We start from the raw sequence: 144179 nt of genomic DNA on the forward strand, positions 1-144179 counted from the left end.
TTACCTTGCACTTTTATGTTATGGAGATGGCGTCTTTCCTTAAACCTCATGACCACCCTCTGCTGGATGAGACTTTTCTTCTGCAGCATATTCATCTCTCTCAGCCTTTATAGGATTGAAGAGAGTTAGGGCCTTGCCCTGGATTAGGCTTTGGCTTAAGAGAATGACGTGGCTGGTTTTATCTTCTATCCAGACCACTCAAGCTTTCTCAGTATCAGCAATAAGGAAGGCTGTTTCACTTTCTTATCATTCGTGTATTTACTGACTGGAGTAGCACTTTTAAATTCCTTTAAGAACTTTTCTTTTTGCATTTACAACTTGGACTAACTGTTTGGCACAAGAGGTCTAGCTTTCAGCCTATGTCAGTTTTTGACATGCCTTCCTCACTAAACTTAATCATTTCTAGCCTTCGATTTAAAGGGAGTGTGACTCTTCCTTACACTTGAACATTTAGAGGCCATTGTGGGGTTCTTAATTGGCCTAACTTCAATATTGTTGTGTCTCAGGGAATAGGGAGGCCTGAGGAGAGGGAGAGAGATGAGGGAATGTTCTTAGCACTATTATTCATAATAATCAAAGACTGGGAATAACCCAAATATCCATCACCAGCAGAATGGATAAATAACTTCATATTACGTGGTATATTAATACTATAATAAAAGTACATAATAAAAATATAAAGTAATTAAAAATTAATGAACTTCAGCTACATTTAAAAAAGGATAAATCTCACAAAGTTAATGTTTAGTAATAGAACACACATCGTATGATTCCATTTGTAATGAGTTAAAGAACAGGACAGTAGTCCTCGAAGTGTTGTCTCTGACCAGCAGCATCAGCATCACCTGGTAACTTGTTAGAAGTGAAAATTCTTGGGTTCTATCCTAGACCTACTGAACCAGAAACTCTAAGGGTGAGTCCCAGAAATGTGTGTTTTAACAAATTTTCCAGGTGATTCTGATATACACTGAAGTTTGAAAATTACTGGAAACAACAAAATTAATTTATGATATTAGAAGCTGGGATAGTACTTGTTTTGGGGGGGGCAGTTTGAGAGCGTGAGAGGGTTGTAGGGTCCCAGTAACGCCCTACTCCTTGGCCTGGGTGGGAGTTATGTGTTTTCAGTTTGTGATAACTCACTGAACTGTATGTACACTTGTGATTTCTGCACTTTGTTGTTTGGGTGTTATGTTTCATTTTAAAAACCTAAAAAGCTTACCAGAAAGTGCTGAATAATAAAATGGAGGAAATTTTCCAAAAACAAAAATAAAGAGATGGAAGAATGAATGAGTGATAAGATTAGGTCCAGAACATACAATATCTCAATAATAGATGTTCCAGAAAGAGAAAAAAGAAAAAGAAGGGGAGGAAAACATCTAAGAAATAATTTAAGAAAATTTCCCAGAACCAAAGCACATGCATTTCCAAATTGAAAAGGCCCATCAAGTGCCCGTAATGGATGAAAATCCACACACACCTAGACAAATCCGATCAACACAAACAAAAAGATCCTACAGGGCTTGCAGAAGGAAAAGACAGGTCTCACACAAAGGGTCAGACGTTGAAATGGCTTTGGATTTCTCAGTAGTGACACTAGAAGCCAGAAGGCTTAGGGCAATGCATTTTACATTGGGGAAAATTATTCCCAACCTAGAAGTCTATACTTTTCCAAACTAGGACTTTGTAAGGATGAAATAACAACATTTTCATATATGTAAGATCTCAAAAACATCTACATCCCATTACTTCTAGGGATGTTACTAGAAAATATGCTTCACTAAAACAGGGAATAAACTAAGAAAGAGGAAAGCATGGGATCCAGGAAGAACTTATCCAGTACAGAAGAGTACATGTCCCGATGCCCAAGATGACAGTGAAAGGACAGCCCAGGATGACACTGAGCACCAGGAAGCCACCAGTCCAGACCATCCAAAGGGCCAGAAGAAACTTCCTTCAGAAAGGAATGCATGGAATGTCTGATGCAAAGTAACATATTGAGAGGAGATTTTGACAACCAGCCAAGAGTTTGGGGTTAAATTAGTGATTAACCCAAGGAAACTAAACAAACTCTGAAGAGTCACTCTAGCTCCAGAGTTGTGCTTGGGCCTGCATTGCAGCTTGACTTCTCCCTCTCCCAATCCCATCTTCTTCCCCCCCATCCACAGGTGTAGATCCAAGGGTGCTGCCTAACAAACACCAGCACACGAAACTCCATCTCAGAGTTTGCTTTCCAGAAACTCTAACCGCAACACAAGACAACTTCAGGGAAAAGAAAATTTGTGGAGGAAAGAACAATGAATCATATTTTACTACACCATGCAGCTATCCACAGCGTTTCATTATCATAATACTGTAAACTCTACATATTGATCAAACTACCATATCATATACCAGGAGGCCAGGAGAATAGGGAAATGTGTATGTGTCTGGGGGTGTAGAAGGAAAGCGATAAAAATCCTCAATTTCCATAAATTGAGCAAGAAAACAAGAAATATCTCTTATTTGGATATGATTTGGCTTTTATTTGGATTTGAAAGGTCAAGATTTTCCTGCTGGAAAAAGCAAGTCCCACGAGGGAGGGCTCATACTCTGCGTAAGAAAATTAAGGACCAGAAGGATTTTGTAGTTTGGTGGCAGGTGGAGGATCCCAAGGACCCCGAATGGGGCATGGAGGCAGAAGTGAGGACATCCATCTCGCCCAGTGAAAGGCAGGGACGAAAGATGCAAAATCAACAAGTAGCAATTCTAGCCAGTTTTTTTTACATAGAGTTAAATACCAAAATATTTAGCTAAACAGGAGGTGAAAGTGGGTTCCTTTGGGAAGGCAGAAAGAGGGAGAATTGTAAGGGATTGCTATTTTTCATAGCAAATTTTATAGAATTGACTCTTAAAACTATGAGCATGTCCAACTTTCATAAAAACACAGCTAAAACTAAAACATTAAGCTTTCGCTGTGTGATCAGGTGGGTCAGTTATGGTGTCTCCACACAGAATGCTACACAGCCCCCAGAAACGATGCCAAAGATGAACATTGATCGAAATGGAAGGATGCTCATAATACCATGTTAAATGGAAAAAGCAGACTACAAGCAGATTGATGTGAAGATCAATCCCATTAAAAAAAATTAGATGTAGACATATGTGTGCATAGAAAAAAAGTCTGAAGGATATACACCAAAATGTTTGGAGTTACTCTCTCTTCTTCGTGGGTATGGAGGGATTTTTATTTTCTTCCATTTGTTTATATTTGTAGCCCATATTTTTGCCATCTCTGTACCCCCAAACCTTCCAGCCTCACAGGATCACCCTTTCTTTAAAGTAAAAATGGCTGAAGTCTCCATCCTATATACTGTGCAAAGTCCAAGGCCCTTCCCAACATTGCTGCAAATCTGCAGGTGCTTGGCTGTCATGTTCACTCTGATTTCCTCTTCCTGCTGCTCTCAATTTCCCTGGCATCCTGCTTTCTGCAGCTGTTTCCTTCTCTCTGTCCCTAGTTAACCCAAATATGGAACACCGCCCCTTTTCCTTGGTTTCCCCCAAAGAATATCTTACATGAAGCACTGTCAAGGGGGCTACATGGTACTATAGACAACTTAAAATCGACAGGAGCATCCCTGTTCCCACCTGATCTGGCTGACACTGCTTTGGGGAGACTTTCACTGGCCACTCTTCTTCTCAGACCCTGCCTGTCACCGCGGGAGACGGATGTCCTCACTTCTGTCCCCATGCCCCACTCGGGGTCCTTGGGGTCCTTGCCTGCTACTAAATTACCAAATCCTCATGGCCTTTGTTTTTTTATGCAGAGTATGACGCTTTCCCTCGTGAAATCCTGCTTTTTCCAGCAGGAAAATCTTGACTTTTCATATCCAAAAGATCATCAAGAAACCTTTTAAGAGTCATATCCTGCAACTTGAACAAGCAGCTGGAATCAGTTCTGTTTGTCTTCCCATTACATGTGTAATGCCTGTGCATTTTCTATCATACTTATGCATTGCTTTTATAATTCAACTATTTTCATTAAGAGAAATGCCATGGAAATCGTGAGTTGGTTGTTTAAGAAGCATCAGCCCGTGAGCAAGTGTAAATGTCAAGTCCCATAGCCAGAGCAACTACCCACAAGCTCCTGCTTTGTGCCAGCTAAGGGAATATTCATAAGGGCAGTATGGAAGGTGAAGGCCAGGGTAGGCTCAGAGTCCCCCAGGGCTGCTGAGCCAGTGTGGGCAGCTCAGCACAGGACACCAAGGAGACATGTGGCCAGTGCAAACAAGGTGAGGACCATGCCCCAGCTGACCACAATGCCTCCCCCTGCCCCCCGCCCGTCTTCCTATTGATAGCCTGGCCCGGGCCTGGCACAGGTGCAGCTCCTTCCCTGGGAGCCTTCCCTGAGCACCCCCTCCCTCACCAGCTCTACTATTTATCAGCTAGCTCTGTGGCTAGTTAGTGCACCTGTCCATGTCTCCCTTTCCCCACCTGCAAAATAGGGATGATAATATTTGTAAGAATCAAATGAGTAATCCTTGTACTTAGAGCAGTGCTTGGTTCACAGTTAGTAGTCCATCATGTCAGTAACTATCACCACCACCATCATTATTGTCACTGTGTCCATGGACTCTGCCCTTGACCAAGACATCACACAGTCTTATGTGGGAGGCTGCCTGGGAAGGGAGGGCCTGGTATTATTTATTTCTGTTTGCATCCCAGCCAGCACACGTGCCAGCACGGAACTGGGCACAATACCTACTTGACTGATTAAACTTTGGAGAGAAGAAACAGGTCAGCTAAGAAACCACATGTGAACATACCTGTCCTGAAACCCTAGTCAGCTCTGTGATGTCTCTTCTTGGAAATTCTCAGTTTTCTTTCCCTAGACTTGGAGTTCACTATTTCTAACTAGATTCTTTTATGACCCACTCATCAGAGAAATATAAACAATACAAGTAAAAAAGAAGTTTCTAGGCTAAAAGCACTTCATGTAACAAAGAGCATTTTTATTTAAAAAGGGAAAAAAGGCCAGAATTTATACTTCTGTGCGAGAGCTGTTCCCTTCCAAATGGTCCTCTGGGGGTTGGACCCCCTTCCCAGAGGGTGGCTCCTGCTCAGAGCTGTACTTTGGGAACTGTCGTCACTGCCAGGCGAACGAGCCACACCTGACGCTGGGTCATTGTGAACGCAAGGGAAGGAATCACCCACCAGACTTGTCTTTTGTGATCAACTGAATACTTGTGTTCTCCCCAAATTCGTATGTTGAAACGCTAGCCCCTAATGTGATGGATGGTAGTAGATGGTGGGGCATCTGGGAGGTAATCAGGATTAGATAAGGTCATGAGGGTGGAGCCCTCATGAATGGAATTAGTGTCCTTATAGGAGTCCAGAGAGAGCTCGCTTCCTCTTTCCACCACATGAGGACAGAGCGAGAAGACAGCCATGTATGAACCAGGAAGTAGGCCCTCACCAGACATTGAATCTGTCGGTGCCTTGATTTTAGACTTGCCAGCCTCCAGAACTGTGAGAATAGATGTAGTTTAGAGCATCCAGTTCATGGTGTTTTGTTACAGCAGCCCAAACTGACTAAGACACATTTGAAGGACGTCTGATTATTTCCAAGCATTTAAATCCACTTTCATAGGACAAAGATTTGCCAGCACTAGGAGTGTACTAGGTGATTGATTAATCTGGAGCTGGAGACCCAACAAGAGATACAAAAGGGCTTTGAGCAACCATAGAATTATTAGAATAAGTGTATGTTCCCAAGTAGTCTACCTTGAAAGGGACATTGCTTTGTGCTGGAAGGTAGCATTTGCTACAAAACCAGCCTCGCTATGCTACAGTCAGGCCTCTGCAACAGAGCTATGCAGCATGAAGAATGAGTAGAAACAGTTGTGCACTGGGTGCTTTAACTCTGTCGAAAAAGTGAACACACAAGAATCATGAACTGCCTAAAGCAGTAGCTCTGAAGATCAGTGTGTTTGTGAGAACTCTGAGGAGGTTTGTTAGGATCTTTCAAACTCTTGTGCTTAGTGTCATTACTTCCTGGGGTCTTTGAGAGGCTCCGGTGAAAATGTATGTGAAGGTATGTGAAATGCATGAAGTGCTGTTTTTGCGATACTGTGCATTGCTCTCCCTTCTTGTGGCCACTGGTAGGGCTGTCTGGTGCCCTGAGAGTGTGTGTAGCATCTCCACAGACATGTGAATGAGCACACACGTGTGCTGGGGCTAGGGTGGGGATCAGGAACACTGGAGTGAAGAGGTCCTGACGGGGCAGGGTAGGACATCGGATCAAAGAGCCTTATCTGCCCAGAAAGGCTACAGGAGTGTGAGGAAATGGAAGTAACCCAGGGCTCACCCTGATTAGCCCAGAAGGAAACCCACCAGTTGAGGAGGGCCCTCAGGGTCTTCTGCCCATCCCACCCCTGCTGCTACCAGCAGGGAGCAGGTGGAGGGACAATTGAGAGATCTCGGGGGTGCTGCCCCACTGTTTCCCATGATCACAACTGATAGTAGAAGCATTAGTACTGTTATTCTGAGACTGCTGTGTTTATAATGTGAGATAGGGCAAATGGCTAATTACAGGAGATTCTAATTCTACCCATCCCTCTGCCCTTGAAAACCAAGGTTCTCATTATGGAAAAAAGGGATACAGATGTAATACATAAGAAATTAAGTAAAAAAAACCCTGTAATACTGAATTTGAATCACAAATAGCAATATAAAATCATGGGGTACCATATATATGTATACCTATATCTTCACTATATTTGTAAATATATATACAGTTATATATCTTTATTTCTAGATATTTATGTTAAATATATACAATTGTTATATTTAAATATAATCCAAGCTCTGTCTACTGAATAGACCTGGAAACAATGACCTGCCAGTAGCAATGAGCACCTCTAGTGTCTGATTATGGCCTGGCAATACCATTTTCCATTTAAGGAAACCAGGGTTTTTGGAGAAATGGCTGATTCCAAGTCTAGGACAGAAAGTATATAAGATGATCTGGGAACATCTTCAAACACTAGAAAGCCAAGAAAATATTCAAGACCACCAAAGTCATGCAAAACAACTCAGGAGCCAATTTGAACAGGCTCCCAAATGGCCAAAGATAGGACAATAAAGGTAATAACTGCAATGCAGTGAAGCCCATCAAAGACATTTAAACACATGAGTTCATAATATTTTCTAAAAATAATCACCTTCTCTGGATAACAGAGAACCAGTTCATTATCTTAAAAGTTGGGTAAATGAAAGAATTAAGCACTTATCTGCCTTTCCTACACAAACTCTACTGGGAAATCAAATAGATGAGAAGAACTGTATCCTTATAAATTATTCCATCTAGTAAATGAAAACAAAATGATATATTAGGATATCCCCGTGTTGCAACCCCAGGGAATCAGTTGCTGGATGTAGGCATTGAGCATCAGTGGCTGCTAACATCAAAAAAAGTGAAAACCAGACATTACGTGCCTCCTGATAAGTGAGCACACCACCACCTAGAGTCTCATCAAAGGGATCAAACCTGAGGCCAATTAAGTCTTTAGATCTAGCTGCTGATTTACAGGAAACACAGAGGATAAAGGAGCACACTGAATTGCGTCACCAGCATGAAATTAACCAAATCCAGGCTGTGGGAAACTACAGATCAAATAGCCTCGGTAGGTTCTTCAACAAATGTAAGGACAAGAAAGGGGTGAAGGGGAGACTTTAGATTAAAAGAGACTTAAAAGATGTATCGAGTGTTTTTAAAAGGACAGTAAGACTGTAGTGTGCAGGGATGCATGTTTGGGTGATAAAATATAGAATACTCAAGGAACTGATCGCTGTAAAAGTCAAGAAGCTGGAAGGAGGGAGGCAGCTGGGGCTGGGACGAGAAAGAAGGGACAGAGAGACCTGGGTGGGGGAGGGTGGTGCTGGTAAAGTTCTATTCTCGACATGAGTGGTGATTATAGGGGTGCTCACTTTATAGTAATTCACTCAATTCATTTGTTTGCTTGTTTATTTACCAGCCCCTGAAATCTGAGAGTCTGGACAATACTGAATTAGATCAGGTGCGGAAGCCCAGGCAGGCAAGGCTGCTTGCTGAGCAAACCAAATGCACTTGATTATCCAGGGCTGCTAGAGGAGCTGGGCCCGGCCCCACACAGAAGAACGCAGTTGACGTAAGTGTCCTTGAAATACTGAGCAACAGACATGTCTGTTTTCTTATAGCATACATCATTTCAAAAATGATTTTCAGCAGATTATGAAACAAAACACAATATAAAGAGACCTTCACAGCAGAATCAGATGTTAGGAACACAGAAATAGGTGGTGGTACCAGGTGAGCCTTCATTTATAAACACATTCACACCCACCTTCTCGGCAATGTCTGCTGGAAAGGGTGTTGCTTCCCTGCTGCTTTGGCTGACCAAGGCCACCAACGCCTTCTCCTGATGCAATAAGTGGTGGGTGTACACCCACCACACAGAACCACAACCCACTGGACAATTGTACAAGTTGGACAAGTTAGAGCCACCACCACACACAGGAAGGGTCATTTAACTCTAACTGGCTTGTGCACTGGCTCAGGTAACCAGCACCTAAAAGCTTAAAGAAGGTAAAGGAGAGGGAGGTACTCCCAGGTTACCTAAACAATACTCTCCCCACTCCCCCGTTATCCTGAGACACATGACTGTCATGAGTGACTCTGTGAGTGTGGTCTACCAGTCACTTTGGTTACAAGCACATGTCGTCAGTGACTTATTGAGGCCATACTCTCTGAGCCACACTGCACTTAAGACACACAGCTCCAGGCTGGGCGCGGTGGCTCATGCCTGTAATCCTAGCACTCTGGGAGGCCGAGGTGGGTGGATCCCTCAAGGTCAGGGGTTCGAGACCAGCCTGAGCAAGAGCAAGACCCCATCTCTACTAAAAATAGAAAGAAATTATCTGGACAACTAAAAATACATATAGAAAAAATTAGCCGGGTGTGTGGCGTGCACCTGTAGTCCCAGCTACTCTGGAGGCTGAGGCAGTAGGATTGCTTGAGCCCAGGAGTTTGAGGTTGCTGTGAGCTAGGCTGATGCCAGGCACTCTAGCCCAGGCAACAGAGTAAGACTCTGTCTCAAAAAAAAAAAAAAAAAAAAAAATTAAAAAAATTAAAAAAAAAAAAAAGACACACAGCTCCATGTTGTATACAGCCTGGCAGTTGTGCTCTGGCCATGGGTTTCCATTTCTCACATCAGTTAGACAAGGAGGGCCCAGAGCAGCAGTAAGATTCACAGGGTTTAAACATGCACTAGGAATGTCACATACTGGTGACATGGCTCTGGTCTTTGTGCCTGCAGCAGGTGAGGTTATTCATTCAGTGAGTACACACATCTCCTAAGCACCAATAATGTTGACGGCTCTGCGATACCTGTCAGCCCTTTCCTTGTCCCTCACCTTTCGAATGTGATGCCCACAAACTTTCACCCAGCCCCAGCTCAGACTTTGGCACGGGACTTCCCCAAGCTTTGCAACCTGCAGGCACTTTCATACCTCCGTGCCCTGGCTCATGCTGTTCTCTCAACATGCAATGCCCACTCCTCTGACAATCCTCTACCCTGAGCAGAACTCAGCACGGTCAATACCTCCCCTGGTGTCATTCTCCCCTACAGCACTTGCTGCTGATCTCCTTGAGGACAGGGCATCTGGGTCTTAGTCATCTTCATATACCAGGAACCAGGATAGGGCTTAACACAACAGGATAATAACAACAACTGACATTTACTGAGACTTACTATACACCTGACATTGTTCTAGGCATATACATACTCATTTAATTCTCACAACCACCCTATCATGCAGGCACTATTATCATTCCCATTGTATAGATGAGTAACCTCAAGTTTGGGAAAGTTACATAGCTTGCCCTAGGCCACAATAGCAGAGCAAGGAGCCAGCCTAAGGACTTTGGCTCCATTGCCTGTGATCTTAATCACTGCCAATGAATTAATTTAGTGCACAGATACTTACTTGGCACCTACCACGTGCCACATACTACTTAGTGAACAAGGTGGTCAAGTCCCTCCCTCACAGAACTTACATTTAGAATTAACAAATACAGGGGTGATGCCATGTGCCTGTTGTCCCATCTACTCGGGAGGCTGAGGTGGGAGGATTCTTTGAGCCCAGGAGTTCAGGTCCAGCCTGGGCAACATAGTGAGACCTTGTCACTAAAAAAAAAAGAATTAACAAATAATTAGTATAATGCTTATAGGTGTTAGGAAAGAAAATAAACCAGAATAAGGCAGTAAAAAGTGACTGATGGGACCTGTTAGTCTTTTACAGTGATCAGGGGAGGTCTCTCTGAGGACATCTGAGCAGAGACCTGACTCAGATAAGGGAGTAGTTATCAATGAGAAAGCCACAGCTTGGAGTGAGACTGTCCCGGTAACTACAAACTACTTATGGGCTGTGTGGCCTTGAGCAAGTGACTAAACTTCTCTGAGCCTTAATTTCCTCACCTATAAACCTAGGATAATCAATACTTGCCTTGCAGAATTGTGAGGAAAAGGGAGAGGTGTGCTTGTAAAGCACTTGGCTTAAGGTAAACTCAGGCCTAGGCCCACAATATACACACTACAACTGAGTTCCATGCTGCCCTTCTTGCCAGGCCAGGAACCCTGCTTCCAGGTCCAGAGGCTCTGCCCACCTACCCTCACCTACCTTCCCCCATCTCCAGAACTGAAGACGCCACGGCCTTCAGGCAGATGGCTGCAGTGCTGCCCACTGGTGCCCCCTGCTGGCAAAATGCTGCACTCCAGTTCCTTTCTTCATCTCTTCCCAAAGCGCTCCCACCTGCCAGGTCACGGGATGGAGACGGACAAGAGATCTTCGCTGCCTTTCAGGAGTTCATGGTCTAAGGGCTGGGCCTGACATGAAAGCAGGCAATGATAACCCAGAGAGGAGGTGTCAGCATCAAAGAAACTACAAGGAGCGCAAGGATGGAATGATTAACTGCCTAGGGGGATTTGAAGACTTCACAGCAGGTGACTCCTAAAGCACACCTTGAACAATGAAGTAGGCAAGGGGAGGGCATTCCAGGCAGAGGAAACAGTGCCTACAAAACCAGGGAAGCATAAAAGAAGACCCTGATTGGTTTAAGGTGCTCTACTTGATCATGCTACACATCTGGAGCTTCCCGCCAAAGCAGCCTTAAGAATAAAAATGAAGGAAGCTGGTTCCCAGGCCTCTCATAAAGCTCTACCACCTGCCATCTCTGGAAAAGCAAATCCTTCTTTCAAGAAAGAGTTCCCCTCCACACCCCACTCCTGTAGACAGAGTCATCTGTGTCCTGTGTTCCCATACCTGCTCTCTCTTTCCCTCTCAAAAAATGGCCCACCCCATCTCAGTCAGGTGATAGTCTTTGCAACCTTGGCCAGGTCTTCCTCCTTATGCCTCACTCTCTTCCTCTATAGTGGGGGGAAAGAACTTTGTCTGCATCCCTCTCAATTATCCACTTGAGTTAACAGCTATGAAAGCTCCCAGCACTGCAGGGGAAGGAGGCAGGAGATGCCAGGCTCCCCAGGGGCACCCTGGGCTGTCCACAACCCCGAGCCTGCTGGGGGAGAGAGGAAATGCCACCGCCCAGTCCTCTTAGTTGAACCTAAGTGCACCGCCACTGCTCCCAAACCCCCATCAAAGTCAGTGATCCATGCAGTTTTGTTTCAGGTGTTTTATTAAATGGGCCATACTGTAGCTGGTTTCTAAGTTGCAAAACAACATAAATTTAACAATAACATAGCCAGTTAGATCGTGACAAGCTTTCCCTTTCCTTAAAAGAAGAAAAAAGAAAAAGAAATACTTAAAATGTACAATGGAGGGTTAAATAAATAAAACATTTTAAAAAAAGAAAAAAGAAAACAAAAACCTGTTAAAACATGCTTATGTTTACTTCTGTGCAACTGTGTGCCAACAGGAAATGTGACTTTGAGCACGATGACACGTCCCGGCACGTCTCCTTCCCAAATAATACTGACAAAAAAGAAAAGATGTGGGACTGACTCGTCAGTGCTTGCGCAGAGGCACTACTAAAAATCCCTTTGATTGGAGCACGGGGCTTCCCGCTCAGCACACCTGTGTGGCCCGTGAAAGCCAGATATCCATAATAATGTTAATATAGAAAACGTTAGTTTAAAAACGATGTGGAATGGCCTCATTAACGCAACAGGGGCGAGGAAGTGGAGCTGCCCCGCACAGGGCGCCGCAGGCTCAGTCCAGGGAGGCTGCAGCTTCCAGCACATGGCCATGGCGAGGGAGAGCACCAGCTTCAAAATAAGCGGCACCAACCTCGCTCCCTCTCCCTATCACTCTTTCACATGAAAGTGTGTAAAAAGCAAATCAGCAAATAAACTCTAAAATAGATTATTTATTCCAAAAATCCTCTAGTTTTCTTTTTACAGTGAGTATACATATCCTCTCCATCTCCTGCACAATTCGCTTAAGTCCCTTTGGGAAGAGCCGCAGGGTGAGTCTTTCTCAGTCCTGCTGCTGGCTGGTGCTGGGAGGTCAGATGTCGATGCCCTTGACAAGGGACGTCTCCAGTGTGATGTTGAACTCCTGCAATGTCTGCAGCACGCGGATCAAGGAATTGACAAGTGTGTGGTCTTTGATCAGTGCCACATCCTCATACATGTGTGCAGTGATGGGGCAGTCAGCTAGCAGGGCAATCCAGTGGTGTAGAAGGTGATCTCTGATAGGGCAGGAGCGGTCCAGGCAGGTCAAGGGAAAAGGAAGAGAGACAGTTACTGCAAGGCCAAGCGGGAAACTATGAACTAAGTCTGAAGCTGAAGAAGCTGACAGCCCCCCATCGCCCCCTTTCCCTCCCTAACAGGGTTTGGCAATGAGGCCTTACAGCCCCAGGGACATCAACCCAACCTGACCCAAATCAGCCCTGTCACCTGTCTGCAGGGCTGCTCTTCCTCCCCTGCCTTCCTCACCCTCCCTAGACAACCCCACCACCACCAGACACCACGCTGCGCTTGGCACTACTCCCTCCACCTCAGCAGCCAGTCTCTTCCAAAGCACCTCGCTTCCCGACAGCTACCACCACCAGCAATAATAAGCACTGACACTCACATAGCACTTAGCCCGTGCTGGCATTGTTACATGAGATTTAATCTTCATGACAACCCTATGATGTGAGGTAGGTACTATTATTATCCCTGCTTTGAGAATGAAGAAATTGAGGTACATAGAGGTTAAACAGCTTGTCCAAGATCACAGGCTAGTAAATGGCTGATCTGAGATGTGAACCTAGTGAATCTGGTTCTAGAGTCTGTTTTTAACCACTATGCCAATTCCCTCCCTTATGTGGCCTGAGTAAACCACTGCCTTAGGTTTATTTGGGCTTCATGCTCTCTCACCTGACCTCCTAGAATAGCCCCTAACAATCTTATCCACTCTGATGCTACCACCCATGATATCAGATTATTTTATTTCAGTCCCCTGATTAAACAATTTTGTTCTAATATGAAAGGGGTTTTTCTCTGTCCCAGCTCTTCCCATATTCTACCTGTCATTTCCTTCCATTAAAGCTCACCTCAAATACCATCTCCTCCCTAAAGTCTTCTCTTTCTCTACATTTTCAGCATATCTTATGAATGTGTACTTCTTTTTTCCACTCTTCTCCTTCTACCTTGTACTTTATTTAATTAGGACAAGTGAACTTCTAAATGGTAGGGACCATGTTTTATTCACCTCTCTTTGACCACCTTCCATAGGGCCATTCAAATGTTTATTGAAGGAATGGCCAGATATACTCTGCTTCACATTTCTCTAGTGGGGTGATTTTGATCCTTCCCATCAAAATGCAGACCCTCCTTCCCCAATTACATACACACTTTCATCCCCATTCGCACAGATCCCCACACATCTCCACCCATATAGTTATGTATAACTTCACAACAGGGTTATGTTTTGAGAACGTGTCATTAGGCAGTTTGGTCATGTGAACATCATAGACTGAACTTACAGCCTGTTGCTCCTAGGCTACAAACCTGTACAGCATGTTACTATGCTGAATACTGTAGGCAACTGTAACACAATGGGAAGTATTTAGGTATCTAAATATTTCTAAACATAGAAATGGTACATTAAAAATAGAGTATAATTAATATAATCTTACAAGACCACTATCCCGTAAGTGGTCCGACGCTGACTGAAAGATCGTTACGTAGCACGTGACAACACCTGATACACGAAGGAAATTAAGGGCCTTTTGGAAGCCCTCCGAGGCCTTGTCTGCGCAGGGGCATCTGGTCATTAGCCACTCCCCACCCCTGCACCACACCAGGCCTCCAGCACCCCTCCAAGGCTGGCTGCTGTGTACTCCGGGCCCTGAGGCTGCAGTACCTGGCTCCCAAGCACACCAGCATCTGAAACTTGCCGTCCTTGCCGATGTTCCGGGGAGTATTGTTGATTGCAGTGACAAATCTGCAGAAGTTCCGGGCCCTTGTGTGCCAGTTTTCCTCAGGGACTACTTCATTCTGCTCTAATGTCTCATAATAGGTTTGTGCTTTTTCTGTGAAGAGTAGAAAAGCTTGTCAGTGACAAAGGCTCTCAACACGAACCTGTCTCTGATTGTCCTGCAAGCCACTTGCCATGGGCCTCTCCTAGTCCACACCGGTAACTTAATGAGAATAACACGAATGTTCTGGTGTCACTGGTCACATTTCAAAATGATCCTCATGTTCCCTATCCTTATTTTAAAAATTTATTTATATGGCCCTTGATATATAGATGGTCTTTTTCCCTAGTCTGAAGATACAAGAAAACTCTAAGGATGGTTTCTTGCATGAAAACGCTCCAAGTGGGCATAACACAGGGCTTGGACTCCAATACTCTTAACTGGCCTTTGCATCTACAAGAAGAAAGTGTGAGGACTCACGACTAAGCCCATACTAGATAATGATGTCTAGAAAGAATCTTTTCTGTTCAATTCTCAGGAGGTAAGAATTCTAAAGAAGAGGGAAGGAGAGATCCTGTCATTTCCTTCAAGAAAAACCATGGAAAACAAACAAGAGATCTAAGAGTCACCTGATTTGGGTTCTACACCTCAGACCCCAGTTGTCAGCACCCATGCTACGCTGGTGAGTCCCCCTATGTCTCTGCGTGTTTCTCCCCCCCCACCCCCCCATTACCTAGCCCAACTCACCCAGGAAATCCCAAATGAAGACATTTTTGAAGAGCCGGGGTGATTTAAATCCATGCTGAAAAGCCTGTTCCAGGGCCGAAACAAGACCACACTCTCCACAAAGCAACAGCGTCAGACTGCCCCGCTAGGTAAGGAAACAGGGGAGAGTGCCAGGCTTGTTACAGCGGAGCTGCCCTCCCACCACTGCATCCCCAAAGCCACAGCCCAGAGCTGGAAGGACAGCAAAAGTAGGCAAGGACCTTGTCTATTCCCTCCAGCACCTGGCACAGTGCCTGGCTCAGAGCCGCTCTCAGTGAAGAGCTATTGAATGGATGGATGAATGAATAGATGATGGATCTGGGTCACATACAAGGAGATTCCCCACCAGGAGGACAAAGCAGTGGCCACTATGCTGAGATCCCCAGGCAAATCCAAAAGAAGACAGGAATAGGGACTATTCCCTGGAGGCTCAGGGACTCCACTGGGTCATCGGTATGGCAAGAAAACAGGGCACCTGAGGCAAAGGCCTCCAGAGGAAGGAGTCTGTTCCATCTCAAACTAGCTGAGGTGCACATTCTACAAGACTCTGGGCTATCCATAGCACATGGACCTGGAAGAGTACAACCAGAAACTTGGAAAAATAAGATTACTCCCTCTTACTCAATATAAGACCCTGGGTTGGAGGGCAGGAAGGCTCACCTCTTTCTCAGGCTTATGGAAGTGCTTCACAATGCCATTCACTGCCTCCCCGATGGATTCCTGGATCTGTCCGGTGTTCAGCTCTGATAAAAAATCAAGCAGACATCCCTAACCAATCTCAGAGGCTAACAGTGTTCACCGAACTGAGTCGGAGACTGAGGACACAGGGAGGGCCCTTGGGAGAGGCGGGGAAGCTAGACCCTGGGAAACAGAGGCTCTTGCCCACCCACTGAGCCCACCACTGAGCTAGTTCTTCCTACAATCTTAGGTAAAAAGCAAAAGATAATACCTTAGAGTTCTATCTCTAAGAGATGCTAATAAAGTTTATTTTCCATTTCACCCTGGAATTTTTGGCAACCAAAAGACGGCCATGCCTTAGTTGTGACACCCAGGAATCAGGAAAGAGAAGGCCAGAAAAGCAGACCCCGCTCCTTTATAGGATCCCATACAAATAGTACAGAGCGCTCAGGCTTGGCTGCATAAGCCCACCCCGCTCCTTCCAGGCCTCTAAGGAGAGTGCCAAATACTCCCATGGATTCATGAGAGGAGATGCCGAATGCCTGAGGCAGCTCTGTCAGCAGAGGTGGTTCCTGCAGTAGCTGCACAGGCTGGGATTCGGGCTCCCACAGCAGGGCTCAGAGACATCTGCCTACTGCCCGGGTGGCACGAGGGCCCAGCCCCTCTTCTGACTTACTGGGCTTGTTGTTGGGTGAGATGGTAACAAGCCTCCGGATGACGCTGGGGGACTGCTGCAGCGGCGGGGTCCGGCACGGCCTCTCATCCACCTCGGGCTGGGATGTGAGCAGCTCCCCAACTAGGATCCGCTCCAGGCTTCCATCGTCCATGCCCTTCCCCAACCACCGGCCACACGGGAACCTAAAGGTCAGGCAATGGCCTGTGAGAGCTGCCAGCTCCTCCACGGTGCCCTTCTCCTTGCTGCTCGGCAAGAGCCATTGACAAGGCCGATCCCTGGGGAAAGGCTCTGAAGCCAGGCTAGGGACCCCCTCAAGGCCCTGTCTGCCCCACTGTGTGTTATCAGAGAAGCCACCTGAGTGGCATGGGACCTGTGCACAGCAGTTCCACACATCTTCACTTAGAAAACCCTCCTTCCATTTCTTTTCAAGTGCACGAGGCAGAGCCAAACAGGAAGTTGCCTCCGCCTGTCACAACCTAAAGGGTCTCCCTGAGAACTCCACATACCGAAGCATCACTGACAGCCCCTGCTGGTACACCTTGCCACCCTACCTTGGGGCATATCTGAGGGAACACTTACTTGTAGGTGTGTCCTGTGATCTCATTCCTGACCATCACATACTCCACCAGCCATTTGGCATACAGCCCAGAGTTATCATGGCCAATCTGGACAGTAGTGAGCTTCCCCAAGTTCTGGCACTGTTAGCAAACAAAGGAGTTGAGGTAGGTCAGGAAAATAGGAGAAAAGAAGGACAGTCTTCAGAGGCACAGATCTGACCGGCTGCCTGCAACCTGGCCCCCCAGCATCTGCAGGGGTAGAGCTCATGGCTCTACCTACCATGAGGGCGGGGGGGTACAGCACTTTCTTGTGAGGGGCCCGAGGCTGAGAAAGAAGATGCTGCTACCTAGAGGAAGAATAGGACCTGGGAGCAGGAGGCTCCAGAATTGGGTTCCAAAGTCTCTGGAACACTTGGGCTCAGCAGCTGAAAGAACTCTTGGGGATTCCTCAACATCCATGCACAGAGAGATGTGTAAGTCCAGACAAGTAAGTGCCTCCCAGCCAGACACTGTTTAGGCAAGGTGGGCTCCCCACCCCGGGTCAGTTCTTGGCTCTGGCCTCCAGTCATCTCAGGACAGGTCAGCTATGCTGATGCATTACCCTGTACGGAACAGGCCTCCAGAAAACCCTGCAGGAAACTTCCCAAAGCAGCTATTAGCAAACTTCGATCCCCACAGAGTCTGGGGATGTGGGCCCCATATAACACATACCTCAAAGGTCATCTCTAGCACGTTCCTGGGAATCTGCAGGATCTGTGTCTCACCCAGTTCTCCCGATATGCAGATCCATGGGTTGGCAGTGAACATGGAGCCCCCCAGCTTCTTGCTTGGTACAATCAGAATGTGGTACGGGATCACTGTTTAGGGGAAGCCACGAAGGCATTGAGGGGACTCAGGAATCCTTCCCATACCTGATGGGGCCCTGACCTGCCCCAGGCATGCTGGTGGGATTGTGGCCCTAGCAGAGCCTGGAACAGCAGGATCCCAGGCACTAGTTGGCTTAGAATATTAGTCAACTCCTCCAAGCACCTCAATCTTACTCCTCTCAGGGTTACTACCCCAATGTCAAAGATCCAAGCCTATCTCCAGGCTCAGATCTAAGTGAACTTGTTCTTTAAACAGTATCACCAACTCCTGACATTGTATTAAATTGCTTTTCAGAGTGCTTTCCAACCTGTTATCTCACAAACCCTAATAATTATCACAACAATATTAAGAGAGGTCACACAGTATTGTCATCTCTTTTCCAAGACACAGAGAGGGAAATAGTTTGCCCCAGGTCTTCTAAATTCCAGTCCAGTGCTATTTCTATTAAGCCCACAGCCCTAGTTTCTGTAAGGGAAGATGGAGTGTCAAACAGAAACGAGAGTCCACGCTGCCAAGGCTGCTGAGTAACTGGCCAAAGAACTAACCATGGGCCAAACTCAGAGACCTCCCTTCACCCAGTAGAGAATCCTGGTATCAAAGAAAGAGGAGGCTCAGCTGGATTGAGTGCCATGGCTCATGCCTATAATCCCAGTATCTCGGGAGGCTGAGGTAAGAGGATCACTTGAGGCCAGGAGTTCGAGACCAGCCTGGGAAACATAGCAAGACCCTGTCTCTTTTTTTAAAAGAAAAAAGAAGATGAGGCTCAAGGGGTGTTAGACTATATTGAACCTTCTTTCACATCCTGAAAATAGCGAGTCTGAGGCCCACAGCAGGATGGACTCTGTTCACAGACACATAATGAGTTAGGGCAGATCTGGGCCTAGGCTCAAACCTCCCACTGCCATCTGCTACCTCAGAAAGAGCCGACGGACTCTCCAGGCCAAAACAAAAGTAGATTCTTTACAGCCATGCAGGGAGGGGGGTAAACTGCATCACCCTACTCTATTCCACTCCACCTTCGATCGTCTTAGACTCCCAGGGCAGTGCCTAGGGGAGGACGACACTGACACGACGGCAAAACGCACTGCGCTTCCCAGTTCAGAACAAGAATGAGAAGCTCCAGAGAAAACACACCTCCAAGGAGGGCAAGTGGACCTCTGTCCCCACAGAAGCAAAAGACATCTAGAAAGTACAAGGGACAATTTTCTTTCTTTAAAAAGGGGATGGTGAGTGAGCCTCAGGCAGGTTCACAGAGACTGCCTGAGCAGGCCGGTGGGGAGGCACAGGAATACTCACGGATAGTGGTGAAGACATTGGTGAAGCAAAAGTAATCGACCGCATTGAAAGACAGGAGGTGGTAGAGGAACTGCTCCTTCTCGTCATCACAGCGCAGGAAGGCATAGCGCTTGTACAGCTTTCTGTTGGAGAGGAAGCAACACATCAGTCCCCCAGCCAAAGGAGGGGACAGAAGCTAGAATTATTCAGTTCTGGAAGGGGACAGATAAGGTAAGCATAAAATATCACTCAAGTTCCTCAGGTTCACCCTATAAAGGAACACAGCTAGCTACTCTGCAACTGTGGGCTGGGGGAGAAATGGCTTACGCTACAGCAGGAACAACAAAAATCAAACACTATGTGTGTCCAAGGGTTGATATTACTATAAAGTCAAGTGTTACAGGTCATGGAATCTCCTCTCCTAAACTGAGGGCTGGAATGAAATTCCATCAGGGATGACACAGATCCTCTCAGCCTTCTAGTTAGGCTGTTACCCAGTGTACGGTGTGTGAACAGCAGTGGAAAGAGGTTTTGGTCACCATTCATCACCAGGCCTGGTTTCATACCCTCAGTAGACCCGAGAGCCACAAGTCAGAACACTGCTCTGAATGTGGGTGTGACCCAGGGCAGTTTCAGAGGCACTGAAGGGCAGGCTTCTGCCCCTGCATCTGATCTAGGTCTCAGGCAAGGAAGAGCTGTGCAGATCATGTCCTTTCCCTCTCCTCAGACTTTCTCCCTTCATCCCCACTGTCTATTCGTCAAAGGCCAACTCTTTTGCCTGACATTCCAGGCTCTCTGCAGCTGCAAAGCAATGGCATCTTCCCCAAATAGAGGAGGCACCAAGAACAAATTTGCAGGCCCTCATCACAGAGAAATATGCAGAGTACAAAAGAAGGCAACTGTCCTGGTTGCCCAAACTGCAATCACCCCAGCCAGAGGTATAGGATGCAGATCTGTGAGGTTCTACCTAGACAGGTTTATAAGGTACTTTCAACAGGTAATTTACCAACCAAGGCCTATTACCTACAGGTGCTGGAGAGAAAAGCACCTGCCCTGAAGTATAATCTAAGTGAATAAATCAGGAAAAGGCCAGGGTATAAGACTCTCCATAATGAGTTGCTAATAAGAGGCCCTTTTTGGGAATTTAAAGAGCCATAGCTTCAGTGGTCCTGGAAGGCTTTCTAGAACAAGAGGGGCCTGAAGGGCAGCACAAATTTAGACAGGTGTTGCGTATATGTGGAAAACAGTTTGGCTAGAGTTGAGGGCTCAGGGAAATGATCACTTAGTAATAAGACTGAAAAGGTAGGCTAGAGTCAAATGAAGGAAGGCCCTACATTTTCAGGATAAAGAGTTTGCAATTTGCCAGTAAGTAATGAGTTTCTGCAATTTACTCTAGAAGTAAAGAAAGAGCCATGACCACCTTCAGAAATTTAAATTTAGTATACAGGTGAGAAGTCAAAGAGGAATGAGGATTAAACTAAGGCAGTACAGTAAAAATGGTAAGGAGACGGGGGGCAGAGTCTAAGGACTTGAAATCTGTATGTGGGAGGTAAAGCAAAGCAAAGAGTCAAGACTAACTCCAAGTTTTGAATGTAGGTAGGGAGGGGTGGGGGAAGATGTTCAGAGAGCACAGTGGTGCTCAGTGGTCCGCTATGTGCAGACACCGGCAGAGGAGGTGGACACACAGTTGCCACAGGATGTAGCAAGGAAGGAAGCTTTGCAGCAGAAACAGTGATGGCTCCTCCTCTTCCCCCTCCCTCTCCCATTGGTGACCCATAACCTCAAGTCCCAGCCCAGGACCCCTCTTCCCCAATACTTGAAGCGTTCTTGTTGTTGCTGTTGTTGTTTTTTAATAGTGATGGTTGGGTTTTTTGTGTTTTTTTATTTTTTTAAGGGATAAAAGGAATAATAGTGGGGAGCAGCTATCCTCTGTTGAGAAAGGGAGGATAAGTAGGCTGGGGAACTGCAAAGCCTTCCCAGTCCCCAGCATCTGCCAGTCTCACTCCTTCCCTAGAGATGCTGGTAGAGGTGCCTAGTTCTTTCCAGGGCAGCATGTTACTCATTTGGGGGATAGAAGGAATGTGTCCTGCATTGGGAATAAAATTTATGATGCAAGAAAACAAAACAAAACAAAAATCTGAGAGTAAAGTAGTTATGGTGAAGACTCTGTGAAGCTTGCTTTTGTTCTCGCTAGCTAAAGGTAAGGTATCTGAATAGAAGTAAACACAGGGCTGTAGCTCAGAGAACACACCAGAACTAGAGCTTCAGATGTGGGAGTTACTTGCTTAGAGGTGACAGAAGTCATAAGAATGGATGAAGTCACCAAGTGAGAGAACAACACAGAAAGTGTGTGCATGCACACAGAATTGAAGATGGTAGAAATCAATATCATAGAAAAAGTAAGGGGAGAAAGAGAGTAGGATGGTATAGGGTCATGGCAACCATACAAAGTGAGTTTCAAGGTAAAGGGGGCACTACACAGTATTAGTCACTGCAGAGAGGTCAAGGAGATAGAGTCTTGGCTCCCTATTTAAAGCTAACTAATTTCTCCTTTTGGAATTTAAACTTCAATGAGTCCCATGAATACCTGGCCCCCTCCCCCTGCCTCCACCTTACCCCATCTCCAGGCCACAGAGAGTCTTGGAGGCTAGCTGGAAATCCCAGAGATTAAGGAACATTCTATCAAAATATACTCTCCTAAGGCTGTCCACCTGCTCCTGTCTGTGCAGCTATGCACACATTTTATGTGTGCTGGTTGAATACCAGGAATCTACTAGGTGCTAGGCAACATGCTCAGCACTGGGTAAGGTACATGGTTCATGCCCTCAATGAAAGCAAATTTTAATAAGCAGCAAGCAAATAGATAATGATAATGTACCATATCAGTGGTTAAAAAAAGGGGGGGGGGAGGATGAACAAATACTGTAACAAATGTTATGCATGCAAGAAGGAATGGGCCATGTCTCTGGGGAGTCCAGGAAAACTTTGGCGAAGAAAATTTCTGACTGGGCCCTGAAGGAGTTACCCAGGTGAAGAGAGGTCAGAGACTAGGGTCACAGACAAGAAAGGGCTGCAGACATCCTGAGAAGGGTAAGGGGTATGATGAGCTTTAAGCAAATTGGAGAGAAACAAGCAAAAAGACAGAGTGGAGGGATAGGTAGGTTTCAGTGAAACGTCCCTTCCTCTCTCCCTACACCCACCCAAGTGCAATCTGTGGCAGCAAAGCTCTCCTCATTTTCCACTCACTGGAGTAGCACAGGGGTCAGAGTATCAGGTGAGAAGTTACTGTGTACTGAGTAAATTCTGAGCTTACCTCCTCTAACAGGGCTACAGTTGAAAGAAACCAGGATCAGCTTTCTCACCAAGGCCTGTGCGCTGTTTGCTGTTGCTAAGGCCCTTAAGCTCACCTGCCCTAGGCCTGTGCATGTCCCTGCCTTCATAAGGTTTCTGTGCTTGCCTCTTCTCAGCCGCCTCTCTGCCCTGTCCTCCTGCTGACCTGCAGCCTCTCCCAACAGAGGAGCTCATGCTGACCCACATGAAGGACTCCTGCCCTGCCAGACCCCAGCATCTACACAGCTACGATGACAGATTTTTCTAGGATACACAATCGTCCTCTAGAATCTGGTGTGCAAATGTTTTCCTTCCAAAGCCCAGGCTTATATGTTCACTTGTTCTTTTAGTTGTCTTCCCAATCTTTGAAATTTATTCCTAAACCTTTTTGTCCCTTTAGGAAATCAAATTGAAGTACTTTAAGAGTTGTTATTTCCTAACTTCTCAAGTGAGCTCTCTAACCTATCAAGGTTTTAAACCTGGTTTCTTGCTGTGGTTCATACACACAATAAACAGTCTAAAAATTATATTTCACTTTGAATAAAACCAGATCTGTGGCTGGGCGTGGTGGCTCACGCCTGTAATCCTAGCTCTCTGGGAGGCCGAGGCGGGTGAATCGCTCGAGGTCAGGAGTTTGAGGCCAGCCTGAGCAAGAGCAAGACCTCATCTCTACTAAAAAGAGAAAGAAATGATTTGGACAGCTAAAAATATATATAGAAAAAAAATTAGCCGGGCATGGTGGCGTATGCCTGTAGTCCCAGCTACTCAGGAGGCTGAGACAGAAGGATTGCTTAAGCCCAGGAGTTTGAAGTTGCTGTGAGCTAGGCTGATGCCACGGCACTCACTCTAGCCCGGGCAACAGAGCGAGACTCTGTCTCAAAAAAAAAAAAAAAAAACCAGATTTGCAGGTTTAATCAATCGGCTTATAGAAAATTTCCCCAACGTCTACTCCTCTCCTTTATTATCTATAGGGGAATCACACAATAAAGGATATCATAAAAAGATGCCTAAGGAAATCCTAAAAAGAAAAAATGCCCAATAGTCTTGCCAATGAACAAAAGAGCCAAATAATTACAGATGGGAAAAGACAGAGAGATGGTAATCTGAGAAGCAGAGGAGGAGGACAGCCTTCTCCTGCCCCTCTAGTAGCTAGGGTACAGAAAGAAGGCAGGGGATAAAAAAAAATCAAGAGAAAGGAACTGTAGGTTTAGTAGCTCCTATGAGTGTGAGAGCCTTGGAATCTCTACCCTCCTTCTTTCTTGGAGGAAGGTGTGGAGGGAGAGAGCCTAGGAGTGTTATCTGAAAAGCCCTTCTAAGCTGTAGGGAGATTCAGGCAGGGTCCAGAGAGGAAGAACAAGGAATTGGTTGTTTTGGGCTGGCTCTGGGCTCAAGAGAGAACGAGGGAAATAAGAGGATATCTCAGAAGTTTCCTTTTCATTCTCCAATCCTTTGTTGCCCAGGACAGGAAAGAGGAAGACTAAATGCCTTATGCCTAAGAGGTATACATGTCACCTGAATATAGTAAGAAGATGAAGAACACTACTTCCTTAAGAAGGCTAGTTTTGAGCATTCAGGTTGAAGCTAAGGAGAACAGATACAGCAGAAAGTATTCTTCTACAGTTAAAAAGGGAGAAGAGGAAATACTGCAAACCTTCACATGCGATTTGAGGTTAGCTGAATGCAGCAGCCGTGACATACTGAACACACCCCCTCCCCACACAAAAGTTTCCAATCCGTCCCTTACATTCCTGGGAGCCTGCTTCTACTCAAGCAGAGTGGCCTTACTTGGTGAGCTCATGGTCTGAGAGAAGCTGCTTCAGGTGTCTGGAAAGTAACTTTTTTTCCATGGACAGTCGCACCCATGCTCTGGCCTTTCCCACATCAGTCTTGATTTCTCCGATGTTCTGGATGTGCCTGCAGGAGGAATGCAAAAGGGAAGTGGAGAGTGGGAGAGGAACTCACTGCTACTGCCTCACCTGTAAAGCCAAAGGAGGCCTATCCCACACCCTGGAAGAGTCAATCTCTCTTCTTCAAATTCTGGGCTCCTGTGTAGCTTTGCTAGATAGGCTCACCACAATTTGAGGGCAAAATAGACAGTACAGCCCTTCAAAATCCAGGCTAATCCTGACCCCTTAGGCCTTGAGATACTTTCCTGTGCCCCTTCACCCTGGTAGAGTTTTCCAAAATGCCAGGAAACCCATCTGTTTGTACAGCTCTACAAATGGATCATGATGCACAAAACCAATAAGGAGAGCTTCCTGGTTAGTTGAGATGTTGTAGCAGCCAGTGAGATCGTGTTATTTAAAGTGGCAACTGAAAACTGGATTTTAGTGGCTTATTACACATGAGCCTGTACTGACCTCATATCCTGAATCAAGGAGATCCTCAGGGGAGGCATGACTGAACTGGCATCAGACTTCCTCCGTTCTGAATCAAGAAGTATCCCTAGAACAGAAAAGTTGGTCATATCCAAAAAGATCTGAATATCAAAATAGCTGACTACCCTTCTTTTCTCTCAAATCACAAATTTCTATGGGAAATAGTTGGTTACATTGGTAACACTTTAATCATTTCATAAATATTTATTAAGTTCCTACTGGAGATCAGATTTTATATTTTTATGCATATTATCTTATTTAATTATCTAACAACTTAGGTAGTCAAGGAAGGAATCACAATTTCTCTACTTAACAGAGGAGGAAACTGAAGTTCAGAGAGATTAGCTGCTCTGCCTAGGTCACCAAGTGGCAGTCAGGACTGGAACACAAATCTCCTGGCTCCTAATCTATCATAATCCACGGAAGCAGTGCTTCTATTCATCCTTGGAGCTACTACTCATGTCCTGTTCTAGCTTCAAAATGGGCTGTGAAAGAGCCAAGAGAATGTGTAAAGAACCTGTCCCAGAACACATGGGAACTCTAGAAGACAAGATACAATACCTTTAAATCCTCAGGTCTAGCCTAATGTTTAAAACTTAGTGCTTTCATCATCAAGCTGTTGAGAATTTCTGACTATAGTTTATCCCTCAGCAATAACTTTTACAGCCCTCCTGAGAAGACTCTTTGCTCCTACACATACAGAAAATAAGGCTACCTACAGACCAAAAATAAGGCTACCTAGGGAACTCTTATGCCTGATTTTCAGCCAATTATCTCCCCACGATCAGTGCTAGTTGAGGTCAACTAGTTCAAGGGCAAAGCATTCACTGTCCATCTTTTCACCTCATTTAATTCATCTCTACCATTAGGATAACATCCAAGAAAGGTAAACAAACTCTCTGGCAGAGAGTGGAGAACAAAGGATGGTGTGAAGGGGAGATGCAGCCAGGAAGTAAAATGAGGAGGAGGGAGACTACCCTGGAAGGGACATTGTAGGGTGGTACAAAAAACACCAGACCAGGAGACAAGAGGCCTGGCTTCTAATCTGGCATCTTCCATTAGTTCACTGTGTGATCTTAAGTAAATTCAATTCCTCTCTGGATACCAGTTTCTTCCTCTTGTAAAATAAAGGGGCTGGACTAGATGATCTCTGGAGTCCCTACAAACTGTGACATTTTTATTAAATTAGAAGCAGAAAGAAAAGTATAAGAGATCATTCACACCAGGCCTTGACTTTGAAGAGGCTCTCTTGACTAATAGGATAGATAATCTCAGTGCCATGTCAGAGAAATAAACAAAAGACTCTAAAAACAGCTTGCTGCAAACACAGGACACCAGTACTGCAGTAAAACTCAAATTCAATTCTAAAACTGGCCTCTCATTGCTATAAATTTTCTATCTTGCTGATCAAAAGGATATAGAAAAACATAATGAAAACAAACCCTATGGGTTAGGTATGCTCCGTGGTTCAGAGAGCCTAGTAGCTCAGCATTTAAAATAGAAAACATTCCAGAGCAAAGGCTTCACTGACCTGGAATAATATGCTTCAGACGATCACTCCAGGAGGGGATGGGAAAATAGATAAAGGGAGTTCTCTCCAATGTTGCAGAGAACATCTTACCTGAGGTACTGAAGCTTCCTGATGTGAGTTTTCTCTGACGGTTCTCCTGATAGTGTAACAGGTGGGACCACAAGGCTGACTTACCCTGGAATCAATGCAAGGGAGAAATATCTATAAGTTTAGATTTCAGAGGTCAAGGCTTTAAACATACAAATACAGGTTTTTGCTAAAACGTATCTGTACTTTTTCAGAGTACACCTGGGACACAATGTATGCAAATATATTCCCTCACTAAAATCTAGGAGAAATATAAGGAATGGAAGGTAACAGAAAAAAGGAAATGGTCCTTTTTTCTGGGAATAGGAAGGCAATGCCAAAGAGAGCCTGGGAAGGGACCAGTAGATAAGAATGAAAAAAGCAAATAACCTAGCAACCTCTAAATCGTCTGTTGGTTGAGGGTTGGCTTGGGCAGAGCATGATGGCTTTTGCACAGAGAAGCAGATATCCAGTCTATGAGGTTTCTGTGATAGCTCCTAAATTTCCTAAAATATTTAAAGGCATTCCTGCCTTTAACACAGGCTAGGAAGAATAAGTCATCCCTATGATGAGGATTTACTATTTAACAATGTATGGTTGAAGAAGCCTGCAGGAAGATAGGCTGGCACTTAATTGCAAGGCTGAGATAAACTAGTCAATCTAATAGAACCTTGGCACTTGGAAATGTAGGAATTGCAGCTTAAACTATTTGAGACATGTAGTAATTTGTCCTTTTGCCAAGGCACAAATCGTCCTTTTGCCAAGGCACAAATCGTCCTTTTGCCAAGGCACAAATCTGAACAGCATTTACAAGTCTGATGTAAGGAAGCAATTCACCTAGGAGGTAGTGAGTGAGTGCAGCTGGCCACCCAGCATCTGCTTTGTGTCCTCCTCATCATTGTTCAGTACATCATAACCCTTGTTAAGTGATAAAAACTTTATTTCAGATTCATGGTAAATGTCCCTAATGTAGCTGATACAATATAAATATTACGTTTGTTTTAGAAGAAAGATTTATTATGATTTTATAAATGACTTTAGTTCCACATTAATAAAAGTAATAATGATAGAAGCTATCATGTCTTGAGGCTTCCTATGAAAATAAAATATTTTAATTAATGCTCCCCACAATCCTTCAAGGTAGATATCTCTATCCCCATTTTCTTTAGAAAAGAGCAAATCAAGGAGCAGAAAGGTTAAGTAACTTGTAAAAAGTCACAATATTAGTAAGTAGAGTGTTGAGATTCAAGCTAAAATCTATCTAATGTCAGAACAATTGCTCTTAATAATTATACTATACAAGTTGCTTTTAGAAAAGATCATTTAACTTTTAGCGTTATATTTTCTGAAGAAAATATAACGCTCTGGGATGAATGTGATGATTTAAAGTCTTAAATTTATCCCATGAGAACATGGAGAATCTATTTTGTTTCCATTCACCAACTTGATCTACTTTGGAAAAAAAAAATCATGACACCATTGCACTCTAGTCAGGGTGACAAGGCAAGACTCTTGTCTCCAAAAAAAAAAATAAATAAATAAGGTTCCTAAAAGGGCAGGGACTTTTGTCTTATTCATCACTGTATCTTCAGCATCTAAGCAGACCAGGAAGGCAGCCTAATAGGACTTAACAGAACTGTCTGGATATGACACACACTAAATCAGCTGGTCACCAGAGAGTCCTGACATGTAATAATGCTGAATAGCTAAAGGCAAGGGCAAACCCAGGCCACTATGCCAGAAGGAGGAGGCTCACAGTGGAGGCTCACAGTGATTACAGAGGTAAGGAGGAAGAGCAAGGGCAAGAGTGGGAAAGCAGCAGCTAGGCTGCTGTACTTGGGTCTTTCTAGTTCAAGAGACATGAACTAGTCTTTCCCCTCCTTTGCAAAGGGGCTGATTGGGACTGTAAGTTTCAGTACAACCTGACTACCTGTTTAGGGTTATGGCCACACAATAAACAGCACCAGATTCTCCAAGACTGTCATAAGCATGAACGATGAGCAACAACCCCTTCTCACATACCAGTGCACAAATGGTAGCAGTTATATAACCAGTACTAAAAACCAAACCTCACCTCTAATTGCCAGAAAACATACTACAGTTGGAAGCTCATCTTGGAAAATGTCACTGAAAGCCAAAGAAAGTGGTGAGCATAATGGAGGTTCTTATAAAGACTTGCTGTAGGCAGCCCTGCATGAGAGCAGTCAAGGCTAATAACAAAATTTAGGAAGCCAGCAGCAAAAACTGCTGTTTGGGTTCTCTCTACTTTCCAAGCAGCTCAGTAAGGTGCCCCCAGAAGGAGATGACAAGATTACCCTCTGAGAATGAATTCAGTTACAACCTGGGTGCATGATGGAGGAGAGCAGGTAACTAGGGTGTGACCTCTGGACTGGAACATAACCAAAGAATGTCTCAGCAGGATAAAGATGTTCTACACACAGGATAGCAAAATGGAGGTCTAAGAACATGCAGGCAGGAACCAACATAGATAGCCAGGGTCAATCTTCAGCTGAACATGTATCCCCAAGGGCATAAATGCCCTGCCTGCAAGCACAGACAGTCACTTTCCTCTGGTAACACAGTCACTGCTTCACGTTCAGATCTCCAAAAGCCAGGACTCAGAACAAAATGGAACCTCAACTAAAAAACTCCATTATTTTGCACCTGTTCTCACCAAAAAGCCTCTCTATCCAAAACGAGAGAGGGATCAAATAGGCTCCAAAAGAAATTCCCCATGCTTTGAGAATTCTTGTAGAATATTGCTGCAAAGCCTCAGGACAGGTTTAGAACATTTGTAATGATATGGTACTGTTTTCAAACTGCAGGAAAAAGCCTTACTAACTCCCTGGACGGGGGATATGTTTTACAAAAAAAGAAAAAAATGAAGGAGTTCAATTATAGTGCCAGGCTTGCTAAATTTTAAGGAAAATGATAAAAGGATTATGTATATTCCACTCACTTGTTACAGAGAAAAAGAAAGAAACAGAAATCCTTCATAGAAGAATGTAGCATAATAGCTGTCATATGCTGCACACTCATCACATGCCAGGTACTTATTTTTTATTATATTTAATTATCACAACAACTGAAAGGTAGGTTTTATTAACTACCTACCTTTTATGGATTTGGAAGATAAGGCTAAGAAATCACAAGTCACTTATTTAAAGTCCTCTAGTGGAGCCAGGATTGAAACCCAAGTCTTTCTAACTTATAACTCACAGTATTGCTAATACACTACAGGACTCCCAAACTTTCAGGGATGTAATACATAATTTTTAACATTTAAAAAACTCTATAACCATAGTGTTGTTTACAATATCAGAAATAACCTAAAGGACTAATAATAAGGGTTTGATTAAAGTACATCTATATAATAGATACAGTAATTAAAACTGGTATTTTTAGAATAATAACCACAAACATTTATTAAATATAAAGAGCCAGATACCAGGCTCTGAGCTTAGTGCTTTACACGGATTATCTTATCAAATCCTCACAAGGACCCTATACAGGTGAGTGCGTCTAAAATTCCACCATACGTATAAGGAAACAGGCTTACAGAAGAGCTAGGTATCTAGCTCGGTTTCTAGAGGGAGTCATACTTCAAAAACCCAGATGGGGTGGGGAACCTATGGCCTCCTCAAGGCCACATGTGGGCCTGTCTCCAGATCCCCAAGTACAGCCCCTCAACCAAATCCAAACTTCACAGAACAAATCCCAAATCCCACAGATTTGTTCTCTGAAGTATGGATTAGGTCAAAAGGCGGCACTCAAAGATCCAGAAGGCCACATGTGGTCCCACGGCCGCAGGTTCGCCACTGCTATATACTGTCACCTAAAAATTAGTTAAGGACATGGAAAAGATATGAAATAAAAACAAAGCAAGTTACAAAATATTATGTACTATATGATCCCATTAAATTTTTAAAAACAGCTTTATTGAAATATAATTCATACAACCATAAAATTAACACTTTTAAAGCATGTAATTTTCTATGAAAACAAATTCTGGGTTTTAGTATTTTCATGGAGCTGTGTAACCATCACCACTATTTAATTTTAGAACATTTTCATCACCCCTAAAAGAAACTTCATATGCATTAGTAGTCATTCTCCATTCCTCCCTTCCTCTAGCCTCTGGCAACCCTTAATCTACTATCTATCTACAGATTTGCCTATTCTGAACATTTTTTATAAATGAGGTTGTACAATATATGTTCTTTTGGGTCTGGCTTCTTTCACTTAGTATGTTTTCAAAGTCCACCTGTGTTGTAACATGTACCTGTACTTCATTCCCTTTTTATTGCTAATAATATTCCATTGTATGCATATATTACATTTAGGTTAACCACTTATCAGCTGATGAACATTTGGGTTGTTTCTACTTTCTGGCTATTATGAATAATGTTGCCATAAACATTTGTATACAAGTTTTTGTGTAGACATATGTTTTCACTCTGCTTGAGTATGTAACTAGAAGTAGGCTTGCTGGGTCACGTAACACCTGTTCAACATTTTGAAGACCTGCCATACTGTTTTTGGAAGTGGCTGCACCATTTTACATTCCCAAAAGCAATGTGTGAAGGCTCTAATTTCTCCACATCCGTGCTAATATTTGTTACTATCTTTTTTAGTTTAGCTATCTTAGTGGGTATGAAACAGTACTGCATTGTGATTCTGTTGGATTTTTAAATATATAACTGTATATGTGTGGTCATATGTGCACAGAAAAATATTCTAAATAACAGGCATGGTAGATTGTTGCCATATCCATTACAATAGAAACTCCAGTAAGGCAGAGGTCTTGGTCTGTTTTGTTCACTGAGATATCTCAAGTGCCCACAAACAACAGTGCTTGGCATACTGTAGGCCCTCGATAAACATTTGCTAGATACTAATATGTATTTTCTAATTTTCCATCATAAAACTGCTTTTCAAATTTTTTCAAGTTCTTTTCAAATTTAAAAATACATAAAAATAAAAGTTATCTATCTTGACCACCGATTGAAAGTAGAGTATTTTGAAATAAGGTAATTCTCTGGGTATTAAGTAATCAAACATACTCAACTTCCTGAGGACTACTTCCAAATCTTTAGATGGTTAAACCATCTGCATACAAAAGAAATGTTAATGACAGACCTTTTACCACTGGGAATGTATAATTAGCGAGGGGTCCTTAGAGTATGTTTGCAATTCCTGGGCTCCAACTTCTCTCTTTCTGTTCTATCTCTAGACTAGGGCCAGCTGCCAAACAGGCTGGCCTTCAGCTCTACTCCCAGGAAGGAATATGCCACTTTTAAAAAGTATGACAAGCACACAGATTTATGAAGCTTATCTTTAAGGAAAATAGTTTGGATCACATTTATTTATGTGTTTAATTAACTATTTCAAGTCTCACTCCATGAGCACAGTGCACCACTCTTCAAAGCCAGTCAGCTGGACAAAAAGAGTGTGGGAAGGCTGGTAAATGAAAACAGAAAGACAGTTTGCTCAGCAGGGAAATGCTAAATATCCATTACCTGTTTCACTTGCAGCCCATGACTCCAGATCCTTTCTAGGAGGTCACAAAGGCTGGCAATCAGGGTGTTCTCTTCCACCCCTGTGATGTTCACCTCCCCATGTCCTAGCTCCACAGCCTCTCGGCCCATTTTCTCCACCAGCATCCTCTTGGTCTACAAGGAATCAGTCAGTAGGATTACATACCCAGAGTGAACAGGATCACAAAACTGGGGAGGGTTTTTGCAGCCTGCACAGTACATCTGCTGAGCTGGGAGGGACAAGATGAATAAGCCCCAAGACACAGAATATATTTAGAACCATATAGGTCAGGTTATGTGGGAGTGCACGCTTTAAAAATTCAGTTACGAAAAAGATAAGAACTCAGCAATCAATGACCCTTGGCTGCTGATTTCACCACCCTCCAATCAGTTTTTGCATTTATAAGATGAAGAATTGAATAAAACCCTTCAGTCATGCTCACCTCTGACATTCTCTGATTCTCACTGCTTAAACGACCTTACTAAACAAAACTTCAAGCATACAAACAACATAGAAGAATATCTTAAGTAACTGTCAAGGGGATAAAAAATGAAGGAGGACAATTTATGTTTAGATAAAAATTTTCAAATGCTTATTGTGTAAAGCCATAACCAAAAAGCACATGCTATATGATAATCAGTTTTAATTAAATACTATGTGCCAGGCACTGTACAAAGCATTGCATTATCTCATTTAAGCCTCCTAACAATTTTATGAGATACCCATTATTACCATTCCCAATTTACCGATGAGGTAACTGAGGCCAGAGAACTTAAGTAACTTGCCCAAAATCACATAGCCAAAAAGTAGCACATTTGGTCTTTGAATCCAAATCTGCCTGAATCTTAAGTCAAAGCTCTTAAGTAAGATTTAATTATGCTATAAATTTGTAACATATAAAAATCTAAAAAGTAGGAAAAACATTGCCCTTAATCCTACTTTTCAGAAGCACACTTTTTTTTAGAAACAGTGTTTCACTCTGTCACCTGGGCTAGAGTGCAGTGACGTCATCATAGCTCACTACAACCTCAAACTCCTAGGCTTGAGCAATACTCCTGCCTCAGCCTCCCAAGTAGCTGGGACTACCAGCTTGTGCCAGCACACCCAGCTAATTTTTCTATTTTTTCTGCAGAGACAGTCTCACTCTTGCTCAGGCTGGTCTTGAACTCTTGGCGTCAAGCAATCCTCCTTCCTCAGCCTCCAAAAATACTAGGATTACAGGCATGAGCCACCACACCTGGCCTTAACCTAACTTTTAATTGTAATAATGTCTTCTGTAAGAACAAGCATATTTTATTTCCTCCTATAAATTAGCACCAACTCATCCTATAAATGGGCACCACTTGTAAACTTAAAATCCAGAAAAATCAGCTAGGTGTGGTGGCTCAAGCCTGTAATCCCAGCACTTTGGGAGGCCAAGGCAGGGGAATCACTTGAGAACAGGACAGTGAAACCTCGTCTCTGCAAAAAAATATTTTTAATTAGCTGGGAATGGTGGCGTTCACCTGTTGTCCTAGCTAACTGGGAGGCTGAGGTGAGAATATCCCTTAAGTCCAGGAATTCAACCTGGGCAAAAGAGTGAGACCCTGTCTCTGTAAAAATAAATAAATAAAATAAAAATGTAGGAAAGTATTTTTATTCCACTGATGAATAAGCAGGATGTAGTAGAGACCAAGTTAGCTAAAGAGCCTAAAAATTACAGTATGCTGACTTGGTTAAAAGACCCTTTTTATTGGCTGGGCGAGGTGGCCTGTAATCCTAGCACTCTGGGAGGCCAAGGCGGGAGGATTGCTCGAGGTCAGGAGTTCGAGACCAGCCTGAGCAAGAGCGAGACCCAGTCTCTACTAAAAATAGAAATTATCTGGACAGCTAAAAATATATATAGAAAAGAAATTAGCCGGGCATGGTGGCACATGCCTGTGGGAGGCTGAGGCAGAAGGATTGCTTAAGTCCAGGAGTTTGAGGTTGCTGTGAGCTGGGCTGACGCCACGGCACTCTAGCCCGGGCAACAAAGTGAGACTCTGTCTCAAAAAAAAAAAAAAAAGACTCTTTTTATTTGAAAAGACATTTAAATTCACAACTGAAACATTAAAAATTAAGAATGACTGTCTGTAGAATGGAGAAAAACATCTAAACAACCTAAGCTTAAACTGAATAACATACTTTGGCCTGGCACATCGTGGGTACCCAGTAAATTCCTATTTCTACACATAAGAGATCACTGCTATCAGATCAAAAAAGAGGCAAAAAACATTTTCACATATGCAAGACTAATCTGTCAAAGTAAGAATGAAGACTAATTTCAAGTAATGTAAGATATATAAAACTAAAAACTACATAAACTACATCTATCTCTCAGTTTTAAAAATATACATTAAATTTTATCAAGTAAAACATATTTGCTTTCAATTAATGATAAATTTTATTGAAAACAAATACACCTAATTCCAAGTTATCATAATCTTAAAATTAGTATTAATACTATTCTATTATGTTAACAGTATTTTTAAAATCAAGACAGAGGGGTGAAAGCCAAGCCTTGGTCTCATCTTTCTTTGATGCCAACAGAAAGCACATACACAAAGGTGTCCATAACTTACCTTGTTGCGGCATTCCTTCAGCAGGCCCTCTACAAACTTCCAATTTGTCTGGGCAATCACTGATGGAGAGAGGTTCGACAGTTTAGGCTGGCGGATGGTGCTGCCCATAGTCCTGGCTTCCTGGATGTACTTCTGTAACAAACAGAAAAATCAAAGACCCTTTGTTTGTGCTCATGCACACAAACCATAGGTGACCAGTATTGATGGATACCTAAAGAGGGCACTATCTCCCCACACTTACTTTCTTTCTCTTTTTTTTTAAGTAGAGACGGGGTCTCGCTCTTGCTCAGGCTGGTCTGGAACTCCTGAGCTCAAAGGATTTACTGGGCTGGGCCTCCCAGAGCACTAGGATTACAGGCGTGAGCCACTGCGCCCGGCCCCCACACTTTCTTAATGGCCTCTTTCTAGGCTCAGATAAAGTCGGGAGCAAAAAGTTTAAAATACAATTCTTGTATCAAAGGGGAAAACTGAGATAATATGATGATTTCTGTTTTCGCTGATGTAAAGCACTGAGGACTATAATTACCTTAGACTTAAAGATACGAGAAGCAAAAAACACATGGCTACTGCATCCATAGCTCAGTGTACATCAAATCAAATCTCAAATCTCAGAGGACTATTGACAAAGTCATTTCTCCCACCAAGCTGAGAGGAATTTAACTCCTCTGCCCATATCAAAGATACCTACCCTTTCTATTATAAAGTATAACCTTGTTAAATTAGGGCCTGGAAAATAAGATATACTTAAAACAACAGCATTTGCTGCTTTTCTAAAATGTGCTGGTGACTCTCCGTATGTTGTTTGTTTGTTTTAACACAGAATCTATATAAATGCAATAAAATGTACATTGACATCCCCTCAAGAGATTTATGACCAAGATTTTTACCCTAGACTTCTCCCTTCCTCAATATTTATTCCAGTAGCACAACTCTGTGCATTCTATCTTATAGCCCCTTAATCTGCCCCTACTACCAACCCCAGGTTAGGATTCAATTAATATCACCGCTGCTACCTGCCTCCTAACTTGCTAGCTATCTCTGTACCTCCCCTCCTCCAAAATATTCTGCCCACAGCCTCCTTTACACAACACACACCAAGCTTTAGATACCGCCATTTCCTCTACCTGAAATGATCTTCTTTCTCTCTAACAATCCTATCATCCTCTAAGGTTTAAACAGATACTGGCTCCTCTTCCAAATAGTCTTGTTTGATGATTACCCCAAATAGCACTATCTCTGCTTTCTCTAATCAGTAATCGAACATTGGTGTGCCTCTCATATGGCCATTTCAAAAGATTTTCTACTAAAGTTATCTGTGTACCTGACTTTACTCCTTTAATAAACTGGCATTCCCTGAGGACAAGGTACCTCCTTGTTATCTTTGTGTTTCAAGGGTGCTTATTTACTTCAGTGATTTTGACCAAGAAAATGTGCTCAATAAACACTGTTGAAAATAGCAATAAGGAGGTGAAGTGGAAGACTTAGGGGAGACTTTTAAAATAACACCAATAACCAAAACTCCTTATGCACCCTCACAAAAAAACAAAAAAACAAAAAAACAAAGTACAACTGTATCCTGTAAATCATCACTTGAAAATTCATAACCATACCTTGCAATTTTAATTTATTCCTGTCAAAAACCGCAGAGGCAAAATATGTTGTTTATTTTCCTACTCATTGAGGTGCCAGACACATATGAAAAGAGTATGCTTTATTGGGTTCTATCTGTGTAAGACAAAAACTGCAAGGTCGGCCGGGCACAGTGGCTCACGCCTGTAATCTTAGCACTCTGGGAGGCCGAGGCGGGTGGATTGTTTGAGCTCAGGAGTTCGAGACCAGCCTGAGCAAGAGCGAGACCCTGTCTCTACTAAAAATAGAAAGAAATTATATGGACAGCTAAAATATATATATAGAAAAATTAGCCAGGCATGGTGGCGCATGCCTGTAGTCCCAGCTACTCAGGAGGCTGAGGCAGAAGGATTGCTCGAGCCCAGGAGGTTGAGGTTGCTGTGAGCTAGGCTGACACCATGGCACTCTAGCCCAGGCAACAAAGTGAGACTCTGTCTCAAAAACCACCACCACCACCACCAACAAAAAAAAAAAACCTGCAAGGACTTTTCTTAAAGAGAAGTTCCTGACATTGTTTCTGAAGGTAAAGCCCCATTTTCACGACTTCTCTGCAACTAAGTAAGGCAAGGACTCCATCTTGAGGTTTATAACTAGAAACTTTACAAGAAACAAGTTACAGTAGAGCTGAGAAACTCATTTCACAATGAAGATTCAGATGGTAAATTCAAGAACTCTTGGTCCCCATGCACCTGATAACAACACTCCTTTCCTTTAGTTCTCGAAGGAAAAAAAAAGTTAAGATTATCTATTTTTAATTAAGATACCAAAAAAAGTAGGGAAAAAGTCCTCCTCTTCTCAAATTCAGAGATTCACAGCATTAACCCAAGCTCATCTTTTCCTCCTCCTCATTCTAATGCAATTAACTTCTTTCCTACCATACCCACCCGCCCTCAACATACACACACACAAAGCTTCACACCAATTTTAAAAGGAATTCTCCCAAGTTTCAGACTCTTATTTTCTGAGGCTCCTATCACACTCACTAGAGAGTGAGTATCATGTCTGAGTGAATATGAAGATGACCTACATGGTCAGTAGCTAGCTGCCACTTGCAAAACATCCCACATTCTGATTTGTCATAACCTAGGCCCAGTATCAGGTATCAGGAACTACGCCTATTATTAACCCTTCTTTACTAACCTCTCCTTCTTTATGGAGAGACGTCATTGCTGGGACACTTGAATCAGACAAGAGACTAAGGAAATGAGAAAGAGAAGGAGTGTGCAGCATAATAGGGTCATTCCTTGTCATTCTTAAGGTATCTTACCTCTCTCTGGTCATTATCTAAACGCAAGTGTTCTGTGTGCTGCTTCTGCCGATCTTTCCGCCTCCACTGGGCAGGGGCATTCCTTTTTGTCCACCTAACAAGATCAAAGCAGGCAATTAAGTATATCCCATTTAAAAAGTAAGGTTAACTGACAGGAGAAAATATGAATGTCTAGAGGCCAATGATGGACACAGGAAACCACCAAGAAGTCACCAGAGACAGCTCAGAGACACTGAAGAAGAGTAGCCTAAAGCTCAGTGGCTAGACATGAGAAAGATGACCCCTCAGGAAACACAGACATATCTCCCTTGAAACATCTAAAAAAAAACTTCACACGTAGATCTATAACTATACTCATTCAACTCTATCTAGGCTTTGATATACTCACCTCTAAAAGTAACTAAAGAAGAGCAATTCAGCTAACTTACCTACTTTCAGTTCAGGCTCCAAGTATTTCAACCACCACTTAATGAAGGGACAATGCTAGCTAGCTGTAGAAGGGGATACAGGCATGAGATGATTTTAACCCATCTGCAGCCCCGCTTTTTGTAGGTCCTGGGCATGTGGAGCTATCCCAATTTGCACAGTAGAGAAAGGAGCTGAAAGATACCCTGTCACCTGTTTTCTAGTTCAAACAAGTTAACAATCTAAATAGTTTTGGGTCTTCTCCATGTTTGCTTTACAAAATTCCAGTGTGTTCTGGGGATGCCAGCTCTAGCCCAGATACGGGATGACCCTCACTACTGTGGCTAGGGAGCTGGATCAGGAAATCCCCAGGGTTGACTCACTTATTGCTGGCTGGCCCGGTGGAAAGTACATCAGACTGCAGCTTAGGGAAGAAGCCTGGCTCATACTTCCCTTGTCCAATCTTCATGTCAAGCAAATGTGGGTGAACTGCGGTATGGTCAATTTTTGCCAGACGTAACTCAATTGCTTTCTCTGGATGAGACAACAACAATAACAAAAAACAAGTCAAACATTATTTAAAAAGCTAGCTAATCTGCTACTTCCAGCCAAGATGGAGTAAAAAGGGACTGATTTTTACCCTCTTGACTAAAATAACAACACCAAAAACTCACGTAAAATATAAAAAATTATGAATTTCAAAACACTGAACATCAGACAATGAAGGACAGCAGTGATCCCTGAGAAACGAGAAACAGATAATGTAACCCCTACAATTGTCCCAAGGAGCTACAATGGCGCCGCTGCACTCCAGCCTGGGCAACCACAAATCACTGATGAAAGAAATCATATACAACACAAACAAATGGAAAAACATCCCATGCTCATGAATTGGAAGAATCAATATTATTAAAATGACTGCACTGCCCAAAGCAATCTACAGATTCAATGCAATTTCTATCAAAATACCAGTATCATTTTTCACAGAATTAGAAAACACAAATCTAAAATTCATATGGAACCAAAAAAGAGCCCGAACACCCAAACCAATCCTAAACAAAAGGAACAAAACTTGAGGCATCACATTACCTGACTTCAAATTATATTACAAGGCTATGGTAACCAAAACAGCACAGTACTGGCATAAAAGTAGACACACAGATCAACAGAACAGAGAATCCAGAAATAAAACCGTATACCTACAACCAACTGATCTTCAACAAAGCAGACCAAAACATACACTGGGAAAAGGACATACCACTCAATAAATGGTGATGGGAAAACTGGATAGCCACATGCAGAAAAATGAAATTGGACCCCTGTCTCTCACCGTATACAAAGTCTAACTCAGGATGGATTAAAGACTTAAATGTAAGTCTGAAACAATATAAGTCTGAACAATATAAGACCTGAAACAATAAATACTAGTAGAAAACCTAGAACTAACTCTTCTGGACATTGGCCTAGGCAAAGAATTTATGACTAAGACCTCAAAAGCAAATGCAATAAAAACAAAAACAGACAAATGAGACTTAATAAAACTGGCAGTGGCAAGAACACTGCTCTAGTATATTTGAAGTACGTGTCTCTAAGGGATATACCAATGGCAAAGATACTCCCATGATTTCTGGGAGCAGACCATATAGTTGCCTAAAGAGTCTCTGTGACACTCATTTTTCTGAAATGAGTCACACAACTGAGGATTAGTTAACCCTACCATCCACATTCCAAACCCCCCATTCTAACAGGTCCATGAAACTTCACGTTCTGGCTACAGCTGAGACCACGGTAATTCAAATCAGTAGGCTGCAGTGTTTAGCATGGATTATGGATGGGTTGTTTTATCTTCAAAACCTAGAAAAATGCCTGGCATGTTCATTCATTTGGCAAATATCTGTTGAAGACTCACCTTATGTTGGGCATATAGGAGGTAGTTATAAAATTTGGTAAATGAATGAACAAAATTTACAAAAAGGTTTTAGTAAGGACACTGAACATCCCACAAGAAAGTGAACACACTACTTAATCTAACACTTCAACCTGAGACTATTCTCTAGTTAAACTGAAGTAGATGGGTTCCTCTATGAACAAAAGCCACAGTCACTCATGAAGTCAACAACTTTTAACATCCCTATGTAATGCTGGAGCAATGGGGGTAAGAAAAGTAAATGCAGTATCTGCCCTTAAGTTGTTTCTTGATGGCCGGGCGCGGTGGCTCACGCCTGTAATCCTAGCACTCTGGGAGGCCGAGGCGGGTGGATCGCTCAAGGTCAGGAGTTCAAGACCAGCCTGAGCAAGAGTGAGACCCCGTCTCTACTAAAAATAGAAAGAAATTATATGGACAACTAAAATATATATATATACAAAAAATCAGCCGGGCATGGTGGCGCATGCCTGTAGTCCCAGCTACTCGGGAGGCTGAGGCAGTAGGATCGCTTGAGCCCAGGAGTTTGAGGTTGCTGTGAGCTAGACTGACGCACGCACTCACTCTAGCCCGGGCAACAGAGTGAGACTCTGTCTCAAAAAAAAAAAAAAAAGTTGTTTCTTGATAATAATAGCTCTAAAAAAAGAGAGATTACAGAGTAGAGGCAAGAACAAAGCACCACAGGAGCTCAGAGGAGGAATCAACTGACTCAGCCTGGGGGCTTCAGAGCAGGCTTTACAGAATAGACCTCCCAGCTAGGTTTTTGTGACAAATATTGTCAACTGCTTACTCATAATTCATTCACCCTTCTTTTCTTGCTTATAGAACCCTGATATTCTTCAGGGTAACATTACACTCAGTTCAGTGTTCACTTTCACAGTTTCCCATGCACCGGAGGGTGGTCACATAACATGATTCTGGACTCTGAGACAAAAAAAGTTTCTAAGAATTTGTGGGAAAGCTTTGCTTTATGACAAAAAGAGGAAAATACATCTGGTGTCAATCCTTCCCACTTCTTGTCTTGAATGTGAATATAAAAAGCCTCTGTAACCATGAGGCAACAGCATGAATATAAAAGCCAACAGGCCAAGACTAACTGAATAAAAAGATAAAATCTTGGTTCTTGATTACACTGTTGAGCCTCTGAGCCAACAGCAACCACCAATTCTGTACTTTTTGCTAATCTGAGAAAAATAACCCCATATTTGTTTAACCCACTGCTGGTTAGGTTCTCTATTACTTACAGTGGGACCCATTCCTAACTGACAGTGTTAAAGGATGAGTAGTAGTTTGCCAGGCAAAAAAAAAAAAAACAAGGAAGAGCATGGCAGGCAATGGGAACAACGCACGTAAAGGCAGAAACAGAGAAAGAGACTGCATATTTAGGAAAAGGGACAAGTTAATGACATAATCCAAGAGGCCAGAATGTACATTTCCAAGGAGAACTTACCTGCTTCATCCACAGTAGTACACTTCTGATACATGGATGTGCGGAGAGTAGGTGTCCGAACATTTAACAACCTGATCTTGTCTACACGGGAATCAAACACCCGGAGCACAGGGTCTTTATCATCATCATCATGACACATTATTTTGTTGTCAATGAAAGATGCAAACATCTGGGTCTCCAGGAATCTTGAGAGGAAGGGCAAGTAGGGCTCAGGCTGATCTGACAGAAAAGATGCCTGGTGAGATCAAAAGGAAACAGTCACTGATATGAAAAGGGGCTTGTCAGCCTTGACCAACAAAGGCAATGTGCCCAAGGGATCCAGTAGGTTAATTTTTCTCTGGAGTTTCCTAGGTATTTATGAAAAGCAAGCTGAAAAGTCTCTTCATCTTTTTTTTTTATTTTTAACACTCATGTCTATAAGTTCAGATATCCTGAAACTCTGACACTGCACTAAACTTATTCAGGTGACCTACTTAGGCAACCAATCTTCCCAGAATCCCAGTGTTCCATCTGCATGTGTATCTTTGCCTTAAGAGAGCCCTTTGGCTGGAGGCAAATCAAATACCTGATAGATTTAATAATCAGCACATCTGTTCTTAAGAACAGGACCTATGTTATCAATATCAGAAGGACAATAAACTTGTTTCCAGAGTATAATATTATAAAAGAAAAACTCATTTTCAGTTACTTCTTCAAGACAACACTGTTAAGTTCCCATTCCTCACCACCTCCCTAGCGAGATTACACTCACTTTATCAAAGTTTTGCATCTGCTCCCTGTTGGTAAACCAGGATTCCTTATCCTGGCTGGGCTGAATGACAAACACCTCATAATCTGCAAACATCTGAGTGAAACGATTTGCAAAAACTTCCCGGATCTGAATGTTTAGCTGGTAAATCCTGAGTTCTTCCTCATCACACTGAACTTTGAGATCCTTATTGCTGCTGGGGTTGTCACGCACTTCCAGCTATAAAAAGAAGTAATAGTTGAGAACACACACACATTTTTTCTTTTATCCCAAAGAAACACAACTCATCTGATTTTTTCCAGTGGTCATTTACTTAGCAGCAAATGGTGAGAACAAAAGAGGGAAAAATGGGAAGAAAAATAAAAGAAAGAAAGGGACTCTGACCTGGAAGAGAGATAAATGAAAGAGTTCCACTAAAAAAGATCCAGCAACTCAGTGAAAGTGGAGATAAGATGATTAGGGGCACAGAGCTATTCAGCCAATGGAGGACAAGGTGCTAATTATCTCAAGGGTCAGGGAGAAAGAAAGGAATCTGGGAAGTCAATGAGAAAATGGTAATACAAAGCAACAAGGTCAGACTCTGGCTCTCTCCTCATCTCTTTGATTTTCTCCCCCATATTACTTTCCTTATCTTTCTCCCTAAAGATTTTCCTTTAAAAAAAAATCTTTTTAATAATCTCCCCAAATATTTCTCTGCTCCTCTTTAACTGGCCTTGATTTTTTTAAAAATACCTGCTCAACTGACTAAGTAAAGCAGAAAAATGAAATGTTTCACACTTCACTAAAAAAAAGCTCAACAAAATTACTACATTGGCCCGTCTGTTTATATGTAACTTATGAAAGCAATTTAACAGGAAGAATGGGGAGGGTGAAAAGACAGGTAAATAAGTACAGAAAGCTGATAGTTTCATCAAAGTCAGAAAACAGAAAGCTCAGTACATTCATGGAAAAGAGCATAGGACTAGAATTCAAGAGGTTCTATACTTAGCTCAAATACTTACTAGGCATTAAATCTTACACAAAACACTTAGGCTCTCTAGGCATCAGTTTCTGCAGCTATAAAACAGTATACCTGTTGGACATGCCTTAGGTTGCTGTGAAACTCACAGGGCAATGGATCTAAAAGAGGTCTGAACACTAGGTTTTCTCCAAGTCACTCTGCCATACTGTTCACAAAAAATGACAGCAGGCTCTCCTTGGTGTCCAAGGGAGAGCTACTCAGATTTAGATGCAAGTAGGATTCACTAAGATAACATATGCCAGACAAAACCCAGAGTCCCCCACACAGAGCATTCTTTCACTGCTCACAAATACGCCTTGTCCTGAACTGGGTACTTTCTCATCCCATACCTTACTTCACCAGGACAGCACCCTAAAACAGAACAAACGTGTCACAGACTCACATACACCATCTTACCTTTTCCAGGCTCACCCCAGTCCTCTTGACCAAGGCCTGCAGTCGTGCAATAGTTTCATTCTCCTTAAGGAGCTCATAGGAATGCAAAGGGGAGCCTGCAATATTCCCATTTCTCTTATCAGAGACAAACTCAGAGGCCCGAAGCCTCTTCAGCTTGGAAGCACTCTCACTGCAGTGAAGGTTCCCTTCAGGGGGAATGCCAAATGCCATGAGAATCTCTGAGACTTCCTGGACAAACTCCAATTTGTTGGGAAACTGAGGCAAGTCCTCTGGCAGCTCAATGAAGTGGTTGTCAATGTCCACAAAGCAGAGGTTAGCCTGGAAGTCAAAAGAGGATAAGGAGTGTGAACAGCTGCAGAGCAGGAAGGAAGAAGTTTTGGAAAGGGTAATGAAAAGAAAGGAAAGCGAAAACACCTGAAATGCGCATATATGACATATGGTACAAAGAAGATGGGGCTCAGAAATGAGAAAGACCTGAGTTCCAATCTTCCCCTGTCACTTTTTAGTTGAGTGACCTCAGAAAAGTTATTTAACCTCTCTTATTCTATGTACTTAGCTATAAAATGGAGATAAATAAAAAAACACTTATGTTAGAAAGTGGTGAGGATTTTATGTCATAGATGTTAAGCATGGAACACAGAAGTCTTACATATAGTAAAAGCTTAGTATTATTATTATTATTATTATTGTTATTTTGAGACAGAGTCTCACTCTGTTGCCTGGGCAAGTTCCATGGCATCAGCCTAGCTCACAGCAACCTCAAACTCCTGGGCTCAAGCGATCCTCCTGCCTCAGCCTCCCGAGTAGCTGGGAATACAGGCATGCACCACCATGCCCGGCTAATTTTTTCTATATATATATTTTAGTGGTCCAGCTAATATCTTTCTATTTTTAGTAGAGACAGGGTCTCGCTCTTGCTCACGCGGGTCTCGCTCTTGCTCAGGCTGGTCTCGAACTCCTGAGCTCAAACAATCCGCCCACCTCGCTCCCAGAGTGCTAGGATTACAGGTGTGAGCCACTGCACCCGGCCAGTAAAAGCTTATTAAATGTTTGACAAAGCCAAGAATTCTATAGTCAGTGAAAAGAACACTAGGAGTGAGTTAGAAAATCTAGGTTCCAGACCTGACTCCTATAATCTGCCTATATGACACTGACTGTACTATTATCCCTTACTAAGCCACAGTCCTGATTTATACAATTTGGTGGCCGATCTTAGTGATTTCTGTACTTCCTTCTGGATTTAAGATTGTTTCTGAGAAGATATAGAGAGACAGCACCCTCAAACACTGCTGATTGGGTAGATAATATGGAGTAACAAAGAACAACTTGGCAATATCTAGCTATCTCTATTTTACAGGCAAAACTGACACAGAGGGGTTAAGTAAAATGTCCAAAGTCATATAGCTAGTAAGTAGTAGAGCTGGGATTTGAACTCAACTAGCCTGACTTCAGTCATATCCGTAAGCTCTTAACCATCTACTCTTCTCCTCCTTAGAGGTCTTGCACATATATTATTCAATTTAACTTAAACACTTTATACTTCTACAATGGAATACTATTCAGCCAGAAAAAGAATGAAATCCTGTCATTTACAGCAATATGGACGAGCCTACAGCAGCGGTCCCCAACCTTTCTGGCACCACCAGGGACTGGTTTCATGGAAGACAATTTTTCCACATACTAGGGATGGGAGAGTCGGATGTCCTGGGGGTGGGGCAGGGGTGGTACAGAGCTCAGGCAGTGATGCATGGCCTGTTTCCTAACAGGCCAGGAACTAGTAATGGGCCAAGGCCCAGGGGTTAGGGACTGCAGGCCTACAGGACATTATGTTAGGTGAAATGTGATAATTAGGCACAGAAAGATAAATACCACATGTTTTCACTCATATATGGAAGCTAAAAAAGTTGATCTTATTGAAGTAGAAAGTAGAATAGCGGTTACTAGAGGATGGGAAGGGTTAGAGGGGAGAGTATAGGGAGGGATTGTTTAACCAATATAAAATTACAGCTAGATAGGAGGAATAAGTTCTAGTGTTCTATAGAACTACTGGGTGACTACAGTAAACAATAATTTGTTATATTTTTTCAAATAGCCAGAAGAGAGGATTTTGAATGTTACCAATACAAAGAAATGTAAAGGTCTGAGGTAGTAAAATATGCTAATTACCCTGATTTGATTATTACATATTGTACACATGTATGGAAACATCACACCATACCCCATAAATAAGTACAATTATTGTGTGTCAATTAACTATATATTTATAAAATACTTTATGGTTCTTGCCCGTTGGAATTTTCCTACATTTATAAATTAGAACAGACTTCTATTTTTGTATAGTTATCTTATAACCATGAACCTGTTCTAGCCAAGACAACTATGATTTCTTTCACTGCAGTGCATTATTAAATGCTTAAGATGTGTCTGTTTCATTCATGTAACAGGGATAATATTACCCTGTTTGTTTTGTCACAGATTTGTTTTAAGGACTATATAACAATGAATGTCAAGGATTTAGCACAGTGCCAACCATATAGTACATAATAAATGTTACATAATAATTGTTACTATCATTGTGAAACATGAAGCTTGAATAAATGGATACATATATAATATTATTGGAAAGAAAAATTCCATAATGAAAAGATGTTAATCCCCAAATTTATTTCCAGATTTAATGAAAATATTTCCAAAAATGCGAGCAATATTTTTTTAAACAGTATATCTAATAACTGATCCTGAATCTTGCCTAGAAAAATAAAAGAAAAAAATAGCCAAGAAAATATTGCAGGGAGACTTGCTTTACTGGATTCTAAAGTAGACACAAAACAATAATCCATTAGGAAAGAACAGTCTGCATAGACCATGTATCATAGATGGACTGTTCCATAAATGTTTTGGGGATAAATGACTGTCCCTTTAGAAATGTTAATACTGTACTCAAAGCTAAATTTGACATAAATTGAAATTTTAAATATAAAGAAAGCCACTTAACGTTTTAAAAAGAACCCTTATCTTTTAGAGATACAAACTGAATATATTCAGATGACATAATAAGGCTGTGTGAGATCTGCTTTAAAATAATCCAGTAGGGGTAGTGGGGAGAGGGAAGGTATAGAAAGAAGAGTGGTCATGAGTTGATGACTGTTAAATAATGATGGATGTTAGTTTCTTTATTCTTACATGTATTCGATATTTTCCATAAGGAAGAGTAAAAAAATAAAATCAACTCACAAAAGTTTTGAAAGAAAATATAAAAGATTAGTATTCTATCTTAGGGTCGAATTGGGCTTTTCTAAACTTTAAATAAGGATAGAACCATGAAGGTAAACAATGCCATAAAAATTAAAAGATAATCTAGGAAATAATTTTTTATACATAATATGCAAAAAGTTCATATCAAAAGAAATCATTAGGCCAGGCACAATGGCTCACGCCTATAATCCTGGCACTGTGGGAGGCCGAGACGGGAGGATGGCTCAAGGCCAGCAGTTCGAGACCAGCCTGAGCAAGAGCGAGACCCTGTCTCTACTAAAAATAGAAAGATATTAGCTGGACCACTAAAATATATATATAGAAAAAATTAGCCGGGCATGGTGGTGCATGCCTGTATTCCCAGCTACGCAGGAGGATCGCTTGAGCCCAGGAGTTTGAGGTTGCTGTGAGCTAGGCTGATGCCACAGCACTCTAGCCAGGGCAAAAGAGCAAGACTCTGTCTCTAAAAACAAAGAAAAAGAAATCATTAACACAACGATAATTCACCCAACTTAAAAATGGGTACAGGATACGAAAGGCAAACAGAAGAACTTTAGATTAATTAATTTTAAATACAGGAAAAGCCATTCAATTTCAATTGAACCAAGAAATGCAAACAAAATATTTTTCACCTATTGGATTGGCAAAGATTTAAAAGATTTATAATGTCCAACACTGACAAAGTTAATAGGAAACAAAATTTCATACATTGTTATTAAGAAGGTAAACTGATAACTTCCTGGTGACAATCTTAAAGACATTTTCTCCCCAACCCAACCTAAGAACTAGAACATTACCAGTACTTTTATCTATCTGTGTACTCTTCCTCCTTCCCAATCCCATCCCCCAACCTATACAATCCTGCTCCCAGGTAATCACTATTCTGAATTCTATGTGTATTATGCCTTTTGTTTTCTAATTTGTCACATATGTATGAGTGCCTTTAAATTTTTGCATGTTTTCATACTTTATATAAGGTTTTTAAATTTTATCCAAGAATTCTTATTCCGTAATGTCCTTTGGTAATAACTTTCTTCAATCAACATTAGGTTGAGGTCAGGCGAGGTGGCTCACACCTCTAATCCTAACACTCCGGGAGGCCAAGGAAGGAGGATCACTCAAGGTCAGGAGATTGAGACCAGTCTGAGCAAGAGCGAGATCCCGTCTCTACTAAAAAATAGAAAGAAATGATCTGGACAGCTAAAAATATATACAGAAAAAAATTAGCCGGGCATGGTGGCGCATGCCTATAGTCCCAGCTACTTGGGAGGCTGAGGCAGAAGGATTGCTTGAACCCAGGAATTTGAGGTTGCTGTGAGCTAGGCTGATGCCACGGCACTCTAGCCTGGGCAACAAAACGAGGCTCTGTCTCAAAAAATATATACATATATATATATATATATATATATATATATATGTATTAGGTTGAAATTCAGCCATTTTGTTGTGTGTAGCTATGCTTCATTCATTTTCACTGTTTTGTAATATTCCACTATATGAATATATGAATATACACAATTTTTCACTATTCCTATTAAAGGGCATTTGAGTTGTTTTGTGTTTATTGCATCTACATTGTTATACATTGTTATACATGTTTTCTTGGACACATGTGCAAGATCTTATTTTGGGTACAACTTAGTGAGTAAAACAGAAAAATATCTGCATACCTTAAAACAGAGTGAAACTATAAGATAATGCCTAGTTGTCTTCCAAAGTGGTTGCAACAATTTACCTTTTCACCAGCAAAATTTTGCCAATGCAATGGACATAAAATGGTATTATATTGTGTATTTGATTTAGAAATTAAGAAATTAATTAAAATTAAGAAATGTGTTTTTGTGCAATGATTGTTCTTATGCCATTTTTCTATTAGTTTGCTTACCACCCTCTTACTGATTTGTAGGGGGTTCTTTGTATTCTCTTGATGCTAACTCTTTGTAGGTTGCATGTATTATACATATCTTCTGCTAGATTTTATCTTTAAGATGTCTTTTTCTTAATTTAGAAAATCTACTTTATTAATCTTTTATTTTATAGATAGTGCTTTCTTTATCTTGTTTATAAAACATTTACCTACCCAGAGGTCAGAATGTTATTAATATTTTCTTCTAGAAGATTTAAACTTGCACTTTTGACATTTAACTTCTTAATCCTTCTGAAGCTGATTTTGCTACGCCATGAGGTACGGAAACCTTTTTTACTTTTTTCCCCTATTGATAAGCAATTTTTCCAGCTCCATTATTAAGTAATCCTTCCTTTAGCATGATACTTCTATTGTATGTCAAAATGCTGCTCCACTGATCTGTTTTACTCTGTGTCAGTAAGTCTTGCAATCTAAAAGACCAGGCAGGGGGGTAGAATAAGTTCAGCTTAATATAACTATTTCATAAACTCTCAATCTATTAAAACTGCTTTTTTTTTTTTTTTCTTTTGAGACAGGGTCTTACTCTGTCACCCTGGCTAGAGTGCAGTGGTGTCATCATAGCTCACTGCACCTCAAACTCCTGAATTCAAGTGATCCTCCTGTCTCACCTTCCCGAGTAGCTGGGACTACATGTGTACACCATCACGCCCTGCTAATTTTTTTCTATCAAAACTGCATTTTTTAACAGGTCCATGTATGTAGCATTCAATAAACATTTGCTGAGTGCATAAATTAGTCTGTCTACCAATCTATAACTAAAAAAGAGCTTTCCCACCTCAAAAATTCAAGGACTAGAAGAATCACTTTAAATTTCACTTTCTAGATTTTCTCCACCAGGTAACAACTTTGGGCCCTGCCTAGTTAAAGGACCAATAAATGTTTAATGCCTAAAAATAGGCTATTTTTTGCTCATTCCTTTAAGATTTTAAAATAATAAATGCCGTTAGGCCAAGCCATTAAGAAGACAGTAAAGACAGAATTAGATCATCTAGTCAAGAAGATCTCCTGCCTCATAAGCCCTATCCACACAGCTACCAGAGCAAGGCACTGCGACCTACTAGAGGCACACAATGCAATCCTCAGTTCTCTCTTTAGAGAGAAAAAGCAGTTTCTCCAATAGGAAACCTAGAGGTAGCTAAAAATAACTACATCCACTCAACAATGCCTGGTTGGCTTTTCACCCACTGCTGTGAGCCAAATATAGATTGTCTATAAAGAATTTTATAAACTCCAAATGCTATGTCCACATTTGTAGATACCCTTGGTCAGAGGTAGCTAGAAAAGAGATAGTTGCCCAGGCACATTGCAGAGATGAACTAGATTAAGGTAAGATAGGAGCCTCTGAGTAGACACCAGTAGCCATTCTTTGCAAAATGGGCTGAAGGAAAGAAAGCAAAGTGAAAAATGCTATTCAATGACTAGGCTCATACAGTAGCCTCATGCTGTTTCCTCCCAGCATACAGAGGGCTCTAGCAAACAGAAGCAACTTATAAACACCTACTACAAACTTCCCATGCACCCTCCTTTCCTCAGCTGAGAGGAGGCTAACTCTTACATAACAGCTTTGGGGAGAAGTAGCCTGGAAGAGGTACTGAACCCAAACTGATCAGTTTTCCTCTGTTTATGTCCTGCCTGGTTGGGAGTGATTATGGGAAGACTTAGCTGCTCTGAGGTAGTGACCACATGGATCCCCAAATCTCTTCCTGCAGGAGGTCGTAATGCCCTTTCCCAACCCTGAGTTCCTAACACCAAATCACAGCCAGCCTTTTCCTCTAGTCTATGTTCTTCACTGAAGCAGGGAGCTCAACACACAGATGACTAGGAAAAAGTTATTGAAGGAGTGTCCTGAGAAAGGAAAAAAAAAAAAAAGGTAGGAAAGAAAGGGCCAAGATTTAAAACAAACAAACAAACAAACAACAACAACAAAAAAATACACACCAAGATAAAAGGGACTTCACTCTAATATCCTCTGCTTAATTCCCTGACATAGCTGTGGAGGAAATGCCTCCTTCCTGGACTTAGACAATGAAGGCCCAAAGAGAGGCACAGGACAAAGGATGCCTCACAAAGGCAGCTCAGCACTTTCACTTGCTCAGGGCCAGCTGAGCTCATGTGTTGGTATAAAAAGGAACAAAGGCCTTTTTACAGACTTCTGATGCCCAAAGATGGGCAGCAACTGATGAATTCTGATTTAGGGGGCTAGGGAATGTACATTCTCCACCCCTCTGGACAAAGTCCCTTTTATAACCAAGCTTGCCCCACCTTACTACCCTGATGATGCCCCTACACAGACCCAGGTGAATGTTCCTAGCCTTGCCACAAATGTAGTTTAAAGATACCACTTAGTTTAAAGATATCCATGAAAATATTGAAAATAGTTATCTCTGGGTAGTAAAATTTGAAGTAGTTTTTATTTTATTCTTTATTCTTTTGTGCATTGTTAGAATTTTTTACTATTTATTATTTTTTTACTATTTTTACATGTACCCCAAAGTTGTCTTTCAAAGATATTATCACTCTCCATTTATTATGTGTGCCCCTTCGTGGTAATTTAGTCCTTTAGAAAGCCAGTTCTTTTCCCCTAGTCTAAGGTCTTCCACAACAACCACACAGGGTCAGACAGCAGATAACTCAGAGGTTACTTGCTAAAAATCAAGACAGAAAATATACAGCTATGTAACTGTCCCTACAAATGTATGACCTTCAGAGGGAAAGTCTGGATGAAGTGGGCTCCTGAAGCCCGAGAAGTGCTCATGAAGCACACACTGGTATTCCACAGTCCTACTGTCACAGCTCCTTTCCAACCAGACCACAAGGAGAGGCCAGAAGCTCAGTTGCAAAAATTGCAGCAATGATGGGGAATACTACAAAAGTGGATGCTGCAATGCCCCAGAACAGAGAGAAATGTGGAGTTTCTTGAACAACTCATGGTTTCTCAAACAGTCCCATTAAGAAAACTGCTAGTCTCCCAGGAGCCCCTTTGCACACCCATACACATGAAGCACACAGAGAATGATGCTGAAAGATCCTAGAGGGAACAGAACTTGCCCCAAGTATACAGCAAGCTGATGCCAAAGAGGAAAATAAAACTGAGAAATCTGGCTTCTTGCTTAGCAGCCTATTTATTGATCGTGCACATAGCATGCCTCTTTGGCTTTCCATCTTCAACCATTTTTTGTTATTGTTCTTATTTTGACTTCATAAAATTATAATTAGATTAAGAGGTATCAATATTAAATACACATTTGTTTAAAGCAAACAACAAAAAGCTCCTTTCTCCAGTTTTTGATATCTACTCTTAATGTACATATATGGATAGTACACAAATACACCAAAAAACTCAACATCCCAACTCAATGGTTTTCTCCATCATTTAGATCTTTTCTTTCTTAACTAATTTTATCCCACCCCAAAGAACACAAAGCTCTAGAGTCAAAGGAAAAAAGAAAGTGGAAATGGAAGAAGCTATAAGGAAGACATTTTGATTCTAAAACCAAAGGACAGAGAAAAAGAACAAAGAGATGCATGTGACTATATGTAAATATCACAGGTGTGGCCTAATTACCAGGATGTTCATCAAGCATGCTACCCAGATCCAATTCCATGAGAATGGTTTCTTTTTTGGAGGTTACCTTACTCACATTCCTCAGTTATATGCAAAAATTTCCTCCCAAAAAAAATTCTGGTGGGGGGAGGAAACAGCCACGTCAACACCAATGTATATCTTCTTCCCAGGCCTTTTTAATGACTAAGAAACTCAGAGTAAGAAGGCCCTTCCCCCAAGCTAGTTTCCTATCAGCCACAAAATGACATAAAAAGGTAGTCTCCATACAAAGCAAAAATTTTGTAAAGAATATTTTGTAAATAAAGGTAAATCTGGCTAAAATTTCCCATTTTCCCTACGTATGGTGACTTTGGGGACACCCTGTATTATCAAATTTGCTTAAAATAATAGGGGGTGGAAGGTACAGAAGTAAAATATAATTTAACATAATAACTACTAAAGCTGGCTGATGCGAATACAGGAATTCATTATGCTACTATTATGGGTATTATGTTTAAAGTTTTACGTAATAAAAAAATTTTCTAATAAATGTCTTTAAAAGTATGTAAAATACTGTGTTTGAAGAAATGTGTATGAACAAGGCAATTCACGATAGCATAAACACAGAGATTACAATGTATGTACATATGTCACGTGATGAAGATGACAACTATCTCTGGGATGATATAAATTGAGCTAAATGTTCATTGTTTTTACTTTTTTCCTGAAAAGTTATTCATATTCCCCAAAATAAAAGCATATAAACTTGGTGACATCATGCTGGGTTCACCCCAAACCCCTTCTCTGCCCAATCCTGGATCAAGGCCAGAGAGGCCCCAGCACTCAAACTCTTACCTCTTGAGGCAGCTCCAGCTTTGACCGGTCATCCAGGCCATTGGAATGCAAGCCCATGAGGTATGGAACAGGAGCATCTAAGAAATGCAGGAGAGAAGCCGGGAGAATAGGGACATAGACATGCTGCCACTGGAAAGGAAACATGAGAGCTGTAATCGTCTCCGCCACAGTCATCAGTCTCTGGTAATCTAGGTCAAAAAAAAAAAGCAGACACATAAACCAAGCAGTCAAAAATTAGGCACTTGCTTCCCAAACAGTAAGTTTAAACCTTCAATACAATTTCACATTTAGAAAGGATCAAGACAAACTTCAGCAAGGCCATGCTCAGTATGATTCCCTTGTGGGTGTCAGAGAGACAACCCAGAGACCCACGTAGACCAGAAGTAGAAATATATCCACATACACGTACACACTTAGGTCCCTGTTTGTAATAAAATCTAACAGATAAATACAACAGAAATAATAAATAGTACCTTGCTCTCCAAATACTACCCCAGAATGTTAAGTAGATTTTCTTAAGTAGAAAGGGGGTGGGGGAACTATAATAGAACTAAAAGAAAAGGAACAGTGTGTCTGGGTCTTCCTTCTGCTTGAAAGCCAAAACAAACTCATTTACCACCCAGATACTCCTCCAGAGCATCCTATAAGGAGCTGTGTGAACTTTGCTTTCAAGATCCAGCACAAAGAACTATCAAGCATGTAGAAGCTGGTCTTCCACATTAGCCAAGTCTGCCCTACACCTGGCAACCTTTCCTGAATAAGAACAGCACAAAAGTGTTACTTTAAAATTTCAATAAAAAGCTTCCCTAGAACTTGCAAGATTCTGAGGATTGACCCAGAGGATTGACCAGAAGATTGACTTCAGTGACTTAAGTTCATAGCCTGGAAGGAAAGGCTTGTGTTCAATGTTTGGCTTTTCTTCAGAATGCAATTTCTAGTCCTGTTTTTTTGTTTTGTTTTTTTTAATGAGTAATAAATATATTGGTGAAGCCAACAAAATGGATTGGTTAAAACGGAAATTTAACAAATTATACTACTACTCACATATGGTATGATGGTTTCAAGAATTTAAGGACAAAGCAGGAACATAAATTTTAAAATCATATGAGCAATATCCTTAGGGAATGGCTAATTTCAAATGAGCAGTCAAAGGAATTAAAATGGTTTTATACACTAAAAACCCACCCCGCCACATAAATCACAGATTGGTTCATAAAGTACTTACAAGTAACAAAAAGCTTTCTAGAAAATGAGGAAGTTTGAGTAGAAAGGAAACAGAGCTGATATGCAGAAGTTAAGCAAAGCATCCTATATTTGCTCACTAGTAAGGCTTTGAAAGTTGCCCATCACCTTGCTCCTGGCTAATCAAAGAAGAGCAGGACCTGCAAATAACTTCACTAGTGTGATAAACATATATTTGTGCTTGAGCCCAGGAGTTTGAGGTTGCTGTGAGCTAGGCTGACACCACGGCACTCTAGCCTGGGCAACAGAGTGAGACTCTGTCTCAAAAAAAACACAAAAAAACCATATATTTGGTCTTTGTCCCCATTCCTGAAACACGTAGCTCCTAAAACCCTTAGAATCTCCTGGGTATTAAGAGTGTGTTTTGTATGCTAAGGAATCAGTGGTGGCTGAGGGCACCTGGATAGCTTCAGGATGGGTGCTAGTCACCAGAAAGGCCAAAGCATGGTTAGAAAATTGGAACTTTCAACCTCAACGCAGACCTCCAGGAGGGAAGAGGGCTGGATATTGAATTAGTCACCAATGAGCAATCATTTCATCAATCATGCCTACGTAGTAAAGAAAACTCCACTGAAACCCCCTAACTACATGGTTCAAAGACCTGAGTTGGTGAACACCTTGAGGTGCTGGAAGATGCTGTGCCCAGAGAGGGCCTGGAGGCTCTGTTCCCCTCCTCCCCCACAGCTTGCCCAATGCACCACTTTCTTTTGGCTGTTCCTGAGTTGTATCCTTTATAATAAATGGGTAGTAATGGTAAACAAAGCACTTTCCTGAGTTCTATGAGCCATTCTGGCAAATTATCCAACCTGAGGAAGAGTTGTGGGAACACCTGATTTATAGCGTGTTAGTCAGAAGTACTGGTGGCAACCTGGGGCTTTCGACCGGCACCTGAAGTGGTGGTAGTCTTGTGGGGCTAAGCCTTTAATCTGTGCATAAAACTGTGTGGTTTATGTCAGAATTGAATTGAATTGAATTAAACAAAAAGGAATTGAATTGAATTTGTAGGAGACCCAGTTGGTGTCCAGAGAGTTGGAGAACTGGTTGGTGTAAAGGAAAAATCCATACGTTTGGTGTCCAAAGTGTTGTAAAAACACACCAGAACTAGTAATTCAAATAGAAATTAATAACTTAAAATTCATCATTTAAAACATTTTGAGTGCACTACAGGAAAGTGCCTGTATGCTTCTTTGGGGAAATTAATGCACTCACTTAACAAATCCATGATGTGACCGATCAGTGAGTAAAACTAAACTCAGAGATACTGAAATAAAAAAATAATAATATAACTGGTTTGGCAGAAGGAAAAAGGAGCATGAGCTTTTCATATTCACTAAAGATCTGTAGCAGACTCTGATAAGGAAAGTCTATTTCATTTTTCACTGTGCCCACACAAAGCATCATCATCTCCACATAAAAACTATTTAGGGAGGATCGCCCCCCTATTGAAGGAAGAAAAAAAAATCCTAGATCATTTAAAAAAACACTCATTCAAGGATCAAATTAAGCAATAAAATTTAAATCACTGCAAGTTCTACCGTAATCTCTTCTGTGATGCCTCAATTCCATGGGGGCATCTGGACACCTTTGCGTATTTACCTGCTTTCTGCTGAAATCCTCCTGCTCTACTATTATTGCTCTAACTATTACTAAGAAGAATTCTAATAATTCTCCAGATGAGACCTCCCCTCTTATATTTTTCAGCTTTCTCTCAGGATACGAATAGCTGTAAATAATCCACTCAAAACCAATAATCTTAAGAATCTCAGACATCATAAGAATTTACTTTAAAACTCAAAATTAAGATGAATCAAAAAAATGTAATAGCACGGGGGAAAACTTTCAAGTAGTATTTAAAGCTAAAAGTCTAGCCTTACTGCACCCAAACACTGGCTCTTAAACACATATTTTACATAAATATAACACAGAATAATTCCCCCTTTTTCAGTGTATATACCCTGCCCCCATATCTAGATCTTTAAAAAAAGTCAGAAAGTACCAGAAGCCTTTTTAATCACAAGAAAACTAAAAAGCTTCTTCCTTCTGTTACCCAAAGTCAATAATGCAGATGCTACTGCTTTACGTGTCTGGTGTTCCTGACATATCTGCTCAGGAACAAAAACATCTCACAGTGGGCTAACAGATACACCAAGTAAAGCAGTCCCTAAAATGCCATTATCATGAGGCTTTCTGAGCACTGGAAAACTCTGTACAGTACATAGTTGCAGGGTCAAGGAACATCCACTCTATAACTATTACTCTATATATAGTTACTCTATAATAGTTACTCTATAACTATTAATATAATATAAAACAGGGCATGCTATAGTCTGAAGGAAGGGACTATCTATGCTCTATAAAAGCAGGTTTTTCAACAGCAAAGAAATCTAGTTCTAGTTTCTCCCCTACTCTTCAGGATGAATCTAATCTAGTATCTGAAACTCAGAACACTTGTTTCTGGTAGATGGATAACTTTATTTGCCTCAGATTGAAATATCTGAAAAACTCCTTGTGATGCACTTGATATTGTGGCATTCTTAGAAACAAAACTCTTGAGGGTGAGAGATAATCCCCCCTTTCAAGGCTAAACTCTTTCCATTTATGTGGTTTGGTTTAACAGATATTGGAAATTTGGAGTTTTATGCCTTTCTGATCTGAGTTATGGGTTTTCTTCCTCTACATTCTTAGACTTTAAAAAAAAAGCAGCCTCCCACCTTGAAGGTCAGCCTAGGAAATAATGCCTCAGGGACCTAGCAATCTATGGTATTCACACTAGAATGCTGACCACCAAGAGCTGTAAGCAAAAGCACAATCCATTTTTATATACCAATACAAAATGATAAAATCAGTTCCTCTTTTACCATTGTCTGTGTCCATCATTCCAAGAAGGTGGAACCAACAAATAGGAAGCAGACAAAGGTCAGTGGCGTCCAAAGAGTTTTAGCCAATCAGAATCAACTTAGATACTCCAGCTCTAGACAACTGTTTAGGTTCTCTCACAGGTCCCGTAACATTGTAATGGGCAATTACTTTTAACAAAAGGAGATAATATAAAGCACAGACCACCACTCTGAGTGGTAAAGAGGAAGCAATCAGCACAGTTTTATGGTTTGTCTGTGTGAAGATAAAGACATTAGACTTGGGATCATTCTACAGATAAGCCTGCTCCTAAACAAACCACAGGACAGCTCCTGCAGATTAGAAACAATTATAAACTGTCTTGGCACACTCCCACTTCTGCAAAAACTGTGTGAGCAAGGATGTTTCGCATAGTACTCTTTGTTCTTAGGAAACAACCTAATCCATACATCCTGGTATCTCCAAGATACATTATTAAACGGAAGAAGCAAGGTGCAAAACAATGAGTAGCGTGCTCCCATTTGTGTTGTTTCTTTAAAGTATGTATGTTGTATATACATGTGTAAAAAGAAAATAAAATCTCAGGGCCACTCCCCCAACTCCTTATGCAAAAGGTAAGGTAAAGGCCTCAGGGGACCTGTGAAGAACTGGCCCCACAGATCATTCATTAAGGAAATTCCTTGCCAACCTCCCATAAGCAAGGACATGCAAATTGTACCTTTAGGTCTGCAAGCTATGTTTGGCTCCTAAAACTAAAGTCTGCACGATCTGCACTAATAATAAATTACAAGTTTAACTTTAAAGATGCAGAATAGGAGATAACACAAAATCAGGCATTCTTCCACCAACCCAGGGACATCTACATAATCGATGCATCCTTCACTCCCTTTTTCTCTTCTGACATTTGCCTTATCTTGAGCAAAACGTAGATTTCCAGGGCCTCACAAGAATGTAATCATTTTGCCTCCTACTGGCCAACCTGCTTTTTTCCTTCTCTATGTATACCTTTATTTATTTATTTATTTATTTATTTATTTTTGCCTTTTTGTTTATTTCTTGTTGGTAGAGATGGGGTCTCACTGTGCTCAGGCTGGTGTCAAACCCCTGAGCTGCAGCTGTCCTCCCGCCTCAGCCTCCCAGAAAGCTAGAATTACAGGCGTGAGCCACCGCACCCAGCCTATGCATGCCTTTAAATGCTGAAGTTTCCAAATTCTCCTTCAGAAAAATAACCACAGGTCTGTCTGTGGTTCATGTTTTTCCCAGGCACACCCTCAACTTTGGTTTAATAAACCTCCATTGATTACGATTTTTGCCTCAGTCACTTATTTGGGTTGACATATGACTATGTCTGGAAGGAAACAGAAATAACCTCCCTGGAGGAGAACCAGGGACCAGAGGTAGAAGTCTTACACTTCACTTTACACCCCTTTGTAATGTGGTAAATTTCTACCATATGATTGAAATGTTTTTCATGTTTTAATGCACCATGCATTATATCATAATGTATACATAAAAGAATATTAAGATTCAGACGTGTGTATTCAACACCTAACATAAAAAGTAGTGCATTGTTTAAAAATATTGGGAAGGAGGGAATTTTTTAAAATTAAGAGATTACTCCTCCAGGGTAGGATTCTAAGTCAAAGAAAAAGGACAACTTTCAACTTTCTCTGTATTATTTGCCCACATATTTATTTGTTTTAAAAACTATTATTTTCATTAGGGATACACAATAAAGTTGATCTCTGGCTGCCACATGTGGGAAAGAGGGAGGAAAGACTTCATTTTACTCCCTTTGGAATTATCTTGATTATATGCCTTGAGCATTTGTTACTTTTGCAATAAAAAACTAGTTTAGATATTAAAATAGGAAATCTCTTACCAACCTCCACTTAACCAACTTGCTATATGAACTGATTTTCCACACTTGCAGTAATGCATACATTGCTCTCATTGAACTGTATGCTTACCAAGAGTCTGTTGCATTTGTTTCCAAACTTGTGCTAGTCGAACTTACTACTGGATTATATAACTTAACCAAATATTATGTAAATAAATGGTAAAATATGAGGGCAAAAAGAAAGAATGGTTGTTTCTCTGAAAACAAAATTAAATGCTTTAAGAAGACTCAGTAATGCAAAATCACTAAATAATATGGTAACTGAATTGACAATTAAGCACAAAAAAACAAGGAAAGCTGCAAAAATCTAGAGGTAGTTTCTGTTACCACAAGCTCTGCACTTGTCCTCGAGGCCACATCAGAACAAGAACAAGTGGTTTGAGGAGAAGTTTATTACTTTGCCAGCAAAGGAGGAAAATGGCAGCCTAACATCTCCAAATCCAAATTCCTCTACATAAACAGAAATACGGAGCTTTTAAAGGGAGGGCCCTCAGTTCTACGCTACTGTCATTTAATTACAGTTAATGATTCTAATTGTCCCATCTCTGTCATCTCTGCTGAAGACAAAGCTGTGACCTCTGCCCACCTGGGAGGCCCACCCAGACCTCAGCTGGCCAGGCCTGGGATGAAGCCTACAGTTTAGCTGAGCTATCTCCAGCAGCACAAAGAACAAAAGACATTCTCCTGCCCCTACTGATCACCTGCCAGAGGCAGGGATACAGACCTCAGTTCCCAAATAGAGTAGGGGGAAGTTTTAAAGAGAAAGAAAATATCTTTTGCTGTTCCCCCTCAGCCCCCGGGCCATTCCCTGTGTTACATTTCCACTCAGGTTCTTCTGCAAAGTTCTTTAAGTTCTTGCTCCACTTAAAAAAAAGTGACTAGAAAATCTAGTCGATGCATTATGTAATAAAAACAATGCAGACATCTGATTTGTGGGCCCATGATCAAGGGAAATGCCTGGATCCTTCATCAAAAGATTAGTGACTACAGAGTTATATGTTTTAATTTAAAATAAAATGTTTAATGAATGTTTATATCATTTTTGGAATTCCCAGACTTAACTGATTTTTTCAATTATCTGATCAACTACCCTACTAGGCCACATCAGATAAAGAGCTTCTGCTCTACATATAATTTTAAAGCAACTACTAAAAAATTATGCTTTTCCAAAACAACAACAAAAAAAAACTGTTTCTACATGGAGCACAGAAAAAATATTATCCAGAAGTAAATAAAATGACCTACACAAACCAAGAAAACACTACTTAAAACTGCCAGTTCAGTCACCCAAAGGATCTTACAATTTAGCCTACGTTCCTTTTCCCTAAGTAACATCTCTTTTCTATTCAGATGGCAGGACATGCAGCAGGCAACACCAAGTGCAGTGCTGATGGCATATTTTTGGCCAGAGCAATTTTCATCCACATAAGGATGATGCCTATGAATCGTAAATAAAAACTACTTTAAGAAAACCAACCTCAATTGCTTAAAACACTCTATTAACAACAAAAGGCATAACCCTACATTCAATAAAAGGCAATTCTCTCAATTTTTGCTTCAGTCATGCTCAGCAATGCCCAGGAAGAGTTTCTGGAAAAAGCTTTTTCTTGTCCATGCTAAGCATGTCTTTAAGTCACAAGTTCAATTTGATTCTACACACAAACCTCCTCAACTGAATTCAAACCTCTTAAAATTCTTATTATATATTCTGGGAAATACAGGAGCTCAGATGGAAGAATGTTATTTGTCCATCATATTCATATTTCTTGTTTTAATTCTCCTTTCCTTGACTCTAAACATCCCCATTGCATTATAGGTACCTAAATGCCTACTGTATCTTCTAACACCCTGACTACCTAGTTTGTTTCCTCCTCTCTGTTCTGTTCTAAACAAGACACATCTTCCTATTCAACTAAGTCATTATTTCAAAGTATTTTTATGAAGCGCCAGCCAAGAAACAGTACCTAGGAAAGCAACATGATCTAAGCATATACTTCACCCAGAGACTAGAGTCTGCAGTTGCAGCCAACAAACGCTTTTTGTTTGGCCTGTAATGTTTAACAAGAACATTTGTTGTAACATTTAAAAATCAGAAATTTCATGTAAAATACCTGGGTCCTCAGAAAAAACTTGAAGATTTAGCAACATCAGGCCAACGTACCCACAAGAAATTAACTGGAGCTAATTAGTGGCTGTCCACTTTAAATGGGGTTATGTGCTCTTCAATTTAACATAGTCTCCATTACTTCACTTTCAAACTATACCCAGAACCCAACCATTTCATACCATTTCACTGACACCTCCTTAGTCCTAGTTGACGTCATCTCTCACCTGCATTATTACAACGGCTTCCTAACTGGACGCTTTGCTTTCCTCCATTCCCACTTTGGGAATATATCCTTAATACAATGGCTAGAGTGATCCTATTAAAAGTGTAAGTTATTGATTCACTTAACAACATTTATTGAGCATCCTTATATTTCAGCCACTATTCTAGTGCTCGGGAATACATCAGTGAACAAAAGGCAAAAGTCCTGCCATTGTGGAGGTTAAATGTCACTCCTTTGCCCATGGACCAACCAAATCTGGGAAATCTGAGCATCAAAATAAATAATTATAATAATGAATTATAACCTGAGTTAAATAAAAATCCATGAATCTATACAATAATAAACTAACAAGGGATAATGTTCTTCCTTATGGTAGGATCATTACTATGATAATTACCATTATTAATTATGCCAATTAATATAAATGGAGTTAGAAAATTACTATTTTGTAACCATCATAGAAATAACTGATTCAGACTAAAATCATCAACAGATGTTAAAACTATTAGGCAAAAATTTAAAGGATGGTATAGTTACAGAATTTCAAAGTCTCTCCCCACAAATTCTTATTAATTACAAAGGGAAAAATAACTTTGCAGTTAAGAAACCCAAAGACACCATCTTAACCAAGTGATCAAATTAATATCACCAAAAATGGGACAAATTGACATCATGTTTCTCCTGTAAAAGTAAAAATCAACAAGGCCGGGCGCGGTGGCTCACGCCTGTAATCCTAGCACTCTGGGAGGCCGAGGCGGGTGGATCGCTCGAGGTCAAGAGTTCGAGACCAGCCTGAGCAAGAGCGAGACCCCGTCTCTACTAAAAATAGAAAGACATTATATGGACAACTAAAAATCTATATAGAAAAAATTAGCCGGGCATAGTGGCGCATGCCTGTAGTCCCAGCTACTCGGGAGGCTGAGGCAGTAGGATCGCTTAAGCCGAGGAGTCTGAGGTTGCTGTGAGCTAGACTGACGCCACGGCACTCACTCTAGCCTGGGCAACAAAGTGAGACTCTGTCTCAACAAAAAAAAAAAAAAAAAAAAGTAAAAATCAACAGTATGTACCTCCTGATATAATGCACAGAGAGAAGCACATTGCTTCTGTAATAGTTCAGAAAAAATTTTATAATCTAAATCTAATGTGGAAACATCAAACAAACCCAAATTGAGAGACATTCTATAAAATAATTTGTCTGTACTTTTCAAAAATGTCTATGTCACGAAAGACAAATAAAGGCTGAGAAACTGAAAATGAAAAGCAACGCATAATATTGAACTAGAGCCTGAATAAGGAACTTAAAAAAATTATCCTAACAGATATTATTGGATAATAATGAAATTTGAATATAGTATGTTAGATTTCCTAAATTTTATAGTCATACTATAGTTATGTAAGAGAATGTCCTTGTTCTTAGGAAATAAAAGCTTGAGCATTTAGGAGTCAAGGCACATAGTGTCTATAATAACTCTCAATGGTTCATTTATGTTCACACATGTATGGAAACAGAGAGTGATAAAGCAAAATATGGCAAAATGTTAACAATTGGTGAATTTGTGAAAGCATATACAAGGGTTCTTTGAACACTCCTGGCAACTGTTCCGTAAGTTGGAAATTATTTCAAAATAAAAAGTCATAAAAATTAAAACCTCTGATGGCTGTGCATGCACCTCAGAGTAAAAGCCAAAGTCCTTACAAAATTCTATACAATCTGACCTCCTGTTAAGTCTAGCATCATCTACTACACTCCTGCTCATTTATTCCATTCCATCCTCCCAGAGTCCTTGTTGTTCTTAAACACACAAAGCACATTCTTGTTTTAGACCCTTTATACCTCCTGTGCCCTTTACTTGGAATTCTTTTCCTACAGATTCTAACAGGTCACTCTCAGAAACCTAACCTAATCACCCTATTAAAAATTAGAACTTCTCTTTCCCAAATACTATCCTTTTCCCTGGTTTATTTTTCTTTATAACCTTTATTAACTACCTTAGAAACTACATATTTTATTTATTTAATCACCTCTTTCCTTCCCCACTAACCTATAAGTTCCATTATGGCAAGGATTTTTCTCTGATTTGTCCACCACTGTCCTTGAAACAACAACTGGCACATAGTACACTCTCAATAAATATGTACTGAATAAATGAATTTAATGTTACTAGTCTAGCTCATTTAACAAGCATCTTTTTTTTTATGATCTACTTTACTATTTTGTCCAAACCTGCTGCTCATGTTCAACCTCTCATTTAATTAGACAAACAACAGAAAGAAGCAACACATCCTCATTTTCTCAATTTTCTCAATATATAAAGCATCATCCTTTGTGAATCCTTGATTTTATTGTCAGGTTGAGTAAGGCGCAGAAATAACTCCGCAGAATGATAGAACAGAATTATTGGAACATCGGCTTCCACTGACCATCACCTCCCACCCCTCTTTTCAGCTTCAATCAGAAGGGACATCAGGAGGCAGCGTCCCCTCCCATACTGGAGTGCCTAGAAGGCCATGAAGACAGCCAATTGGAAATACTGGCCCTCTCATGTTCCATCCATTTGCCATCTACCTCCTATAAGCAAAAGATCTGGGTTTTTATTATAACAGCCTTTGACCTTTACAGTCAGCCCCAGTGTATCCGAATACAGAAAGAAGGAAAGCCCTATGCAGGCAGAGAGCTCTCATGAGCTCTGACTTACGTTGTGAGTAGAGCAGGATCTGAAACTCCAGAAGGGCACAAGTAAAAAGCTGAAACACATTCTCCACCCCAAGCAGTTCGAAGACTTCTTTGACAGGAAAGTCAAACAGGGGAAGCTCATTGGTACTTGGTCTCTGGCAGATTATTGGCCCATAGACCCCAGAAAACTTCAAGGACCGGCCAGGTGGCGGGAGTGGCACCTCATAGAGTACGTTGTATATGTAGCTCTCAAGAGGCAGTGGAGGGGGCTGAGGTGAAGTGACTGCCTGGTGGAGTTGCTCCAGCACACTCCGACATGCCTTCATGAAGGACATGGGCGTGATGAGGCAGATGCACTTAGAGACGTAGAGAGTGTCCCGGCTAATGTCGTAGGAGTTGAAGCGCTGCAGTTTAGTCACAGGAGTGACTTCACCATCCTCCATGCCGCTCTGGTCTCTGCCATCAGCAGGGGGAGCATGTAGGACATCATACTCAGCATTATGCATGTGGTAGAGGGTCTGCATTGCACTGCAGATCTGCTTGCTAGTCACCTCTTCATAAAATGTGAGGGCAAACCCAAATGTCCGAGAGCCATCCTCCCTTGTGATAATAAAGGCATGGAATTGGGGCTCCCTGGGATCAGCCTGGGTCTTGAATGCCAGTCCTTTGGGCATGCATAGCTGCAAAAGACAACAAGGCAACAAGCAGTGAGATCACTCACTGCTGATCCACTTTTCAGAACACCACCTCTATCTATCTATCTATCTATTTATTTATAGAGCACCTACTAAGTTGGATATACATCTGCCCTAAACCTCTCCCTTTCAAAATGCAAGACACATAAGTAAATAAAATTATAATGCAGCCATCATGACTATACAGAAGTATATAAAAAGTACTAGAAAAACACAGGAAAGACAAATCAGCCTGGGAACACCAGAAAAAGCTTCAAAAATGAGGTTATGCTAGAATTCATCAGGTAGACAAGGATAAAAGGTTATTTCAGGGATAGGAAGAAAATGCACAAATATGGATGCAAAAGAAAGCCTGGAAGATTTAGGAAATGGTAGGTTGTTAAGCACGATGGCATGATAGAGAGTAAGACATGTATTAGGAGATGATGCTAGAAATGTATCTAAAAACAATATGGATGCAACATTATACCTAAAAATTAAAAAAAAACTTGTAGTTTTATATACTCTATCAGCTCACAAAATTCTGTCATCAATAAAACCTCATTTCACATCAAAAGGGGTGCTCATTTCATATAAACCAGAGAGATGACATAATCAAGATAAAGATGTACTTTTTTCACTTTAACTCAGATGGGTTATATAAAGAAACTTGGATAGTTAATCAAACTGACCTGAATCAATCAGTCCCCATTTTCCAGTTTTACATGGACCTGGCTAGACAAATGAAATACTAAGAGCCTGGGTTTACAAATACAAGAACCTACATTATGTTATATCCATTAGCCTTGAATTTGACTTCCCAAAGCCTAGGTGTTTCCAGAATATAGCATATTAAAATGAAATAAGCACTGAACTAGAAATCAAAAAACATAATGCTCTCTAAAATTCAGTTTCCTCATCTGTGAAATGACAATGATATAGTTTACTCTCCCTAGTTCACAAGGTTATTGTATTCATCAAACAAGATTATCTTCCAAAAAACCATAGAATGCCATTAAAAATGGTACAGAGGCTAAGCATGTGGCATGTGTCTGTTGTTCTAGCTACTCAGGAGGCTGTGGCAGGGGGACTGCCGGATCCCAGGAGATCGAAGTGTCAGTGAACTATGATCCCGCCACTGTACTCCAGCTTGGGCAACAGAGCAAGACCCTGTCCTTTTAAAAAAAAAAAAGAAAGAAAGAAAAGGGTAACAGAAATAGTACAAAGATGGGGTTAAGAGCAAAGATCTCAAATGAGACTACAGTGTTCACATTCTAGCTCAACTACTTATTAGCCATGTGACACTGAACGGATTACTTAACCTCTTTGGATCTTAATTTCCTCATCTATAAAATATGTACACATGTGTTTGTGTGTGTGTTTATTTAATATTATCTATGGTAAAGGGTATTGTGAGGATCAAATGAGTTAATTCATGTAAAATGTTTATTAGAGTGTCTAGCACAAGTTGAATATTCAATAAAGATTAGTCTATTCACAGTAGTATTCTTCTACATGGGAATTTTTTGGAGACAGGGTCTCATTCTGCAGCCCAGGCTGCAGTGCAGTGACATGATCATAGGTCACTACAGCCTCAAACTTCTTGGCTCCAGTGATCCTCCTGTCTCAGCCTCCTGAGTAACTGAAACTATAGGTGTGTACCAACATGCTCAGCTATTTTTTCTTTCTTATTTTTGTAGAGATGGGGTCTTCACTATTTTGCCCAGGCTGGGTTTGAACTCTGGCCTCAAGCAATCCTCCCACCTTGGCCTCCCAAAGTGCTAGGATTATAGGCATTAGCCACCATGCCCACCCTACATGAGATTTTAAATGCTGTCCTATCTAAAAATTATGATGAAACAAAAATAATGATTTCTGCCATATTACTCAGATATATACAATGCAGAATAGAGAAAACTACTTTAAACTTCACTCATCATGTAATCTCAGTGCAATAAGCAATCAATAGCTAAGTACCACAAAATAAGTTCACTGACCCAATCCTATATATTTGACAAAACAGAAACACATTGTGACTTTTAGTATATTTAATATATTCTGAATATTTTATATATTGATGAAAATGCAGAATTATAAACAATATACATTATAATCTCTTCTTCAAAAGTTATTGGTACTTGGTGGGACCACTGCTACCACAGCCTGAACTCACAATCATACTATAAATTACTCTGTAAATGATCTCAGACTTGCATCTAACAAATACTGACCATTCCCACTGCATCTTGGTCAAAAGGATTCCATTCTACGTTCTCCGGATATCGTGCAAGAACCTTAGACTTGAATGTTCGTCTTAGTGGCGTCTGCTCAAAATTTTCTCCTGTAAGAAAAAGAATGAAGCAAATCATCTCCACAATGTCCCTTTGAATCACAGGGTTATGAATGTCTGAGCTTGGCAGTCCAGCAAGGTACAGAAATGAATTCAAGGGGGTTAGTATGCCAACCATCTAAGAAGAGGAAAGGCATTAAAATTATTAGGTCAGTAAAGAAGCTAAAAAGTTGTAGCATGGTTAATATTAGACACAACTAGCTGTCTGCTTTTCTTCAAAATGAAATTATTGCTATAAACCCAATGGTTAATTTTCTTGGGAGAAAGAGAGAGAAAGCACAAGGAATGATAAAGGATTGTATCCATCTTTTTGTTCCCCTGAAAGCCACATTTAATTTGTTTAAAGTCAACTGAAAACATCATGGAAGCATAAATTATTTTAAATTCAGAATAAACAATGAATTTCAGTGATTTCTGAATGAATACAAAGAAACTGGAAGATATAAGAACATTAAGAAAGCAGATTTCAGGGTAAATCTAATGAGATCTTTTGTCAATTGAGAATCATTTGAAATTTCTGGAATTCTCCTTTGTTTCCCCCTTCCCCCTCCTAAAAACACTGGAGTTTATTAAATTGAGAACATTAAAGTGAAGAGAGGAATAACCAAAGAACCCACCATCTAGAGGGATATAAATCTGAACAATCTACTAGTCAGAAAAGGCACAAGAAAGTTAGAAGGTCAAAGGTTATAAAATGCCATTGGAGAGACGTGTAAGACCCACTGGAAAGCTATGGGTAGTCTCAATTTTGTTTTGTTTTTACCTTCAGTCGTACTTGAAATGAAAGGGCTGGCACCATCCCTGGCTTTAGAAGCCTGTATATACTGGCATAGTGCTATATGATAAATGAAATAACAGAATATTACAATAAAGCAATGTTATTCAAACTCTGACCATGACTCACAGTACAAAATACATTTTACATCGTAAAGCAATAAACACATACATGTGTGTGTATATATAAATTTACCTAAAGCAAAAATTTTACAAAACAATACTTACCCTTACTATATATGACGTCTTCTCATATTTTCTACTCTATATCACTAAAACAAAAAATGCTGATTGAAAACCTACTAATGGTCACAATTCACAGTTTGGAAAACATTACAATGACATATAAGAGAATGAAGAGCTCAACCAATATCAAATTACTATAAAATCACTAATGTTTTATCCAAAAGCATACTGCCCCAAATATTGCTTGTTCTACGGGGTTAGGGAGCAGGAGACAAATTAAATGCACCTAAATAGTTCAAAACAAATAAACTTAGGAGGTGTCATGGAAAAATGAATGGGAAACATGGTCAAGGACAATTCAGTTGAATTCTATACCTATTTGCTGAGTAATCATGATATACAAGGGACTTAGGTACTGTGGAGGATACAGATGAACCTGACAAAGGATCCTGTTAAATGTACAGGAAAAAGAACATACACAAATAACTACTTCACAGGAAGGTCATTATCTGGGAGGCTTCAGATCTTCAGCCTGTGTGGTCTAACCATTCAGAGTACACTTGCACAGGATCCTGTTCATGTGCTCTAGTTGACAGAATAAATTCTTCTCCAACCATAGTTTTTCTAAGTTGGTTTGCAACCCTAGGGACTGATGATTATTAAAGAATATGTACTCTTCATCATGACAGGATAAGATGAACATAAAGTCAGAAAGTCCTTCACCGTAAATCATCCCAGAGATACCTCAAAAGTCTCTAAAAAGGAAGAGTTTATAATAATTCTAAGGCACCTGTTCCAGAAACTAATAATTCTAGTCAGAAAGTTATTGCTTTTATAATTAAAACTTCCCCACCTTATTCTCTGAAGTTTTATATATCATCAGAAGCAACAGCCTATATTCACAATTTTCAACTTCTGACAAGACCCAATAACCTCTTAGTAAAAGCAAATACCCTAATTTCAATCCCTCCCATTTCCTGATGCCTTCTTCCAAATCTTTCAGATTCTTCTGAAACTTTCTGTTCAAGCAAATTTCATCTCTCAAAATATATTTGGTAATTTTCACTAGAGGATTGGCACAATCAGCAGGAAGCTGGTAATAGCTGCAGCAACAAAGGCTCTTGTAGAGCTAGTCGCAGAGCTTTCAGTAACACCTGCAAAGAGCCCACCATGGCAAGACTACACTTACTGTACAAAGTAATTAAGCAGCAAGCAGCTGACATAATGATCTTGTCTACAGTCTGAAATTCTTAGCATGTATTTTTAAACTGCATTCACTTCTGAAAGAAGACAACTATTTCTTCCTCCTAAGTTTCTTCACTCTTTGTCAGTTTGCTCATTTCTTCCTACCTAGGCTAGAAAATCCCCTCAGTAAAAACAATGAAAACACAAAACATACAGAGAAAGCAGGACAGCTATCACTATCCTATGTGAAAGCCTCCTCAAAAAAAATGCTTTCTTAAAATGGCCATAAGGTATGTCCTGAGACATGATAAGCATGTCTCAGAGGATGAGACACAGGACTATTTCAAGGGAAAATTTTAAACAACCAGTGAGGTGAAGAATGGAGCCAAAGGTGAGCATGACAAGCTGATGTGGAGACGGGAGAAGCTATGAATCACAGGGAGAAGTGGTTGTTAGAGCCTCTGTCCCTACCACCACCTACCACCACCTCTCCACCTCCTGCCCCTTAAGTCTTGTTAAAGAGTCAGGTTCTTTGTGAAGGCGCTACACAGGGTGCCAGTGTTAGACAAAGTCCTTCTGTGAATTAGACTGGATCAGTAACAGGAGCACAGAATTTTCACTGCAAGGGGAAAGGAGGTGGATAAAGAAAACAAATCCTATTCATTTCGGCCACCTATAAGGAGTGTCAGAAAGGTACGAGAAGAAGGGAATTCACAAATCTGAGATCTTTTTATTGAAACAATTCAATCTTTAATCATTTACTGAGGGCTGAGTTGTAAAAACAAGCAAAAAGGAAACTTAATGCCTTAAAAACACCTACACAGACTCACCTCCTGAAACTTGTGCATCTAAACCTTCAATTATTTAGACTGTTGGAAAATTGAAACAATATTGGGAATATGACATCACAACAATGGTCCTATTATCCTAGAAACAACAAATAATTCTTTGTCCAACACATACAGAGTACACAAACATCAGCAGATCTGGATATAAGAACTAAAGCCCATTTCTAACAGCAACTTAAAAATTAGTCAACTAGGTGTCTATCTTTGTGAATCAGCCTCCACAGAAGTATAGTTCAAATTTTTAAAGCCTCACGCCTTACAAGGACTTCTAATGGGCTCTTTGTTTTTTTGTTCTGCTTTGACCAAGGCAGAAACAAACTGACATTTGTACTGATATTTGCCTTTTGGTACTAACTTGATTTAAATAACCCTAAAATGGGGGACGCTTAAGTTAGGAAGCTTCAAAAGAACCCCTGAATTCTCTGAAATGGTTTACAAAATTTTGTATGAAACTTTATGTATTCTTCTGGGAAGAGAACCACAATTTTCATCAGATTCTCAAAACGTTCCGTGACCCAAAAAAGTTAAAAACCACAGCTCTGTTTCTCCTAATTTGGGAAGGAAACATTTGACCATTAACAGATTAACCTAAATGGGCAGGTTTTCATACAGGCTAAAACATATGCACTACTAAATAATTGCTTTCCAAATTGATGCTGACCCAAATTACGATATCATTTTCTCCTTTCCTATAATGAGAAGCCTATGTTGATTGGATGCAAAATTCTCTCCTTTTATACACATACACATGAGCAAGTTTAAAAAAATTTTTTAAAGATCAAATCCTCAAAAATTCTGCCTGAAGTGATCTGAAAGGTCATCAGAAAATTTTTACCAAAAATCTCAAAGCTGCACATTTATGTTTAATGTATTACTTCTATAGAGACAATGATAGTTTTTTTTATTTGTTTGTTTTGTTTTATTTTTTGAGACACAGCCTCGCTCTGTTGGCCTGGCTAAAGTGCAGTGGCATCATCATAGCTCACTACAACCTCCAACTCCTGGGCTCAAGTGATCCTCCTGTCTCAGACTCCCGAGTAGCTGGGACTACAGGCACTCGCCATGACACTCAGCTAATTTTTCTATTTTTAGTAGAGACGCGGTCTCACTCTTGCTCAGGCTGGTCTCGAACTCCTGAGCTCAAGCAATCCTCCCACCTGAGCCTCCCAGAGTGCCAGGATTACAGGCATGAGCCACTGCACCCAGTTGAGACAATGATAGTTTAGAATTGAAGAAAAATATACCTTGTCAACAGAATAATTTATATCTAGTTGACAGAGGTTCTGCTTCCAGTCATGGCAGAGTAGCTACTGTCAGACTAACTTTCCTACAGACAACTATGAATTCTGGACAAAAATAAAAAACAACTAATTTAAGTTACTGGAGAATGAAAGTATTGATTCTTCTTCCCTCTTCAGAATTTGCCCGCGTATTTCAAAGAAGATAACACTGGGTGAGTTTCCCCATTTTATGGCTTCCGGCCTGGCAAGTCCCAGTCTGTGCCATAAGAGGTGGTTAAACTCAGATAAAAAACACAGTCTTACTAGCTTGACCAAGGCAAGCACAGCAGCCGGGAAGTGAAAGAGGGAAATCCCAGAGAGAACTAACAAAGGGAAGTCCCAAAATCTGCGTAAAAACTCTGCCTGTAAATCTAGCTGATCCCCAAACCATGCATTCATGGAGCAGACCCCAAGCAGCCAAGTTAAGGTTAAAAGGACTGACTTGAGATTCAAGCTGCCACTCACTGCAGGGAAATGGTTAGTAAAATACACACACACACACACACACACACACACATACATATATATATATCAATGCTCTCTGGAGGGAGGTAACAGAATCCAGTCTCCACAACATATCCATACCGAATGTCAAGGACATAATACAAAATTGCTCCGCATATGAAGAAATAGGAAAATATGACCCATTCTCTAGAGAAGAGTCAATCAACACTGATCAACCCTGAGCTGACCCAAATAGTGGAAATAGCAAACAAGGATTTTAAAATGGCTATGATCATAATGAATAAAAAAAATAGATCTCAACAGAGAAATAGACACTAAAATTCAGTGGATGGGCTTAACAGCAGATTGTAGATGACAGAAGAGTTAATGAACTTGAAAAAAAACACCAAAAACTATCTGATCTGAAAAATAGAGAAAAAAGATTAAAGAGAAAGGGCAGCAGTGGAGAAGACCTCAGAGATATGTGGAGCAATAAGTCTAATGTACATATAATTGGAGTTCCAGAAGGAAAATAGAATGAAGCAGAAAACAATATTTGAAGAAATATTGACCAAAATTTTTCCTAATTTGGTGAAAGACAAAAATGTACAGATTTAAGAAGCACAGTAGACCCCAAGCAGAATAAATACCAAGAAAATAACACACAGGTACATCATAGTCAAACTTTTGGAAACCAAAGATAAGAGAGAATCAATCTTTAAAGGAGCCAGAGAAAAAGAATATATTATATTCAGGGGGAAAAAAATGAATGAAATTACCACTGCCTTCTCATCAGAAACAATGGAGACAAGAAGATATGGAACAACACCTTACAAGTACCGAGAGAAAAAAACTAACAAAAAAAAAAAAAAAACCTGTCAACCCAGAATTCTACAAACAAAAAAAATATCCTTCAAAAATGAAAGCAAAATGAAAACATTTTCAGGTAAAACAAGAGAATTCATCACCAGTAGACCTGCCCTACAAGAATGAGAAAAGCCAATCCCAACAGTTTACATACTATATGATTCCACTTATATAACATTCTTGAAATGACAAAATTATAGAAATGTGTAACCGATTAGTGGTTGTCAGAGGTGAGGAATAGTTGGGGCAGGGGGCAATGCTGGGAAGAGAGGAAGGGAGGCGGATGTGACTATAAAAGGGCAACTCAAAGAATCCTTGAAGTGATGGAATTGTTCGGTATCTTGACTATATCAATGTCAACATCCTGGTTCTCATAATATACTATAGTTTTGCAAGATGTCACCATTGAGGGAAACTGGCTAAAGTGCACAGGGATCTCTCTTTATTACTTCTTACAACTGTAAATGAGTCTGTAATTATCTCAAATACAAGGTTTAATTTTTTTAAATAAATTTTTTAATTAAAAAAATGTTTTTAGTGTTTTGAACTACTTGTCAGTTTTAAAACAGAGGCTGCAGGCAACACATTTTAAGCATTCAAAGCTATACCATGAACAGAATTCCTTGAAGGCAGCTAAGCTATCCTTTTTTCCAGACCCAAGACAAGTACCACATGGACTGCCTCAGCTCACCACATCATACCAATCCTATAAGGTCTACTTCACATTATCTGCAGATTATCTGCAGCATGAATGATTGAAGTCTTTGTCTCTGGGAATGGATATGATTAGGTTAATATGCTATCCTCTGCATACTGGTGTTCTGGGATATCCCAGAATTGATCCTATTGGTGACCAATTCGGTGCCACTCATGCTATAATCAGTTTACTTCCTACACTAAAAGATGTCACTGTATCCTTCCTATTACAAACACTCCTGAAAGAGACTGCCCACCAGCATAGTACTGCTACCAAGTCACACTTCTACTTTTGGTACATGTTGAAAAACCAGCTTGTTTTGTCTTCAACTCGCTGTCTGCCCCAGCATTTCAATTCTCCCTGCCTTTCAGATAATTTCTGAATCCCTATACAAATCAGAAAGCATCTCCTGTCATCTTTGACTGATGATGCACAGTGTTAGGAAGGGAATACACACTTGTAATTAAATGAGAATTAACCTTACTATTACTTTTAGATGACTACTTCACTACTATCAGCACTTTTTAAATAGACATACCTTACACACGCACGCGCACACACACACACACACACACACACATAGGATCACAGAGTTTTGGAAGCCATCGCTCTCCATCATCTCATCTTCAAATGAAGTTAAGGTAAATTTAAACTCCTGTACCATGAAGTAAAGAAGGTAACTGCTCCTTGAAGAGACAGGCTGTACCCTGGCCCATATGACCAGTTGACTGTGGTGTTCAGGAATCAGACATTCAAAAACAAGCAGGTGGCTGGGCGCGGTGGCTCACGCCTATAATCCTAGCACTCTGGGAGGCCGAGGTGGGCGGATCGTTTGAGCTCAGGAGTTCGAGACCAGCCTGAGCAAGAGCGAGACCCCATCTCTACTAAAAATAGAAAGAAATTATATGGACAGCTAAAAATATATATAGAAAAAATTAGCCGGGCATGGTGGTGTATGCCTGTAGTCCCAGCTACTCGGGAGGCTGAGACAGGAGGATCGCTTGAGCTCAGGAGTTTGAGGTTGCTGTGAGCTAGGCTAACGCCACGGCACTCACTCTAGCCTGGGCAACAGAGTGAGACTCTGTCTCAAAAAAAAAAAAAAAAAAAAAAAACAAGCAGGCAGTGAACTGCCCCCAACCCTGGACAGGCCACAAAGTCCTCTTCTAAGGCAATAACCCTGGAAAGCTGCTCACCGGGCTTTTCAATAGAAAAATCAAGACAAACCATCTGTTACCCCTTCAGGCAGATTTGTTCACTTTCATTCTCAAAACATTATCTTTGTCAAATAGCTTTATATTTGTATATACAATCATTACTTTTACTGATGCTATGCCTCCTGCTTAACATCTTCCAAGCACGATACCTAATCCAATTCATGTACCTAGTGTTTCTAAAATGTCTGATCTTCTCATGTAACTAGTTTTATGAAAGAGATTGGGGTTTGAGAACCTATCCAGACTGGACTGCTCCAAACCACAGCTAGGATAAACTTTGATAGCAAGGACTACCACTTCTGTCAATACTGCCTTCCTTTTAGCCAAGCCAAATACTCTGCAGGGCACATATCTGTCTGGGTAACACCTCAAACTCACATAATTTGCTCTGCTTGGTGGGAGATACAACAAGCTGTCAAATTCATGGTCTTTTAGACCAGTCCAGGGGTAGAGAACCTATGTCCTTAAGGTCACATGTGGCCTTCTAGGTCTGTTAAGTGTGGCCTATTTGACTGAATCCAAATTTACAGAACAAATCCTTTTAGTTTTATTAATATATTTTTGTTCATCTTTTATATTTTTATTTTATTTTTAAAATGAACATATTTAAAATACCAAAGAATAAAATAAGGAAATAATCCTCCCAAATTGACTGGGACAATTAGAACATAAGTAAGCCATAAGGGCTAAATTGACAGCTCCTAAGCTCATGATTTAGTTCTAACTTCCCCCACCTGACTGGCACCAATACCACAAGAGGCTGGATAGTGAGAGTTTATGGGGGTCAAGTTGAGTATGCCAGTCTGTTATCAACTTTTGACAATGGTGCACTGTGTTTTTGTTTAAGTGGAATTTATGAATAGTTGCACAGCTCGACAATATTTTTTAATTCTGTCTGCTTTAACAGCCCATCATGTCAAAGAAGACCAAAAGGACACTGAAGGAAGAAACCAGATTTTCTAATAGGACTGGGAATTGTAATACTATCTTGTTTCTGCTAAAGATAAGATGATTTGCTTGCTTTGTAATTCTGCAATATCAACATTAAAGAAATTCAATACTCATCAGCACTATAACACTCATAAGGGCCACAAATATTTTTAAATTAGAGAAAGAGGTACAAAAGGTTATATTGCAGAAATTAAAAGATGAAAAGCAAAAGCAAAGACAATTCTTTCAAGCAGCAATAAGACCTGGAAATAATGACACTGAAGCAACTTCTAAAGTAGCTTATATACTTGGGGGTAAAAAAAGGAAGCCATTCAGTGATGTAGAAATTGTGAAAGAATACATTGTCGAAGTTGTAGGATGCTTGAACCCCCATAATGTTTTAACGTACAAACAACTGCCTTTTTCAAGGAGAACTATAACTGACTGGCAGCATGAATTAGCCTTCAACTTAACAGAACTTCACACAATACTTCAAAAGGAAAATATATATTATTCAATCACTTTGGATGAATCAACTGATACTACTGACTGGGTACTTCATTGGGGTCATAACAGAAGATCTTCTTCGCTACAAAGAGTTACTCACTTTGGGCACTCTTGCAAACAGAGCATGGGAAATGGATATCTTCAACAACTTTCAGGATAAATGTCATGAAGTTAGACTGAATTTGGTAAATCTAGTGAGTGTATGTACACACCAGTGCACCTTCCATAAAACACGAACAGTTATTGCACAGATAAAAAAAGAAGCATTAACAGATCCAGATGCTTTCATTTCTTTTCATTGTATCTTGCATCAGCAAAATCTCTGTGCTAGAGCTACTACTCTGTGACACTTTGCAACAAGTTGTAAGTATTGTTAACTATATTCCTGTAAATGCAACCCGGCATCATGAGTTTTTTAACACACTACAGTTGAATGATGGGGTATTCAGTACGGATATGTCCTATCAATCTAAAATGTATTGGCTATGGCAGGGACAGGTGTTAGCCAAAATTTTATCTCTGAGAGAACAAATAAATTGTATGAAGAACAGAATCAGCAATGTGAATTACTGAAAGAAGATTTCTATAGGAATGCAGCATTTGGTGTGATATCATGTCAAATCGAAACAACCTGAATATTTCTTTGCAAGGTAAAACTAAATCTATATAAGACGTGTGGCAAAAAATCCAAGCATTTGGGGAAAAAGCTATCTTTTTTCAAAATACTTCTTCAAATGGAAACTTCAGATGAATGTTTTCCCCAGTTAGCAAAGCATTGATGAGCAGGATGACATATGAGAATCATCTGAAGAATACGCAGCTGTTACAGACCTATTAATTGGTGACTACAATGAAAGGTTCACTGACTTTGAGAATCATGACATCACACTCAAATTAGCATTTCAGTCTCACCTAGCTGATATCACCAAGGCACCTAAAGAACTACAGACGGAACTTATTGATTGAGCTCTCAGTAGATGACATTTTAAAGTCATTGTCTGATACTAAGAAAGATCCAATTGAAATACGGAAAAACGCAGAATACCCATGTCTTTGGCAACATGCCCAAAAAATGCCTTCTTGTTTTTCAACTGCTTATTGCTGCAAATCTACATTCTCCTACCTAACCTAAATCAAGACGCCCTGAAGGTCACAAATGACTGATATCCATCTAGAGGATCAACTGAAACTGCAGACCTTCATGCTGCAACAAAATATTCAAATGCTTTCCAACAAAAAGCAGACACAACAAAGTCCTTAAAAGGTTAGTTAACTTTAAAATTAACAAACAGTTTTCATTTTTTGAAATTATTAAGTACATAGCAGTTAGATTTTTACAAAATAATGTACATTTTTAAGTATATATAATTGAAGTTTCTTGAATGTACCCTTATTTGATTACAGCTAAATTAATGTGGCCTTCCAACATAAAAAGTTCCCCACCCTGGTATAGTCTAAGGAATCTAATTCTGTGTTCTTTTCTAATTAATAAATTAGTTGGATATGCACATACTCTTCTGAACAAAGTGAGAGCTCCCAAAGGCTACACGGTACATAGGTACTTTACTCTAAAAGCTAGCCCCTCCAGGTGGTCATGGTGGCTCATGCCTGTAATCCCAGATACCGAAGAGGTTGAGGCAGGAGGATCACTTGAGCCCAGGAGTTTGAGGTTGCAGCGAGCTATGATGACACCACTGCACTCTAGTTGGGGCAACAGAGCAAGACCCTATCTCACAAAAAAAAAAAAAAAAAAAAAGTCTATTTTGGTTACTTACTAATTGCATGACCTTAAACAATTTACTCACAAATCTCACGAGTCTCATTTTCTTCATCTAAAAGATAAAGTATGAGACTGATGATCTGTAAAGTTTTTCCAGCTTGGTCATTCCTTGACTGTTGGGCCTAGAGCCTGATCAAGCATGGGAATCCCATTTTATTACTATTTTTTAATTAAATTTTATTTTCTTTCAAATTAATTTTATCTTTTTAAAAATAGATTTAGGGGGTACAAGTTGAATTCCATTACATGTATATAATACTGTACAGTAGTGGAGTCTGGGTTTTTGGTGTATCCATCACCCAAGTATTGTCCATTGTGCCCCACAGGTACTTTTTCATCCCTAACCCCTGCCATCCTCTCCAATTGTGAGTCTCCAACGCCCATTATACCACTCTGTGTACCCGTGTGTAGCCATAGTTTAGCTCTCACTTGTAAATAAGAACATGCAGCATTTATTTTTCTGCTCCTGAGTTTCTTCGCTTAGGATAATGGGCTCCAGTTCCATCTAAGTTGCTGCAAAATACATATTTCATTCTTTCTTATCACTGAACACTACCTCCATGGTATATGTATCACATTTTCTTTATCCACTCATCAGCTGATGGGCACTTAGGTTGATTATATATCTTTGCGACTGTCAATTAAGCTGTGACAAAGATACAGATACAGGTATCTTTTTGATATGATTTCTTTTCCTCTGGATAGAGGTACCCAGTAGTGGGATTGCAGGATCAAATGGTACACTTTAGTTCTTTGAGAAATCTGCATACTGATATCCACAGAGGTTGTGCTAATTTACATTCCCACCAACAGTGTGTAAGTGTTCCCTTTTCACCACATATGCATCAGTTGTTCTTTTACTTTTTAATAATGGCCATTCTAATTGGAGTAAGATGGTATCTCATTGTGGTTTTAACTTCCATTTCCCTGATGCTTAGTGATGATGAGCATTTTTTCATGTTTGTTGGCCATGTGTATATCTTCTTTTGAAAAATACCTGTTCATGTCATTTGTCCACTTTTTCATGGGGTTGTTTGGTTTTTTCTTGTTGGGTTTGAGTTCCTTATAGCTTCTGAGTATTAGTCCTTCGTCAGGCACATAGTTTTGCAAATATTTTCTGTCATTGTATAGGTTATCTATTTACTCTTTTGATTATTTCTTTTGCTGTACAGAAGCTTTGCGGTTTAATTAAGTCCCATTTGTCTATTTTTGTTTTTATTGCATTTGTTTTTGGGGTCTCAGTCATAAATTCTTTTCCTAGGCCAATATCCAGAAGACTTGTTCCTAGGTTTTCTGCTAGGATTTATTGTTTCAGGTCTTATATTTAAGTTTTTAATCCATCCTGTGTTAATTTTTGTTTTTTGTTGTTTTGTTTTAGCAAAAATATCAACATTTTCATTTTTTTCTTTTTCTCAGATACTTTAGATCACCTCAAGGATGGCCCCTCTACTGGGGGCGGCCCCTCTACTGGGGGCTACACCTCTTTACTTTGGTATGATGGACCCAAGGTTTCACTTCTGACAATTTTAACAAGGTGTGAGTTGTTTAAAGGCACTTCATAGGGTCCCTTCCGCTCCTCTGCTTCCAAGTAGAATGGGGACTTGACAGAGGCAAACTCATGTATAGTGGTTAGCACCTGACCCACTCATTTGACATACTGTTTTACTCTATTTTCTTTTACTCATGGCTATATTATCATACTTACTTCAGGGTGCTAGGAAGGGTCTCTCATAAACTATTTCTTAGGGGCTTAACTTAAGCCTGCTTCTCAAGATTTACCTTTATCCAGAGGAGGGCAAGCAGCAATATCTTATCCCACTTTAGATAGGTTTCCTGTAACAATTCCAGGATGCATGCAATTTCTATTCTAGGTATAGGGCTTTGTTTACTTGCTGGGTTACCTCTGCTACAAAGGAGGCGGGGGGGGGGGGGGGTCTATTGTCAATCTTGTGAAATGTCCACAGTTCTGTGGAATGTGCTCCTGGGTCCTATTGGCAATAGGGTGTCTGTAGACGTCCTCGATGTAGGAGGAGGAACTGCTGAGCCGTCTGTCTATGGCCTCCATCACCAGCATGTTATTCTCCATTTGCCTGCCCTCTTTCCCTGGACTGTTGATGCCTGTCATCCCATTGTCCTCCAAGGCCTGTTCCTGTATGCGTGCAGGAACTCAGGGAAGGCCCTGTCAGCTCCTGGTAGGAGCCCATCTTGGAGTGAGTTCCTACAGAAGGATTCTGGTAACCTTAAATGCTTCCTTCTTTCCTTTGGGTAGAACAAGACTCTACTCAGCCTGAAAAGGTATTATCAATACAAGCCTAAGGATCTGAGTGAAACTGCCAATCATCAAAAGGGTGGACCCCCACATGTTGGGCTCCCTGTGTATCAGGGGACCTTTCGGTCCTTGGACCATCCCAAGCACATAAACAGTTAGTTGTAAACAGGGTCCTCTCAAACGAGGTCCCACCAAATTCATCAAGGCATCACACTCTCAATGATGTGTGTATTCATGTAGGTTTCTTGTGAGAGGCTCAACCAAAGCTTTGGGTAGGAGATGAGTCTATGAGAATTCTGTCTCCAATGGGCCCCATCCAGGAACGCCAAATTTTGTTACCAAAAATTTGACACTTGTCCCCGAGGCCACATTAGAAGAATGAGGACAAGTGGTTTGAGGAAAAGGAAAGAGGCGTTTATTAATTTGCTGGCAAATGAGGAAGTTGGCAGACTCCTGTCTCAAAGTACCAATGTCCTCTGAGTTAATTTTTGTATATGGTGGGAGACAAGGATCTAGTTTCATTCTTCTGCATGTGGCTATCTAATTTTCCCACGACCATTTACTGAATGGTATGTCCTTTCCCTGGTGTATATTTTTGTCTGCTTTGTCAAAAATCAGTTGGTTGTAGGTATACAGTTTTATTTCTAGATTCTCTATTCTGTTCTGTTGATCTATGTGTCTACTGCTATGCCACTATCATGCTGTTTTGGTTACTATAGCCTTGTAGTATAATTTGAAGTCAGGTAATGTGATGTCTCCAGTTTTGTTCTCTTTGCTTAGGATTGCTTTGGGTATTCGGGCTCTTTTTTGGTTCTATATGAATTTTAAAATTGTTTTTTCTAACTCTGTGAAAAATGATGTTGGTACTTTGACAGGAATTGCACTGAATCTGTAGATTGCTTTGGGCAGTAGAGTCATTTTAACAATATTGATTCTTCTAATCCACGAGCATGGGATGTTTTTCCATTTGTTTGTGTCGTATAGGATTTCTTTAATCAGTGATTTGTAGTTGCCCAGGCTGGAATGCAGTGGCACCATCATTGCTCACTGCAGCCTCCAACTCCTGGGCTCAAGTGATCCTCCTGCCTCAGCTTCCTGAGGAGCTAGGACTACAGGTGTGTGTGCCAGCATGCCCAGCTAATTTTTTTGTTTATTATAGTTTTGTAGAAACAGGGTCTCACTTTGTAGCCCAGGCTGAAATGCAGTGGACTCATAGCTTACTGCAACCTTGAACTTCTGGGCTCAGGCAATCCTCCTGGCTCAGCCTTCAGAGTAGCAGGGACTACACGTATGCACCACCACACTCGCCTAATTTTTCTATTTCTTTGTAGAGATAAGGTCTTGCTCTTGCTCAGGCTGGTCTCTCACTCCTGGCCTCAAGCAATCCTCCTGCTTTGACCGCGCAAAGTGCTAGGATTACAGGCGTGATCCACTGCACCCAGTTTTAATTTATATCTTAATAAAGTTGTTTAAAAAACAAAAAGACAACAAAAGAAATTTGGCATGCTAGCAAAATATAGTCTCCTACTGTTAGAGCATGTGCCATTTCCAATAAAGTATCTTTTGCAAACACACACAAAAAATTACTTATCATAAATATCCTCAGAGATAAAGATACTATATACATAAAACAAAAATAGAATGCTATTTTAAAAGAGCATTCAGAAAATAAAAATAAACCTGCAGAAATTAAAACAGTGCTAGAAAAATTAAAAACAATAGAAGAGTTGGAAAATAAATTTGAAGAAATATCACCAAAACTAGACCAAAAATAATTAAAGTTGGAGGAAAAAAATAACAATAAAATTAGAGAGTCAGTCTAAGAGATCTAAAATCCAAATAATAGACAGTATTCCATAAAGAGAGAACAGAGAAAATAAAGGGGAGGAAATTACTGACAAAATAATTAAACAAAATTTCCCAGAGGTCAGGAGCAGTGGTTCATAACCTGTAACCCCAGAACTTTGAGTGGTCAAGGTGGGAGGATCACTTGAGGCCCAGGAGTTCGAGACCAGCCTGCGCAACATAGCAAGACTCCATCTCCAGAAAAATTTTAAATATTAGCCAGGTGTGGTGGTATGTGCCTGTAGTCCCAGCTACTCAGGAGGCTAAGGTAGGAAGAAGCTTGAGCCTAGGAGTTCAAGGCTACAGTGAACGATAAATATACCACTGCACTCCAGCATGGGCAACAAAGCAAGACCCTGTCACTCAAGGAAAAAAAAAAAAGACACATCATGATGAAATTTCAGAATGCTAGGGAGAAAGAGAAAATTCCAGAAGTTTCCAGAAAGAAAGAAGTAATTACAAAGGACAGAGATCTGAATAGCACTGGATATCTCAATAGCAACATTGGCAGCTAGAAGACAATGGAGCAATGTCTTCAAAATTCTGAAGGAAAATTATTTCCATCTAGAGTTATATAGTCAGCCAAATTATCAATAAAGTAAAATAAAAAACATGTAATCTCAAAAAAATGTAGTTTCTGTGCATCCTTTCTCAGAAAGAATGTGCTCTGTCAAAACTAGAATAACAAAGAAAGAAATGTATGGGATGCAGGAAACTAAATTCATTACAAGAGAGTGAAAAAGGATAACTAAGATAAAGTGAAAGGACATCCCAAGATTTTAGTGCAATAGGTCTGGCAGGCTAAGAGCTCAAATAATCCAGATTAATGGGACTAAGGCAAGAATCCACAGCTTGCATCAGATTCTCAAAGGGATCTATGAACCAAAAACCATTTTAAATCATTGCTTTAAGGTATTCATTAACAGGTCTCATGAAGGGATAAATCACAACAGATTCCTATAACAAAAAGAATCTTTGAAATATTCCAAATAGCAAAGAGAAAGAATGTGGAATAATGAAGTAGATTAATACAGTCTTCCTGATTGGATATCATCTAGAAATAAAAGCAAAGAAAGGAAATAGAGGCACAATTAAATCACTCAAGAAGCTTATGAATGTGACTTCAGATGAAGCTTGATATCTTACTCTAAAATTTATGACATCCTAAAAAGAGACAAAGTTTGTTTTTAAATTTGTGATTTATATACTACCTACCTCAAAAAATAGGGTGACATATAAGAAAAATCAGATAAAAAAATTAAAGCAGGACAAACAACATTCAAAGAAGCAAAGAAGTAGATGTGAGTGACTAAACGCCTATGGCATAACTTTCTTACAAAGTGCAAAAAGTGACAGTTTGCTTACAATGTATAATATTTAAAAATAATTAAACACAGGAAAAATTATGTATGGAAACACACAAAATATTAAACATTGTTCTATTACCTCTGGAAGGTGGAATTATGGCTAATTGCTATTTTTCTATATATTTTTCTGTACATTCTGAATTTCCTATAATGAACATGTGTGATCTCTATGATAAACAGAGATCAGATAAAGAGATTACACTAAAAAATAAATAAATAATTTAATAGTGCATTTCTCTTAAGCTGGTAGAGTTCTTTTTTAACTAGGATTTAGATTACCAACCTAATTCTTAATTTCCATACTACAGCAACTTAATTAATTTAACACTGATAAAGGGTAGTGTGCCTCAGGACACACTACCCCAAAGTATGACTGTAGCAGACCAGATGTGTGACCCTAAAACATACTTCTTATACATACTTCCAGCTGGTTATTTTGAAAAACTGCAAGCACAGGAGTAGCTCTGAAAAACAGACCCTAAGTAAAGGAAATTTACATCTATAAAAAAATTCAACATTAGTAAAAGTATCCATATAAGTAAGAGGGCTGCTCCCAGAAAACTTTTATTACCTTAAAGACTTTTTATCTGTATAAGAAGACAACCTTTATTTACAATACGTTTTCCCCCTCAACCTCTCATAATTTGTCTCCATCACCCCCTAGAATCCCCAAGCCCCTGTTCCTTTTTGTGGATCAAGATGCTATATAAATTTCAATCATCTGGCCCTTCTATAGTCTCATGTTTTGTGGGACTCTTGTGTTTATGCATGTAATTAAAATGGTTTTTCTCCTTTTAATCTGTCTAATGTCAATTTAACGTATAGCTCAGCCAAATAACCTAGGAGGGTGGAGTAAAGTCATTTTTCCCTCTCCTATAAGTACAAGGATTGTAGACTATTAAAAAAAACTCTTCCTATTTATTTGCACCTAATTAAAAGGTGAATACTAGAAGACTAATGTTATGTATTCCTATTAAACCACAGAAATATGTAGCTGAAGTAGTTATATAATAACAGAATATTTGAAAACTTAAATGAACAAAACTTTAAATTCAACTCAAAGCCAAAACAACTGAAGGAGTCCTGACTCATCACCTGCAAAGGAGTTTGAAGTGAGAGCAAAGGGGAAAACAGCCATCATTCCCTGACTTATTACTAAACATCTCCCCTGGGAAGAGAAATATGTGGAATTCATAATCTAATACTTTCTTATAGTAGAAAATCTAACAAGACTTGGGATTTAGTTTCCAAATTGAGTCAGCATGCATCTCCCTCCCCAGATTACACAAATGAGTAAAGTAAGGTCCCTTCACGAATAAAATTTCAAGGTAACAATTACCTCCTTCCCCGATTTCTCCTCACCAATATCCTCTTTCTCTGTTTTGCTAAGACTTCCAATGAAGAAAATATAGATCCTTAAAAATCTCACTGTCAGAGCTTTCCATATATCTACTTTAAATCTCGGAAAATTAAAAGTATTCCTCCTCAAAAGGTCAACATGGCACTTCAGGAACCCAAACTTTCCACAATTATCCACACCTTGGCATATTTCTTCCTCTCTTTGTGTTACATGGAGTAAAAAACCTTGACTGCAAAAAGAAAAAATACACACACACACACACACACACACACACATATTATACATACACATACATACCACCTGGAATCCACTGAAAGCACCTTCAGATATATTATTTCATGTATGCTTCACCACCACACTGAGAGGAATATCACAGACAATGAAACTCACCCAAGTATGAGGCAAAATGGGGATTAGAAATCCCCTCCAGATACTTTGTCTAATGTTCTGTTCACCTTGTAACCTTAGAATTTACAGCAGTCAAGAAGCACAACTTTGTTGTAAGAAAAACTCTAAGAGTAAGTAATCTCCATCAGAAGCCTCAAGTTCTATCCCGTGATACAGAACCGTACCCTCCCTCATCTCACAGGTAATAAAGAGTTCTTCCCTAACTGAGGCAACACAAAATCTCCTGGATCCTTTCACTGTGCCAAGCACCATCAATCTCCAAGCTGCCTTACCCTCCAGAAGTTAGCGGGACAAAGATGTCCATCAGAGCCTTCTATGCTGCTGGAATGATTAAAAACCCAAGGAGAGTTAACAAATGCAGTTAAAATGGGGGTCCAACCTGCCAGTAAGTGAGCTTAATGGGAGGAACATATAGACATGAGGCTAAGGCCTTCCACAAGACCTTGGAAGACCAAGACGAAAGCCACCACTGTTGCCAAACCTTTATGTGCAAAGCTACAGGTTCTTAGAAAGAGCCCAAGAGAGCAAATGCTATGTCAAGTCTTTCTACCTTCTCCAAGTCCACTGTCTTTCTCCATCTCCACATCTCTCATGCTCTCTTGTCCGGACAGACTCTGGAAATCAATCACTTCCATTTAAATCAACAACCATTGCTTCTCCTTTCCTGGAAAATCATTAGGTCTGCTAAATACTAATCTAGGGATCCCAGTAGAATGACTAATAGGGTAGCAATTTTCCTACAACTGAATTACTTACAGAGCCAACAGTGGTGGCTGATAGTCTTCAAGCTATTATAGTCAAATACCACCATCTTCCCCCCATCCCATTCGTTTTTTTAATACAGTCTATCTATCTGGTATATTCTTGTTCATTCATTCCTCCAACTAACTATTTAAACCTAGATCACAATTACTATCCTCTGAATAGCATATGCTCTAGCCAAGTAGAATGCCTCGATGTTACCTAAACATGCTCCACCGTTCCCTGCTCACCCACCTTCTACCCATCCCCCTTCACATCCTTTTGCTCTAAGTCCTTCCTACCTTTCAAGACCTTATTCAAATGCCACCTTTATTATGCATTTTCCCCAATCACTGCCAACGTATATTACAGTTCTCCCTATCTAGTATCATGTACTCTCTAACAGAGCTAAATAATGTATCGTATGTACTGTGATTTCACTGAAGGCAACATTTACATTTAATTCATTTCAGTCCTTCCACCTGTTTCCAATGAAAGTTCAATTCTTTGAATAGAACCAAATTTATCCTCTTTTTCCTAACATGCCTTAAAACTTTTGTATCAGAGTCAGAGAATTAAACATTGAATAGGTCCCAACCCACACAGTGACACCTTTGAAAAAAGCTCAACCAATCTGAAATGACATCATAAAAGCTATAAAAAATATCCATACCCTTTGATTTGTTAAACCCACTAAAATGCCACCCAAAAGGCACCAGAAAAAAAAATAGCATCCACTAAAATAGCACCAAAAAAGAAAAAAGCATTTCCTTATAGTAGAGCTGTTCACAACTGCAAGAAAAAGAAAAAGAAAAACAAATGCCTAATGACAAGAGGATGGTTTGGCATATCAAGAAAATGGAATATGATCTAACCATTAAATTAGCACACATGGGAAAAGGTAGAAGACTAAAAACATTTATTAATTAACAACACAACTTCTGGGTTAAGAAGTCTAAACAGAAACAAGGTTGGTCCAAATTTTTAATCCTGGCTCCTAACTAAAGGCCTACAAAGGAAAGAATAATGATAGTGGCATCAGTTTTAATATTTCAAAAAGCTATATTGAAATGTATGTGAAAATATTACATAAGCTAACTAAAAGGTCAGAATTCTTTGTGTTTGGCTGGAAGTATTTCTTTTCTATTACATTTTATATAAATCATAAAATTGTGCTTACATAAAAATTCACACAAAGTTGCTAGAGAGCATACAATTTCCAAAAATGCCCTGGGTTTTTATTACACTCAGTTTTCTAAGGACATGCTTAAATCAATGGTAAAATGCAGACATTATGCAATATTTCATTATCTTTGGTAAAACTATTCTCATTATTTTGTATCCTCACAGTATTAACTCTGATATCCACTTTGTGCACAGTCTGCTATCACTAGGATGTCAGAAAAACATTAAGGCTGTATCTCCCTGGTCGTCTAGTGGCTAAAAAAAAAAAAAAAAAAAGGCTGTACCTACGATGGGCAAGTATTTCCAAACAGCAGTAATAGCCCGCAGTCCCCATCCCCATTTCAGTGTATCTACACTATCTACACAGCCAGGCAGGGTGAGAACACAATGGCCTCCAAGCACAAGTCCTGAGACCTCCTCTCAACTGGGCAAGAAGCAAATATTTGGGGAGAAGAGTGGAAACTGAGGCCATCTCTAGAGGAACCCAGGTAACCACACTGTAGTGTGGTGAGGTAGCTAGAAGTATATTAACTCCTTGTGTACTTCAAGGCAATCAGAAATTGTAATTGCTAATATGTCTTTGATGAATCGAGAATTTTTAATACAATTATAATTTTATAAATGTCAGGGTTTTTTAAGAGGACATGAACTTTTTCTAACTTTTAATTACAAAAATACAATGAAGTGCCATGTATCCATCACCCAGCTTTAACAATTATCAATGCGTATCTAATCTTCATCTGTATACCCCCATACAAGATTATTTTAAAGTAAATTCAGACATATCATATTATCTATAATATTTCAGCATGTGTCTCTAAAAGACAGGACCTCTTTTTTTAAACATAACCACAATACTATTATTATACCAAGAAAAATATGACCAAAAAAATCCTAAATTCCAAATACCTACCTAGTCAGTTTTCAAATTTCCTTGATTGACTCAAATGTTTGAAACTAGCTTTTAAATCACTAAGTGGACCCAAAATACTGCATAGTGGCCTTTAACAGTAAAAAAAGAAAATTATGTTTCCAAGAATTTTTTTTTATATGAAGTTGTTTAAGAGCATCAGGAGGGGAAAACAGGGCAGTTTTCCTGTATAAATAAACCACAGACAAACTAAAGAAACTTCAGGTCTGGCACAAGATCAGAGAAGAGGTATGAATACAGCCAGATACAATTTTCAAAATATTTAGCAATCAGTGCAGTATGAGCACCAACCAAACAGAACAAACGCAGGCCATAAATACATGGTACATTGGATATCAACCCTGGACAGAGTCCTGACTAAGGAATAAGCAGAGAAGCCTCAAGAACCTGTTTCCCATGCTGAAATTCAAATTCAATTTCTGTGGTGGAACAATAAGCTACAACCCCATCAGTTATAAGCAAAGTTACCACCAGGTCTTTATAAACATTTCTTCTATTCAACACAGTTATTAACTGCTGGATCACTACAGCTGCAACTGATCATCCCAGCATCTATCATTTGAACTAGTCAAAGAAAGAATCCTCTTTTAAGCAAACAGCATGGTAAAGTAGAAAGTGTTCTTGATTGTAGCATGACCTAGAATATAGGTCTCTAAACATTAAAACCATAGTATCTGGCATTGATAACTGGGAATGTTAATATCCTTCACCCTATTGCTTGTAGGTCATGGCTTTTCTGATAAGTGCTTTAGCTTGCTAAAGAACATAAAAGATAGTTCTGTGTGCCTGGTATTTAGAATCCTTTCATGAACAGAGGGCATGCCCTGACCATTTAAAAATAAACCTAAGCCAGGTACAGTGGTACACACCTATAGTCCCAGCTACCCTAGAGGCTGAGGCAGGAGGATTGCTTGATCCCAGGAGCTCGAATTCAGCCTTGGCAACATAGCAAGACCCTCTCTCTTAAATAAAATAAATAAACCTAAAACAACAAACCTAAAGGGAGGGAAGACGGAGAGAACTCTTGAATAGAAGTAAGAAAGCTTGAGGATCTGATCTGGATCAATACAATCAAGCCTAATGCAAATCACTTTCATCTTCCTGGGCTCCAGCCTCTCTACCTACATATAAGACACCTGCCAACATCCCCAGTCTCACCTCCCACACCGACCCTCTCCCTCTTTACACATTATCTGTACTGACTTACTTGTAGTTCTCCAAATAGGGCATGCTTTTCTGCTTTCATTTTTTTGTAGATGCTATTCTCTGCCTAGACTCGCTGATTAGCCAATCTACATTTACTCAAGTAAGTGCTATCGTAATCCATGGTATTCCAATAATGTTGCCATTTCCCCATTTCCAGATTCTTCTGGAACTCTTCTGTGAGAGCTATGGTCAGAGCCATTTACTGGTTATAAAAACAAATGTGTTCCTCTGAATGTAGTTTGTGTGAGTGGTTTTCAGTTCCCTTAAACTATCCTAGTTCGTAGAACTGAAATCTACTATAGGGATAAGCTAATTAACACTATTTAAAACAGGACTATCTACTCCCTCTTTTATGACAATATATCTCTATTAATGCAAGCTAAAATCACAACTTTTGGCAACTAAACCACACTTTTGCCATAATCAAACTTGCAGCCAACTAAAAGTCATACACTTTTTTAAAAAGCGTTGTTTTTAAGTCACATCTCCATCCTATACCTCTACTTCTGCATCACCTATTTCATCATACAGCTCAAATTTTTCTTATATCCCCAAGTACATAAAAATCATTCCTGTCAAAATATTCCTGAATCCAAAAATGATAGCTGACAGTGTCCCCCTGTTCCACCAGTGCACTCACCTTAAAGAAGAAAATGTTCCAATTGTTTTAAAAAATAAAAATAATAAAAATAAATTCTTTGTGACCATTTTTAAATAATAAATTAATTAAAAATAAATTTTAAAAAAGAAAATGTGGTTAGTCTGGCCTCACATATTCTTCATGGGCCGATGTTGGCTCTTAATAATCATAGTTTCTTTTTCTAAACCTTTATACTATATCCTTAATAAGCCATTCTAGATTTTGACTAGGAATATGTCAAGCTCTTATCCTCTTCTCGCTCTTGAAAATGTTTTTTGTGGTAATTCTATGATTTTCAGTGGTTACTGACAGTGACTAAATGATCTCATCCCAAAATTTTTTAGAACTCTGGGGTATATTGGCCAGGCATGGTGGCTCACGCCTGTAATCCTAACACTCTGGGAGGCCGAGGTGGGAGGATTGCTCGAGCTCAGGTGCTCAAGACCAGCCTGAGCAAGAGTGAGATCCCATATGAAAGATAGAAACAATTAGCCGGGTGTGTGGTGTGCGCCTGTAGTCCCAGCTACTCGGGAGGCTGAGGCAGGAGGATCGCTTGAGCCCGGGAGTTTGAGGTTGCTGTGAGCTAGGCTGACACCACAGCACTTCTAGCCCAGGCAACATAGTGAGACTCTGTCTCAAAAAAAAAAAAAGAACTCTGGGGTATAATTTGTCTGGGGTAGGAGACTTTAAATCACTCAGAGCAATTAAATGCTTCTGTATAAACAAGTAATGATCTCAGTTTGTCTCCTCTTGACCAATTCAGTTTATCCTCTCCAGTCTATAGATAATTTACCTTGACAATGAGGGAAGAAAGTTTCAGGGGTTTTTTAGTCTTTAAGATTTTTTTTTCAAATGTGGTTATTTGGGATTTCACATCTAGAGTATTATTCAGGTTAAGATACCCTTCTTGAAGAAATATTTAGCACAATATGTTTCTTTTTTTTTTAGGTTCTTCAAAACAAATCCATAAAACTGTTAGAGGAAGCAGAGATGCTAATTATAAGACATCTTTTCTTACCATAGCAGCAAAAACCAAACTAGCCAATCTATTATAAAATGAGCTAAAGATCTGAGTTTTGAAAATGAACACAACTCTGCTACCCTAGAGAAAAAGAAGAAAATGTGCCAAGCCAAAAATTTAAATTGCCCCTCAAGATGAAAATTTCCCCACAATTCATCAACATAAAAACCTACAAATACTTACTGAATGTGCAAGACACTTAACCAAAACAATTTACCTAAAACTTCACATCATACTCACACCCTGTCAATAAATCCAAGGTGACTCGCGCCTGTAAATCCTAGCACTCTGGGAGGCCGAGGCGGAAGGATCGCTCAAGGTCAGGAGTTCGAGACCAGCCTGAACAAGAGCCAGACCCCGTCTCTACTAAAGATAGAAAGAAATTAGCTGGACAACTAAAAATATATAGAAAAAATTAGCCAGGCATGGTGGTGCATGCTCGTAGTCCCAGCTACTTGGGAGGCTGACGCAGTAGGATTGCTTGAGTCCAGGAGTCTGAGGTTGCTGTGAGCTGGGCTGACGCCACGGCACTCTAGCCCAGGCAACAGAGCAAGGTTCTGTCTCCAAAAAAAAAGAAAAATCAAAATTAAATCCAAGCTACAAAAATAAGCAAAGAGTGCTACTTTCTCCACTCAGCCATCATGGGATTTATAAAGACATTATCTACTCTACATTCAGCCATTGCTACATTACTATATTATTCCATACTTAGGCAATTAATCCATCATTTTTTATTGAGTTCCTGCTATGTACACAACTCTATGCTAAGTGCTATGATGATATACAAATATATAATTAAAAACCAACCCCTCCTGGAATTCATGAACACATTTTAGTAAACTCGTACCTCTTTCTCCAGGTAAAGAGCCCTCTTAAATCTGAAGAGGCATCTCATCCAGATGAAGCTGGGAAGGTACTGCAGAATATTCTATGGTATATATAATAAATAAAAATAAAATCCTAAGCACCCCCCAAACCAACTGAATGGACCCTCCTTTGACCAAGGGGAACACCAGAGAAAATTTAAAAACTGAAATCCTGATCATGACAGGATGGTAGGTCAGACATGTCTCATTATACTCCTTCCCTCAATAACTTCCATTCAGCTTTCTTCCCTAAGGGTTAAAGAGAAACCAGCCCTTTGGAAAGACTTGATCGTCCACTGATTTCAACCAACTGCCTAAGCTGTTCCACACTTTCTGCAGTTTCCATACAACTGACTAGCATTTCTTCCTGCTAAGAGCCCACCAACCATAGTGGAGTAGTTCTGACCAGTCTATGGAGGCAGTGCACAGAGGGTTTTCATGTCCTCTGTTTCACGTTTTGAAATCAGAGGGCCAAAAACTCCATCCTCAGATAATGCTAATGCCGCCATTTTTTGAACATGGGACCCAAGAATAAGCATAAAGCTTAATTGTATGTACACGTGTTTCTTTTATAAATATTCATGACTCCTCCTATAGCTTATTAAACATGTATATTTGCCCAACCCACATAAATTCCTATTGACTTTGCCCCTCCCTCCAAGTTCTCAGCTTATTAAACATGTATATTTGCCCAACCCACATAAATTCTGGTTCACTTTGCCCCTCCTCCAAGATTTTATTCTCAGCCTCTGCCTGAGGCTATGCTTCCAACATGCAGATGGCCACCCTGCAGGCCCATTTCATGTAAAACTTTAATTAAATAAATTTGTTATGTTTTTCTCTTGTTAATTTATCTTTGTTATAGGAGTATCAGCCCTAACCCTTATGATAGGTTAGGAAATGTATCACACCTTTCCACCCCTACAGTAGAAACAGTAAAAGAATCTCTCTTCTATAAATCTCAGTTTCCTCATCTGTAACATGGGGATAATAATATCTATTAATACCTCATCGGCCTGTTGAGAGGACTGAGTGAATTAACATATGTAAAGCATATAGGACATATTTGTATGGAGCATAAAAAGTACTCAACAAATATTAGCTCCTTCCCTCCCAACAGGACTGCCATATATGCAAGAGTCACCTCTAAATCTTTAGCCATGAAAACAAGACACAGAAATGCCCTAGAAGTTCCCAACTGCTCCCCAAGAAGGAATTCTCTACTGCACTACCAACACATTTCTGCTTCACAGAGTGTGCATCAAAGCAGAGCCCACGGCAGCAAACATGGCTCAAGAACACTGACACATCCCCAAGTCCAAATTTGAAACCACAGCTTAAAAGGGACCACCCAGCAGCCTCTTCTTCCCCACAGTACACAAGGAGATTTAAGAATCTGGGAGCCTGTTAGTTTACCCTCAATAACAGTAGAGAAAGTTTCCTTTACCTTTAAGAGCTTTTATAGTAGTAAATTCTTTTTTTTTTTTTTAACAGAGGTTCCTAACCATTAAAGTTTTACCAACTGATACAATACCAAAGCACAAAGACTTGCATTTGTTTTATAAAATGTACATTAAAAGCACTGCATTGGTCAAATCAAAGCCTTGTTGTACTTCAAGCCCAGCTGTAAGAGCAATGGTAATGTTTCTCTTTCACTTGTAGAATGCTGAAAAAATAGCCAAAAAGAAAAAAAGAAAGGGAGAGGAGCTTTTTTTTCAGGCAGTACAGAGTAGTGTTAAGAGCATAGTGTTTATGAGGGTTATCTCTGGGATTGCAGATCTAAATGTGAAAGGTAAAACAATAAAAACCTTTAGAAGAAAACAGAACATCTTCATGATCCTGCAATAGCAAAGATACAAAATGCACTAAATACAAAGAAAGAAAACGGATGAACTGGACTACATTACAATTTAACACTTTTGTTCTTTGAAAATCACCATTAAAAGAATGAAAAGGAAATGCACAGATTCCAAGAAGACATTTGCAATACACATAACTGACAAAAGACTTACATCTTGAACGTATAAAGAATTCCATTAAACCAGTAAGGGGAAAAAAAGCCCACCTGAAGGAAAAATAGCAAAAGACCTAAGTAGATACTTCAAAACAGACATACAAATGTCTAATATAAACTTTTGAGAGGTGCTCAACTTCATTAGTCATCTAGAAAATGCAAATTTAAATAATGCAGTAACATTGCATAACCACCAAAATAGCTAAAGTGAAAAGGAAAGAAAATGCCAAGTGTTGGTCAGGATAAGGAATAACCCACACTCTCATGCACAGCTGAGAATGTAAATTGGTACAACCACTGTGGAAAACTAAATGGCAGTACCTATGAACACTGAACATATGTGTACTTATAACCCAGCAATTCCACTCCTAAGTACATACCCAAAAGACTAAAAGACATGTTCACAAAAAGGCATATACAGGAATGTTCTTAACATATCATTATTGTATTACTCAAAGTCTGGAAACTATCCATGGGCCTATCAACTGTAGAATTGAGAGATAATTGTGGAAAAGTCACAATGGAAAACTATACAGCAGTGAGAATGAACAACCTAAAACTACATACAATAATCTGAATGAATCTCTCAAACATGTGCAAAAGAATCTAGACACAAAAGAGCGTACAGTGTGTGATTACATTTATATAAAGTACAAAGGCAAAACCAATCTATGCTGTTAGAAGTCAGAATAGTGGTTACCTGTGGTGAGTGGAAGGGCAAATAGTGACTGAAAGGGGCACAAGGAAGGATTCTGGAGTGCTGGCACCATAGGTGTACTCAGTTTGTGAAAATATATCACAGGGTATATATACTTTGATATGTGCATTTTACTGTATATATATTTTAATAGTTTTTAATTTTTTTAAAAAGAATAAACTTGAAATTCTGACAGATCTGAGTTGGAATTCCAGTCTTTCCTCATATTAGCTGTATAATCTTAGGTAAGCTACTTAACAGTGTTGTTAGTTTCCTCATTTACAAAATGGGAATAATACAGCTACTCAGGAGGCTGAGGCAGGAGGATCACCTAAGCCCAGGAGTTTGAAGGTGCTGTGAGCTAAGCTGATGCCATGGCACTCTAGCCCGGGCAACAGAGCAGGACTCTTGTCTCAAATAAATAAATAAGTAATAAATAAAATAAAATGGGAATAATAATAGAACTTCCCTCATGTGGCTGCTAACAAGCCCAAAAGAGATAATGTACGTAGTACTATTACCCTATCACTACTTACCATCAATGTTAAAATTACATAGAAAGTTAAGTAATGCAAAGAATAAAAATGTTAGTAATAGAGAACACATAACAGATACTTACTACATGCTTGACACTGTTCCAAGCCATTTAATGTATTAACTCATTTAATCCTTACAACAACTCCATGAGATAGATTCTGTTTCCACTTTAAAGATTAAGAAATTGAAACAGAAGTTGATTGCCGAAGTTCACATAAACCGTAAAAGGAGGCAGGTTTAAAACTCAAGTGACAGATATAACCCGTGGACTACACCAACTCATTTACTATCTATCTTAGTAGGGAACCTCATCTTCAAAGGGAAAATATATATATAAAATCACAAATCTTTACTTCTTTAACAGTTTGCACAGTTTTACACTGTATCACAGAAAAAAACAGTCAGCTAAGAGTTAAGGAACCCCAAGTTGAAGTCTCAGCTCTGGCACTAAACAGCTGTGAGAATTTCTACAAGTTACTCAGAACCCTCTTAGTCATAATTTCTTCCTCTGTAAAATGAGAGGTTTGGAAATTCTAATCAGCTCTTGCTTCTCGTCTTTGAGACCTATGTTGTCTATTTTAAAAGAATACAAGGTAAATACAAGGCCTAAAGATGATGGTCATGACTGCTGGTGACAATGACAAGAGTACCTTTTTCCAACATCCCTGTCCTGCTAAAAAAAAATACTTTTTACTGTAGACAACGATGTTCTACCCTAGCACAAGTTTGATTTTTGTCTGAGTTACGTGGCTTCTGTCAAATAAAATTGGACCTTAGTCATTTTTATCTATCCTAAAATCCTATGACATCTCTGAATTTCAAGTGCAGAAACAGTACAAAGCACTGATGGTATTGAGTCTCCTTTCTCCTTAACCATTCTTCCTAGACTCTCCCTTTTACTCCTCTCTACTTCTTGCTCACATACAAAAACTCAAGACCTACCCTTTAGACCCTCTGTAGCAGGTTGAATGGTGGCCCTCAAAAAGATATAATCATATCCTAATCCCTAGAACCTATGAATGCTATCTTATTTGGAAAAAGGATCTTACAAATGTAATCAAAGATCTTGAGAGGAGATCATCCATGATTAGCTGGATGGACCCAAAATCCAATGCCAAGTATCCCTGTAAGCATAGACACATAGAGGAAAAGACACACACAAAGGTGAAGGCAATGTGAAGACAGAGGCAGAGAATGGAGTGATGTGGCCAGAAGCCAAGGAATGGTAACAGTCCCCAGAAGCTAGAAGAGGCAAGGAATTATTCTCCCCAAGAGGCTCTGAGGGAGTGTTCCTTGCTGACACCTTGATTTTTGGACTTCTGGCCTCTGGAACAGTGAGAAAATAAATTACTGCTGTTTTATGCCACCCAGTTTGTGGAAATTTGTTACAGTGGGCCAGAGGAAACTAATATACCCTACAAACCACATCCCTATATCCACCCCACTTCTGTAGCAAACTCACCAGCTTTCCTAAGCAAGAGAGATCCGTAATTACCCTTCAAAAGCACCCTAATCTCAATCTTCCATACTCCCTCAAAAAAACAAATAAGCAAGAGAAACTATGACAAGTATACACAGACAATTCACAATACAATTATAAAGGATTAATAAACAATTTTTGAAAATCTGTGTTAGTAGCAGTCAAAGGCACATTAAAACACAATGACATCAAAAAATGGAAAAAAGTATTATCAAGGACGTGGAGAAAGTGGAAACCTGATATATTACTAGTGAGAATGTAAAATGGTACAGCTGCTGTGGAAGACATTTTGGCAGTTCCTTAAAAGGTTAAACAGAGTCACTGTATAACTCAGCAATTCTACTTCTGGATATGTAAACAAATCAGTTCAAACAAAAACTTGTACATGAATGTTCATAGCACAATAGGCAAAAAGTGGAAACAATCCAAATGTCCATCAATCGATGAATGAATAAACAATATTTGGTATGTATATTCACACAATGAAATATTCTTCTCAGCCATAAAAAGGAATGAAGTACTGATACATGCTACAACATGGATGAACCTTGAAAATATTATGCTATGTGAAAGAAGCCAGACACAAAAGGCTAAAATGAATATTGCATGATTCCATTCATATTATTCAGAACAGGTAAATTTATAGAGACAGTTTATTAGTAGTTGCCATATGTTTCAGAGAAGAAGAAATGGGGAGTAACTGCTGAATGGGTGCAGCATTTCTTTTTGGAGTGTAGAAAATGTTCTACAACTACTTAATGGTGATCGCTACACAACATTACAAATATACTAAATGCCCCTGAATTATACATTTTTAAATGGTTAAAATGGTAAATTTTAGGTGTATTTTACCACCCAAAAAAGAAAAAAAAAAGAGATGGCAAACTAGGGGTGAGCATAAACTGGTACAGCAATTCCAAGAAGAAATTTATCATTACATATTAAATACGTTTAAAGGTTCATCTGACTCAATAATGCTTTGTCTTATAAATATTTATACTAACACAGACATTCAAAGATTTGCATAAAGTATATTCATTGTAAAATTATTTATAATAAAAAATTATAAGCCACCAACTAAAATCATGTTTATGAAGAAAATTTAATAACATGAGAAATATTCGATGTTTTTAAATATTTAATAACATGCAATAGTAAATTAAAAACAAAAGATACAAGCCAGGCACAGTGGCCCTTGCCTGTAGTCTCAGCTACTCAGGAGTCTCAGGTAGGAGGATTGCTTGAGTCTAGGAGTTCAAGACCAACCTGGGCAATACAGCAAGACCCCATTTTGTTAAAAAACTATCTCTTGAAAAAAATTTAAAAAATGAAGGATACAAAATTGTACTTCTCTGATGATCTCAATTTTATAAATATATAAAATTATGTATATGTGTATGTACATTATTTCACTATGTTTTTAAAGTTTTGATGTATTTTCTGACAAGCTAATTTTAATACATAGAAATATATTTGGAACACAGAGGAGAAAATATTCCTAACAGAGTTTCCACAAATCAACCAGAAAAAGATAAACACCACAACAGAAATATGAACAAAAGGCCTGAATAGGCAATTCATAGAAGAAATATACAAATGTACCTGAAATTACATTAATTAAATTCAGATTAAAACAAGCTTGGAAACTTTTGAGAAGAACAGTAACATTTTATTACAGGTATAAAGAAACTGGAATCTTAAACATTATTGGTGGGAGTCTAAATTGGTACAATCTTTTTTTTTTTTTTTTTTGAGACAGAGTGTCGCTTTGTTGCCCTGGCTAGAGTGAGTGCCATGGCGTCAGCCTAGCTCACAGCAACCTCAAACTCCTGGGCTTAAGCAATCCTACTGCCTCAGCCTCCCGAGTAGCTGGGACTACAGGCATGCACCACCACGCCCGGCTAATTTTTTCTATATATATTTTAGTTGGCCAGATAATTTCTTTCTATTTTTAGTAGAGACGGGGTCTCGCTCTTGCTCAGGCTGGTCTCGAACTCCTGACCTTGAGCGATCCACCCGCCTCGGCCTCCCAGAGTGCTAGGATTACAGGCGTGAGCCACTGCGCCTGGCCCTGGTACAATCTTTAAGGAAAGTAATTTGGCAATATCTATCAAAACTTAAATGTGCATTTCTTCGGCTCAACAAAGTCCAGTTGTAGCAATTTTTTTTTTTTTTTTTTTTTTTGGAGACACAGTCTCACTCTGTTGCCTGGGCTGGAGTGCAGTGGTGTCATCAAAGCTCACTGTAACCTCAAACTCTTGGGCTCAAGCTACATCCTCCTGACTCAGTCTCCCGAGTAGCTGGGACTACAGGCACGTGTCACCCTGCCCAGCCATAGTTTTAGCAATTAGTGCTACAGAAAGACTACCATAAGTGTGTAAAAACAAACGTACAAAGATATTTGAAAAATGAAAAATTCTAAATACTCCACATGTCCACCAGAAATATCTCTGTATAAATGTGGGATGTTCTTTTAAGATGTTATCTGTAAATATAAAATATGTTATAATTTGAAATAAACTCCCTTCAAGTTGTTTGAGTGGTTTCTGATTGCTGTAATTAAGTAACTCTCAACTAGGATCAATGGAATTTGAAGAGAATACATTATAATACAGTATTGAGACATACTCATGATAGACCACCAAGTGAAAAAAGTCAAAACAAAATTTTACATTTCAAGGCCAGGCACAGTGGCTCACTCCTGTAATCCCAGCACTCTGGGAGGTTGAGGCAGGAGGACTGCTTTAGGCCAGGAGTTTGAGATCACCCTGAGCAAGAGTGAGGCCCCGTCTCTATTTAAAAAATACAAAAATTAGGGGGCATCCTGGCGAGTGCCTGTAGCCCCAGCTACTTGGGAGGTTCACTTGGGAAAAACCACTTGAGCCCAGGAGTTTGAGGTTGCAGTGAGCTATGATGACACCACTGCACTCTAGTCAGGGAGACAGAGCAAGACTCTGTCTCAAAAAACAAAACAAAACATTTCACATCATCACTCTGTTAAAATATACACACAGGCCAGGCGTGGTGGCTCACACCTATAATTCTAGCATTCTGGGAGGCCAAGGCAGGAGGATCACTTGAGGTCAGGAGTTCCAGACCAGCCTCAGTAAGAGCGAGACCCTGTCTCTACTAAAAATAGAAAAAATTAGGCAGGTGTGGTGGCATATGCCTATAGTCTCAGCTACTCAGGAGGCTGAGGCAGGAAAATAACTTGAGCCCAGGAGTTTGAGATTGCCATGAGCTAGGCTGACTCAGCGGCATTATAGCCTACGCAACAGAGTAAGACTCTGTCTCAAAAATAAAAATAAATATAAATGTATGTATATATATACATACACACACAGTAAAAAAAAGATGGAAAGAACTGATCTGGGTGATGGTTACATGCTTGGATACACACACACACACACACACACATATATATATATATACACACACACATATATTTAGTTATACACTTAGAATTTATACACTTTACTGTTTAAGTTACTGCAATGTAAATTTTTTTAAGTGAAAGGAACTATATAAAGACATCAAAATGCTTACAGAGCTTAACTGAGGATAGAGGAATTATGAGTGGCTTATTTCTATATCCTTCCATAATTTCTAAGTTTCTTATAAGAAATATGTATTTTAAAACTCAACTTTTTTAAGAGATGGTATCTTGCTATGTTGTCCAGGCTGGACTCAAATTCCTGGGCTCAAGCGATTTTCCTGCCTCAGCTTCCCGAGTAGCTAGGACTAAAGCAGGAACCACTATCCCTGGCTCAATATTTTGTTTGTAAAGAGAGAAAAATACCATTTCTTACATGGATGACTTCTATGTTTTTTCCAACTCCCAGATTTCAAATTATAATTTCAAATTATGACTCCCTCATTTTCTAATTGGGTCACTCTCTGTTGACACTCAAATTCTATTGCACACATTGAGTACTAAATTAATCAATGAATAAATCAGAAAGATTGTTTTTGTTTCAGGTCACACTCAGAGCTATGTATGCCCTATACAGTAAATATTGCAAGACATAAACTACAAAGCTAGAAAACAGTATTCCTTCCCTCTCAAACCTCAACAACACACCATTATCTGCTCCTCTCTTAAGGAACTGATACTTTTCTACCTTGTTTCACCTTTCCACCTTGTTTCCCTTCTCTTCTTCCCTAGCATTCAGCACAGAACCTAATGAGCTAAGGCTCACAGAGGGGGCTGAATGGAGAAAGGCAGGAAGCAGGGTGTTGAGTGACTCCTGATGGGCAACGACCCATGATAGGATCACAAAAATCTCAAGTGGGAAAAAAAAAATGGCTGACGAATGGGGTATGAGATATATTAACCGCCAGCTAATAATTCAGCATGTAAATTTAGGCAGACCAAAATTTGAAACAGTTCTTTCATATGAATAGTTGTCTAGTTGTCTCAGCAGGGATTTATCTGCCCAGTAACTCTGTGTGTGTGTGTGTGTGTGTGTGTGTGTGTATTTTCCCACTGATGTAATCCACACCACAAACTAACCCAAGGTTTCACAACTAGAAAGTGAGGAAGCCATAATCTGAAACCAGAACTGAAAGACTCTAAAGCCAAAATTCTGGAGTTATTAAGTTATGCACTTAAAACTAAATCAAGCCTAAGAATTTGTAGCAGTGTAGGTATATAACATTAAAGTTCTGGCCGGGCGTGGTGGCTCACGCCTGTAATCCTAGCACTCTGGGAGGCCGAGGTGGGTGGATCGTTTGAGCTCAGGAGTTCGAGACCAGCCTGAGCAAGAGCGAGATCCCATCTCTACTAAAAATAGAAAGAAATTATATGGACAGCTAAAAATATATACAGAAAAAAATTAGCCGGGCATGGTGGTGCATGCCTGTAGTCCCAGCTACTCAGGAGGCTGAGACAGGAGGATCGCTTGAGCCCAGGAGTTTGAGGTTGCTGTGAGCTAGGCTGACGCCATGGCACTCACTCTAGCCTGGGCAACAGAGTGAGACTCTGTCTCAAAAAAAAAAAAAAAAAGTTCTTACAGTAGCCAAAACCATAGTTCTCAAACTTTTGGTATGCATCAGGTTGCTGGCTTGTTAAAATACAGGTTTCTAAGCCCTAAGCCCCAAGCTTCTCATTCAGCAGGTAAAGAATGGGGCCTAAAATTTACATTTCTAACAAGTTCTCATATGCTGATACTACTGGTCCAAAGACCACACATTGAAAACCACCGGCCTACAAAGCCTTATTGCATCTTTCCCACACACTCCCTCTCCTCACCTTTCCAATCTCATCTCCCATCACTTCCCTCACTCACTATCTTCAGCCTCATTAACATTGTGACCAGTTCTTCTAATATAGCAAGCATACTACTAGTTTAAGGCCCTTGCACAAGCTATTTTCTCTGCCTGAAGTACTCTTCCCCACGTATACACAAGGCCTACTCCTTTGACTCCTTAAAATTGTGCCTCAAATTGTCACCTTCTCAGTAAGGTCTACCCTAACCATCCTATTTTTTTTTTTCTCCCCCCGCCCACCCACCTGCCTAACCATCCTATTTAAAAGTACAACATCCATCTCCACCTTGCCCTAATGTTCTTGATCCCATTAACCCTGCTTTACTTTTTCCATAGCCCTTTTTACTTCCTAACATACTATATAAGTTATTTGTTTATTATGTTTATTTTTTTAATGTCTGTCTCCCTCCACTAACTGCTCCATAAAGGCAGTTTCACTCATTGATGTATCTCAAGTACCTAAAATAATGACTAGCAAATAATAGGAACTCAGTAAATAACAGCTGAATGAGAGAACGAAAAATAAAGAAAACTAATTTTGAGGTCTTCTGGACAATCACTGCTTGTAAGATACTCATTCTCAATTATAAACATACCTTCATTATGTCATTTATCACACTGTATTGCAGACATTGGTTTATATGCTTAACTCCTCAGAAGACTATGAGCCCCTCCAGGATGGCAATCGTGTGTCACACATCTTTGCAAACAAGTACTCCATCACTAAGTTGGTCTTTTAATAACACAAAGGTAGAGGACTTTAGAGACAGAGAGAACAGGTATCCAATTCTTGCTATATAATCTCAGGCATGTTATTCTTCCTTATGATTTTTTTTTTTCTTATTAGAGATGGGGGGGTCTCACTCTTGCTCAGGTTGGTCTTGAACTCCTGAGCTCAAGCCATCCTCCCGTCTCAGCCTCCCATAGTGCTAGGATTATAGGTATGAGTCACCACACCCCTTATGATTTTTTAAATAACCTTTTCTGTAGCTTACTTTATTGTAAGAATACAGTATATAAGACATATAATATATAAAATATGTGTTATTATCAACTGTTTATGTTATCAGTAAGGCTTCTGGTCAACAGTAGGCTAATAATAGTTAAGTTTTTGAGAAGTCAAAAGTTAAACATGAGGATTACAGGTGTCGCCCTTGCTCCTTGCCTGTATTGTGATCAGAAATAAAACAATTACTTTTAAAGGCCGGGCGCGGTGGCTCACGCCTGTAATCCTAGCACTCTGGGAGGCCGAGGCGGGTGGATCGCTCGAGGTCAGGAGTTTGAGACCAGCCTGAGCAAGAGCGAGACCCCGTCTCTACTAAAAATAGAAAGACATTATATGGACAACTAAAAATCTATATAGAAAAAATTAGCCAGGCATAGTGGCACATGCCTGTAGTCCCAGCTACTCGGGAGGCTAAGGCAGTAGGATCGCTTAAGCCGAGGAGTCTGAGGTTGCTGTGAGCTAAGCTGATGCCACAGCACTCACTCTAGCCTGGGCAACAAAGTGAGACTCTGTCTCAACAAAAAAAAAAAAAAAGAAATAAAACAATTACTTTTAAAGGGAAAAAATATATACATGAATATTTGGTTGTGCAAGGGATTAGTGCCCCTCATCCCCATATTGTTCAAGGGTCAATTGCATTTGGACATACTGAACCCCAGAGTTTAGCAAAACTGTAAGCCAATTTAGCAGATCATATTTCTAAATATTTGCTATATTTCTGCTATGGTTTGAATGTGTCCCCTCTAAAATTCAGGTGTTGCCAATGTGATAATATTAGAAAGTGAGACCTTTAAAAGATGATTAGGTCATAAGGGCTGTTCCCTTGTTAAGAATTAAGGCTCTCTTAAAAGAAGGTTTAAAAGAAGGCTTGCCCTTCTTCCTTCTGCCATGTGAGAACGCAGCAAGATGGCCTGCACCAGACCAAATCCCAGCACCTTGATCTTGGACTTCCCAGCCCCCAGAACTATGAGGAAATAAATTTCTGTTCTTTATAAATTATCCAATCTGTGGTGTTCTATTATAGCATCACAAATAAACTAAATCAATTTCCAAAGAATATTTCTCCCAACAAGAGACTGTGATCCTGAGTCAATAGAACTGGTTAAATAAATTAAAACAAGATTTTAAAAAAAGGCCGGGCGCGGTGGCTCACGCCTATAATCCTAGCACTCTGGGAGGCCGAGGTGGGCGGATCGTTTGAGCTCAGGAGTTCGAGACCAGCCTGAGCAAGAGCGAGGCCCCATCTCTACTAAAAATAGAAAGAAATTATATGGACAGCTAAAAATATATACAGAAAAAAATTAGCCGGGCATGGTGGTGCATGCCTGTAGTCCCAGCTACTCGGGAGGCTGAGACAGGAGGATCCCTTGAGCTCAGGAGTTTGAGGTTGCTGTGAGCTAGGCTGACGCCACGGCACTCACTCTAGCCTGGGCAACAGAGTGAGACTCTGTCTCAAAAAAAAAAAAGATTTAAAAAAAAAATACAGGTTCATCTGAGCTATTACACACTTTAATATGTAAATTATAAAATAAAGCATAATACAAAATGCTTTTCCCATTGCCATCATAATTCTAGGTCAGACTCTGGCCCTTATAATATAGTTCTATAATATTTACATTTTTATAAAAACCTATGGCTTTTATTAATATAATCAGGAAAAAAATAAAGATTTTTTTTCTTTTTTTTAGTGGTTGCTGTCGAATAAAGACACTGGGAAAGGCCAGACGTGGTGGCTCACGCCTGTAATCCTAGCACCCTGGGAGGCCGAGGCGGGTGGATTATTTGAGCTCAGGAAATCGAGACCAGCCTGAGCAAGAGCGAGACCCCGTCTCTACTAAAAATAGAAAGAAATTATATGGACAACTAAAAATATATATAGAAAAAATTAGCTGGGCATGGTGGTGCATGCCTGTAGTCCCAGCTACTCAGGAGGCTGAGGCAAGAGGATCGCTTGAGCCCAGGAGTTTGAGGTTGCTGTGAGCTAGGCTGATGCCACGGCACTCTGGCCTGGGCAACAGAGAGAGACTCTGCTTCAAAAAAAAAAAAAAAAAGACACTGGGAAAGATGAAAAAAGAGAAACCTAACTTACCCAAAATAAAATCTGGTTTTCTTTAACAATAATATCCCAAAATTAACACCTATCTTCATAACTAGGCTTAAACACTGTTGGAGGGCCATTATTCTATAATAAAACTACAAAAACAAACAAAGGGGCATCAGAGATGATGCACCTGAAAAAAGAACCAAGTCCTCTGACATTCCTGGAAAGTAATTCTAATAACAAAAATGCATGTAATTTGTTGTCAATTGGATTTATATATTCATTGTCTTATAATTATGACCTGTGATTATTATTTCCAAGTCATTTCCTCCTTTGTGTTTATGCCTTTCAAAATCTTGTTTCTTGGTTGTTTTCCATATCCTTTCATTATAAAGACAGCCCTCACCTAAACTACAGTCATAAAAGATGCAAACTACAGGCTACACAGAGGGATTTCTGAGGTTAGCAGATGTAAATCTTTTTTTTCTGAAAAGAAAACAGACCTCAGGCAAAAAGCATAAAACATCCTGTAACAGCCACACACACAAAGACAGCTTCTTAGAAACAAAGCCTTAGTAACTATTGGTCTAAGAAAAACATTTCCAGAACTGATAAAGAGTGGGGAGAGAGGAAGAAACAACAACCAGCCTTAACTACAATTCAGAGAACAAGTAACCTGCCCCCTTTCCTGACACAGCACTTCTACTGCACTGTGGGCTGGGGACTGAACCACAATGAGGCCACAACACACAGCTCTGCTATTCAATGATTAAGCCATTGCTTCAGTTTCCCCACATCTATAATTTAAAAAAGAAAAAAGAAAAAACTCATTAATAGTGAGACAGCATTAGCTGGGTATGGTGGCACATACCTGCAATCCTAGCTACTCAGGAGGCTGAAGCAGGAGGATCACTTGAGCCCAGGAGTTCCGGGCTGCAGTGAGCTGTGATTGCACCTTTGCACTTCAGCCTGGGGCAACAGACCACAGACCCAGTCTCTATAAATTTTAAAAAATTTCTTTTTTTTTTAAATAGACAACAGACCTGGATTCTAACAGATGTTTCATTCTTTCTTTTTTTTTTTTCTTTTGAGACAGAGTCTCACTCTGTTGCCTAGGCTAGAGTGCTGTGGCGTCAGCCTAGCTCACAGCAACCTCAAACTCCAGGGCTCGAGCAATCCCCATGCTTCAGCCTCCCATCTAACAGAGGTTTCTAACTTGCTGAGTGACACTGGACAAAAAAATTTTATTTCAAGTAGGGCTGAAAAACTTAAAAATGCTTTAAAAGTACACTGTAAAACTATAAGTCATTTACAAATATTAATTACCATCTGTCAAAAGTTGGTGGCTAACCTATCTCTGATTTCTAGCTCTGACGTTTTTTATTCTGCGACCAACATAAACAAATGCACACTCATATTATGTTTTGCCAACTGGGAATAGTTTAAAAATCAAGGAATCCCACACTCACAGAGGAATGAAGCTGAATGAGAAGAACTTCCACAGAACTTCTCACTGTTCTGGACTTTCAGCATTCCATGAATGCATTTTAGAATAACCCAGCTAGTTCAGTCCATAAAGTAGACCACTGAAGGCCTAGCAAAATTTTTACCTGACTTACCCATCACACAATGAACAACAACAACAAAAATTACTAACCTGATTATCTTTAGGTTAAGTATGAGATACCAAGCAAATATCCTAAGTATAATATTTGAGAAACACAACCAGAGGTGGGTAAGGTGGGTAACCTGCGGCATTGGGGCCATATGTGGTCTTCTAGGGCCTTGAGTTCATGACCTTTTGACTGAATCCAAACTTCACAGAACAGATACCTTTATTAAAAGGATTTGTTACGTAAAATTTGGATTCGGTTGGTTAGGGGGCCACACTTGGGGATCTGGAGGGCCACATGTGTGGTCACCTGTTGCCATCTTATTTCCTGAAGTTATTATATATCTGATCCCCTGGGAGCATACTGAAAACAGTTTGAGATCTGACACAGACTCTCCCTTTCTGCCATGACAGGACTCTGCCATTCATAAGACTCAGCTCAGGGTTCTATAAACTCCAAACTAAAATCATCAATCATAGAACATATGGAATATGGCATCTGACTAATACCTGCCTCACTTAAAAACTTTTAAGAACTAAATCTTATAATACCAGGACTTTGGGAGGCCAAAGTCCTCATGGGAGGCCACGAGTTCAAGACCAGCCTGGGCAACACAGTGAGACTCCATCTCTACAAAAATAAGAAAAATTAGCCAGGTGGTGGCACACACCTGTAGTCCCAGCTACTCAGGAGGCTGAGGCAGGAGGATCACTTGAGCCCAGTAACTCAAAGCTGCAGTGAGCTATGATCACACCACTGCACTCCAGCCCAGGCAACAGAGTGAGACCCTATCTCAAAAAAAAAAGAAAAAATTAAAAGAAAATAACTAAGGCCAGGCGCTGTGGCTCATGCCTGGAATCCTAGCACTCTGGGAAGCTGATGTGGGAGGATCACTTGAAGTCAGCAGTTCAAGACCAGCCTGAGCAACAGCAAGACTCCATCTCCACTAAAAATAGAAAAAATTAGGTGGGTGTGGTGGCACAGGCCTGTAGTCCCAGCTTACTCAAGAGGCTGAGGCAGGAGGATCGCCTGAGCCCAGGATTTTGAGGTTTCAGTGAGCTGTAATCACTCTACTATACTCTACCTGGGGCAAAAGAGTGAGACTGTCTCAAAAAAAAAAACAACAACAACAACAACAAACTAAATCTAAAAATCTGGCAATAATGGCCTGTGTTTAATCACTGAATTCCACAGGATGTCATCAGCTTCTGAAAGGCAAGCCTTTCTGTCTCTCTCACTGGATCTTATGGCATATTCAGCAAGAAGCTAAAACATACAAAACATAGGTTCCCTCATGTGTACCCAGGTTCTTGAGAGACCTCTAAGACCACTTGACAGTAATTCAAATCCACAGATTCAAACAGCAACGGGCATTTAGGAGCTGAGCCAAACCCAAGTACATCTTCCACCAGAGTTAGCCAAAAAACAAGTTTATAAAAGGATATAGGCTATAAAAGGGTATTGTCAAAGGAGGCCTAGGCAAAGAAAACTTTATTTTTAATCTAGGAAGGAAGGAAGGGCTGAGCAGAGTTAAGAGAATTTGGTTTAAACACCAAACACTGTGACACAGGATTTCCTCCTAAGAAGAGAAAAGCAGGGCCTGAACGTCATTAAGTAAAATCCACTTATTTTCAATGTGAACCTCCCTACCTGCAGGAGTCAAGTGGGGTTCTCTTATGTGCTAAGAATATACAGTCTCTCCAACTAAATTTAGCTTGTATTTTAAACTGCCCTGGGCTGTTCTGTAATTGTTTTCTGGGTGTTAGTCTCTTTTCCTAACTTCTTACTTCTTCTACCTTAGAAAAGAAAACACATGACCTAATTTAGGAAATCTCCCCCTATTCTAACAGCCTTGACTTCTGGCAGTATGCAGAGATGCCTAAGGTAAGTCATAAGGATTTGAGTTTTGCTGCAGTTAGGAATCTGGGCTTCAGAGCAGAGATACTTTTATGAAATGACCATGAGAATCTGCCAAAAATCAACCAGACTGATAGAGAAAGATAAAAACTTAGTTCATATTAACTGCCAGTTTGAAAATGGTTCATCAAATTTTTTTTTTTTTTTTTTTTTGAGACAGGGTCTCACTGTTGCCCAGGCTGGAGTGGCAGTGGCATCATCATAGGCCACTGCAACCTCAAACTCCTGGGCTCAAGCGACCCTCCTGCCTCAGCCCTGAGTAGCTTGGACTACAGGCACACATCACCACATCCAGCTAATTTTTCTATTTTTGGTAGAGGTCTCACTCTTGCTCAGGCTGGTCTTGAACTCCTGAGCTCAAACAATCCTCTAGCCTCAGCCTCCCAGAGTATTACAGGCATGAGCCACCGTACCCGGCCTCATCAAACTTTTTACAACCACTTCATCACTGGAGAGGGATAGCCTTTTTTCCTTTAAATAAGGTTTTTAGTCTTTAGGGATATGCAAATCAAAACCATGAGATTCCACTTCATACTCACTAGGATGGCTATAATCAAAAACACAGATAATAAATGTTGGTGAGAATATGGACAAATGGAACCTTCAAACACTGCTGGTGGAAACTGGTGCAGCTGTTTTGGAAAACAAACTGGCAGGCAGTCCCTCAAAAGGTTAAACACAGAGTTAGTAACCATGTGACCTAACAATTTCATTCATACATATTTAGCCATTAGAAATGAAAATGTATGCCCACATAAAAATTTGTACACAAATGTTTATAGCAGCATGATAACCAAAAGTAGAAACAAGCCAAGTGTCCATCAACTAAAGGATAAATAAAATGTTGTATAGTCATACCATGGCACATTATGCAGCTGTAAAAAGAAATATGCTACAACATGGATGAACGTTGAAAACATTACGCTAGGTGAAAGATGCCAGTAACAAGAGGCCATATGATTCCATTTATACAAAATGTCGAAAATAAGCAAATCTACAGCAATAGAAAGTAGATTACTGGTTGCCTAGAATTAAGGTTAGGGGTTTGGGAGAACATAAGGAGTAACTGCTGAGGGGTACAGGTTTTTTGGGGAGAGTGATGAATATATGCTAAAATTGATTGCAATGTGATTTCACAACTCTGTGAATAAACTAAAAATCACTGAATTGTACACTTTAAATAAGGGAACTGTATCGTAAATGAATTATATCTCAATCAAGTTGTTTACATATGGGGGTGCACATAATAAATGATAAAGCAAATGGGTCAAGATGTAAACAGTGAATTTGGCTAAAGGATATACTAGAGTTCTTTATTCTATCATGTTTCTTTAAGTGTAAAATTATATCAAAAGGTAATACTAGGCCGGGCGCGGTGGCTCACGCCTGTAATCCTAGCACTCTGGGAGGCCGAGGTGGGCGGATTGTTTGAGCTCAGGAGTTCGAGACCAGCCTGAGCAAGAGCGAGACCCCATCTCTACTAAAAATAGAAAGAAATTATATGGACAGCTAAAAATATATATAGAAAAAAATTAGCCGGGCATGGTGGTGCATGCCTGTAGTCCCAGCTACTCGGGAGGCTGAGACAGGAGGATCCCTTGAGCTCAGGAGTTTGAGGTTGCTGTGAGCTAGGCTGACGCCACGGCACTCACTCTAGCCTGGGCAACAGAGTGAGACTCTGTCTCAAAAAAAAAAAAAAAAAAAAAAAACGTAATACTAAAAAAAAAAAAAAAAGACATCTCTAATGATAATCACACACAGTATTCTTTCTTAACATGAAACAGAAACCAAGACTAGAAAAAATTGCCATAATGTCTGCTCCCGCCCCTGCCAAATAAGTTTTTTACTTATTTCTCCCCACTCATTAGATTACTGAAAATCATGCAAAACATCACTCAAGCAGCAGAAAAGAAGAATGAAACGTGGCAAGGAAGATAAATACTCTCCAACTTTCTCAGGGCCTCAGTTTCCTCATCTGTAAAATGAGAAGGTTATGTCATCTCTAACAGTGCTTTCTTGTTTGACATTCCATAATTGTGAAGTTCCAATTTCACTGCTCAATACAGTTAAGGAAAAGTATGATCTGACTAGTCTGCTGCCATTCCTGACCAATAGTATTTTTTCTCTTCTAAAGGTGACATTAAGAGAACAATTCAGTGTATTCTCAGTGTTCTAAGTAAGGTCATACAGGATGCTGGGCTAGAGATAAGGACAGATGGCCAATCTCCCATCTATCCTTATCCCTAGCCCCTTCTCTTAAATTCTTGGCAAGATCTTCTGCCCAGAACCTGGGAAAATTGCAGTAATGGATGAGAGAACCTAGGATACTTATATAGGATACCCAATGCCAGGTGCAGATAAGTTCAGAGGAACTTAAAGATTCCAAAGTAAGAAACAGGTCTTAAGCATTCTGAAACCTTAACTCTCAAACAGAGACAGGAAAAGTAAACTCAGCAATCCCACCTCATGATAAAGCCTTTCCTTGTGGTCACCTAGCAGTGACCATAAGAAACAAAGAAAATGAAGATCGCCAGGACATTCACCTATCAAAGAGATAGAAAGAGGAACTAGACTCTAGTACCATCTGCATCCCCACTTAGGATAGGCAAAAAAAAAAAAAAAATGGAAAACATAAATTGGAAGCAATTCTTCCAGATTTGCTTATCTGACAAGCTCAAAAATCTTGTTCTCCTTCCAACCCAAAGTACTTCCTCAACCAGAAAAGAAAATACAATTAATTTTCACACCTTCCTCAGTTTCTTGCACAACAAAGAGTGACATGACTTGCCTAACTGCTGAGTCTGCAAGAAAAGGGAAGAGGTGACAGGAAGAGATTCCTATAAAATCCAGTGATCTGAGTCTATATTCAACACAGCAAGCTCTGTGCTTATTTGTTGCAGACAGAGAGGAATGAATCTTAATCATTCTCCATAAAACGAGAACACTGAGCATCTTTGATTTGTTTGTTCTGGGTTCAAGCTACCTGTGGTATATAACTTAATTTGCTTGCAGAGAACTCCACAGTACCTCCACAGAGAACCTGGGTGCAATTCAATTTCCTGTAGTTCCACTGACTATGACATCATCACTTTGGGAGCTATAAGGCAGACTGAGCAGAGTCTCAGCATGGACCCGAATAGTGCTATTTATATTGTTTCGTTTTATTCAAAGATATCTCTCTGGGTAGTCAAGATTCCCCTACCAACCCACCAAAAATGAAGTGAAGGGGCGAAAAAAACCCTTCAATCAGTGCTTACTCTAACAAAGGCCACCCATTGGATAAATGGTCTTGGAATTCCACTACTGCAACCACATTTAAAAAGACAGAAAATATCCTCCTTTGCACATTTTATATAACTCATCCCTCTTCATTATCCCAATAAACTTCCACCAGGATATAATTTTAGCTTGATGAAAAGCCAGATAATTAACAGATATATATTAGAATAACATTCCTCTTTTAATGAAATGTTGAAAGACTTTAACATTTGAGGGTCTACTTGATGAGATGCTTCTTATTTACATTCTCTTTTTCACAGATGAAGACCCTGACAGGGTCACAGAGCTAGTCAACGGCAGAGCAGGAATGTTTGACCCCCAAACCCATGCTCTCACTAACAGTTAACTTCCCAAGCTTCATTCCTAAGCTCTACCATTTGTGAGCCAATTTTTTTTTTTTTTTTTGGTAGAGCTGGGGTCTTGTACCAGGCTGGTTTCAAACTCTAGACCTCACAAGCGATCCTCCCACCTCCACCTCCCAAGGTGCTCCCAAGGTGCTGGGATCACAGGCATGAGCCACCAGGCCCAGTCAACCATTCTATTTTTTAAAACCAAGTGTCTATACAATTTGACATTCAAAAGCACAGCATAAAAATAAAAACTGTTTATCCCACCTTAAAGCTTCTTTGTGGAGAAAAACTATTATTTTTAATTTCTCAACATGTTAAGTGTTTTCTAAAGACCTCCAGCCAAGCCAATGAGATGCAGTTTAGTATCGTAAGAGGGGCACAGAACCAAGAGTTAGGCAATTAGGAGCAACAGCAGGCCCCACTGTCCTTCCTGGGCCTCATTTTCCTCTCTGAGGTCCCTTCCAGTACCAATACCTGGAACTGAATTCCAAAAATTACACTACAAAGTCACAAACTTAATGCACATAAAAATTAACATCTGTATTGTAAGAATCTGAAGACCTAAAAAAGTGAACTTGAACAACTATTATGTATCCATAAAAATTAAAAATAAAAAAGCCTTAAAAAAGTGAATGTGAAACAATAAAGCTACCCCCAACAAAAGACCTGGTATTATATTACTGCTTCATGATTTGTTTCTCCACCTGCTATTAATTTGAGGAATGGCATTTTTCTGATCTTGTTAAAGCATCGATTTGTCATTTTTAAAAATAAGACAGTCCATTTTGGTCATTTGAAACATGCACATAGTTTTTTTCATAAGAAACACTGAAATTTTTCTGGTGACCAAAAACAAAACAAAAACCATCCTGTCATCTCTGCAGTAAAATTAGTCAACAGGATCATCACTTTCAAGAAAGAAACTTTACAGTGAACACATCATGTCAGAAAGTAGAAATGAGCTTCCCTCATCAAATCAGGATGACATAATCTTAAAATATAACCCAACAAATCCCCACCCACTTGAAACCCACTAACTGGACACTCCAGAAAAAAACTTTTTTTCAGAACTGTTGCAATACAAAGGCTCCAATGATGGTGCAGTGGAATTCACGGGGATTTTATAATTTTGACACCCTTCTATTAATATGAGAGCCAAATGTGGTCAGGGCATCATCTTCACTCTAACCACCACTTTCCCTTTGAAAGATGACTTGAGAAGCATCATAACACAACCCAGTCTCTCCAACTAGGATGCTACCCTTTTATTCACAAATGACCCTGACCTCATAAAAAACATAAATTACTTTTTATAAAGGCACAGCCCCGGGATACAAGCCCTTTCCATTGCCAAGTGAGTTCCCACCCTTCTTGGTGCCGCCCAAGTTCACTTTATTACTACACGTCCCATCCAGAGGCTCAGAGCTGCAATCTGTAGAAAAACGCAGGGAGCCCAGCCCAAAGCTGGGTTCTAACGGTTTTGAGGAACTAGTATCCCAGGCTTCTTGGGAAGAGGCCAGATAAACTCACCAAGTTTTTGTTTTGCTTTTTTTTTTTTTTTAAGTCTGGGTGGAACTTACTTTCACTAGAATGTGAGATGCCTTCTTCCCTCCCTAATGGGTGCTGGAGGACAAGCTTCCCTTTATTTTATACTAAGTCACTCAACCTACACCAAACTGAGAATACACAACCCTTCCCTCTCCCTTGTTGCCGACTACATGCCCACAGCGCAGAGGGCAGCCGAGGGACCGTTCGGACCCCTCATTGCTCAGAGCCCCTCATCCCGTCTCCCTCCTTCAGCCCAACGCCCCCTTCGCCCGAGCCCGCCCTGGGTCCTCCCGACCGACCCTTGCCCGGCTGCCGGGACAAAGCGGGGGTGAAGGGAGGTTTCCTCTAGGGGTCCCCTACCGCAGCAGGAGCGGAGAAGCGGCCCCGGGCTCGGCGCGCACTCACCCGACAGCTCGTCCGGCTCCAGCCCGGTGTCAGTGTCCAGCCCGCAGATGACAAAGTAGTCGGCGAAGCGACTGGGCGCCGAGCCCCCTCCGCCACCGCCGCTGCCGCTCATGGCGCTGGGGCCGAGACGGGCCGGGCGGAGCGGCGTGGAGCCCCCGCACCCGGGCGCCCGCCCGCCCTCAGGCCGCCCCTCCCGCCGCCGCCGCTACCGCGGCTCAGGCCGCCGCCCCCGGCCCTGGCCCGGGCCCCGCGGCCGCCGCGGCTGCCGTGACGGAGCCGGGGGGCACCAGGCCACCCCGCACCGCATCCTGGACGCCTTCCCCTCCGCGCCGCTGCCGCTGCCGCCAGCCGAGAGCGCCGCGGTCCGAGCGAGCCTAGCGAAGGGCCGAGAGCGCTGGGGAGAGCCCCCACCGCGGCCCCCCGCCTGCCGCGCCTGCGCAGGCGCCATCGGGGAGGGGGCGGGCGCCTGGCGGAAAGGATGACGTGATGCTCTTCGGCCCGGCGGGCCGCAGCTTCCCTGGCGGTAGCCGCAACGCGGCCAGCCACTGCTCGGTCGCCTGCAACCGCCACCCCCTTGGGACCGCTTCTCCTTTAAGGAGGGCTGACAAGGTGCAAGAACAGTGCGCGCAGGCTGCAGAGCCCGGGACATTGGCCCATGCTCTTCCCTCCAAACCCCCACCCACTAGAGGTCCAGAGGTCTCCTTAGCGCTGCCCTGTCACCGGGATAGTGTCGCACGACTGAGCTTGGAAGACCACCTAATTCTATTTGCTGGCTGTCTGCCTGGACCCCAGACAGCGCCTTCTCCCTGCCCCTGCTCTTTGGCGTCCGTGCCCAGCCTTTTCCCCAGTAGAGCTGAGGATGCCCCCTCTTTTGGTTAGGGGTAGATCAGCTTGTTTTATATTTACCCTTATTTTACAGGTGGGGAAACTGAGGCTCAGAGAGAAGCAAGGACTTCCCCAAGGTTACACTGAGTCTAAGAGATAAAGCCCTGGTCTAGAATCTTGGGCTTGTGGTCAGTTCCCCGTTCCCCCGACCCAAACCCAGCCAGGCCTTTTCCCACACTCTCCCCTTTTCCCTCTGAAAGCCTCCAGAGGCCCCTGCCATTTGGGAATTCTCCTTACTCTTCACTCTGTGAGAGTTCTCAGATCCATCCCCAAGCAGATCTTCCTGTGAGGGGGGGAATCTCTCTCACAAGTGCAAGGGAAACTTACCTCCTGGTCCTTATCCTGGGACCTTCTGATTTCGTTTCCCACAGAAGCTAGGCAGATGTGTCTTTATTGGAAACTGAGGATCAGAGGCCAAGAAGGCAATTTAGTATAATGGCTACTAGCATGGGCTCTAGAAACAATGCTCAGATTTGAATCCTGACTTTATTATTTACTATGTGACATTGGACAAATTACTTAATCTCTAGATGCCCGCAGTTATGATTTTTGTAAAGATTATGTAAGATATATGCAAGTATAGGTAAAGCAGTGAAAATAGTGCCTGGAATGTAGAAGTCACTCAGTAAATGTTACAGATTATTATTATTGTTCCAGAAAGAGGTGTGCTCAAGGTTAGTTCTGGCAGACTGCCACTAAGGATTGTAGAAGTCAGCTGGCTTCCCCAAGGGCTGAACCTGGGCTCTCTCCTAGGTGCTTCTCTGAAGTATTGGTTCCCTTGGGGAGGATGGCCTGGAGGTCACTGTCATCGTCACTGAAAACCTGCTCCTCATTGTATCTAACCTGCCTGAACTGGTGGGAGAAAAGTAGGAAGGAGAAAATAGCTTAGAAAAGCCTATTCAGGGCCAGGCATAGTGGCTCACGCCTGTAATCCCAGCACTTTGGGAGCTCGAAGCATGAGGATCACTTAAGGCCAAGAATTCAAGACCAGTCTGAGCAATGTAGTGAGACCTCATCTCTACAAAAAAATAATAAAAATTAGCCGGGTGTGGTAGCACATGCCTGTAGTCCCAGCTGCTCAGGAGGCTGATGCAGGAGGATGGCTTGAGCCCAGGAATTCAAGGCTACAGTGAGCTGTGATCATGCCACTGCACTCCAGCCTGGGTGACAGAGTGAGACCCTGTCTCTTAAAAAAAAAACACACAAAAGTATGACTGTATTAATTTGTTCTGGGAAATGTCACTGTTCAGAAGCCCAGAATACTGAACTGTAAAGTGATCTCCTTCCCAGTAGGAAATATGTTTGGCAGAGTGATTGCTTCTTACAGAGTCAGAGAAAATATAGAACTGGATGCTCTGAAGATTTAATGTTCAGGCCAGGTGCAGTGGCTCATACCTGTAATCCCAACACTTTGGGAAGCTGAGGCAGGTGCATTGCTTAAGGCCAGGAATTTGAGACCAGCCTGGGCAATACACCAAGACCCCATCTCTACAAAAAAAATTAGAATTTAGCCAGGTATGGTGGCACCCACCTGTCTGTAGTCCCAGCTGCTCAGAAGGCTGATGCAGCAGTGAGCTATGATCATGCCACTGCACTCCAGCCTGTGTGACAGAGTGAGACCCTGACTCTAACACAACAACAAAAAAAAATTAAATGTTTAAATTCCCACTCCTACAAGTAACTAGGTAAGCTGAGGCACATCAGTTACCCTCTCTGAAATGAGAATAGTCATTCTGACCCCACACAGGATTGCCTGAAGAGTCACAAGTTAAGAAAAATTAATGAAAAATGAATTTTAAATATCTAGGACATAATATACTCTTAAGAAGTAGCAACCTTGGGCACCCATTTCAGCATGAAGAACATTAGAGAGCAAGAGGACATCTGAGGGAACACAATTTCAGGAAAGTGTGTGAGGCAGAGTGCGCCTGGAGTATTATGGAATAGTGAGGTTAGGGTGGCTGGAAGGCATTAGGGTTGGAAGGAGTGGTAGAAGATGGTAGAGGGTATGGTGGAGTTGGCTTGCAGTTCACCAAAAAATCATGTTGCCGCTTCCATAGTGTGTGGAGCTGCCTGGTCAGGGACATTTCCCAGCCCTACTTGTGTCCAGATGTGGCCACATAACTAGTTCTTACCAATGGAATGTGTGTAGGAGTTTATGTATGTCACTGCTAGGTCAGGCATTTAAGAAGCAAATTAGACTTCTCCTTTCTTTCTTTTTTGCCTTTCACCAGCTAGAAGTAGAAGATTCTGAGGTTCTAAGTAATGGCAGAACAGAAGACAGAAGGAGCCTGGATCAAGCAAATGGAGGAAAGACTCCTGCTGACCAAGAATACCCACACTGGACTGTTTTGTGAACAAAAAATAAATTTCAGTTGTGTTAAGCCACTGGTACTGTGGGGTTTATTTGTTACGCAGCTCGCATTATCATCACCAAGGTAAAAAGATATTAGGGGTGGAAGGCTAGATCATGGAGAGCCTTGTAGGGACACTGTGAAGATTTTACCTTTGTCTCTGAATAAAAGGAAAAAATCACTGGAGAGTTTTGAACAAAGGAGTGGTACAATCTGACTTATATTAAAATGAAACACAAGGCACCATTTTAGTTATATATATTAACTCTGCCTGGAACTTGCCCCTGAACTCCAGATTTGTATATCCAACTGACTTCTTCCTACCTCAATTTGGAGGTCTAAGAGGCATCTCAAAGTTACCATGTTCCAAATTAATTTTCTGATTTCCCTCACATAATACTGCACCTTCCGTATTCTTTCCCATCTCAATGAATGACAATTCCATTCTTTCAAATTATGCAAAAAAACTTCCACTCATTTTTTGTTTCTCTCTCTCTCTCTGTCCACACACACACAAGCGCACATACACAGTCCACATCATATACTTTAGAAAATTCTATTGGTTCTGAAAATTTAAAAATGAGTAAAGCATGACACAGTACTGTCTTAACTTTTAAACCCTTTAGAATTGGTTCAGAAAATAAATAAATTGGTTCAGAAAGTTATAAAAGGAAACTGAAAAAAGAATAAGCTACTGAAAGTGTGAAACATGAAACCTAGAAAAATCAGTAAACGTGTTTTGAAAAATACTTTGGTTTTTTTTTTTTTTGAGACAGAGTCTCACTCTGTTCCCCGGGCTAGAGTGAGTGCCGTGGCGTCAGTCTAGCTCACAGCAACCTCAAACTCCTGGGCTTAAGCGATCCTACTGCCTCAGCCTCCCGAGTAGCTGGGACTACAGGCATGCGCCACCATGCCCGGCTAATTTTTTTGTATATATATATTTTAGTTGTCCATATAATGTCTTTCTATTTTTAGTAGAGACGGGGTCTCACTCTTGCTCAGGCTGGTCTCGAACTCCTGACCTCGAGCGATCCACCCGCCTCGGCCTCCCAGAGTGCTAGGATTACAGGCGTGAGCCACCGCGCCCGGCCTGAAAAATACTTTGTAACTGCAAGTTACCTCTACCCTTAGTGAGTGTTGCTGGATAATGATTTCAATAATGGGCTGGGCGAGGTGGCTCACGCCTGTAATCCTAGCACTCTGGGAGGCCAGGGCGGGAGGATCACTTGAACAACAGTGAGACCCAGTATCTACTAAAAATAGAAAAATTAACTGGGCTCCTCCCCTGTGCCCGTAGTCCCATCTCCTTGGGAGACTGAGGCAGGAAGATTGCCTGAGCCCAGGAGTTTGAGATTGCAGTGAGCTATGATGACACCACTGCACTCCAACCTGGGCAACAGAGGGAGACTCTATCATAATGAATGAATGAATGAACAATTAAGTAAGCAAGTAAGTTTGTTTCTTGGTGAGAAGCAGCTGCAATGCCAAGCATTGGAGGCAGGAGGTGCAAGTGGGAGCTGGGTGGGCACCATGGCCGGGATCACCACCATCAATGAGGGAAAGCACACAACACAGCTTCTGCAGCAGCAAGCCAGTGACACAGAGGAGAGAGCTGAGTGCCTCCAGCAGGAAGTAGAAAGAGAAAGGCAGGCCAGGGAACAGGCTCAGGCTGAGGTGGCCTCCTTAAAAAGATCCAACTGGTTGAAGAAGAGCTGGACTGCGCTCAGGAGTGCTTGGTGGAAAAAGCTGCTGATGAAAGGGAGAGAGGTTATTGAAGGTTATTGAAAACCAGGTCTTAAAAGATGAAGAAAAGATGGAACTCCCGGAAATCCAACTCAAAGAAGCTAAGCATATTGCAGAAGCAGATATGAAGTATGAAGAGGTGGCTCAGAAGTTGGTGGTTATTGACGGAGAGTTGGAACACACAGAGGAACCAGCTGAGCAGGCAGAGTCCCATTGCTGAGAGATAGATGAGAGATCAGACTGATGGACCAGAACCTAAAGTGTGAGTGCTTCCGAAGAACTGTACTGTCAAAAAGAAGACAAACATGAGGAAGAGCTTAAGATTCTTATTGATAAACTCAAGGAGGTGGAGACCCACGCTGAGTTTGCTGAGAAATTGGTAGCCAAGCTGGAAAAGACAGTCAATGATTTGAAAGATAAACTGAAATGCACCAAAGGGGGGCATTTCTGTCCACAAAGGATGCTGGGCCGGGCTCCGCTTGACGTGAATGACATGTACAGCACCTCAGTCCTGCCCTGCTGCCATTTTCTCCTTCCCACCCAATTCCACCTGAGGCCACTGAGGGATGATCTTTAACTGAAAGGTTGCTTTCTCCTTTTGCTGCTCCATGCACACCTTCCCAACCCCCTTGTCTTTTTCGCCAAACTGTCTCTCCCTCTCCCGGAGATTCCACTTGAGCTAGAGGCAGAGCACCTTTGTGAACAACATTTAAGGGAATGTGAGCACAATGCAAAATGTCTAAAAGCATGTTGTGATGTACACATTTTGTAATTACCCTTTTTGTTGTTGGTGTTGTGGCAACCATTTGTAAAAACATTCCAAATAATTCCACAGCTCTGAAGCTAATCTAATCTTTCTCACTTTTGAAAGGTATGCATATTGCTCTCTTCATAGAGAAGGGAAAAAGGTGTGGGCCTGCCCTCCTGAGAACCAAACAGAGCCCAGGGAAAGACTCCACTGTGGAAAACCTCATTGCTCTGTACACAGTACCAGTCAAACCAGAAAGGTAATTCCAGGAGGAATTAGCCAAAAATAAAACAAAAACAAAAAACATGCTGTTCAGGTTTTCAGTTTAAGGTATCTTTGGACTACTTTATTTTTTAGAAGTGACCAAATTAAGGCTGGACACAGTGGCTCATGCTTGTAATCTCAGCACTTTGAGAGTCCAAGGCAGAAGGATCACTTGAGCCCAGATGTTTGAAGTCACAGCAAGAGCTACGATAGTGCCACTGCACTCCATCCTGGGCAACAGAGTGAGATTTTGTTTCAAAATAAATAAATAAATTACCAAATTTAGATGGCAAGACCTCTGAGACCAAATTTTTGTCCTTTCTCTACCCTCTTCCCAACCACACACAGAATGGATTATGTGTCCCTTGTGTTGAGGTGACCACTTAATTTCTTCTCTACATCCTTGAAAGAAAGAAAATTATGTGTTTGCCACTGATTTAACCATATGAAATACATCTCATTACTCTTTTCTGGGTCTGAAGTTGCTGTCTCTAAAAGTGCCATCTCTGGCCAGGAATGGTGGCTCACACTTGTAATCCTAGCACTCTGGGAGGCCGAGACGGGGGGATCGCTTGAGGTCAGGAGTTCGAGACGAGCCTGCACAGGAGCAAGACCCCGTCTCTACCAAAAATAGAAAAAATTAGCCATTCAACTACAAATAGAAAACAAAAATTAGCTGGGCATGGTGGCGCATGCCTGTAGTCCCAGCTAATCGGGAGGCTGAGGCAGGGGGATCACTTGAGCCCAGGAGTTCAAGGTTGCTGTGAGCTAGGCTGACACCATGGTACTCACTCTAGCCTTGGCAACAAAGCGAGACTCTGTCTCAAAAAACAAACAAACAAAAAACTAAAAGTGACATCTCATTGTGCTTTGTATCAGTCAGTGCTGGAGAAATCTTGAATAGCTTATGCACAAAACATTTAAAAATTTTTTTTTCCAACAGGGTCTTGCCTTGTCGCCCGGCTGGAGTGCAGTGGCATCATCACAGGTCACTGCAACCTCAAAGTCCTGGGCTCAGACAATCCTCCTGCCTCAGCCTCCCAAGTAGGTGGGATTACAGGCACACCACCATGCCCAGCTAATTTTTTTCTACTTTTAGTAGAGATGGGGTCTCGCTCTTGCTCAGGCTCGTCTCGAGCTCCTGAGCTTAAGCAATCCTCCCACTTCAGCCTCCCTGAGTGCTAAGAGTGCTAGCATTACATGCGTGAACCACTGTGCCTGACCTAAATTTTATACCTGCAGTCCCCATCCCTGGCCAGGGAGCAAGGCTGGTCCGTGGACTATTAGGAACCTGGCCACACAGCAGATGAGCAGCAGGCAGTGAGCAAAGCATCATCTATATTTACAGCCACTCCCCATCCATCCAACTGATCGCATCACCGCCTGAGCTCTGCGTCCTGTCAGATCAGCATGGCATTAGATTCTCATAGGAGCAAGAACCCTACTGTAAACTCCACATGTGAGGGATCTAGGTTGCACACTCCTTATGAGAATCTAATGCCCAATGATCAGAGGTGGAGCTGAGGCAGTGATGCTAGTGCTGGGGAGTGGCTGCAAATACAGATTATTATTAGCAGAGAGGTTTGACTGAACAATAAATATAATGTGCTCGAATCATCCTGAAACCATCCCCTAACCGCCCCCCCCCACCGTCTGTGGAAAAATTGTCTTCCATGAGACTGGTCCCTGGTGCCAAAAAGATTGGGGACTGCTGTTTTATATTATTTTGAAACAATGTTTCTTTGGGTTTGGGGCATCCTGGCCACCCCACTGGCTGTAAGAGCTCTCTCTACAGTCTATGGGCTGGAAGTGTGCTGATCTTATAAAGTTTCTTTCCAATTCCCACTTTTTGGAGAGTTATTATGAGGTCTGTTAGATGCACATCCTGCAGCTTGTTGGCTTAAAATGTACTCTGCTTTTGGGGCGATCTCTTTGGGGCCAATTGGAAGAAAGAGAAACCAATAGTGTAACTCTTTTGATGCTAAATATTGACAAGTGTCTTTTGAAATAAAGACCCAGTCCCTCCAAAGAAATTAGTTTCTTACCCTTTGCTTAATACACTAGACAAATATATTTAAAACATCAGTTTGAGGGAACATCAAATAACTGGCCATTTTATTGCTTTCTCCAGTTTTGCTTTTGCCCTGGAGAAATGCAGGAACAGCAGGGCTATACCTTGCAAGTCTATACCTTACAAAAGTAACAACAAAGTAGAGGGAAGGGAGGATATGATCACAATGGATCAGTCCAAGAACAGAGGGAAGGAACCCTTAGGAAAGGTCCACACAGATCCACTCACAGAGCCAAAAACCCTGCTTTGAAAGCTCGAATGAAGCCATTGACATATCTTGGATCAAAACTAACTGCTAAATTATACATATTTGCATTGCAGTATTGTTTGTAACAGCAAAAACTGAAAACAACACAAATATCCAGCTGTAGGAAACAGGTTAAAGAAACTATAGTTTGTGTAAACACTGGAATATTATAGAGCTATAAAATAAAACAAGAAGAAAAAGAAAAAAGAAAAAACAGTGTGTGTAATGTGTAATCATCTATGTAAAAAAGAGGAAAAAAATAATTATGTACTTCTTTCTTGTATATGCATAGACTATTTTTTGAAGAATAAATAAAATATTGTTAAAATTGATTGCCTCTAGGAAAGTAAACAGAATGGCTGGGATCAGGAATATGATGGAAATTTTCACTGTATATTGTTCCATAATTTTTGCGTTTTGAACCATCAGAATGTATTACCTATTTGTATTAGTCAGGGTTCTCCAGAAAAACAGAACCAATGGGATATATATAGATATACAAAAAGAGATTTATTATGAGGGCTTGGCTCATGTGATTATGGAGGCTGAGAAATTCCACAACCTGCCTTCTGTAAGCTGGAGGTCTGGGAAAGCCAGTGGTATAATTCAGTCTGAATCTGAAGGCCCAAGAATAAGGAGCACTGCTATCCAAGAGCAGGAGAAGCTGAATGCCCCAGCTCAAGAAGAGAGAGCAAATTCACCCTTCCTCTGCCTTTTGAGGATTCAGGCCCTCATTGGGTTGGATGAAGCCCACCCACATTGGTGAGAGTGATCTCAGTCTACCAATTCAAATGCTAATCTCTTCCAGAAATGCTTTCACAGACACACCCAGAAATAGTGTTTTACCAGGTATCTGGGCATCCCTTACTCCAGTCAAGATGACACATAAAATTAACCATCACCCTATTGAAAAAATAAATAATATTAAAACTTCTAAAAAATACTTCTTCCCTGTCAATACTAACAATGCCTTGTTAATCCTCCCAGAGATAGTCTCTACTTATACTAGCCTGGGTCAGCCTGACACCTGACTCCACCCAGGCAAAACCTTCCTACACCCCAGCTCACGGTACAGCATTTAAGAAAGGCCAGCCAATGAGCTCAAAGGTGCTCAACCCTTCCTCTACAATGCTCAATGAAGAAGAGTTCACCATATACAAACTGAAATGAATCCCACTGATAACACAGAAAAATATAAGTTTCACAAATATGGACTTTCTTAAGATTAGAAACACCAATACAGCTACGTAAGCAGTGACTCACTCACAGCTATCTCTGCTCCATCTCTAGAAAGGAAGTCATGCGCATTTCATTTTCCCATGCCCACTGTCCCACTAGCCCCCAACATTTTGCCCATAACGAGCATCAGGCTCTTCATGTCTCTCAATGTCACAAGCTCCCTAAATCATTTGAAAATCAGACATTACCCTTCATCCACCATAACCCACGGCAACGAAGAAGCTCAAAAGAAGGGTTATCCTCAGGCTATATCTGGGGATACCCCATGCATGAGGAAGTACAAAGTTGAGCAACAGGAAGAGCAAATTGCCAGTAATGTCTCAGTGATGCAACTTTCCCAAAAGTAGTGCGTGAGCATGTGCATGTGTGTATCTAAATATAGCCTGTTTGAGCTTATTTCTATGTGAGTGAGCATTTGTGCATAGGGGTGATCATATATATGTTAGTGCTTCTATATATTAGATGTACGTTTTTGTATTTGCATGTGTAAATAACTGCATGTGTGTAGTGTGTGTGTGTGTGTGTGTGTGTGTCTGAGGAGGCTGAGGCAGGGCAGGGTGGCTGGACCAGAGAAACAAAGGAGTACCTTTGATTCTCCGACCAGCCCAGCAGTGACTCAGTCAGTGCTCCTCTCTGCCCTTCTCCCATCCTCCCCATGTCCCCCTAGACTGAAAGCCTGCTGAGAGTCTGAGTGGATGGCCTGATATGTGCTGTATCCAGCCTTCTCCCTTAGACTGTGAACACAGTAGCCTTGTTATTCCCATCAGCTTGAGGGCCAACAGCTTCCTGGGAAAGGCCGATGGTCTAGTGAGGGGAAGTGAAAGGGCCTTGGACCAGATCCCAAAAGGAAGATATATTTAGCCATGGCTGAGCTCTCAAAGATCTTGGGGGTGGAGAGTGATGGAATTTTTATAAATCTTGATTGTGGTGGTGGTTACACAATTGTTTATGTTTCTCAAAACTCATAGAACTATATACTAAAAAGGGTGAATTTTATCGTATGTAAACTATACCTTAATAAAAAGTGGGAAAATATCTATACACTTGATAATTGAATTTTTTGTTTTTTTGAGACAGAGTCTCACTCTATTGCCTGGGCTAGAGTGCCATGGCATCAGCCTAGCTCACAGCAGCCTCAAACTCCTAGGCTCAAGCAATCCTCCTGTCTCAGCCTCCCAAGTAGCTGGAACTACAGGTGTGTGCCAACACACCTGGCTAATTTTTTCTATTTTTAGTAGAGATAGGGTCTCACTCTTGCTCAGGCTGGTCTTGAATTCCTGAGCTCAAGCTATCCTCCCACCTTGACCTCCCAGAGTGCTGGGATTACAGATGTGAGCCACTGTGCCCAGCCTGATAATTGAATATTTTAGTATTTTTTTTCTTGCTGACTGTAAACAAAAACAAACAGAATCATACTATCAATTTTCCAGGTTGTAGCCGGGCGTGGTGGCACTTGCCTGTAGTCCCAGCTACTTGGGAGGCTGACTCAGGAGAATTGCTTGAGCCCAGGAGTTTGAGGTTGCTGTGAGCTAGGCTGACGCCATGGCACTCTAGCCCAGGTGACAGAGTGACTCCGTCTCAAAAAAAAAAAATTTCCAGGTTGTATCAATCTCCCTTTGGTTTGACAGAGAAAAAAACATACAATAATTACAGATAAAAATTAATAACATTTAACTATCAAATCACTAAATTTATAACAATGAATTTGACAGAATTAAAACAGCACAAAACTTTTAATATATCAAGAATTAACCATAATTAAAATAAACTAAATTTCTAAAGTTCAAAGCATTATGTCCTACATTATAGTTGGAGATCAATTTGTCTATATTCATAAATAAGAATATGCTCTGCTTTTTTGTTTTTGTTTGTCTGGTTGGTTGTTTTTTGTTTATTTGTTTTAGAGATGTGGTCTTGCTCTGTCACCCAGACTGTAATCATAGCTCACTGCCTCAAACTCCTGGTCTCAAGCTATCCTCCTGCCTCAGCCTGCCAAGTTGTTGGAATTATAGGCGTGAGCCACCGCGCTGGGCTCTGCTTTTAAGAGTACAGTTTAGGCCGGGTGCGGTGGCTCACGCCTGTAACCCTAGCACTCTGGGAGGCCGAGGCAGGAGGATCGCTCGAGGTCAGGAGTTCAAGACCAGCCTGAGCAAGAGCAAGACCCTGTCTCTACTAAAAATAGAAAGAAATTATATGGACAGCTAAAAATATATATAGAAAAATTAGCTGGGCATGGTGGCGCATGCCTGTAGTCCCAGCTACTTGGGAGGCTGAGGCAGTAGGATTGCTTGAGCCCAGGAGTTTGAGGTTGCTGTGAGCTAGGCTGACGCCACAGCACTCTAGCCTGGGCAACAGAGTGACACTCTGTCTCAAAAAAAAAAAAAAAAGAGTACAGTTTAATGTGCTCTATGGAAAAAGAACAGATGTTTTTAGATTACTAGTAAGTGTGGAGCTTACCAAAGAATTAATAATTGTTATTAAATGTAATATCATCACGGTATCCTATAACCTTTTGGTAAATGTTAGTGAAATGTTTTTTTCCTATGAATCTGAATAAAGGTTCATGAAATTTCAAGAAGAGAGGAGAAGGAAGAAAGAAGCAGCTTCCCACTCTTAGGAATTGAGAACAAGCCTGGCTCAGGAGCCAGGAAAAGCGGCTTAGAATCCTAACCCTACAAATTTACTCAGACGATGTGAACTTGGGCACATCCCTTGCCTTCTCAAGTCTTTCACTTGTCCACTTCTATGAAGAAAGGCCTGGCCGGGAACAGTGGTTTCTAATATCTTCATCTTTGAGAGCCATTTGATTGCTTTCCCACCAGGGGGACCCTATGATTAGAAAGATGTTGCCTATGAAGGACACTGCATTTATAGTCATTTTTCTATTTTTATTACTAAAAGATACATTATCTGATGTTCAGACCTTTTAATTAGCACAAGACATGTGGATCACAAAGAGTTAACATAATTCCAGTCAATAGCAAAAACAAATGGATTTTTTTGGTTGATCTATACAGACTTCCCCTAGATGAAAACATGATTACCATGTAGCAGGCTTTGCCAAATGTTGTAAGTGACCAAAAGCGTCCACTACAACAATCTTCATGGAATGTCAGAGGCAAGACAACATAAAGTGAAGAGCTACTTGTTTTGATTCTCACCTGAGCACTCCTGAGGCTGCGATTCAGGGGTGTGGCCGAGCCACCCAGTGGCCTGCCACCTCACCTCCTGCCTGGCACCCACTAGGTTTGCTAAGCTGCAGTGTGAGTTACCAGCATTTGTGCCCCTGGGGACCCTGTGGGTGACAGGCAGGGCTGTAGATCACATTTGCACAGATTGTACCATGCAACACCATTTGTTGTAGTCATTATTAATTTTATTATGTCATAGTTAATATGACAGTTTTCCAACAGATGGCAGTAAAGTATCTTAAGAAAAAAGAAAGTATCTTTTTCTAGTTCCCTCAAAGTCAGTGGAGCTGCACATTGTCTTTGTTGCCCAATATGGTGCTAGTAAACAGCAGGACACAAGATTCCCAGAACTAGAAAGTCAACATCTGTTGTGTTCTCTCACCACATGGCTTCCTTCTATGCCTCTACTTCATTCTTCTCTCTCACCTTCCATCCTCACTCAACCATGTACAAATGCCCTAAACTGCATCTGGTCAGCTGGCACTCAACATCCGTTCCTACCACCTTCTGTTATGCCCAGGGCCAGCTCATGGGTGCTCTACCTGTGCACAGGGCTCCATGCTCAGAAGGGCCATGCACTTATTTAATGTTCTGCTGTTGCTGTCTTAAAATTCTGAGTATTGAGGGTGAGAGAGGGAAAAAAAAAAAATTCTGAGTATTTTTATCTTTGAATTTGTGTTTTGTAAGTGAAGTCTGATGGGACAAAGGAGCATGCACACAAACAGAAGCTGTATGAACAATATGCATGTCTGCTGTTCCCTGCTGCCTCATTCCCACATAGCGTTTGCAGTACTCCATGAGCAGAGAATTCTGGTGAATCCGTGATGCATGGGAGTTCAGCGAGACGCAAAGCTAGGACAAGATAAGCACGTTATTAATATGTCTACAACTGTATAATCAGGGGTACTGACAATCTGACAATCCATTCAAACAGGAACTTGCTTCTAACACAAAGAAGAAGGCAATGGTCTTCTAAGAAATACAAAGTTCAATGTATCCTATATGTACTTTCCTATTTGTGTGACTTCCTGTATCAACCAATCACTTGCTAAAAATGATGACACAAAGGAAAGGGGAAAATAGGGCAACACATAGCTTCTTTTCATTTCAGTCCTTCCTTACTCATCAGTAAGTCCAAGGTAGACAATGTTAGTAGAATGGTGTACATATGAAGAAGTGAAATAAAAACATTTGGATTACTTTTGAAGCATTTCCGCTGTTCTTGCAAGAAGGAAACACACATGCATGTACAAGCTACAAAATACAATTGTGTAATGTCAGTGATTCCATAAGATAATTTAAATGCTCTTATATTTTGCACTTAAAATGTCATTGTACAATATAAATATGAACATAAAATTCAAGCTAATTATTTACATTTTCTTACTTAGAACAACATTAAATGGAAAATAAAAACACCATGACAAGTTAGTCAAGAGGGAGACCATGGAAGAAAAGAAAAATATTTATACCTTTAATGGCACCTTTTTTCCTGCTTTTTGAAAAAAGGACTCTGCATTTTCATTTTGCACAGGGTCCCTGCACATTATGTAGCTGGCCCTGACATTCTTTTCTGTGTTGCATTGCAGAGGCTGGAAAACTACAAAGTTTTAAAAATTAGAGTTCTGCATGCAAAGTAGGTTCCACAAATTAGAAGCACTTGCAAGAGATTTGAATGAAGAAGAGCAATGGGGGCCATTTTCCTGCTACCTTTGGCAGTGTTCTGTGGGCAGGTAGGATTGTAGAGATTTCAGTGTCAATCTCATCTCCAGCCTTGTGGACGAAGTGATGGAGCTGCAGTGACAGAGGTAATAAGCAAGCTCTTTCTTCCAGGGCCCAAGAGGCAGCAGTGGCTGCTGTGGTAGCTTAGATCCTATCCTCCTGAGGATCACAGCTACAGTGGTGAGCTCTTGAACACAATTACTGAAAGCCTGAAGTTGTCTAGGAGTCTTTCTTGGATCTTCAGCCTAAAGCCTGACCCTCCAAACTTTCTGGTGATTTTTGTAAACACAAAAGCTTCCCTATATTAAATCCCTTCCTGCTTAACATACCTGGAATACAGTTACTTCAAGCTAACTCCAAAGTGTCTCACATTATAATGGATTGTCCCTGTACCATACCACAACTGATAATGACAAAACTAAGCTAGAACATTTGGTCAACTTAAAAAACTACAAAGTACAATTTGTAAGTATGTATTTATTCTTTTTTTTTTTTTTTTTTGAGACAGAGTCTCTCTCTATTCCCCAGGCTAGAGTGAGTGCCATGGCATCAGCCTAGCTCACAGCAACCTCAAACTCCTGAGCTCAAGGGATCCTCCTGTCTCAGCCTCCCGAGTAGCTGGGACTACAGGCATGCGCCACCATGCCCGGCTAATTTTTTCTATGTATTTTTAGCTGTCCATATAATTTCTTTCTATTTTTAGTAGAGATGGGGTCTCGCTCTTGCTCAGGCTGGTCTCGAACTCCTGAGCTCAAACGATCTGCCCACCTCGGCCTCCCAGAGTGCTAGGATTACAGGCGTGAGCCACCTCGCCCGGCCTGTATTTATTCATTAAACATTTCTTTATTTAAAACAAACAGACTTGGAGTTATTTCTTTGACTACATTTGTCCCTATCATGACTGTCCCAGCTCAGATCTCCAGACTTCATATTCAGAGCTTTTCAATAGCACTTCCCTTTTTCCAAAGCAGGAAGCTGAAAACTTCGAGCTCCACTCTGCTCAGAACCTTATTAAGCTTCAGATCCAGCCTTATACCACTAAATAGAAAGCCCCAGATCCAACTTCTCCACCCTGAAGTTGCTATGCACATCTCTGACCATCCCAACACTCCCTTAGTCCCCCTCCAACTCATCAGCCCCACCAATCCGTTTTTCCTAGGAATTTATTTACTTCATCTAGGTTTCCTATATACATACAATTCAGTAACTTAAAAAAATTTCTCTTGTGCGTACAGCCATTTCTCTTCTTCAGTCTGCATTTCATTTATTTGCACATTTTCTTTTTGCCTTGATCAGTCCTCTCAAATGTGTAAAATTTAGTCTTTCAAAGTACCAGGTTTTGTTAATTTTCGCTATTGCTTCTTTTGTTCTTTATTTCACTAATTTCTACACTTCTCTATTTTATTTTATCCTTTCTTGTTTTTCATTGAGGCTTTGACTTCTTGCTCTATTTCTGACTTTTGCATTGAACAGTTATGTAATTAGTTTTGTTTTGTTTTTAATTAAAGTTTTTATTTTGAGATAGTTATAGATTTATATGTGGTTGTAAGAAATAATACAGAAAAATCCCATGTACCCTTTACCCAGTTTCTCCCAATGGTAATACCTTGCAAGCTACAGTACAATATCACAACCTGGATAGGATATTGACAGTGATACAGTAAAGATGCAGTTTCATCATCACAAGGATCCCCTTTGTTGCCCTTTTATAACCACACCTATTTCTCTCCTACACTCACCCCTTCCTTAACCCCTGGCAACCAATAATCTGTTCTCCATGTCTATGATGTTTCTAGAATGTTTTATAATGAATCATACAGTATGTAACCTATCATGATTGGCTTTTCTCACTCAGCATAGTTCTCTGGAGATTCACCCAGGCTGTTGTATGAATCAATAGTTCCTTTTTATTGCTGAGCAGTATTCCATGGTATGGATGTACCACAGTTGAACAACCTACCCACTGAAGGACTTTTTTTTGAGACAGAGTCTTGCTCTGTCGCCCAGGCTAGAGTTCAGTGGCGTCAGCCTAGCTCACAGCAACCTCAAACTCCTGGGCTCAAGTGATCCTCCTGCCTCAGCCTCCCAGAGTAGCTGGGACTACTGGTGGTGCGGGCCACCACGCCTAGCTAATTTTTCTATTTTATTTTATTTTATTTTTTTTACAGACAGGGTCTCACTATGTTGCTCAGGCTGGTCTCCAACTCCTGGCCTCAAGCAATCCTCCCACCTCGGTCGCCCAAAGTGTTGGGATTACAGGGGTGAGCCACCGCGCCCTGCCTGAACCTGTGTTTTCTATGCATGTATGCTTATACTAATTATATCTTCTACTCTATTCTTCCTTTTTCGTGTGTGTGTCCCCACAGCACTACGTTCTATTAGGGATTTCATTATGGTTAAATTTCTAGGAGTGAAAGAGTCCTAGTTAGAGGGCACGAACGCCCACGAAGCCTCCTCGGATCTCGGATCTCGTAGTGAACCACCGGCTCAGGGTCTTTAGTAGGGTCGCTGCCAAGTTCCAGGTACAGATTGTTATAGGGATACTGCTTTGGCCTGGCAGGCTGGTAGGTGGGGTAATTCTCCCTCACCCAGAACATGAAGGCCAAGAAGCCGAAGAGTTGCTTACACATGACATTCCAAGACACAGGTGTGAGGGACACGTCCACAGCGGTGCTGACATACCTGTCTAGGTCCCAGGGCATCCGTTCACTCCAGTTCAACCTCAGGCCTGAGGGGCCCCCGTCACACGGATCCTTCCGCTGTGAGCCGTCAGGGAGCTTCGGGTAGTCGCCACGCCCCACGCCATCACCCGGGAGAAGGCGCGTAGTCCTCCCCACGCATATGACGCTTCTTGGTGGGTTGTTCGGGGGCCTTAGGACGGGGTCCCAGCAGCAAGTCCTTGGCAGTGTGGGAGGTTTCTTCATGGCGCCGCGCACATGCGCAAGGCCTGGCTCGGCGCTGAGCGGGGCCAAAACGCCACAGTACGTACTTTAAACACCCTGTGATATTTTTGCTTTTAAATCTATTTTTTCAGAAGTTAAGACTGCTACTCCAGCTCTTTTGATTTATATGCCTGGTATACCCTTTCAATCCTTTTATGTTAAACTTTCGTTTAAGTATACATCTATTGTATTTTTTTTTTTTTTTTTTTTGAGACAGAGTCTTACTCTGTTGCCCGGGCTAGAGTGCCGTGGCGTCAGCCCAGCTCACAGTAACCTCAAACTCCTGGGCTCAAGAAATCCTCCTGCCTCAGCCTCCCGAGTAGCTGGGACTACAGGCATGCGCCACCATGCCTGGCTAATTTTTTCTATATATATTTTTAGTTGTCCATATAATTTCTTTCAATTTTAGTAGAGATGGGTCTCGCTCTTGCTCAGGCTGGTCTCGAACTCCTGAGCTCAAACAGTCCGCCCGCCTCGGCCTCCCAGAGTGCTAGGATTACAGGCGTGAGCTACCGCGCCCGGCCTATTATATTCTTTATTTCAATAATTATATATTTCATAATATTTTTACTTAGTTCTTTATGATTTCTTCTTCTTGCATCATATTAATATCTTTATCATCTTGAGTGCATTTATTATGTTTATTTTTTAAAATAATCCAATAATTGTGCTTCCAGTGTCCTATGGTGTTCAATTTGTCGTCTTTTATAGTGATTGTTCTTCCTGGTGTCTACTTATTTTGGTTTATAATCTCATGTTCTGGTATTAGTTACTATCTCTGTTAATATGTATTGAGGAGGTGGTGAATGAAGGCCAACCCCTACTGTCTGAGTGAATTTACAGAGAGAGTTTAGAATAAGCCCCAGGGTAGAAATCCTCAGGCACCAAAGTTTTGATTGTCTCTACCTTTGACTCCCATTTTTTAGGCCACTCCTCTGGTCAAGAATTTACCTAAAAACTCTCGGGAAAAACCCCTCAGTGTAGAAGGTGGTCTCCTTAGTTTATGATTCCCCAGTCAAGGGTGGAGGAGGTGAGGAGAGAGAAGTGAATATTGAGGCTGCTAGCACCTATATTCATCAATTCTGCAGCCCAGTAGGTTTTTTTGCACTAACTACTGTGATGTTAAATTGGTGACACAAGAAGTCTGGGCTATATTCAATGAGGGAAGAAGAAAAATCGAACTTTATAACTTTTAACCCGTTGTTGTCTCATTGTCCTTTAGTCCCTCATCATGGCCATAGCTTCTAGTACTAGTGCTCACACACACACACAGAGTTAACTAATTTCTCTTGGTTTTTGTTGTTTATTTCTCAGCTCTGTGCTTCTCTTTTGCTTCCACTGTTTCTACAGGGTTGATTTTAGAAAGAAAGACAGCAAGGCTGTGCTCGCTCAAAATCTTGATTGGCAACTTACGTATTTTAAAGATCATGCTGGGTGCTGTATAGAAAATGGAATTTAGAGGGCAAGCCTGGGAGGAGACAGACAAATTAGGAGGCAACTGAGGTACTTGATTTCAAAGGTAATGACAGACTTGGACTATATAGGATGCTAGCAGTAAAAATGGAAGACAAATCGGACTCAGGAGTACCGAAGGTACAATTAGTAACTCTTGCCAGATGGGCACAGGGGCACATGCCTGTAGTCCCAGCTACTCAGGGGGTTGAGGCAGGAAGATCACCTGAGGCTAGAAGTTTGAGGTTGCAGTGAGCTATGATTGTGCCGCTGCGCTCCAGCCTTGGCCACAGAGTGAGACCGTCTGTTAAAAAAATAAAAATAAATCTTGCTGATTAATTGAATGCTGGATTGTGAAGAAAAGAGGGAAATAAAGGTGTCTGGCATAAAAAAACTGGATACATAAATGGAGCCATTTTAAAAATAAAGACTGAACTCGGGAGGCTGAGGCAGGAAGATCACTTGAACCCAGGAGTTTGAGGCTACGTGAGCTATGATGACCCCTATGCACTTTAGCCTGGGAAACAGAGCTGTCAAACAAACAAAAAAAGACGACTGAGAAGCAAAACTAAGGGTCTCTCCATTTTAGAGCTCTATTCCATTCTTTTTAGATAAAACGTAGTACAATTGGAGTTTTAAGGTAACCCCCAAATTGAGTGAATTCACAGGCAGCTCTTCTGCCACTCTCCCCACCCTGGGAACCAGGTCTCTCTCATGTCTCTGTCCCATATCGTGAGAGGGGATAGCATTAGATGGGTTTCCTGTTTTATGTCTCATCTCAGGGCCTCTACCACTGTTTAAGGGGAAGAATATGGTGTGACTACCAAGTTTTCTGCTCACAGGAATCAATCACTTCCGATCTTCTTGTTTCTGATTTCCTGTTTGTTGCCTTTCGGTTACCCTGAATTCATTTCCCCTTCCTATCAGCATTCCAATCTCTTTTTGCATTAATCTAGTGGGATTGTAATTATGTGTCTTGCTCTCCCCTGGCCAAGTGGCTGGGATGTGCCCCTGGCATGTGGATGCTGACAAAGTGATGACAAGATGAAGACAGTTGTACTTTATTCGGTCTATCATCAGTAGCTTGACTTCCACCCTGCCATGAGGCCAGTATTTCTGGGTCATAGCCTCCAGAGGTGCCAATGAAATACTATTTTGCTTGAGCCAGTTTTTGTAGCTTGCAATCAATAAATCCCGACTGAAAATAGCCACATTTTATAGAGTACCAGGACAGGAGTGCAACCTGCTCCCAAATGCCCAGCTTCACCACAACCATAACAAAAGCATGTTTTTGCCCCACACCGGACTCAGGCAGCCCTTTGTTTTCCCAGAATCTTCCCCAAATATTGTAAAGCCTGCTGTCTTGTTTGTAACCACACCTTCCCACACATTCACAGCTAAAGCTAACTGATGCCCAAGGCTTGCTCTAGGCAGAACTTTGACCAAAGATAGAGAATGTATTTATTCCCATCTCCCAAAACCTTACTGGGCCTCTGAACTCAATTCTAGCTCCACAAATCTGAACTGATGCCTCTCTTCCCAATAAGGCTCTTTAGAATTTTTATCTGAAGATAAATAGTGTCTCATCTTGCTCATCATTCACCCAAGTTAGATTCATAAGGATGATTCAATACCCCTCAGGTCTTTGCTGGAGTCTGTTTCTACACTTGACTCAAAATTGCTACCAGTAGTGTTTGAATCCAGCTAAGACCTGATGTTCCAAAGTGCACTCCACAGCACCCTTGTCATGTGACCTGATGCAAAATCTCCTAAGCCTTACATATAGGTAGAGATTATTTTTCCTTTCTGTTTTTGTGTAGCCAGAAGCTATACAAATAAATTCTGGCAATTATCCACATTACCAAATACTTTATATGATGAATCATATATTCCACTACAGTGACATGGGTATTTGCATTTTTGAGACTGCATATAATTCTTTAATTGACAAATAATTGTATATACTTAATGGGGTATAGTGTAATGTTTTGATATATGTGTACATTGTGGAATGATTATATCAAGCTAATTAACATATCACCTCACACACTTATCTCTTGTAATGTGAACATTCAAAATCTATTCTTTCAAAAAGACAAATGGCCAAAAAACATATGAAAAATGCTCAACATCACTAATCACCGGGGAAATGCAAATTAAAACCACAATGAGATACCACCTTATCCCTGTCAGAATGGCCATATTAAAAAGTCAAAAAACAATAGATGCTGGTGTGGATGCAGACAGGAACACTTATACACTATTGGTGGGACTGCAAATTTGTACAACCTCTATGGAAAACAGTATGGAGATTCCTCAAAGAAATAAATGTAGGCCGGGCGCGGTGGCTCACGCCTGTAATCCTAGCACTCTGGGAGGCCGAGGTGGGCGGATCGTTTGAGCTCAGGAGTTCGAGACCAGCCTGAGCAAGAGCGAGACCCCACCTCTACTAAAAATAGAAAGAAATTATATGGACAGCTAAAAATATATATAGAAAAAATTAGCCGGGCATGGTGGCGCATGCCTGTAGTCCCAGCTACTCGGGAGGCTGAGACAGTAGGATCGCTTGAGCTCAGGAGCTTGAGGTTGCTGTGAGCTAGGCTGACGCCACGGCACTCACTCTAGCCTGGGCAACAGAGTGAGACTCTGTCTCAAAAAAAAAAAAAAAAAAGAAAAGAAATAAATGTAGACATACCATTTGACCCAGTAATCCTACTACTGGGTATCTACCCAAAGGAAGTCATTTTTATCAACAAGACACCTGCACTTGAATGTTCATCACAGCACAATTCACAGTTGCAAAGATGAGGAATCAAACTAAGTGCCCATCAATTCATGAGTGGATTAACAAAATGCCATAAAAAAGTATGAAATAATATCTTTTGTAGCAACTTGGATGGAACTGGAGACCATTATCCTAAGTGAAGTATCTCAGGAATGGAAAAACAAACATCACATGTACACTCTAATAATTGGGAGCTAAATGATGAGCACAAAGAGATGTAAAGGTCACTGGAAATCACGAAGGGGGGAGGGGGAGAGGTAACAACTTACCTATCGGGTACAATGAACACTATTCTGGTGATGGGCATACTAAAAGCCCTGACTTAAGCAACATACAAGGAATCAATGTAACAAAAATATTTGTACTCCCTTAATATTTTGAAATAAAATTTTTAAAAAACCCAAAATCTATTCTTTCAGTAATTTTGAAATATATTAACTGTAGTCACCACACTGTGCAATAATCTTAGAAACTTATTCCTCCTGTCTAAATGAAATTTTGTACCTTTTGGTCAACATCTCCCCATTCCCCATCACTCTCCTCCGCCTCTGGTAACCATCATTCCACTCTCTACTTCTCTAAGTTTGACTTTTTTGGATTATACACTTAAGTCAGATCACCACATACAATTCTCGATGACAAATTCTATTTTCTTTTTATTAATCACTATACCATCATCACTTCCAAAGTCTCCACTTCTGTAACATTTAACATGTTCTAACCAAAAAAATCCAATTTTCCTCTGCAATACCTGTCACTATTTCTTTTCATATAGTTAACAGTAGCCTATAACCTTGAATGTTTTAACACCAACTCAAAAGTCCACCCTGGAGTCACCACGAAATCCTGTCTCACAGGTCAAAGATATGGGTCTTGAATCAACACACTCATGTCTCTCTAGGGTATGTTAGTTTTCCAGGAAAGAACGCACTTTCTTAACGATGTGTCAATTGATAACGGGCAAAACACCATTTTCATTCCAGGCTATGCTTTCATGATGGATTCTTATAGATTTACTCTAGGTCAGAGACAACGTTAAACTATGACTAGTTTTCCAACTAAAATATGCAAACTTAGAACAATGTGTTCCCTCACTCAGTTTCCGTAATAATAATGTTCTAATGCAGATCTCAGAGTAGTTTGCAAAACTCCCCTTAGACTTAAGTGGTACTCTAGAACCATAATGGCTAACACTGGGTTAACTTCTATTTCCCAGCACTGTTTATTTAGTAGTCCGGTCATCATGAAGAGTGTGCTCATTTGAAGTTCTTGAAGCTGGATGGTACTTGCACCTTAAAGCACAGATGGACTCTCCCCCACCAATGTAATCTAGCAGTTCAGCGAGATTTCCCCACCTTCTATTCTCAAAGTGCAGTCCCTAGAAACATACAATAGTCATAAGACTTAGTATTACAATTTGTTTTTCATACCAAGTACTATTTCAAGGATGAAAGGACTCTTTAGAGTTCTTATCTGCCTACGGAATTTCCATTCTTGTATAGTTTGCGTCCTATTATACTTTGTATTACTAGTGAGAAAGGAGTCAGATACCCTGCAGGCAGTTAGGGCAGGGGCCTGAAGGCCAACAGGATAAGTCATAAGAATGTGAATATGCTTAGCTAAGATAAAGGTAACCAATAGGGACCCTTTAGTTATTTCACTTTAGCCATAGTATCTTTAAGGCAAAAGGGGAATTCCTTTGAGGCATGTGCACAGTTGAGGCAACAGTGTCTCTAAATGAACTACCCTCATGAACAGTAAAAATCACACCTACCTGTGTCCTCCCAGTTGACAAATACCATAGCAACCCCGAGAAATTATCCTATACGGACTCAAAAGGGGAAGGACCCTCAGTTCCAAGAACTCTCCACCCCTTTCTTGGAAAACCCATGAATATCCTGTCCCCAGTTTAGCACAGCACTTACAATAAAACAACAGTCCCTAACTCTGGGGTAGCACTGTTTCCTCTTTGGATCAGTGTGCTCTTTGCCTCCCTCTTAAGAGGATAGTTTGCTTTCAATAAACCTCCCTGCTTTTGTTTATATTTTGTGTCTGAATTCTTTTCTTTCATTTGTGCCTGTACTTGAATTCCTTCCTGCACAGAGGGCAAGAACCCACCAGCCATTGTGGGCGGTGGTATGCACCACCAGTATTCACTAGAAAGTAATCAAATAGAAATCAATGCAATAAATGGCAATAAAACACCAAACAAGCAGCTCTTGATTTTTTTTTCTCAAGCATTTCATTACAAATAAAATGGTTAATTTGCTTAAGTGAGATAATTTATGTAAAATCACATTGTAAGCTATCAAACAAGGCATGCCTACTACTTTGAATTAGAGGGGCTTATTAATCTTTTTCACTAATTTTAGAGAATCCTGTTTGAGCTGTAAGGACCCTAGACCTTAGAGCTCCTTACTCCAGATGAGAAAACTGAGGCCCAGAGAGCTTAAACAGTATCTTCCCTGAGCCCCCAAATCACCTACTGAAAGGATGGCCCTGCTAATAACCTCAAAGAGAAAAACTAACAGGAAGACAGTAAACTCACAGTACATAATGCCCCTTTGAAGGAAAAGATCACAGCACAACTGCCTTTGATAAACCAACCACCTGTGGCACAACTCATTGCCTTTAAAATTAACCACCTGATACTTTGGTTTCTCTTCAGATCGTATAAATCTTTCGCCTTTTAAAATTAACCACCTGAGTGGCTTAACTTGTCCTCTTTAAGGGTTTGTTTTCACAGCCTTTAAGAGCCCTGAGTAGACAGCAGGGCTGTGAACTTCCAGCTCCACCTCTGGCCAGACCACATTCCAAGGACCCTGATAAGTCAGCCTCACAGAGCACAAAAAAAAGGAAAACCAGACACAGCCATTTTCTGGCATCAGCTGGTAGCAATCAGTTTTCTCTTTATTCCCATAAAATCCCTGAACCCCATACCCTCAGGCTGGCACTTCTTTCTCTTGTGCCAAGCTCTTCCTTCCATTTGGGAAGTAAAATAAACTTCCTTTAAAACAATTCTAATCTTTGTGTCAAGAACTCTTTCTCAGCCAGAGCTATGAGTTCCCACCCTAACACGTAGACTACCAAGTCTGTCCCAGATAAGGGGAGGAAAAAAAAAAAACCAGGATCGAGTATTGAAACTGCAATAAAATCTACCTTCTAAACATCTTAACTATAATCACTGAAAGATCATTTCACACCGAGGAATCTTCAGCCCTTTTGATTTACTCTACCCATTTTCAAAAACCCAGAGAACCCTAAAAAGATTCCTTTATAAATAAATCATTGTATGTACCAGAAATATGTACCTATATTTACTTACCTTTACAATTTAAAAAATTGCTTTAGGATCCTCCAAAGCCAACTATTAAAATTAAAGGTTTTAAAAATTTGTTTTTGGCCGGGCGCGGTGGCTCACGCCTGTAATCCTAGCACTCTGGGAGGCCGAGGCGGATGGATCGCTCGAGGTCAGGAGTTCGAGACCAGCCTGAGCAAGAGTGAGACCCCGTCTCTACTAAAAATAGAAAGAAATTATATGGACAACTAAAATATATATATGCAAAAAATTAGCCGGGCATGGTGGCGCATGCCTGTAGTCCCAGCTACTCGGGAGGCTGAGGCAGTAGGATCGCTTAAGCCCAGGAGTTTGAGGTTGCTGTGAGCTAGACTGACGCCACGGCACTCACTCTAGCCTGGGCAACAGAGTGAGACTCTGTCTCAAAAAAAACAAACAAAAAAAAAAATTTGTTTTTGGTGGTGAAAATGGTACATCAGAATTACGAGAGAATATACTTTTATTCAAAGAAAGGCTTTTTAATTTAAGTACTTCATGAAATAAATCCCAAGTACAACATTTAAGTTTCTCCAGTACAATTTATTCTTATTACATTTTAGTCTGCATTTATTAAGTGTCTCAGAAATATACTCAAACTAACAGAGCTCCACAGAGACCATTAACCAAGAAGGGAACAGTCTCACTTTCTCCCCACCACAGAAGCTTGATCCCTTGTGGTTATTACTATATAAATGTCTTCAAGATGTGGCTGAAGCATGAATTTACATTTGGCATCAGTCCAAGTCTGTCAATCTGTGAATACAGGCCATCAACTGCATTCAGGGTACAGCTGAAGGCTTCATTCTTGAGAGTCAATGATGATGAGTCTGGAAGATTGGCTATTCTCTTGGGGAAAGAGAATATATCCCACCTAAAGTTGTAGCTAGTTTTCTAACAGAAAAAAAAATTAGCAAGGAAAAGAATCAATGGTAAGGACAGGAAAGATACTCTGAGAATAGAGTAAGTACAATATATACACACCGGAGTAAATAGTGAGGCTTCTCCTTGAGTCCAAACTCTTACTTTTATTTTTAAAATTCTGATAAAAATGTACTCAATTACATTTTATACAGTAATATTTAGTGAATTTGTCCAAAAAGGCTACATTTTAAGTTCTTTTGTAAAAATAACAAAAGCTTTATCACTCAGTCTCTGGTCAAGAAGGAAGAAAACCTTGCTAAAAATACAATAAATAACTTCACACAAAAGGCCAAGTGACACAAGAATATTATAATAATGAATATATTTTCTTTGTATTTACAATAAATCCATTTGTTAATACTATGATAGAAAAAATAATGAATCAGTCCACATTATGTAGTAGAAATAGGCTCTGAGAATGATTATACCTCTCACAATAAAAACATACAAGGATTTTTCAGAGGTAAAGTACTTTTCAACATAACGACAGTCTTGGGTGAAGGTAAAACTGACGAGAGTACTTTAGATTGGCTATGTCCTAGAATCAAGGAATCAGGGCATTACCATTTAACAAAGCTGCAAAAAGCAGTTTAGTTTTTCCAGAACTACTTAAATACGGTAGTTACCATGTGAGAAGATTACTTTGTGAATTAGAAAAGGTAAAAAGACTAAATTGGGAAACTGCATTAATCAAAAGCAGCCCCAAACAAAAAAGTCATCAATAAAAACAAAAAAAGGGCATTCTTAGAAGTGTATCATGCATAAAAAGAACTACATAATACATTCCTTAATGACCAGAATAAATAAACGAGGTAAATTTTACAATCATTGGAACAAACTCTATTTATCTACTTCAGTGTTATATTGATACTATTTGTTACAAAACATAAAATAATTCACCTAATGTCTAAAAACTGCATACTTTTGAGTGTTTGCTTTTCAGATCCCTTTTGGAGACATTAAAGGGGTCCTGTAACAAAATATTATCTGACTATAAATTATTAACACCAAATATGATACAGTTATGTAATCCCCTTTTGTAAATGCAAGGTGGAAATACTGTAAAAACTAGAAAAAAGGATGAAAACAGACTGGCCAGAATTTTAAATTTCAGACTAATTCATGATAAAAATCTAAAACAGAAAAACAAAAATAAAATTCACAAAATAGATAACTTTATACCTTTCCCATATACAGTGGTCTAAGATGCAAGCTTTAAATAAATCCATTACCACAAAGGTAAAAAGAAAAAAATTGTAAATCTCTTTAAGCTTTAGTTTTCCAGTTTATGCTCTCAAAAAAGGCTAAAATTAGCAAAAACTTCAATGCTATTTTTAAAAATCTAGAATTTTTAAGTATCTATTTTAGTTATTAGTAAGAGATAAGAGAGAAAATTATTCAATTAAATTGAATGAATCAGTTGGATCAAGAATTTCCTACCATGCTATTATCTATAGCTACCCTTGATATAATAATTTATAAGATGTCTATATAAAATTTCTACCTTAATTATTGACAGTACTTTTCATAGTATACCAATTTCCATTTTTACTCCTCCTCCCCCTTGCCATTTAAAATGTATTATTCTATTATCTGATAGGAAATTTTATTTCACAAATTCCTTGTTTCAATTATTGAAGAGGTGATTTTAAAACATAAATGGATGCACCTGCTAATCCTGAGATGATGATGATAGCAAAACTAAAAATCAGATTTTTTTACTCAAACTTCTGCTTCAGTTTCTTTTGGAAGATAGCTGGCAAAATAGAAAGAACAGCCAAAATCATCAGAATAAATACTGAGTTCCAGGAAACAGCTTCCCCTGCTGTTGTCAGCTGGTACAATGTTGTTCCTGCCTTAATTGCTACAAAAGAAGGAGGTGCAACACCTAAAAAACAAACAAAAACAGTAAAAACCACCAATTGTTTTTAAAAATTAAAATCTTTTGTGTACATAAAATTATGTAAAAGAATACAGCTACTTCCATTTTGGAAAAAAAATTAAGAATTTAAAGCTCATCAAGTTCATTTCCATATAAAGAATTCAATCTTTCGTAATCACCTCTTAAGGATAATGAGTTTAAAAACCCAAGAAAAGTATCCAGAGAATAATTTCATAACATTTATCAACAACTTTGGGAAATAATAACATATATGAGCAAGTATCTAGTTTCAAGGATGTTTATCAAAGCATTATAATAAAAATCTAGAAATAATCTAAATGCTCAACTGTAAGGTTAAGTAGGTTATCACTCATCCATGATAGAATATACTTAAAACATCTGCAGATATTGAGCCCCTAGGGGGAAAAAAAGAAAACATTTAAAATAAAAAGGAAGCGGTAGGAGATACACCAACATGGAAAGATATTCAAAATATTAGTAAGAAAAGCAGTTTATACAAGGGTCCACACAGAAAGATCACATTTCACTAAAAAAAAAAAAAAAAAATTGAAAAATTACTTTAGCCAAAGCTGAAGTTAACAAAATCTCTAGCTATTTCACCTTAAAAAAAGGGGGGGGGAGGCCAGGCATGGTGGGTCACACCTGTAATCCTAGTACTCTGGGAGGCGGGGGGGCGGGGGGGGGAGGTGGATCGTTTGAGCTCAGGAGTTCAATACCAGCCTGAGCAAGAGCGAAACCCCGTCTCTACTCAAAATAGAAAGAAATTAGCTGGACAAATAAAAATATATAGAAAAAATTAGCCGGGCATGGTGGCGCATGCCTGTTATCCCGGCTACTCAGGGGTTGAAGCAGGAGGATTGCATGAGGCCAGAAGTTTGAGGTTGCCATGAGCTGGGCTGACACCACAGCACTCTAGCTCAGGTAACAGAGCAAGACTCTGTCTCAAAAAATAAATTAATTAAAAAGTCAGTTCCTTGAAAGCAAGAATATTTGTTGAAAATTAGATTTTAATATTTCAACACTTGATTAGAAGACAAAAGAGAAAATTATTCAAAAAAGGCAACTTGATTTTTTTTTTCCTCTCCACTGAGGAGACTGGAGCTAAAAAGTCCAGTTTAACCCTGTATAATTAAAACAATATCCAGTAGGAAGTGCTCTTCTTAAAGAGGTAACACAAACGTAACCTAACTTAACACAATCTAACAAACATTTCTCAGCATCTATTTTACACAGGCCAGGCTTTGTGACCAAGAGTTCTAGATGATGCTGGCACGTCTGCAGAGAGCATGCAATCGAGCCCTGACACTTTTAGATATGTACACAGTGAGCTCTAATACAGCATGAACCAGAGGTCTTACCTAGAAAGGTGCCAATAAAAAACACTTTCAATGGCACATTTATCACAGGAGATGTGATATTAATAAACCAATTAGGCAGAAATGGTGTTATTCTCAAAAATATAATGTAGTTAATGAGATGTTCTCTATGACGTTCAACCTGTTATAAAAAAGAAAAGAATTAGCATCAGATAAGGCCAATCTTTAAAATAAGTTGCTTAATATGAAATACCTTATTTCAAATTCTCATCCTTGATTGTGAGAATTTATCCAATAGAAATGATTTAAAAAGGAGTTTAAAAATGATAATGAACTGTTCATCAAATGTTCATTATCAGAGCTAAATGAGGTTTTGTTGTTGTTGTTGTTTTGAAACAGTCTCATTCTATTACCCCAGGTTGTGTACAGTGACGTCATCATAGCTCACTGCAACCTCACACTCCTGGGTTCCAGTGATCCTGCTGCCTCAGCCTCCTGAATAGCTGGGACTATAGGCACATACCACCAAGCCTGGCTAATTTTTCTATATATTTTTTTAGTAGAGATGGGTCTCACTCTTGCTCAGGCTTGTCTCAAACTCCTGAGCACAAACAATCCTCCTTGCCTTGGCCTCCCAGAGTGCTAGGATTATAGGTATGAGGCACCTCCCCTGGCCTGATATGAATTTATAATAGCTCAAACTACACTACAGAGAGCCACTACTAAACATGGCTCTCTGTATCAGCCTAATGACAGCTCAGGGACGACATATTAAACCTAAAATGCCAAAATTAAACTTATACGGTAACTAGATAGAAGATATACTTTCAGTAGCCAACTTTTATTTTTTTTATTTTAGAGATGGGGTCTCACTATGTTGCCCAGGTTGGAGTGCTGTGGCTATTCACAGGTATGATCATTGCATACTATAGCCTTGAACTCCTGGGTTCAAGTAATACTCCTGACTCAGCCTCTGGAGTAGCCGGTTCTACAGGCACGTGCCACTGCAACCAGCTCTTGGCCAACTTTTTAATGCTTTTAACTTCCTACAATGTAATGGACTAGTGTATCACATCAACAAATCTAGCCTCATGTAATGGACTAGTGTATCACAACAAATCTAGCCCCCAATTTAAAATAATCTTTGCTTTATGCTATTACAATATATATCACATGAGTGAATTCATCACTGATAATGAATTTGAACA

General features: G+C 40.5%; 2 protein-coding genes and 1 pseudogene across 5 annotated transcripts in view; 1 reads left to right on the plus strand and 2 right to left on the minus strand.

Moving 5' to 3' along the window:
- Positions 1-11689: 11689 nt before the first annotated feature.
- On the minus strand, positions 11690-114234 carry DENND5A (DENN domain containing 5A). Of its 4 annotated transcripts, none has more exons than XM_069471150.1 (23): positions 113852-114234; positions 67909-67980; positions 67027-67136; positions 64144-64801; positions 53120-53307; positions 43539-43856; positions 42125-42340; positions 41374-41608; positions 38383-38533; positions 37595-37688; positions 34699-34830; positions 32080-32232; positions 26585-26669; positions 24946-25030; positions 24371-24499; positions 19277-19398; positions 17825-17970; positions 17136-17254; positions 16557-16738; positions 15863-15945; positions 15185-15308; positions 14383-14551; positions 11690-12721 (listed from the first exon to the last, which is right to left on the minus strand). In XM_069471150.1, exons 1-23 carry the CDS (start codon positions 113961-113963, stop codon positions 12538-12540), a joined length of 3867 nt encoding a protein of 1288 aa, XP_069327251.1. In that variant the 5' UTR covers positions 113964-114234; the 3' UTR covers positions 11690-12537. The 4 variants fall into 4 exon arrangements, 3 of the variants coding, with proteins under 3 accessions (XP_069327251.1, XP_069327252.1, XP_069327253.1); XM_069471152.1 differs by having other exon boundaries at positions 12627-12721; positions 14417-14551; positions 113852-114016; XR_011233700.1 differs by lacking the exon at positions 15863-15945 and having other exon boundaries at positions 113852-114210.
- Positions 114235-118620: 4386 nt separating this feature from the next.
- On the plus strand, positions 118621-119410 carry LOC138384904 (tropomyosin alpha-3 chain pseudogene; annotated as a pseudogene).
- Positions 119411-141204: 21794 nt separating this feature from the next.
- TMEM41B (transmembrane protein 41B) overlaps positions 141205-144179 on the minus strand; it is a 22724-nt gene continuing 19749 nt past the window's right edge. Inside the window, exons 6-7 of the mRNA XM_069469551.1 lie at positions 143014-143152; positions 141205-141640 (exon numbers count right to left, since the gene is read on the minus strand). Coding sequence (XP_069325652.1) covers positions 141471-141640; positions 143014-143152 — 309 coding nt within the window. The 3' untranslated portion in view covers positions 141205-141470. The remainder of the gene's footprint in view (positions 141641-143013; positions 143153-144179) is intronic.

This window comes from Eulemur rufifrons, chromosome 6 (genome assembly GCF_041146395.1).
Source record: "Eulemur rufifrons isolate Redbay chromosome 6, OSU_ERuf_1, whole genome shotgun sequence".
Taxonomy (NCBI): domain Eukaryota; kingdom Metazoa; phylum Chordata; class Mammalia; order Primates; family Lemuridae; genus Eulemur; species Eulemur rufifrons.

What these genes read in the sequence shown, in the direction of transcription:
- DENND5A (XM_069471150.1), bottom strand. Translation starts at nt 113,963, where the DNA reads ATGAGCGGCAGCGGCGGTGGCGGAGGGGGCTCGGCGCCCAGTCGCTTC. An exon ending in TAGATAATGACCAGAGAGAG is followed by an intron (nt 34,831 to 37,594) that starts GTAAGATACCTT and finishes TGTTTGTTACAG; the next exon opens with AAGTACATCCAGGAAGCCAG. An exon ending in TCAGACCATGAGCTCACCAA is followed by an intron (nt 19,399 to 24,370) that starts GTAAGGCCACTC and finishes CCTCTCCAACAG; the next exon opens with AAAGCTGTACAAGCGCTATG.